This window comes from Uloborus diversus, chromosome 10 (assembly GCF_026930045.1).
Source record: "Uloborus diversus isolate 005 chromosome 10, Udiv.v.3.1, whole genome shotgun sequence".
Classification (NCBI taxonomy): Eukaryota; Metazoa; Arthropoda; class Arachnida; order Araneae; family Uloboridae; genus Uloborus; species Uloborus diversus.
The window spans coordinates 137,719,235-137,863,413 of NC_072740.1; the positions used below are offsets into that span (position 1 = coordinate 137,719,235).

Sequence of the window (144,179 nt, forward strand, 5' to 3'; positions counted from 1 at the left end):
TCAATGATACTGGGAAGACAAATTTTAAAAGATTCGGTGATACAGTTTAACAATCGATAATCAATAACCATCCGAAATTTCAATTTTTCAGGATCATCATTCTTGTTTGTTTTTTTTTTTTTCTAATGAAAGTAGCAGGGAATGCATATGATGATGATGATTCTTGTATAATTTCTGCCTTAAGTAATTTAGCAATTTCTTGTTGTGCGAATTCTTTAGCGATTTTGGGAATAGGGTATGGTTTTGTTTGTAACGGAAAGTTATGAGGGGGGGGAAGTAATTTAATTTCAGGGACAACTTCGTTAGTCGAACCTAAAGTCAAATAAGATTTTGAAAATACTTCAGTATTTCTCATTAACATATCCAAAATGTCCCTTCTTTGTGTATAGTTTAAATGTTCGAGATCGAAATCAGATTCCTTAATTTCCTCTTTCCTTAATTTTCTGACCTCAGATAAAGACAAAGTGTTAATCTGAAATGGTTTGCTATTGCTAGGTAATATGCAATCAGATTGATCAAAATTTTCGACTGAACCAAAAATTGACTTTTTCCTCAAAATGATCCCTACTAGCAAAATTTCTTGCATCAACCTTGACAGATCTTGATATTATACTGACGGCGTCAATATTGACGTGTTTCATACTGCATAAAGCTTGCATAAAGATTAAAAAGCAATATTACAATAACAACACGTATGCAACATTGCATTCAGCTTAAAATATCAATATTGCTATTACCTTACAATAACAACATTGCATACATGTTGACGCTGTCAAGATGATATTAATTTCATGCTGTCGCCGTCAAGGTAATTAGTACACAATAGAACAGGTGGACCTTAGTTGATACTTGCGCATGCGCACAGTTCTTTCTACCCAGCGTCCCTCGCTTTGCTGGCACATCTTTCTCCTTCGACCTCCGATTTAGATTCAGTTGGTTCAGAGGAGCTGCACGTGGCGTTGCATTTCTTTAGGCTTCGTTAAGTTGGTTACTTAGTTATTAGTGTGGAATCGTATTGTTTTAGGAATAACTTATGAATGACTGATAACTGCATTTGTTTATTAATAAAGTACTAAACAAGTCATATCGCAGACGATGTGCGATCAATGTCAAAAATGGCCGAAAATAACTTTTTCCGTCCCTAGACTTTGAAACAGAGGTCATGAAGCCCAGAATTTCGTATTATCACTTCAATCTCATGAGTAAGATTAATTTTATTCAATGGTTATTTATGTTACACAAATAAATAAATAGATAAGGCCTTGTAAACGTACTGATTTCATACTGTCATGTCAATGTATCCAGACATTTTCTTGTCTTATCAATACGTATGCAAGATTACAAAATCAAGATCATCTTGCCTAGACCTTGATTTCATGCTGTCATGACAACATCTTGATATTATCCTGTCATATCAATACGTATGCAATATTACAAAAGCAGCCTACCTTGATATTTTCCTGATATTATGCTGCATACACCTTGTCAGTCAATATTGTGGCAGCCTGCTGACAGCATAAATGGAGTAACATAACAACATTGAGGCAGCATTAATGCAAGATGATGTTTTTTGCATGTCAACCTTTATGCAATACTGAGGCAAGATATTTTGCTTACTGGGATAGGTTAATCAGTTGTTTCCAACAATTGTTTGAATTGTGTTATTAAATGAAACTTGGTGAATAGAATCAGAAGTCAAAATTTTAAATTTTTCTTTCTTTGGGATAAAAAGAACCTGTTCGGAATTAAATAAGTTCTTTGGCAATTTTAAAGAAATAATTTCTGAAGTACCAGGTTGGATAGTGTAGTTTTTGAAAATTCTCACATTGTTTACAGATTCAGAAATTGATTCATTAGTTACCTCAATATTTTCTGAATCATTTACATGATTGGTTAGCTTAAAACTGAAATGAGAATATCCCACAATTAATTGTTTATTAACTGAATCAAGGATAACTCTGTTTCTTTGTAAAAAATCATATCCCAAAATAATCTGATATTCTGAATTCCAAGTATTCTTAGTCACGTAAAATAGATTTTCGAACCATTTTGTCTCAATTTTAAATTTCATCTTAACAGCTGACATATAGGGAATTGATGATTTGTTTAAAGTGACAATTTTAACGCTTCTAGAAACATACTCAACCTTGGTGGATTCCTTGACTTTTGTGACAATCTTAGGCTCAATTAATGATAAAGAAGCTCCGCTGTCAATTAATGCATCAACAATTAATGAACCGAATTTTAATTGAACGATTGGTAAACTGTTTTCTGCGGAAGTGTTGCATGAGAGTACAAATTCCTTGACTTCTTCGGTAGGAGTATTAATTTTCTCAGATGTGGATTTAATTTTTTCATTCTTAGCTTGTTCTCTATAATAGTGGGTACCTGTCTGAGAACAAGAATTTTGTTTTGGTTTGATCCAAGCACCTCCCATTAGTTTAAATTGCTTCGTCTCCCAAAACTTCCTCTGTTGTTTCTATACGGGTGAGTATATCTGCCTCGGAAATTTCTACCTCTGTTGCTATGAGAACCACGACCTCTGTTGAAATTTTGATCTGAACTGGGAAAAAACCAACAATCAGTTGTTAGATGGCTTTTCTGGCATATGTGGCACAAAATTGGTGGATTCGGAAAATTTGAATGACTTTGAAATTGGCGAGAATTTTCCCCCCTTAACTGGAAATCCTCATCAAAGTGTTAATTTGGAAGTCCCAAGAATTATTAGATGTGGCACAAGACACATACTCCTCAAAAGCATTCTCAACATTTATAGCACATTTAAGGGCAGATTTAAAATTTTAGGTCCGGTTTTCTTTACTTCCAACCTAATGTCACTCCTAAAAACTTCTAAAAATTTTGTCAATTTAATGTTTTCCGCTAAATCAATAAGTTCCTGGTTGCTAGAGCTATTGATCCCAAAATAGAGTGATGCCTGTCTTGATATTTCCTCCGCTAATTCTCTAACTGACTGACCTGGTGTGTGTGTAATTTTCGAAAATGTTGACTGAATATCAGAAAAAGATTTAGTTTTCCTGAATTTCGCGATAAGAAGTTCTTGTTATGCCTCAATTTTGTTACATTGGGATGCCGCAGAGTCATTTATAAGGTATTCTAATGCCCTATCTCCTAAATTCAGTTTGAAAATAATTAGTCTCTTTTCCGGGGTCCATTTTTCTAGATTAGCAATGCTGTTAAATTGCTTTATATAGAAATCAATATCTTCTTCATTTTTTCCGTAGAAAATTGGTAATGATGAGGCTAGACTCTGTTCTGTCATTTTTGCACCCTTTGGCATTGCAATTGAATTATCAAAATTAAAATAAATTCCTCGACTTGTTTACATTGAAAAATACTGAAAATGGTCTTACACAATCCTATTCACAGAAAATAAACATAGATAAAAAAATATACTACTCAAACCTTATTGATATAATGCAAAAATGAATTTGAAATACAATACAATCAAAAATTTGAACCATATTAGAATAGATCCCGTTACGAAAAATATCAAATGTAATTCTGACTTTTCCAAAAATTTTTAACATATAACACAATTAAACCATTTGTTATTCAGATAAATAAATGCATATGCAATATAATATTCATCAGAAAAATTTGTATGATTGATTTTATTTCTCCCAGTGATGGTTTAGTTTATATTTTCAAAATAACCCTGTTCTCAACCTTAAAAAATTCTTTTAGCACGGCACCATTTTAATATGTGATGGTGATTATATCGTGCATTAGAAGAAGGCTTATGATAAATAGTTATTTACTGACAATGTTAGAAATGGCCGAAAATAACTTTTTTCGTCCCTAGACTTTGAAACAAAGGACATGAAGCCCAGAATTTCGTATTATCACTTAAATCTCATGAGTAAGATTAATTTTATTCAATGGTTATTTATGTTATTCTTTAAGATAAATTCATGTGTTTTGTCCATGAGATATTTTCAATGCTGACATCCATTTGGAAATGTACTTTATTGTATTTTATTTACTTATTTATTATTTTGCTTTCTTTACTCTTAAATGTGTTATAAAAACTTCCGCAATTATTCCTAACTAGACATTTTATGTCTTTATAATACAATTAGAAGCATGAATTTAAAAAATAAGTCAAGTATTACGCAAAACGAAGAAACTTTCATTTTTTAAATTAATTTGCGAGTACTATTAATTCCTTTATGTGAATTTCCGATCAGATGTCAGCTATAAGAAAATATTCTTAGGCTAGAAATCTATCTTGAAGAATAACAGAAATAATTAAAGAATGAAATTTAATTCTCGAGTTTAAAGTGAAAATAATACAAATAAATGAAAAGACAAAACACCTTGCAAACGTGCTGATTTCATACCGTCAGTCAAAATGTATCATGACATTTTCCTGTCATATCAATACGTATGCAATATTACAAAAGCAAGATCATCTTGCCTAGACCTTGATTTCATGCTGTCATGACAACATCTTGATATTATCCTGTCATATCAATACGTATGCTAGTGGCGCAGCCAGAAAAATTTTCTGGGAGGGGTTTTCAAAATCGAAAATTGTTGCTTTCTTTCCCATTCATTTACAATGCGTAATTATTCGATATCTGAGAATTTCTACAGATTAGTAATTATTCAGTCAAAGTAACTGCTTAAAAACAATTAATAATTCGTACTGATATCGCTATAAAACAAAGAAAGTGGAAAAAAGCACAGAATATTTATTATTAGTTTTACTTTAATCTTATATTGATTTTTTCTGTGTTTTTCGCGAGATCATTTAAAACCTCCTCCTCAAATACATTCATGTCTTTATGAATGTCAAATGTTAGCTAATAACGGTTTCGATCTTTCGATGAGAATTGGTTAAGAGCCTCAGAAAATCCGGTGCGGTAAGCTTCCTCCGCTTAAAAGGATTTGTGCAGTGATGGAAGTGCTGAAGGACCATGATACCCTGTAGAGCTTCATTGACACCATTTTAGCTATCTTTTAAAAGGGGGGAGGGGCGTGGATTGTTCATCATGAAATACAACTTTTATATTTAAGAATTGAAAATAATTTCTGACTGCTTCCCGATCATTAAAAGCAGTAAGATATTTTGTTGAAACCTATTCCGCTTGGAAAAGTTCAAATACTCTGCTTTTTTCCCTTGACTTTAACGGAGGAAACGAATGTGCTTGTGTTCTGAGAGGGGTTTTAACCCCCAAACCCCTTCCGTGGCTGCACCACTGACGTATGCAATATTACAAAAGCAGCCTACCTTGATATTTTCCTGATATTATGCTGCCTACACCTTGTCAGTCAATATTGTGGCAGCCTGCTGACAGCATAAATGGAGTAACATAACAACATTGAGGCAGCATTAATGCAAGATGATTTTTCTTGCATGTCAACCTTTATGCAATACTGAGGCAAGATATTTTGCTTACTGGGAAGTTTCAACGCGTGAATTCCTTTTTTTCACAAAGCCATAAAAAAAGTGGGTGTTGTGGTATCCTCAGTTACCCCAAAAGCAAAAATTACTGATAAGAATTCCAGGAAACAATCCCGACCCTTCAGCTTCACTTTCGGAAAAGTACTCCTCTCTTTGCATCTTCGAATGAAAAACAGCTGTTTCCGTTCCGCAAACTGCTTTTGCCGTCCCGTCCCAAGTAGTGTTCGGTCCCTGTACACAGATAGCCGCGAAATGGTTATCGGCTATCACCAATGAAAGGGCTAATGAGGTGGGGTGCTAATCGATTGCTATCTGGCGCCGAGTGCGTGGTGGCCCGGTCCACGGGCAGGGTCTTTCCACAAGGAAAGAAAAAGGAGGCTTCCGTCATGTAAAAGAGTCGACGAATTTTTAAAAAAGAAGACAAGGGTCTTCCTAAGGTTTTTTACAAAAATTTGAAATCCGTTTACAAAAGAGAATGAACGAATTTTAGATTTTCCAATGTCGCCCAGTGGTTTGATTTCGCATCTTCCAGGCGAGAAATATTTTTCACTAGGCGACATTGGTGTCGCGTAGTCCCTATGTTAAAAAATGCTCTGCTTGTTAGAGATTTTCCAAACTTATGAGAGCTCGAGAGCCGTTGCAAATTTTGCGAGAGGTCGTGTTTCATTTGAATCCCTGTGTAAGTCGCAAATATTTTCGTGACCGAACTCTCAGCGACAGTTAATAACTACAGTGATGTCATGTCAGCAAGTTGCGTAAAGACGTGTGCTTCCTCCATATCCATTTTTTGCTCTTTTAAAAAATGTCTGTTGCTTACCTGCAACCGTCAGCGTTGTTTATTACCAGCGTCAGCGTGCGCTTTTTTCTTTCGTTCTTATTAAATAAATCCGTTTAAATCATCTTTATTTTCCTTCCCGTTTCACTAATTTGCTGTTTTGAGTAAGTTTGATTTATGCTAAATTTCAATTTGTTCTTCATCTTTGTGTCTCATTAGAGGTAAAATCTTTGTGTATGTGCTTTGCGTAAGTTCTTTGTTCAAGTTCTTTGACCTGTTGCAGCTCCCGAAGTTGTAAGTACTAATTGTTTCACAAATATCTCATTATGATTTAGATGTCAAAGGGCTGGAACAAGTCATTATTGATATTTCCTTATAAGGGTGCGTTCATAAATTCGCGCAAAACTCACTGGCTTAACGAACGCATTGTTAACCACGTTCATTTTTTGAACGCTCAGTTAATAATAAAGATGGCGGACGTTTGAACGCTGATAACTGTTTTTGCGGAGGACATGTTTTTTGAAAATATCGATGAATAAAAGTGACTGGAGGATTCTTCTTTTGAATGAAATAAAAAATGATAATTTATCAGCTAGAACCTTTCACTTAATTAAGAAAATTTTTTAGATTTTTTTCAGTTTCTTTGTTCAACAAATAGTGCACATTTTTTACAGCAGTAAAAAAAAATAAAAAATTGTTCAGACATTCTTTTTTCTGCTCCACTGTTTGGAAATACTGTTAATTAAAAAAAATAATGTACGGAAGGCATTTTCTTGTTTGCTCTTAAATTGGTGTTTCCCCCTGGTATATGCAGAAAATAAGTCAGGCCAATGCTTTTGAATAGAAAACGTTTCACTATAAATCTACTAACATTCATAAAATCAGACATGACCTTATTTTGATTTATTTCTAGATCAGTTATATAGTCCAATGCGAAATATGTTTTTAATTTAAAATCTCCGACACAGCGACACATCTTTTTTCCCAGTTCAGACCTTGGAAATAGTAGGCATAGGTGTATATAAACTTTATTGGACAAAAATTAAGTGGGGGAATATGGGGCTAAATAAAATGACTAAGATGACTGAGCGGTACAGATATGATATACCCCCCCCCCCCCATTTGGCGACATCCGATTTTTTGCACAAAATTGAAATATTTTTCTTGCTAATGAGGCAATAATTTTTTAAGCATGGCATCCCTGGCGAAACTAACCTGTGTTTGGCAACCCGAAGGCAATATTAGAGCTGTTCAAATTTGTTTACTGGGGTTCTTTACTTGGCTTCAGGCAGGAGAGATACGTGTTGTTTCGAGCAATATACCTTACAGGAAAGCTTATTTTGTGTTAGTTTAAATTCAGTAGTTGTGTTTTGAAGTAAAAACATTAGAAAATGCCAGTTTCTTCAAACTTGAACGTTAATTAAAAGTTAACTCCAATGTGGTGTGTATCTGAAACGTGCCATTGTCATATGATGTATTGTTTTAGAGTGAGTGTGAGGATTTATACCATAAAAAGTAAGTTCTTTATTTTAGAAAAAAAAACCTCCCACTTTCGAAATTCTTTGTTTGGAACTGATGTCATACACCCCACCCTTGGCGACTTTTTCCTGTTGGCACTAAGAAAGCGTCGCCAAGAAAATGATGTAGGACGACGTATGTCATACATCGTTCTTAGCAATGCTTTTTAGCGGCAACAGGAAAAATTCAGATAAAAAACATTATCAAACACTTTAGAACACAATATATATAAAAACAAAATAAAACCACAGCAAAAAACATATCAAATATTTGCTTCAAAAATACCAGAAACAAGAAAGTTTTTGTACACAAAGAACAATTACTAGTAGGTATTTAAAAGGCTTAAATTAACAAATTACTATCACAGCTCACCAAAGAAATATGTACCAATAGAAATAAAAGCTATTTTCCAACATGCATTTAGTTGAACAAAAACAATTCTCATACTCTACTAAAAAAGAGTAAAGCGATTCAATATATGATGTTTAAAGTAGAAAACACCCCCAAAGTATAACTATTTCAGCCAAAAAAAAAAAAAAGCTTAGATATTCAAATTTTGAATGTATGAAAAGTAAAAATGTCTATACAAAACATCCCAAACATAAAAATTACCATACATTAATTTGCTATTCAAAAATGCTTTCAAAATACCTACTAAAAATATCTACTATAGTTTACATAAAATAACACCTTCATATTTTTATGAAGTCGTAGAGTCAAATTATTTTCAGAAATTCAGTACCTAAAGGACGCACATTTACAGAATATGCTTGAATAGTTCTTGGCATCGATTAGAATTAACTTTTAGAATAAAATAACTGTACTTGTTTGGTAAAATAAATTTACATGCAGTAAATATAAAGATAAAAACTACAAGAAACCCTCAAGATTTTGTAAAAACATAAAGAATTTTGGAAGTGGGAGGCTTTTTTTTTAATTCTAAAATAAAAACTTACGTTTTTGTTGTTTAAATCCTCACACTCAGTCTGAAACACAACATATGATGCAATGCGTCTTATCGAGACACACCCCAAAGTGGATTTTAAAGAAACTGGGATTTTCTAATATTGTTCATCAAAACACAACTGCTGAATCTAAACCAACACAAAATAAGCTTTCCTGTAAGGTGTCTTGCACGAAAAAACAGGAATCTATATAACGTGGACCACTAACAAGTGAACCCAGTAGCAGAAACTTTCTATTCTGTCTGTGACACTATTTTGGGGAGTTGAAAATAATCTGCAGCATTTTTATTAGTTTTATTTTAAGTTTTCATAAAATACACAAGTCCCTTGTAAAGGCTAAGACTCAGAAATATTCCAACTGGCCAGTGGCCACTAGACCCAAAAAACTTAGTGGTCATTACTGTCGCCGAGTTTTAAAGTATAAAAGGGGGAGGGGGGCAATTTTCACTATTTTCATGAAAATAAATTTAGAACTCTACGCACTAAGATAGGTTTTTGAATTTTTTTTTTCAAAAAATGAATAAATAAATTAGTAAATTTACTAATTTATTTATTTATTCATTTTGACTCTTTTATGAGAAGTTGGCAGAAAACTGAATTTTAGATGAGTGTTTTAGTTTATGGCAAAGCTTCCAAAGCAATGATGATCAAATACAATTGTGCAGATAATAATTTACATTTTTCATGAAAATAATTAAAAAAAAAACATGATTTATTGTACATTTTATGTTATCTTTAATAGTTTGTATTGAGGTTCACATCTAATTCTGGTTTTGGAAACTTAGGCAAGTAATAGTCTCGTCTATTTCCATGTTGCAAATGACCAAACATGACGTCTAAGCGAAAAATTCATGATTATAAATAGATTTTTGAAACTCAACAGTTTGTAGCTCAACAGTTGACACTAACAAGACACAAGCTATTATACAGCTTGAGGATTTGGTATTTTCCAGGGAGGAGGTTTTATTTCATTTGAAAAAGATTAAAGCAACTAAAGCTCCGGGACCAGATAATATTTATCCAAAAATTTTAGTTGAATGTGCAGAGGAATTAGTGGATATTATTTTGAATATTTTCAATGCTTCTTATAACTCGGGAACGGTGCCAGAGGACTGGAAGCTGGCTAACATAACGCCACTCTTCAAGAAGGGGTCTAAAGGTATTGCTGGGAATTATAGACCTGTAAGTTTGACTTCGGTGATTTGTAAGATTTTCGAAACTTTGATCAAAATTAAGATCATGATGTTCTTAGAGACTAATAGTCTGTTGACTAGTTTGCAGTATGGTTTCAGGAAAGGCAAATCCTGTACTACTAATTTATTGCATTTCTACGACAAGGTTACCTCAGCTTTAGATAACAAAAAATGTGTGGATGTTGTTTATATTGATTTTCAAAAAGCTTTTGACAAGGTACCGCATGTTGCTCTTCTCAGCAAGTTAGCTGACATTGGAATAGGAGGAAAAACTTTACTTTGGGTTAGAAATTGACTTACTGGTAGGAAGCAAAGAGTAGTTGTGAGAGGAAATCATTCTAATTGGAGTGATGTTTTAAGTGGGGTTCCTCTGGGATCAGTTTTAGGTCCTCTTTTGTTTATTATATTTATGAATGACATCAATGAAAATATTTCTGGAAGCATGAATTGTTTTGCTGACGATGTAAAAGTTATGGGGATTGTCGAAAATGAAGAACAAGTAAAACAGCTGCAAGAGGATTTAGATCATATTACTAAGTGGGCAGATAAATGGGGTATGGCAGTTAATGTAGGGAAATGTCAAGTGCTACACTTAGGTCATGGAAATAAGCGTATGAGATATCGTTTACAGGGTTCAGTCATAAATCAGGCAGAAAATGTTATGGATCTGGGTGTCTTTATAAATCAGGACTTCAAGTTTAGTCAACAGTGCAGTATTGCTAGTAACAAAGCCAACAAAATGCTTGGGTTCATCAATAGATCTATTTCAAACAAATCTAAGAAAGTTCTTCTGCCTTTATATAGGAGTTTAGTAAGACCTCATTTGGAGTATGCTGTTCAGTTTTGATCGCCTTATCTGAAGAAAGATATTTTTGTATTGGAAAGGGTTCAAAGAAGGGTAACTAAATTAGTAAGGGAACTCTCAGATTTAGATTATGATACCAGACTTAATAGGCTTAACATGTATAGCCTGGAGCAAAGGAGAGTCAGAGGGGACATGATTCAGTTATTTAAATTTATCAAAATGAAAGATGTAAATGGATTAAATTTTTGCGGGAAAAGCAGGACAAGGGGTTATTGTTTTAAGCTATTTAAATCTCAGGCTAACTTGGAAATCAGGAAAAACTACTACTTTAGCAGGGTCGTGGGCACTTGGAATAGCTTACCGGAAGAGGCGGTAATGAGCAAGGGAGTGGATAGCTTTAAGAGGGCCATTGATCTTCATTGGGGACTAATTAATTGACTAGGACCAGCCTAGCTGGGCCCAGAGCCTGTTGCTGGTCGTCACATTTGTATTTGTGTATTTGTATTTGAATTTGTTGCATAAAAGTAGAAATAAATTCAAAATCCTTAAAAAACTACAATTAATTATACGAAATAGTCAGTTTTTAGCACATTAGCCTCTAAAGCAATGAAGATAAGATAATATTCTAAAGATAAAATTTTGCATTTCTCAAGACAATAATTAAGAATTATCCGAAAAAAAATGGCACATTTTGCATAATTTTCAAGTTTTCATTGCAATAACATACAATTTTTGTATATGAAAACGTAGGCACTTAAAGAGTCTTGTGTACCAACATCTTGGGAATGACCCAAACATGGCGACAACGCCAAAAATTAAGGTATAAATTTTTGAAATTGTTGCAAAAAAATAATTTTAAAATAAAAAACCTCATGAGAGTACACTTTACTTGAAAAGTTTTTACCGCATTTGCATTCAAAGCAATGGGGATATCGTGAAATTTTAAATAGAAAATTTTTCATTTCTCAAAAAAAAAAAAAAAAAATATTTAAAAAAAAATCAGAAAAAAAAAGATTTGCAGCACATTTGAGTTATTTTCATTAGTTTTCAGTTAAATAAAACATCCAATTCTGATTTGTTTTTGAAAACTTTGGCATTTATAAGCATTTTATCTATACTTCGATTTATGACCAAATATGGCGACTGTGTTTCGAACTGAAATGCTGAAGCATCCATTGCATTTCTGGTCAAAAAACGATCTTTGCCAAAAGTTGTACTTTTTTTTTCTTTCATTTATTTATTATTTTTTCTTTCTTTCCTTTTGTGTTTTGGTAAAATTATCTGCAGGGCGCTGAAAAATCTGCGACGCATGTCTCACGTCTCACAGTTTCTGCTACCAGGCAGGTAAACAAGTTTGAACAGATCTAAGATTGCCTTTGGGTTGCCAAACACAGGTTAGTTTAGTTAGGGATGCCATGCTTAAAAAGTTATCTCCTCGTTGCCAAGAAAAATATTTCAATTTTGTGTAAAAAATCGGATGTCACCCAATGTGGGGGGGGGGATATCACATCAGTACCGATCATAGTATAAGTAGCGACATCGTTTTCCCCTATTGTCTGGTGTCGTTTCCGATTCTTATTGGATGTGACCGATAACACGGGTAATCATTTTATGTCTTGGGGCCTAAATCTGAGTGCCTACCGGTCTTTTAACATTGCGTTCTCGCTATTCAAGTTCATATTTATTTATTTATTTATTTGTTCATTTTAGCATCTACTTATTGTGCCATTAAGTACGTGAATAGGGCAGAATTATATCGTTCACCTAAAGGGAAACGAAATAAAGAAAAACGTAAAATCTGGTTGCTTTGAATCGGCAGGGATGAATTAGGTTTTTTTATCTGTCCCCCGCCCCTGGTGTGCATTCCTGTATAACTCTAATGTTTTTTCTTATGTGTATATATTTTTAATATTTGTTTCAGTATTCTAACGTTTTTTTACCCAATGCATCGTAGCCTAAAATATTGCACATTCCCAGAGTTTCTACTTTTTTACAGTGAGTTCTTGTTCATTTCTTCTTTTAGGATTATTTTAACAAGGTATTTTTTTGCCATTTTTGGTGTTTCAAAAAGCATTTAACTAACGTTTCCGTGTTTATTAAAATGACCCAGTTTTCCTTATTTATTTACTTTTCTTCAACAATATTGATAGATTTGGCCAAAATTTAAAATTCAAATTATTTCTGTGCAGTTAATATAAAAATTTTATAGTTGGTGTTTCTATTTATCTCAGATCTGTAATCTGAATGATTGTTTAGTGAATTCGAGAAAAATACCAGTGAAACGAAATCAACATTTTGAAACAACAGGGGTCTGTCCAGGATTTTTCACGGGTTCGTTTTTTGTGTAAAATCAAATAATTCCACAAAATATAGAAAACAAAATTGTTGTAAGAACGAAATTTCAGAATTTTGAGACAGTGCAAATTGCATCATTGACACTTAAAGTTGAGTGTTTTCCCGCTTTTCTGTTGGGAATATCATTCTTGAGTGTTTTTCGAGTATTCGGGAGGGGGGGGGGAGGCAGCATTGCTCTCTGGGAGATAGGTACCCCTCAAGTATCAATGTTTATTTACCATTCTATATCATGTTAAATTATACTAGAAATGTTTATATATAGTATTTAAAATAATAGTAACAAAGAAATTCAGGCCAAGATGTGTTGAATTGCTCAGAATTTCGTTTAAAACTCATAAACTCCGTGATTTTTACAAAAATAAAATATTTTATTTGTTTACCTCTAAACAATGCGTATTAAACATCGAAAATTTGAAAAATAAGATTCCCATAGTGGATGCAAAGAGATTGCAATCCTCAAGGTGAAGGCATCAAGAGTATAGAAACGGCTTGTAAAATAAATATTTTTGATAAAATGACTATAGAATTGCATTTTAGAGTCCTATGTTAAAATTGTCATTAATATCTGGACACAGTTTGAAGCAAAATAAATAAAATAAAAATAAACCATCGATTCAGCATTTTAATTTGCGACTCATAAAAGAAAATGGAATTCCTCTTTAAAAACTTAATTTAAGGGTTGTTACAAAAATAAAGAAACTTTTCATTTATTTGCATCCTAATAAAGCGAAGTTAGCATGAAAAAAGAATGAAATATGATTCTCATCTCGGATGTAAAAAGATTGTTTCACTTTGCCCCATATTCCCCTACAATGCATTTGTAAATGCTATTAAAATTCAAAATACATTATTATAATTTTTTTTTGTTTTGTTTATTGTCAGTTGTCAAGATCAAATAAATAATTAAATTGTAAAAACATTTATTTTGTGGTTTCTTTTACTGAACGTTTCTTAATCCTATTAACTTGGATGTCTACTGGCTGACAAGATTTCACATGCTCAATAGCATTGGCGGAAATTAACCTTAGTGCAGAAAATTTGTGACTTTTAACACTAAATACTGTGCAAAATTTTGTGACTCTGAGTTTTCTGCTTTGGCAAGAGACTTGAATTTTTGAGATTTTTGGTAAAAGATCAAATAAAGAGAAAATTTGCAAAATATTTTAAATTAAACAAAACTTTACGCTTTACTGCAAGAATTTTGTAACATATTAACACAAGCTGCTGCATAAAATTTCAAGCCTGTGGGTTAAATATTTCTGGTCTGGCAAAAGGCCTAAATTTTCAGAATTTTATAACAAAAATCCTTTAATACAAGGGACACACTACAAAGTAGTACATACATAATGTACTGCAATACTTTTAAATTTTAATCACATCAATGGCATCAGACCATCCCTTGAGACCAGGCCCATCATTACTTACGTTCGACGAGCACGACCAGTAGCGAACGGTTGGTTAACCACGTGGCAGCAATGACGTCAGCGGTTACTAACCAGTTGTTCACAAACCAATACTTTATCAAACGCTTTCGGTTGATCATCGGCTACTTGTGCAGACATGATGCAGACGAATGACACGCAATTGAAAAATACATATAATTGGTCAAAAATGTCACGTGGTTCCATCAACCAATCAACCAGCTAGAGTTGCGGTTGACCGGTAGATCAACCGGTGAGGCTCATAAAATGCCATTGGAAGCAACCAGTTAACCGATAGCTCTCAAGAACGCTGTGGTTGGCAAGCGGTTACTCAGCCGTCAACCGGTGAGGTTTGTAGAACACAAGCATTTAGAGGGTTTTGGGAAGAGGGGGGTCAATGGCCCTCCTTACTTTGAAAAACTAATATTTTTACATATAAGTGGGGGTGATTTTCCGATAAAGTTTTTCATTGAGTTTATGCCCTCCCCGCTCCCTGAAAAAAATGAAAATAACAGACCAGCATCGAACTGAAATAGGCTCTACTTCGTTATTCATACGGGGAAAATAATACGAAAGTCAAGTGATTTAAATATTTGTTTGAAGGTGTCTGTTGTGCCATTTCAAAATATTTTCAATTCACTTGATTAAAAGCTGAAATCATTTGCCAATTAGAGCAAAATCTTTGTAGACTCCTGCAGTGGGCTATTTGCTATTTTGAAGGCATGGAATTCATTGTTTTATGAATTACTTTTGATGTTAAGTAATTAGACATATTTGCTGTGTATGAATAAAATGCATAAGGAAAAATGGTCGATGCATTGGTAATAGTCGAGCTTTAAGATGTTTTCTTAAAGAATTATGTCCAGATGGAACAAGGGTGGATTCAGGGGAGGGTCAAAGGGTCAGTTGACTCCCCTGTGAGAAGAATTTCATTATGATTATTATTAAACTTCAACTCTTTAGGTCCGAAAAAATAGTACATGGAATCAATGTCAACATTTTTTTTTTTGCTCGGTTCTGTAAGGTAGTTCTTTTTAGCGCGTCATAATTCAAAGAATTGACTGGGTTTGTTTATTGAGGTATTAATATTTTGATTTCTTTGTTCATTTTCAAAAAAATTATCTAATGAGCTTAACTTTTTCCCCAGTTCTCCTCCCCCCCCCCTCAAACCACATTTGCATGTCACGTGTGCTTTTTCCTACTATTTATAGATGTAATCTCGTATAATCAAGGCTTATGGTAACATGACCAGCATATCTGCCGAAAGGAATGTGATTTTCGATGAAAATTTGAGGGAATATGATCCTTGGCTCAAGCTGCAGCATTGAAAATTTAGGGGGAGGGGAAGTAGTTTGAATGGGTTTTGACTGGGGGGGGGGGGTACTCCATAGCATATGAGGCGGTACACTCTCATGCATGGAATGATGGACAACCCTGCTTAACTGCTACAGGGGTTGAAGTATTCCTATATTTCCAAAAAAAGCACTAAAATCGTCCTATATTTCCTATATTCCTGTTTTTTTCCCTATACATCTTTTAAAAGGAACTAAATAAACTTTCTGACATCGGATTTTACACTAAAAGTACGTTCCCAAACGAATTTGAAATTAAAAAACTCAACTGCAACAGACATCTTCTCTCATTGGCTGCAGCAATGAGACGTCACTCTATAATGGGTGGAGTTTGGAGAACTAAATTTGAAGTTGGTTTTAGAATTTTGCATTTGGGGGGGGGGGGGGGGCAACAGCCGTTTGTTTTGTTTTCCATCATGGTTTTCGTTGGAATATTTTGTGTTCAGTGCATTTTCTGATCGGGATGTTCTAATATTCTTTTTGCAATCTTTTCTTTTTGTGGAATTTTGGGATCGTGGAATGTTAGTTCATTATGATGTTAAAACATATTTTGTTGTAATAAGTGGCATTATAATGGCAAAATCGCATCACTTAACAAAATTGCATGTGGAGTGGTTGAACCAGGAGGACATTAATTGTACAAATTTTGGTGCATGGTGCACTAAAAGAAAAGATGATTTTACCACTTTTTGCCATTTTTGCAACTGTTCAGTGCCCGTAACAATAGTGGATTTTCGCAATTGAGGCTGCATGCTAAAACATTCTAGCATAAAGAAAACTCTGAAAAACATCAGAAGGATCCTTCTCAAGCTCTGTTTGTTCTTAATACAAATGGTAAAGGGTTCAGTTTAGATGTAAAAGTGGACTTAGTACTTGAGTCATGAGTGGGAAAGAAAAAAATAAAATTATCTTTGTTCAAATTTTGATTAATTTTTTAGTCTATAAAGTACACTGTTTTCTCTAAAAATTTTCTTTCAACTGCAGGAAAGTCATTTCAGATGTAAGTTATAATTTTGTTTGAGTTTTTTTTTTAAACAAAATAATTGTTAAGAATAACTAAATAATATATGAAATGTATTATTTTTTTTTTCATAGCAAAATTATTCATATAATGTGTCATATATTTGTCCTATATTTTTTGTGGAAAATGTCCTATGTGTGATAAGTCGGTCACTTCTACCCCTGTGCTACTTTTTTACGTAGGAATAATAACGATATCCATTGAAACTTGACCCGCTTACAAAAATTTCTGGATCTGCCCCTGAGATGGAGGCCCATCACTTGAAACAAACATTCTTTGGTCTATTGTACCAACAATTAATATCATTGCCGTCTTTTATATAGGGTTGTTTTAAAAAAATTTTGTAGGTATTAGATCCACATGTTTCGCAGATAGCTTCTGAAGTAGGAACAGAAGATGTATGAAATGAGAAAATTTGTTATCTAATTTCAGTTCCAATATTGTTCTTTTTAAAATCACCGTTTCTTGAAAAATATCTCAATTTTCTTTGTACCTGATTAATGGTTTTTAGCATCCAGTCAGCAAAAATTTTGTATTAAGAAAATAAGTTGATTTTTTTTCTCCTTCATCAGAAGGAGAAACACATGGAAAGCATTTTATTGTTTCTACGAAATTAAAAAGATCCATAACTTTATTTTCAACTTTTGAACATTTGAAGATCAAATGTGAAAAGTTGAAAAGGGATTACGCTGCAAAAGTTATATCTATTTGTTCTTTCTTTTTGAAGTACAAACTGTCTGGTCGTGAATCAATGTATTTTATTATTGCTTTGAGATCATGTGGCCAAATTACAAAATAGTAGCACAATCATGACTTGATCGCAACTTTTTTGAGCTCATTGGGAGGTCTGGCATTGGAAAACCCTGAAATGTGCTCCCTTCTGAAAACATTGATGAGGAAAACTTTGTACATTTAAAAAATGCATTAGGTAAGGATTCTATATATTTCTTAAAACTTCCAGACTCTAGACAATCATAAAGGTTTGATAAATGATGTTTAATAATGAGTAAGTATTCTTTTTAAATTATTTATAAAATTTACGTAATCTCAAAGAAGATGGTCACTCTGTTGGAATGCATTTGGAAGTATCTGCCAATGTGGAAATAATATCAGCAATAATTAATCCTCTATTGTTTACTAGGGTGGGGTAAAATAAGCAAAAATTTAGATTTTTTTTTTGGAAACCCATTTTTAGATAACATGCAAGCAAAAGTTGCATAATGAGCTAATTCGTAGTAACAAAAAATTTCTTGGCTATTGAAAAGTATCTAGCCGGCTTCCTTTGACACAGAAACACAAAAAAAAAAAAAAAAAGGAGAGAAAAATCATTTCTTGTAATTTTTTTTTTTTAAATAAATTCCTTTTTTAAAAATAAATACTAAATATTTTACTGGAATAAAATGGAAATGTTACATAATGAGCCAGTAAGTGTCCATAAAATATTTTATTGATTTTGTTTTTGAATATTTAACCACTCCTTTCTGGCATCAAAAACTGCAAAAAAATGAAAAAATTGTAGTCGGACCTCCATATATCGAAGTTGCAAATTGCCGGAAAAAAATTCGATATATAGAAATTTCGATGTATAGAAACAATCTTATTTTATCCTAAAAATCTTCTAAAACATTAAAATTAAAGCTAATTTTCGTGTATGAAACCTAATTTCTAATTTATACGAGCATCGGATTAAATAAAAGTTGATAATTAAAAAAATAACAGAAATTACATTTTTGCGCCTTCATACATCTTCATTCTTTTGGCAATTCAACTTGATCCGCAACCTTAGGAGATTTTCGTTTTAACAATGTAATCGAGAGAAAAGTAAAAAATTAATCTACTTAACTTGAATGATTTTTACTGCAGCTAAAACGACTGGGAACGATAATCAACAGACAAAAGGGATGACTTGAAACTGATTTTACAATGTTACTGGTTACAACTAAGATAGTTGAAATAAACTTGAGGGAATTTAAGAATTCTAGAACGAAACAACGACCTATCTACACACCCGTCCGCCCCAGATTCCTTATGAGTTTCGTAGCAACCTTTAGTGAACATAATTTTCTTCCGTAACCTTTATTTTTCATGAGACAAACAGTCTAAAGAGGGAAAAAAATCTACGAATGTCTCGAAAAAAAATCGATATATAGAGATTTATAGAAACAATTTTTCTATGTATTGAACATAGAAATTTGCTGGGATTTCATTATATAGAAAATTTCGATATGTGGAAGTTCGATATATGGAGGTAGGACTGTATTTTATAAAAATAGCCCAGTGGTTGGAAAGTTGAATACGGAGGTAATTGGTGGTAAGCTGGAAATTGCTTGAAGCTATGCCGCATTGATCTGAAATGACCATACTAAGTTTTCCCCCTTCTACTAAGTGAGCTTTAGCCATTACACCCAAATTAGTGACAAAAAACACCTGTTTTTTCATTAATGTAACAATATCTCAAAAATAACTTTTCCAATGGCTATACATATCAGCAGATTACTTGTAGAGATTAAAATTCTAAACAAAATGAGTATCTACAATATATATCTTTATTAAATTCTAAGTGCACAACTTAATTTCAAAGTTAGGCTCAAATCACTAATCAAGCGTTTCAAGACAGAACATACCTTTCTCAATCCCACCGGCCCTCCCCGAGACCCTGTGAAATAGAGTGGTAACGCTAACGCATGGCAGTGCTTTCCTACCTATGGAAGCAGCTACACAGGTACGTATTCATCAAGTTGACGTACTATATGGGTCATTTTCTCTAAATTGCTAAATTCTTGTCCTTGCTCCAAAAATAACAAACTAACTAGTATAGAAATAAAATTGCCTCTAGAATGCTTTAACAACATGTTTTTATGTTTGTAAAATAAGTTAAAACAAACACTCTATTATTATTATTATACATTTAAATAATTTTTTGATAGGATAAATGTCATTCCCCTGTGTGTCCCTACCTCCACCTTACAGAAATTGTTGTTTAACCTCTTAACAAGTGTTATGCAATGTTGTAAAATAGAAAAATAAAAACCTTTCAAGGTTTGCACTATTTAAAAAAAATAGTAAAAAATGTCCTTTGATTTTTTGTCATTCCCCTGTCTAGGAATGGAATGAATGTTTCTCACACCTGGTAATAGTTGTATTAACTCATAATTTAATCTTTGAATTCTGGTCTCATCATAGAAATAATCTTAATAGTTCTTTTTGAATAAATACACAGTGTCGAGTATATTCGGGTGATCTCAAGTTAAATCTTGATAGGTATTTTTAATGACTGTCATTACCCTGTCTTTGATAATTCATTTAATTTTGTAATAATCGCTCAATGAATGATTGACTTTTGTTTGCATAGAGTTTCCCCCCCTTACTTTAAGTGGCATTGATATTTGTTGTTTGCAGTTATGACAATATATAAGTTGACTTTAATTTTTGTCATTCCCCTGTCGTCCTTCCCCTGTAAAATGTAAGGGAAACAAATAACCACAATAACTACTTTTTGGACACCACGACATTGGATCTTTTTCAATTTCATAAAAGTAGTGTTTCCTTTTCCCACATAAATTATAATATTGTCAGTAAAACACATTATTTCCTCTAAGTGTCATTCCCCTGGCACAGTGAATGCCATTCCTTGCCCTGTCCAAATTGCGCTGTTTAGGGAAAATGACCCATATGTTGCTAAAAGCAATTTATTTAATTTAGGGATGCACCGGATATCCAGTGGCGGATTTACTAGGGGGGCGGTGGGGCGGCTGCCCCCTCAATGACCGTCATTTTCTAAAGCCAATAATATAGAATTGAAGGAATTACTAGCAATTGCTACTAATTTCAATCAAGTACATTTGACAAATTTACTTTGAATTAAGTTTAGACAGTTAGTGTAGTCAAGGAGGCCTTACCCACTTTTTTTTAACCTAAGCTCTGCCCTCTGCCCTTTTTTGAACTTAAATAAGTGTCCTCCAACATTTTTCTTCCATGGACTACACTATAATACTGGTATGATAATACACTGCTATGACTTAGAACAGTGGTTTCCAACCCTGGGGGTGATAGCCCCAAAGGGGAGATGTGACACTACAAGGGGACGATAAGTTCATGAACGGCAATAGGGGGCAATTAGTGTTTAAAAGATGGCAGGATAAAAGGGGGGCAAATGACCCCCTGCCCCCCTACATGACAGGTTGGGTGGGAGGAATCACTTTTAGGGTTTTCAACCGCTACCCCCTTGAATAGACTAAATCCGCCCCTGCGGACATCCGGTATCTGGCCTATCCAGCTGTTTTTTTTTACTATCCAGTCAGTCCTCGAAGGACAGGATATCCAGCAGATTTTTTCAGGATATCTGGCTGGTTATCCGGCACTGTTGGGGTGGTTATCTGGTGTTTACTTACTTAAAGAACACCAGATAACCACCCAAAGTTCTGATGTTCGTTCACTTAAAAAATGAACGACCGTTATTTTGAACTGTGAGCAGTTTGGAACATTGTATTGATGCACTTGTGATAAAATCGCATTTGGTGAATTCCAGCGGTAACGGAAGGTCAGTTTGTACAAAAAAATCGATGCATTTTTGTCTGTAAGCCCATCAAAATACATATTTATTCAAAAACTGAGGCATAGACTTTTATACACATCATGTTAAGTTGCTAAAAAGCCAAAGCCAGGATTTTTTTCTTAGTAACTTTTTTTTTTAAATTCAAATTTAAAAAACGGTAACAGAAGGACATTTTTGGGACATGATATTCAGGCTATCATATCCACCCCAAAAGTTCAGCCAAATTATAAAAGGGAAAATTCTGCAAAAATTAAGGCACTTAAAAGAGTGTTCATTGTTCAATCATTACAATTTCAGCTCTAGTTCAAAAAAAAATAATTATTTTAAACACATAAATTACATATTTGCTAATGGTAACGAAAGGACAAGAAGTCAAAAGCAATTACACTTGGTCAATTTCAACTTACAAACTTTTATTCAGCTAATACAGCAGTCTGAAACAATGATATCGAATGCCTGAGTTATCTGTTACTATTCTGAATTCTTAAAATACTCAATAATTTTAACAAAATCCATAGAACATTTATCTTCTTTCTCAGGGAACACAAAGATCATTCCGACATTATTATATGCATTCTCAAATAAGATATTTCTATGTCTTCATCTTCTATGTGAAATACCTGTCCAACATTGCTCTTTGTTAATTTCTTTCCCTTCTATTCAACTGATAAAACTTGTACAAATTTTAATGAATCCTTTGGTATATTCTCATGATTTGATGTTTTTGATTCAGCTGTATTTTCATTTTCAACCTTATTTATTGACTTTCAAAGTCAGTACGTTGACTTTGAAGTGAAATCTCCTCCAATTTGTCAATGTACTTACTTTATTCAATAACATAACTTGTTACAGGATTCAAATAGCGCATATTTTGTGTGTCAGGATAAGAATGGACATTTTTGGATCCTTTTTTCTCCATCTTTTTGAAAGTTGATCTATAAATTTACTGATCTCTCTGCAGTACAGTTAACAGTTAAATCAATGCTCTCAACAGTCCTTTCCTGTGACTTGTGTGGCAACAAATCGGAAAGCAGTTTCAATATTGTAGGGTCACCCGGGGTAAAATGGGTATAAAAACAGCTTTTTTAATTTCAGTGATCCATAGCAGTTAAATATCATGAGATATAATCGTGTTTTTGTTCAATATTCTATACATTGTATATCTTTGGTCTAATTTAGACATAGTTTGTGTTAACTTTTTGCTTTAAATTTAGTGTAAAAGGGTATACCTATTTTACATATGTATACCCATTCTACCCCATGCTTTGGGGTAAAATGGGTATATGGTGTTTAAAGTTGAACTACAGTGTAACTAATGGAGATAATTTAAAAAAAATGAGTTTCATTGCATTAAGGGTTAAAAACTTTAATTCAAAACAACCACAAAAAATGTTTACTGAACCAAATTTATGAGCAAAAGGTGTATTGGCAAAGACTTGCAGTTTCGTTGAGGTAGTATTTTTACAACTTGTGATGCCTGCACAACATCAATGTCATCTTTCTTGGGGAGCACATAGGATAATTTGTCAGATGATTTTGTAGCAAACTTCTCAGTATATTCACCTTCAGCTGAGATTTCAGTGATTAAACCTATGAATTTGTGAATAGACTTCTTCCACAAATTTAGCAACGGCCCAGTTCCAAATGGCTGGGTTTAACAACTACGAGAACCCCTATTTTCACTTCTACTTTATTAGTTATTTTATCAATTGTTGTTAATGTCCTTTTTACTCGACTGTGCGTGCTCGACGCAAAGGAGGGTAATGTGTTTATCAGTCTATGTATGTATGTCCGTTTCTATGTGGCGTTCTACAGGCTAAACGCCTTGGCCAATTTTGGTAATTCTTACGTCAATCGATTTGTTTTACCCTAGGGAGTGTCACTAAACACATGATGGTTATCAAAAGTACCATTTCAAAAACCGGTTGCCATTTTGTCAGTTGGGGATCGGCGCACGTTGGGTGTTGCACACTGTGCCGCACGCTACCTGCGTGTCACAAATGCATTTATTTCTCGCTGCCTGAATTTTTTTGTTTACTAAGTCTACTAATTGTTTTCTCAATGGCTGAGTGGTCTAAGCGATTGCTTCTCTCACTTGAGGCGGTGGGTCAAAACACCCTCACTCCGGATGTACTTTCCCCTTTTCCTGATGTAAATTCTTTCATGTGTTCTTTATATGTATTCTGTACTGTAATAAAAAATATATCATGCGTAACGAAGGCAACACAGTCAGATTGTAGTCCTCATCAAAATAAACCCGTGCAATAAGCACCAAAAGAAAGAAAGTCTACTAATTTGATTTTCATCTCTAACATGTTGCAATTGTTTTTGCTTTGATTCAAGGGTCTGAGTTTCGCGATGTGTACTTTCTTGAGAGGCTTTTTTAGTTTTGCGAGAAAGATTTGATTGACAGGGGGAGGGGGGGACGTTTCCGATTTTGCGTCATCATGAGTTATACAGGCTGTTTACATAGCTGTGCTGTGGTTGACTTAAGTTCACGCATTTTTGCCGAAGGTCAAGCACATGTAGCTTTAAGCCTAGTTAGGTCCCTAGAGGGACTAATTATCAGTAGCTTAGACCACCGCAAGTTACTTAATAAACCTCACGATACAAACTCTCAATGAAATGACAAGGTTGCGAAATGTATCGTCTTATAATCATAATAACTAATTCAATGAAAGTTAACTAAAAAGTGTAAAATAAAAAATTATTAAATAAAAACAAAAAACCTGACTGCGTAAAAACCAAAAAAACTAAAAAGAAAAATGTATATGCCCATTAGTTTAGAATGTATTAAGTACTACTGAATAACTACTCGTTGAAATAGTTTTATAACCGTACACAGATAAGACAATTCATAAATTCAAAAGCAGAATAGAAGGATCAACAGTCGGGGCCCATTCAAATTTTCGGAGTTCCTTGAATCAGAAAGAAATGGGCTCCGACTGTTGATCCTTCTATTCTGCTTTTGAATTTATGAATTGTCTTATCTGTGTACGGTTATAAAACTATTTCAACAGAGTAGTTATTCAGTAGTACTTAATACATTCTAAACTAATGGGCTTATACATTTTTCTTTTTAGTTTTTTTGGTTTTTACGCAGTCGTGTTTCTCATTTTTATTTCATAATTTTTTTTAAAATTTATTTAATGTTTATTTATTTGTTTATTTTTTCTGCTTTTGTTTGTGTCTCTTGCCTGTTTGTGTACAATCTTGCAGCCACCTGCTCTGTAATTAAAACTTCTCCCACCTTTGTTTGTACTATTTTTTTTTTTCTAATTTTTCACAGCCTTACCAGTGTTAAAAACGGCAGTGAACCAATAGGTACTGCAGGAGAATTTAGTTATTCAGTACAACTTTGCTCTGAGGCATGAGGTTTCTATTGTGATTGTGTGTGAGGTTGTACTTAGATTATGTTCTGGGCATAGAGAGAAAAAGAGTGTTGATTTTAAAAGGAAATTAAAAGACAGCATATTAGCTATCAATACCTACTATGTTTTATAAAGTGTAGCAACGAACCATATACATAATAAACCTACAGTAATCATGAACTATATCAGATAGTAATCAAAAAATATACCTTTAAGTACTAATCAGCATAAGTAATGTAAGCATGTAATTAAAAACATAAAACAAATAAATGCAGAGTACTTATTTATAAAACTTAAAAAGCATATTTTTAGTTTAAAACATGAAAAATATCTAACTGCTGTCTCGCAAAGATTTTTAATCTTCATACATTCAATTTTTTAAACTCGAAAATGTTGGCTATACCCATTTTACCCCATGCAACTAAAAGTACTATAAAAGTTTTGTAAATATTATAATTTACTTATTTTTTGAGTTTTCTGTTAGAAAAATTCTTTTCTTATCAAATCCAAATAAAAAACTTCCGAAACTCTTCCTGTAAATTTTTCTCGAAAGAAGTTTATCACTCACTATAAACGCATTGTTCCGTGTTCTGAAAAATACAACAGTTGCTAAGCCTGGTAAATGAGTAGTTAGATTTTTTTTCCCCAAGGTCAAAATGCTGCCAGATATGTACACATTTTCATCATAATTTTTTATTTTCCAAAAATGTTGTCCAGTAGAATAAAATCAAGAAAAATGCAGCTATACCCATTTTACCCCAGCTACCCATTTTATCCCGGGTCCCCCTATTGTTCCAAAATAAATATCAAGTTTGTAAGCAACTGTTTCTGCTCAAATTGGCTTGTCATATCACAAACATTTCATAGCAAAATGATTTTCACACGCTTAGGAATTTTTCAATGTAGTTTTCATGATTTTCATCACGTACAATAGAAGAAATAAAATCACGAAGCATTTTTTTAAAAAAGTTAATATATATATTTTTTAAATTAAAGCACACATAATTTGTACAAATATTATTTACTTATGTTTTAAATGTGATTACTAACTTTAAACAATAGTTTGTTTTCCACTAGTATTCTAAAATTTTACCCTGTATCAGCTTATAGATGAATATCCTTCTGTTACCATACTTTATTTGTCCTTCCTTATCATTAAAAACCATATAAATAAAATATCTATCAAATCACAAGTATGCCTCAATGACAAGGGACATAATGCTGCTTAGCGTGAAAAAAAAAAAAAGCATTTGCTCTTATACCGAGTAGGTTTTTGGTGAATTAATTGAGATGTAGTATTTAGGTTACAGAAGGATATCCAATTGTCACCTTAGAAATAGGCCTGTTTCATGGTTGAAAAAAGAAAAAAAAAAGAAATTTTAAATTATTTAAGAAAAAGTTTAACTAGACATTCAAGAGACAAAAGTTATTCTAAATATTATATTCTGATAACAAGTTTATTGAAATTACAGCATGTAACAAAAAATAGATTTTTGTTCTGTAAACACACAGAGAAAACTTGATTTTGCCCTTGATTTTCAGAAAGTCATCAAACTATATGGGATACGCTGGTTAAGATTCAAGAAATTCATTTATTTCTGAAGATATATGGCAAGTGGCAGAATATTAATTTTAAAAATTCAAGTGTCATGCCCCCTTTTTACTGGAATTCACCAATTAAAAAAAAAATGCATTCATTTTGAAATTTTCAACAATCAATCAATCTCAAATTCCCTTTTTCTCAGTGCAGTAAACTATATTTATTTGAACCTTTTTACTTTCTGCTTTATTCACCATTTTTCTTTAACCGTTGCAGTTCATTTGCAATTTTCCAATGTATCCATTAGTAATGTTTTGTGTAACTTGTTTGAGCTACACTAACAACATATTCAGTAAATTACCACCCATTAGCCAGGACTAAAGCAGAAATACGTGAAATACACCGCCAACTCAGTCATTTCCAGCCGAGGACTGCAGTTTCGTGCTTATTAGCACTCATCAGCCCGGCATAGGAAAGTGACTGAGCTGGAGATGGAAAACCTCTTAAGGAAGCCAAGAGTGCAAAACAAACTAATAGCTAATATAGAATTAGCAGACCAGACGAGTGACCGAAGCAATGGTTCGGTTCAACTCGAAGATTGAACGCGAGGCAAGGTATATTCAGTAAATTACTGCGCATTAGCAAGGGCTAAAGCAGAAATACGTGAAATACACCGCCAGCTCAGTCACTTCCAGCCGAGGACTGCAGTTTCGTGCTTATTAGCGCTCATCAGCCCGGCATAGGAAAGTGACTGAGCTGGAGATGGAAAACCTCTTAAGGAAGCCAAGAGTGCAAAACAAACTGATAGCTAATATAGAATTAGCAGACCAGACGAGTGACCGAAGCAATGGTTCGGTTCAACTCGAAGATTGAACGCGAGGCATGGTATATTCAGTAAATTACTGCGCATTAGCCAGGGCTAAAGCAGAAATACGTGAAATACACCGCCAGCTCAGTCATTTCCAGCCGAGGACTGCAGTTTCGTGCTTATTAGCGCTCATCAGCCCGGCATAGGAAAGTGACTGAGCTGGAGATGGAAAACCTCTTAAGGAAGCCAAGAGTGCAAAACAAACTGATAGCTAATATAGAATTAGCAGACCAGACGAGTGACCGAAGCAATGGTTCGGTTCAACTCGAAGATTGAACGCGAGGCAAGGTATATTCAGTAAATTACTGCGCATTAGCCAGGGCTAAAGCAGAAATACGTGAAATACACCGCCAGCTCAGTCATTTCCAGCCGAGGACTGCAGTTTCGTGCTTATTAGCGCTCATCAGCCCGGCATAGGAAAGTGACTGAGCTGGAGATGGAAAACCTCTTAAGGAAGCCAAGAGTGCAAAACAAACTGATAGCTAATATAGAATTAGCAGACCAGACGAGTGACCGAAGCAATGGTTCGGTTGACCATTGATTCGGTCACTCGTCTGGTCTGCTAATTCTATATTAGCTACCAGTTTGTTTCACACTCTTGGCTTCCTTAAGAGGTTTTCCATCTCTAGCTCAGTCACTTTCCTATGCCGGGCTGATGAGTGCTAATAAGCACGAAACTGCAGTCCTTCGCTGGAAATGACTGAGCTGGCGGTGTATTTCACGTACACTAACAACATGTTTGGACATTCAACTTCCTGTCCCACACAACTGCTAAAATCCTTCTCACGCTGTCGCCAAAATTCTTTCAAAAACTATCTTTCTTTTTGTCTCTCTTCTAAAACTTCCCTATCTATTACCATCTATATTGATTTGGCTTTTTTTTTTAAACTCGCTTGACAACTTCCAATTCGCTTATTTTACATTCAATATCCAGAAATTTTTAATAAGTATTATTACTCAGTAAATTACCGCCCAATAGCCAGGGCTAAAGCAGAATTGCATGCAATACACCGCCAGCTCAGTCATTTCCAGCCGAGGACTGCAGTTTCGTGCTTATTAGCACTCATCAGCCCGGCATAGGAAAGTGACTGAGCTGGCAGTGTATTTTATGTAAGTATTATTACTGTTTATTTTTTTCCCCCATTAAAAAAGTTTTACTTTTTTTTTTCAATTTTCATCGGTACTTCGGTATATTTTGATGCTTCCTAATATTTTTAGGCAAGCCTTTTTTTAAGTTATCTGGTACTCCGACTGAAGTACCGATATATTAGTTATTACCTTTTCCCGTTATACATGGTCTATAAGTAGTAATATATGTATAGTTCTGTAACCGGAAAAATTGAATAACTCTGAATTTTTTGACACGATAAAATGGAACCTGCGATTTTTTGGAATGGAATCAAGTTTTTTTGATTCATTTTTCAAAGGCATATTTTCTTACTTTAAGATGGATTTAGTTATTGTTCCTTCAAAAAATATTACTGATATTACGAAACATTTCGAATGTACTGTGCAGCAAGGTCACCTGCAACTTTATTTTATTGAATGAATGAATTTGTTCAAATGAACGAGTTAAATGAACGAATCAAAAGAATGAACAAACCTCTAATGAACGGATCATTCAAAAATACGACATTGCCCACCTCTAGTGGCTACGTAGACTGGCTTTTGTCAGCTGCGCGATATGTCACAGGTCACGTGGTTTTGGCGTGAATGGTACATTTTTTCCCGACGAAGGAATCTTGCCCTGAACAATATTTAATTCTCACGCATCAGGGTATTTGATTTTCACGGTTCCCGCCTGTTAATTTTAATTATAGTCTTACAAATGTATTTATTACTCATGTAGCAAATCAATAAATTAAATGTATTTTGCTACGAAAACAGGTGAATTAATTTCATATAAAAAAATTTTTGCTAATAAATAGCTTCATTTAGTCATTAAAGTTTTTTTTTTAAATGTTTCATTTTTGAAATATATTTAGTGTTCAATTCAAGGGGAATTGAAGACAAAAATCCCCCCTTCCGACGATTCAATTTATATTCCTTAATAAATATATCGTAACTGGTGTCCAATTTCTAAAGTTTGACAAGTATTCTATATTTAATGTTTCATGACGCCGTCAGTTTAGTTTACAGTTATGGCAATACTACGTAACAAACATCCTTGGAATTTTTTTATGTACTATGCTCCTCAATTCCTAGAAGACACCTGGACCGATTAGGAAAATTCTTTTTCTGTTTGAAACAGTATACTTCTCCCAGTCGTCTAATAGTCTTCAAGTCCAGGTATGAGGGATGCTGGAGAAATAGAGGGAACTCTTGAAATTTCATACTCGCGCTTTGTTGTTTGTAAATTCATAGCGTCTCACTTAGTGAAACAACTTTTATGGTTTCTTTGTTTAATGGATAGGAGTGATCTACATTAGTTCCCTAACCTTTGCTTCACCATATTTGTTCTTTAGAAAAAAGTAATTGGCAAAAAACGGTAAACTTCATTTAATTTCAATATTAAATGATTAAATAGGAAATCCATTGTTCAAGGAAGTTTCCGTAAAACAAAGGTACTTTTTTAACTCAGTGTTCAAGAAAGTACTGTAAAACAATAATATTAATCAGGGGTTCCCCCTTAAGGGCGGGAGGGGGGGTGTTTTGAGAGGTATTTTCTTTTTTTTAGGGGGGCTCTTGCTCTGGGGGAGAACACCCCCTAAATATTTCCCCTGCATTAATCATTAGTAGTCGTATCACAAATTTTGAATGAAGACTCTTCTGAAGCCAACAGGAAATTTATTTAGTATCATTGCTCTAATAATATTTTGATCTTCATACACTATATGACCAAAAGTATTGGGACCCTTTCAAAAATTCAATTTTAAGGATTTCTCAAGAAATAAAACACCAATTGCTTTGAAACTTTTGTCACATAAAAAGTACCCTCCCGCTGTCATTTTGCAATAAAAATTATATCACCCTTCCGTTTCAAGGGTCAGTAACATATTGAGGAAAGCAACTGTTTTTTGGTCATCATTCATCTTAAATAGCTGAGAGAAAGCTGTAAATTTCAGAAACAAGTTAACTTAATCATTGTTTCTATACTGTTGAGAAGGTATCACTGATATTCATAAAAATATAAGCATTTCTTCCAAAACTACAAATTTTATTTGAAGGTTTTTGACTCATGACATGTAAAGTTTCTCATCAAAGCTTACGATACTTTCAGAAAATTTGACAGCATACCAAAGAAGCATAATACTAAAATTTGAAACAAAAATGTTGAAAATTTTAGAAAATATGGGCATTTAAAGCAATTAATTTTTCACTGCGCATGCGCGAAAGATAGTAATTTGAAACTTTCATAGTCTAAAACCTAACTAATTCCTTCAACTCATAAAAAAATTCCAGTTCAATATCTTAAAAATTCAGAAAGTTATCAGCTATCTAATGAGCCAAATTTCAATAATTCTTGGGCAAGCGAGGTACCATGACGGATCGCTCGCAAATTTGTAGCATTTTCTTGCAATCGTTCTGTGTGATTCATGATAGAAACAGCTTATTTGTGAACGATCCCTTGCGATTCGTTGCCTATGTTGGATGGGAAGGTATGATTGAAACTAACTCTTGCCCAAACAACGTAATATATTTAGCAGAGTGAAATTGGAGTTCGTGAATCAGTATAATTGAAGACGAATAGCTCATTAAACATCAATTAATTTATTAAAAGATAAAAAACAAAGTACATGGCTTTGACAAAAAGTAAATAAGGATAAGTATATCGTTATTGCAAATACCCCGTTGACCTAGACTAATAAGTATTATCAATTGACCCGACTATCGTTCATGAAGAACGAAGTCTTCAATGGACAAACGTCATACTACTTCAATTAAACAAAAAAAAGGCTAACAGCCTAAGCTTGCTGAACAAACAGCAAGTTGGCTTGCCTGACATGAGCCAACGCGTCTAGGCTGTGCAAGAAGTGAGAGAGAGATCAACTGATAACAGCTTTGCTTATATTCAGACTCTCATTAGCATATCTTCACTTCAATGCTACCTGATCGTGATCTTCAGTGGCCAAGCCCGAAGCGTGTGTACGTGACGTCACATGTTCAAGAAGAATCGACGTTAAAGTAGTCACGTCATGGGCAACGCCCACTACACGTGCCGTTCTCTATTCCAAGACTAGTTACGTCACGGATTCTAGCGTTCGTTAGGGAACAATGATATGAAAACTGCAAATATGTAAAATGTTATCTAACATACAAAATGATAATAAACCTTCACTTATGATTGACATACTATGTCTATCAAGGCCTCCCCATTATCATTTTGATAATCTAAAAAAATTTGAAAACTGTATAATTAAACAATCTTTAAAAAATTTAGCCATATCCTTTTACAAAACACAATAACAATGTTAATAGAACAACAATTATTAGAACACTTAATTCAACATTGATAACAAAAAGGAATTCCGGAGATCCGTAACGTCCGAGAAACACAACATCAAAAAAACAGTTCATGTTCGAGGAAAGTTCATCCTGTTAAATCAATTTAAATTTCTTCTCAATTGAAAGTTCCTTGTACACATTTGTCTGAAAAACATGAAAAAAAAAAAAAATACACAAGTAACTGTTCAAATCAGCATACGTAATACATTATAAAAAAAACTCTAGGATTTCTAATATTGATCAATGATATAATTGAATTTTGGAAAAAAAAATTGATATACTATGTTTGAGTTTTATTTTAAACTTCTCATAAGGCATTCTGCATCGCCAAGAGAAACTCAAACAAGTTTTTTTTTTTTTTTTTTTCAATTTATCATAAACTTTTGGTCCTTTAAAAATTTGACCCTTAAAGTTGTGACCATTTAAAATTCCAGTTTTAATATTTTTATACTTGTTAGGTAAAAAATTTTTTTTAAATATTTCAAAAAAGTAATTTTAACAATTTTACAATTTTTCCGTTCAAAAATTAATCAACCCTAATCACTTCATCAATTACCCCACTGGAAAACGATCTAGTGGCTTTTCCTTGACTTTTACCGAAGATAACAATCAATCAAATTGTTCACCTTATAAGAGATTTAACATGAAAAATATCATATGATGTAAGTGCAAATACGAATACTCAAGAGTTACAAAAAACATTTTCAAAATTTGGAAAAAAATTCCTTAAAAACAATGTTATTTTTGTTCACAATAAATATTTTCAATAAATGTTTGCAATTCAAAACGGCTTTGAGATTTCGTGAAAATATCTGCCAAATTTTCTTTACTTCGAATATATTTAATGTCAAAAACATTTTTACAAACTAGATCTCTAATAAAAAATAGTTTCACATCTATGTGTTTGCTTCTATGGTTTTCAATAGGTGAATTTACAAAATCAATTGATGCTTGATTGTCAACAAAAAGAATAGATTTAACTTTAGATCTTTTGATTACTTTATTTTCGATGCATTCATCTAATACCCTATCAAACCACATCAATTCCTTAGCGGATTCTGTCATTGCAACAAATTCAGCCTCCATAGTGGATAAGCTTACACTTTTCTGTTTAAATGTACGCCATTCAATCGGCGATTTGTCTAGAAAAACAATTTGTCCGCCTAAGGATGTGCGATCGTCTCGATTTGACGCGAAGTCAGAATCCGAGAAAGTAATCAATTGAATTTTGCTGCATTGTAACTTTAGTTTTAAATCTCTCGTTTTCCAAACATATCCGAGTAATTTGACAAGGCCATTCCAATGAATTATACCAGGATTTGATTGGAATTGACTAAAAATATTTACTGCATATGCGATGTCTGGACGAGTTCTATTTGCTACAAATGCTAAGCAACCTACTAAATTTCTATACGGATATTTTGTCATTTCTTTTACTTCATCATCAGTTTTAGGACAATCAACATTTGAATAAATGACTCCTTTGCTAATGGGTAAAGATGCTACAGGAATGTTAAAATTTTCGAAACGTTCATAAATTTCCTGAATATATTCCAATTGACTTAAACACAAATCATTTTCTTCGTTTAAGAAATCTACCCCTAGCAATTTGCGTGTTTTTCCTAATACTTTTAGATCGAAGTATTCATTCAACATGTTGATTGCGCTATTTATATAACATTCATTTTTACTAAATAAAACAATGTCGTCTACATAAAGAAGTAAAATTACATATTCATTGAAATAAACACAATTACAACTTGAAAATTTAGAAAAACCAATTTTACACAGAACTTTTTCCATTTCATAATACCATAAACGGCCACTTTGATGTAAGCCGTATATAGCCCTTTTGAGTTTACAGTATAAATGTTCTTTACCTTTAATTTCAAAACCTGGAGGTTGTGTCATAAATATGGTTTCCTCTAAAGGTGCATACAAATACGCGCATTTAATATCACATTGAACATGCATCCATTTTTCACATACTACCAATAGTGCGAAAAAAAATCTAATTATGCCGAATTGGACCACCGGAGAGTAGGTCTCCCAAAAATTTAGGCCCCTGATCTGAGTATGACCTTGAGCACATAATCTACTTTTGAAACGTACTACCTGGCCTTCCTCATTTTTCTTTACCGAATAAACCCATCTCGATCCTATTGGTACCGTATTTTCAGGCAATTCAGACAATTTCCACACCTCGCGATTTAACATCACGTCATATTCTTCTTTCATTGATGCCTTCCATTGATCCCATTCTTTTGATTTTAATGCCTGTTTGTAAGTACTCGGAACTTTAATATCCTCCGCTAGTCATGAAGAATTCAAATCTACCTTTGGTCTATTAGCGGAAATTTCACCTTCAAATAGGTCCTTACCTACGAAACTAAACATATTTGGATCATACGCGATATTATGTTTATTGCAATATTTGTGAACATCATGCATGGATCTTAATCTGGTATTTTTCCCTTTCTCAAAAAAATAAATATCATTCCTAGAACTATCCGTCCTGGGTCTAACTTTTCTAACCCAAGTTACACTTTTTAAAGGTTTACTTTTCCCGTCAACTTCGCTTTCTGATTCTGATTGTAATTCGCTTTGACTAGTTTCCCCCTCCTCACTGAAAACAGATTCTTCTGCCGTCTCGTCAAGGTCAGAACTTTCGACTTGAGTGAGAGGCCAATTTGGGGTGACTTTTTCTTTCTCTTTTACGCTCGCGAATTCATCTTTGTAGAAAGTGTTTTCTTTGAAGGACACGTCTATGGATTCTATAATTTTATTGAGTTCAGGAACAAAAATACGATATCCTTTTCGTTTAAAAGCATAACCGACCAACACTCCTTTTTGAGCTTTTGCATCGAGTTTATTTCTTAAATTCTTTTGTATAGCTACGAATACAACTGTGCCAAATGCTCTTAAATGACGAGCCGAAGGTTTTCTGCCTCCGTACAGTTCAAAAGGTGTCTTTTTCTGGTTTTTGTGGCAGACGCGATTCCACGTATAGACAAAATATAACATGGCTTCAGGCCAGAAATTTTGTGGTAATCCGCTTTCTTGAAGTATTACGCGAGTTGCGTTAGCTACCACCCTGTTAAAGACTTCCGCTACTCCATTTTGCATCGGAGTAAATGGTACAGTTAATTCGTGCTTTATGCCCTTTTCTTTACAAAAATCATCAAACTCATTGTTTACAAACTCAGACCCATTATCTGTTCTTACAAATTTTACATTTTTACCAATAAAATTTTCTGCTCTTAAAATATGGTACTTCAAAATTTCAGGAACTAGGCTTTTATTACAAATTGGATAAAGTGAACATCTCCGAGAAAAATCATCGATTATGGATAAATAATATCTTTCTCCATTCCTTCCCTTGACACTATATGGTCCCCAAACGTCAGCGTGAAGGAGTTCAATCGGTCGTTTCGACCGAATATTATCTATAGACTTAAAACTAACGCGTTTGAACTTTCCGATTTTACAATTGTCACAATTTAGTTTTATACTTTTAAATTTGGGTAAACCATTAACGGATTTTAAATCACCAGTTTGTCTGATAGAATCTACGTTCACATGAGCAAATCGCTTATGCCAAGTTTCCAAATCTACTGAATTATTTTCAGGAATGGGATTCTTATCTACATGATTATTCTCAGAGATTTCATTATCCACAGTTTCAACAATATACATGCCATTTTCAAGTTTTGCTTTAAAAATTGGACCCTTTTGGCTAGATACCTCCACGAAACCTCCTCCCCCTACAAATTTTGCACCTCCCTGGTCAAATCTAGTACCAGATAAAATATTACGACGTAATTGGGGAGAGTACAATACATTTTGTAAAATTACAGTTTTTTCACCAAAATTAACTTTAACATCTCCTTTTCCGACAATTGGAAAGGTTTTCTCCTTTACTGCTACCGCCATACGAACATCCCGAACTTTCTCAAAATTCACGAACCAGTCCTTTCTAAAGGAAAAATGATGAGAGGCGGCTGTATCAAAGGTAAATAGGTTCCTAGATCGCCCTGTGCCTGAATGACTTAAATTAGCTTCAGAGACAAAATATAATTCGTACTCACGTCTGTCGTTGGAAAATGACCGTCTCCGTCCTTTGGAATTCCATCGGCGACCTCGACTTCGGTTTCTACTTCGGTTCCATCGATTGGGTCTGTCACTCCTCTGCTGGGGTGAGACTTCTCGGGGATAACCTCGTTGAGTCGTTTGGTGGTTCCGTGGTGGATGACACTTCTTCCGGTTTGGGCATACACGCTTAATGTGGCCCTGTTCGCCACACGAGTGGCAGATAATCTTTGTCATAAAAGCATATGAATTGGCTTCTTTCTCCATATTAAGGTTCTGGCGACCCTCTTCTACTATCAGATCAATGACAACCTTATCGAATCTAAACTCAGGTGCAGGACGTGTGAGAATGTTCTGGACAATATTGTCATATGATCTAGGTAAATTTTGGAGAAGGTGAAACGTCAGGTAATCCTCGGGAAACTCTGGATAAGCTAATTTTATGTTATCAAAAATTCGTTGAAGGCGAGCGGCGAATAAATTTAATTTTTCGCCCTTTTCAAGATGGCACTGATTTAATTGATTAAAATTTTGCATTTGAACGCATCGATTATTAGGGAAGAAATGATCCCTTAATTTCTTCCATGATTCCGCAGGATCTTCTATATTTTCAATGATTTTCTTTAAACTTTGGTTGATATTTAAAAAAATAATTGACAGCGCGGCTCTTCTTCGTATTTCGTAATCGCGAACATCTCTAGCGGTGATTTCGGCTTCCTTGCTGATAACGGGCACTTTTTCCGATCCATCTACAATGGACCACGCATTCCTGTCCATAAGAAGGAATTTTGCATTTATTGCCCATTCCGTATAATTTTCATTCGTAAGTGGTTCTATGGTAACCCCAGAAGTAGCCATTATAAATCTTGACTTTTAAATTCGCATGCGCGATAAAAAGAGTCTTGGATAAAAAAATCCTACAGTTCCATTAGGTAGAAAAAGAGTTCACTTCCAAAAAATTGCCGCTTCAAATATCCACTAGTGTAGCTTTTCCACAAACATCCGAGATCTCTATGAAATTTCGTAATTTGACTGAAGAACATCGGTAAAGGAAACGACTAACACCATTTTCTTACACATCGCTTGTTACGGCCTCCCCGAATAAAACTTTCTTGCACAGCGGTATTTGCTCGAAAAAAAAATAAAATTTTATTCTCAAAAAAATTTACAACTGATTCACTTTCAAAGAACTCTACAGGGGAAAGGCAATCTGGGCCCATAACCCCTTGTTGGATGGGAAGGTATGATTGAAACTAACTCTTGCCCAAACAACGTAATATATTTAGCAGAGTGAAATTGGAGTTCGTGAATCAGTATAATTGAAGACGAATAGCTCATTAAACATCAATTAATTTATTAAAAGATAAAAAACAAAGTACATGGCTTTGACAAAAAGTAAATAAGGATAAGTATATCGTTATTGCAAATACCCCGTTGACCTAGACTAATAAGTATTATCAATTGACCCGACTATCGTTCATGAAGAACGAAGTCTTCAATGGACAAACGTCATACTACTTCAATTAAACAAAAAAAAGGCTAACAGCCTAAGCTTGCTGAACAAACAGCAAGTTGGCTTGCCTGACATGAGCCAACGCGTCTAGGCTGTGCAAGAAGTGAGAGAGAGATCAACTGATAACAGCTTTGCTTATATTCAGACTCTCATTAGCATATCTTCACTTCAATGCTACCTGATCGTGATCTTCAGTGGCCAAGCCCGAAGCGTGTGTACGTGACGTCACATGTTCAAGAAGAATCGACGTTAAAGTAGTCACGTCATGGGCAACGCCCACTACACGTGCCGTTCTCTATTCCAAGACTAGTTACGTCACGGATTCTAGCGTTCGTTAAGGAACAATGATATGAAAACTGCAAATATGTAAAATGTTATCTAACATACAAAATGATAATAAACCTTCACTTATGATTGACATACTATGTCTATCAGCCTAACCAAGAGTTGTTCAAATTCGGCCCATTAGTTTGCTGATAACTTTCTAAATTTTTGAGATATTGAACTGGAATTTTTTTTATGAGTTAAGGAATTTAGTTGGGTTTTTGATGATGAACGCTATAAATTGATATCTTTCGTGCATGCGCAGTTAATTGCTTTAAATGTCCATATTTAATCAAATGTTCAACATTTTTATTTCAAATTTTAGTATCATGATTCTCTTGTATGCTGTCAACTTTACTGAAAGTTTCGTAAGCTTTGATGAAAAACTTTGCGTGTTTTCAGCCAAAAACCTTCAAATAAAATTTAGTTTTGAAAGAAATGCTTTTATTTTCGCGAAAATCAGTGATACCTTCTCAAAAGTATGAAAAATGATTGTACATAGTAATAGTAAGCTTAACAATTTCTGAAATTTACAGCTTATTCTCAGCTATTTACGATGAATGATGACCAAAAAACATTTTTGTTTTCCTCAATTTGTTACTGATCCCCGAAAAGCAAGGGTGATATAAGATTTACTGCAAAATGACAGCTGGAGCATACTTTTTATGTGACAAAAGTTACAAAACAATTGGTCTTTTATTTCTTGAAAAATCCTTAAAAATGTGAATTTTTGAAAGGGTCCCAATACTTTTGGTCATATAGTGCATATACAACATCACAGTAGATACTATGTCTCTAGTGTTGATCTTTAATGAGGCCAAGTAAAGAGAAATGTGACTTTTTTCACGAGTTACGTGACACGTATTATTGTGAAATATAAAATAGTTAGGAAAGCCATTGATATTTAAATGGTTCTAATTAAATTAGCACACAAATAAATCCTGGAGAGGAACAAAGATCAGTTTTTTGTGCCAATCGAATAAAATGTTATGCCCATTAAGATTTTTTCTTTTTTTTAACTAACCCTCAAAAAAGACGTTCTCAATTTGTCGGAATCTTTTTATGTATGCCCCCCGTAAACTCAAACATATATAGACCAATTCGAAAAATTATTATTTTATTTTGTTTGAAAAGGAAAAAACTTCCCACATAATCCCATGGTAATCAGGTCAGATGGGATCCTTGAAGAATCAAGAGAACTCTTCAAATTCTATGGGCAAAGTTAAATAGATACTGAATGTGAAATACTGAATGTGGTGATTTCTCATTTTAGTTTTCATTAAGTTGATGAAACGAATTTGTTTTTCTCATATGACAAGAAACTTTTCTTGACTAATCAGTACCACGGTTGTCCTATCAAACATTCTCTGGCAATGAGTGTAACTTAGCTCTTTGAAGAGGTTCGTAGCTTTTTGTACCACAACATCTCCTGAGGATGATTTTTTGCGACTGCCAGAGAGGTTGTGAGAATTCTTGCAGCAACAGGAAGGCAGGGATGAAATGCTCATCCGTGTGCATGCACTGCAATGGAGCCTCCTGCAACAATGTACCAGATGTTGAAATATAAACTGATTTTGACTTCTCAGAAGGCGACAATTTTCCAGATTTCTGCATGAAAAATATCTTGTGGTCACAAAACAACAGGGCATAAAACTTTTCAGTGAAAGTCAGTACAAATCAGTAATATTCATCTTGGTCAGTATTTGTCAGTTTTTCAAAATTTAGTCAGTAAAATCAGTATTTTTTTTTTCAAATTTGCCCAAGAATTCATTTTAAGAAAAATATCGGCAGGGATACTTTTCCTGTTTTTCTTATAAACTTTATAAAATGAAAAAAAAGTGAGACATTGCCAATACTGCGACCTAATTTTACCAACCTGGTAAAATTTTCATTATTTTATAAAAAATTTTGCTGTTAGCTTCTTTTTAGTCTACTTTCCATAAATATTTTTATGAAAGAACAAATACTGTTAGCCCCGCTTAATGGCGTAACAGATAAATGAATACCCTGCTTATATGAATAAAACCTTCTGGAACCGAATATTTTCTCATAGATGCAATGTTAAAGATCCCCGCCTTATTGATTAATTTTCCGGGATTATCGAATAATACTGATCATCATTCAAATATTTTTGCTGAAAGTTTTTTAGAATAAATTAAAAAAGAACAATTATTGCAAGAACAACTGACTTTAAAATATAAAGTTATATTTATCACCGACAATTTACGAGCAAAATAAAATTCATACTCCATTAAAACGTTTCCTATATTCTATCAAATTTCCTTTGTCTTCATCATTGCAAAATAAAAAAAAAAAAGTGCAGTCGATAATGAACATGAATAGCTCAAATAAATATAGACATTTTATGCGATGATATATTGATGTAAGATACCGTAAGAAATGTTAAATGTAAGATACCGTAGTTTGGAGGGGAAAATAAAGAGTCAGAAAAGTGTTCCCAAAAGACCTTGAACAAGCAATTTCTTTTTATGAATTTTTCAAAAAATGATGTACTGAAAAAAGGTGCTAAAACAAAGATTTTATAATTCAAGTTGTAAGTTACTCCTTATAAAATTATTAAACTATTTTGTTGTTTATTTAGCTTATTTCAAGAACTTTTTAGCAATAACATCAATTATTTCCTTTATATAACTATTGATTTATTATCTTATTACGTTTTAAGACAATTGTTGTCAATTTAAATGGTAAATAAAATTTCCCCGCTTAATCAAATACCCTGCTTATTCGAATAATATTTCTTGGAACCGACAATAGTCGATTAAGCGAGGCTGACAGTATATGCTTAGTCTGTTGTAAAATTTTTTTTAAAAAGAAATAATTGTCAAATAAATAACTAAGTTAATGAATGAATACTGCAAAATAAAAATTTTGAAAGTAAGGTTGGGATTGGGAAACGTGTGTCTAATGGTCTGTCTGATTGCCCCCCCCCCTCCTCCCCCATTGAAAAAAACCTTTCTTGTTCAAAAAATGTTGGTGAGCGTCCATCGTTCCCTTTTTTCCCCAGTGGTTGAAAAATAAAACATAAGTACCTATGTGCAAAATTGGAAGAAAGACATAAATCTCGGACTAACAGGGAGATTTGTTTTGTACAAACTTATTTAAAGATAGTTTGAGGTATGAAAAATATTTCTCAAATTTGGCTATTTTAAGGGTATTTTTGAGAAATTCAAGATGTCTTAACATTAGTGTAAATGCTGATTTAACTCTTTTACTTAAGAAATTAACCATGCTAAAAGTACTTTTTTGTTGCGAATATTTACAGAGAGTTTGTGTATGTTTTTCTTTCTTTTTGTTTTAACAAATGATGATTGATGTGTACCTTTATTTCCGTAATAAATGTTTAAATTGCTATGAAATTCATTTTTGTTTTGGCAATGACTAAAAAGGATAATCAAGAATTCTGTTGGAAAAAATTTAATAAATTTTGAGGAAAAAGAATTTTATTATGAATTTATATGATTAAAATTGCTTCTAATACCTACAAAATAAAACATAAATGTCATTACAACAGAAAAATTGCTTTATTTTATTTCTTTTTTGTTAATTTTAAGAAACCATTATTTCTCCCACTATACTTTAAAGTTCACAGTAAAGTAAATATGTTACACATGTAGTATTTGCCTGTATTGAAATAATGAATTATAACTGCATAAGATCATAGTGTGTATATTGTATTTTTAAATGTGTACAAAAACCGTTAATTAAGCAGTACATGGTAAATAAGGGGTGATTTCTCAAAAAAATAATTCATCAAATTGGTTTTGTTTCCTATTTTTGTCCCAAATGTAAAAAAGAAAGAAGTGGATGACATCGTTTTTTTGTGTACTATTCTCAAGAAGGGGGAAATATACTTTAATGTCTCTTTTAAATATCTCGTAACTTTCATTGTGTTAACACATTTATCGTAATACAAGGGAATTAAATTTCTACCCAATACTTTTTATTTACAATTAAAAGTCTTCTGTACAAGAGATGTTCTCTGTTTTACTAAAAAGTGGTCAGACTTTCTTTTTAGGCTGTTCAGTCTTGGTTTCGGAATTTTTTAAAAGTACTTTTACCTTGGATTAAAAAAAAAAACTAATGTGATTAATGATTGAAAACTTTTCTCAATAATTTTAGTGAAATTTAGAACATCTGAACGATTTTTTAAATTAATGTATTTTCCTGGTTGCATTTGAAATTCATCATCCTTATGGTCAGGATCTGACAAACTCCCAGGTGCCAGACTCCCCAGACAACTAAACCCTAATAACCAGTTTTTTTTTTTTTTTTTTTTTTTTTCAGAAACCATGTTGCACTTAATGTTTCTTTAAACTGAATAATAATTTGGCATCTAAAAAATATTCCCGACTCCTAACTTTTAAAAGTTTTTGTAGGTCTCTGCTCATTATCATATAAATATTATGTAAACTAAACTACAACTTTTTGTCAAAATTTTATTTTAGGTTTACATTACACATTAGACGTTGCCATACATTACAAGATGTATTATTACAAATAAATTAAGCATTGTTTTACAATGCATAATATTGCTGATTATTATTCTAAAGTTAGTCAGTCAATGTTTAAAAAATATTGCTAGTATTTAATAAGCATTTAATAAATTTTGGTCACTAAAGTCAGTATTTTTGACCTTCTGGACAGTTTTATCCCCTGATGCTTTCTCTTTAATTAAGTACATAAATGCAAGGCTGCAAGAGTAATTTTGGAAATAGTAAAATGAATTGTTTTACACACTGAACAAAAGTTCAGCCCAAGTATCAAGAAAAATTACTGTATTTTTTATACACTACAGTCCCATTGCTCACATCCACAGTATTTTAAAATATATTGTGTTATGATTAATGTGTGTATGATAAATACACACAAGAACACATTATATACTAGCCGCTGTGTATATAAACTAGTTCAATTTATTTGTAGATTTACTAGACTATATGGGTCATTCCATGTCAAATCAACCAAAAAAAAAAATTATTTTCAAATTTACCATCTCAGATTTTCATGAAAATTTCAGGGATTATACTGTTTCACATTCTAAATTCAGATCTACTTTTTAAAAAAAAATCTATCTTTTTTGGTTAATGAGTTATTAATTTTTTAAATGTGTAAAAATTAACATTTTTTTACTCATCTGTTGTGCTTAAAAATGCTACAATTTTAGTTCTATGGGGTCAATACAGTTGGTTAACAGCTCATTTTAAAGAGAATTGCATGAGCTTTAATTTGACGTGCAACTTACATATTTCTCTTACTTTTTAATATTTTTTTTAATTTTAAAATTTAAATTTTTTTAAAGTTAGTGTCCTTTAAAAATTTTGAAAAAAATATATGTTTTTTAATATGTTTTAATAAATACATCCTAAAAATTTCAGAGTGGGGACATGATGGGATACAACCATTAATTTTGCTGTACATTGTTATAATACTCTGCCTTTTATCATCATTGAAAATTTTCCTATTTTATCCGAAGTGTAAGGTGAGAAGAAGGTAATATCAGAGCAATAAGATATACATGACAACTACATTGTGTAAAATTTTGAAATGAGAAAAAAAATTTATGTTTAAATTGCTATCTTTCTTTGGTGCCTTTAATTTTCATCATTAGTTCTTGCAGTATAAGTGAACTTAGTTTCTGTACCTGCAAAAATATTTGCTGATTAGTAGTTAAAACAATCTTCTAAATGTGCTCTGGATTTTACTAAAATATTTTTAAACTAAAAATTAATAGGGTTAAGTGTACAATTTATAGATTTTTTTTCACTTTGTATTTCTTGACATTAGAGGTGCAGATTAGCGGTCGCCACTCGCCAATTGGCGACCAAAGGGGAAAAAAATCCCCCCAAGTTGAAGTTATCGATTGCACTGTGCTTTCGGATCTAGTTTTTCATGCTGTGGTAATCACTAGTGTTCCCGCTAGGCCGTTTTTGAAGGGCGCAGCGCCATGCCCTTCTTTTAGATCGCGAAATGCGCCCTGCCCTTTTCAAAAATAAGAAATTGCACCTTTTGTTTTTAAAAAATGCCTCAACCATCGTTTCGACCTGCCGCGATATCGGGGCAATTTTATTTGTCCAGCGATCGTCTGCAAAAACGCCAATGTCTTATCCTTGTTCCCAGAATTTCACCTTGAAAACGGCCGCATAAACAAAAGGGGAAGCAAATACCTAGGGGAAGAAGGGATGAGATTCTCAGAATTCAAAGAGGCTTATCAGTAGGAAACAAAGGCATGTTCTTCCCTTCTACTGAGGGCTTGTTTTTGTAATGTTGTGGGAAGGAGTGGGGTCTTCTGGGAAGGGAGAGATCTTTGCTTCATTCCTTCCCATCCTTGATCTTCTGAGAATCAACAATGAGAAAGGGAATAGGACAATTTCCTAACATTTCAGCCTTTTGTGTCCGTTTTTCGTTTGCACGTGGAAATTAGGCTTAGCTAATTATAGCGCATTGCTAGTGATTGTAGCAATCTTTTAACATCTGTTTCTGGAAAGTTAACTTTCTGATTGTTTCCCAAGAAGAACATAGTACAAAGCTTACTGGGCTAAAATACAAGGGTATTTTTTTAATATCTCGGATTTTTAACCCCATCCCTCCCCCCAAAACCGTTTGAAATGGAAACATCGCATTGACAGGACGTTCATTCAATTCTTTCCTTTTTGCTAAGTATTTTAATTATCTTTGTATATGATTCATACAACAGATTATTTAAAACACTTATTGGCATAATAAAAAGCATACTTTGGCTTATTTTTGCTTTTTTCTAACTGAAATAATCTTGCACTGTTTCTTTTTCATTCATAAATATTATACAACTGATTTTTAAAAAAATCACAAAATTAAAATGGCAAAATATTAAATTTTCACAAAAATTGTCTGAGATTAAAATCTTAGCTTGGCCTAAGCTGTTTATGCATTGCATTTAGGAGCGCATACATCTGCGAACACATTTGTGTTATGAATTTGAACAACTCCAAGACTAGGAAATAGAACTCAAATAAAATCTTTTTAGTTTTGCAACTTGCTACCACTGCATTTTTGAAGCACTGCACACAGTACTTTAATTATTCTATTTGAAGTGTAATATATTTAAAAAAGAAGAATTTATACTCATCACAATTTTGATGTCTACTAAAATAATTAATGGCACAGTGCACATTACTAGGCAGTTTCTTTGGTAGGAAGGGGGGGATCAGTTATTAAATACTGTTCTTCTTAAATTAAAATTCAAAGGGTTTTGAAATACCTAGAATTTTTTTTAAAACTCTTATAGGTAATTAAAATTATGGCCTGAAAAGTGTTGAAAAACACCCAAAGCCAAGTTTCAGCATTAGCTAAATGTTCCTATGGAGTGTGGAAAATGTGCTTAGCTTAGTTGGCATTTGTGTGTGTGGGGGGGGGGGAGCTAACCCTATTCTGAACACAAGTGCGTTTTCAGGATGAAATCACATTTAATACTAAAGTCAGTGGTGACGGCGATCAAGGTGGGGGGGGGGGAGGTCATGGTGCAGACTAGACTGTTTGAATTTTTGCAAGGTGTTTTAAGTGTTTTGTTATTTCTCCTCTTAATTTTTTTTTTTGGGGGGGGGGAGGGTTGAGGGGCGCTCAGTTCTTTTTGAGTGGTGCATCATTGGTCTTGGATGGAGGGGGGGACACCGCGTTGGAAATAGTGCCCTTTTTTTAAGAAAGTGCCCCTTTCAAAGGCCAGCACCCTGCCATTTTTTTTCTAGAGTGAACATTAGTAATCACTCGTCTAGACGCGACGTCACTTACTGACCTTCAAGAAAAGTTGAAATGTTGCCCCTCTCCTCGCTGATTCGTTGACCACTTCCCGTTTGCTACACCTACACTGCGTTAGGGGCTTAGAGCATTGATCGGGGAGGCCCCCCCCCCCCCCCGCGGTCCAGCAGATATGACCCCCGAACCCAATTAAGGTCAACACCGCAGCATCTGCAGACTTGATTTCAGTTCTTCAAAACGAAGACAACCAGCATCAAGTCAGTTCATTTTTCATTATTATAGAAAAAAAAATTTTTATTTTGGAAAGATTACTGTAACGTGTGTGACAAACTAAACATGGCATCAAATACATTATTTTTCTGCTGTATAATACGCTATCGATTTAAAAATCAATTTTTAGAAGTACCAAATTACTTTAAAGTGGCCGACTTACACCGGTGTCATGAAACTTTTCACGACTTGCTTCGCGAAAATCTGCTTCCCTTGTTCCTTTTACATCTTGCAAATATTTTAATATAATTTTTTTTTTCAATCTGAAAATATTTTGACAGATGCAGCGTTAAATTAGCTTATTTAATGTTTAATTTTCATGACTTTATTTAGGGAGCCATATTAAATTTGAAATCGTACTTCGTGCGAAAAATTGCACTTCGTGATTTAGATTTCAATCCTTTTACACCTTGTAAATATTAAAAATATTTCTTAAAATCGGAAGTTATTTTGCGCAGGCTAAATTTAATTAGCTTATTTCGCGTTTGATTTTAATGAATGGATTTATTTTTGGATCCATGCTTCCTTTGTAATCGTACTTCGCGGGGAACTGCACCTCGTGGTTGAGTTTTCAATAGTTTTGCATCTTGTTCATTTCTTAATATTTTTGACAAATGAAAGTTATTTTGACGTATACTACCTTATATTAGCTTGGTCTATTTTAATAAAAGAATTAATTTTGAAGCCACGCTTCCTTTGTGATCGTACTTTGAGGGGAATTGCACCTCGTGGTTGAGTTTTCAATCCCTTCGGATCTTGTACAGATTTTAATATTTTTGATAATCGGAAGTTATTTTGGCACAGGCTGCCTTAATTTAGCTTATTTTTATGTTTATTTTAAAGATTTGATTTATTTTTGGAATCGTGCTTTCTTTATAATCGTACTTCGCGGATAACTATAACCACGTGGTTGAGTTTTAATTCCTTTTGCATCTTATACATATCTTAATATTTTTGACAGAAGAAAGTTATTTAGACAAATGCAACCTTATAATAGTTGTTTTATGTTCTATTTTTATAAAACAATTTATTTTTGAAGCCATGCTTCCTTTGTAACCGCACTTCGTGGGGAGCTGCACCTCGTGGTTGAATTTTCAATCTTTTTGCATCTTGTACAATTGTCTTCATATTTTTTATAAGCAAAAGTTATTTTGATGTGTGCTACCTTAGATTAGCTTGTTTCATGTTCCATTTTAATAAAAGAATTTATTTTTGGAGCCATGCTAACTTTGGAATCGCACTTTGAGGATAATTGCATCTTGTGCTTTAGATTTCCTTTTGCATCTTGTACCAACATATTTTAATTTTTTTGGCAGTCGGAAGTTGTCAGATTTATTTTAAGTTTTTTTTAAATAAATAATAAATGCAATTATTTTCGGGAAACGTGCCGACATTGCACACCAGTTTTGCTAATTTTTTTGCATTTTTTAAATACTTCAGAAGTTTTGATAATTGAAAGTTATATTTTAATAACTAAAAAGTAATAAATCCTGTTCATATATTTATTTTTACAGGCTTTATTTTAATCAATTTAATTTTATCCTAAAATATTAAATCTAAACATTTTTTTTTCTGTTGAATTTGAAATGTATTATTTCTATAAACGATACTAAATGTCGTATGTTGATAGGCAGATTTCTGGAGTAGTGGATAACTACTTTATTATTAGTTCAATTCTAATTCAGACTTTTAAAATAACCATTTGTTCGCAAACTACAAATATTTTTCTAGTTTGTTTTTATTATGTGGTTTTGAATTTTAAAATTTGGTCCTACAAATTTAAATTTGCAAATATGTTGGCTAGGGGGATTCCATGAAAAGTGAAACCAGTAGGTCAAACAAATATTAGATTTTTAACTTAATGTGTTCCTCCATCCTATTTCAATCCAAATCATTCTCAGATTTCTTCAATGAGAGAAGGAAAATACTTACCAATCTTCACTGGTACTGATTTTTATTGTGCTAAGATTTTTAATACATAGATATATAAAATATATGTACAGTGAAGCAGAGTTTATACGTTTTTGAAGGGACTGTATGAAAAAAGTGTATAAGGGGAAAAACGTACAATGGGTATGCATTAAAATGTATTGGATTCTGCAGGGACCAATTCAAAAAACGTAACAAAGAGAAATGTATAAACGGTGCTTTTCTGTATATATATATATATGTGGGTGTATGTTTGGCTACCAAAAATTTGAAGTGGCTACCAAAGTTTTTGGTGTAGGTAGCCACTGGCTACCAAAGAAAAATACAAGTCTACACCTCTACTTGACATCAGAAATTTTCTTGAAATTTTGTTTTCCTATGAATTTTCAAAGAAAAGAATTGTGAATGAAATAATGCTCTTAATCATTTAATAATATTTCAACCAGTTGCAAGATCTTTTAATTTATTTTCCTGTTTTCAAAAAAGTTTCATTCATTATTCACTAAATATATCTTTTAAATTCACATCTTTCAGTCAAAATTTTTACCAAATAAGCTTTACATTATGTCCCTGCACGTTACAAATAAAGCTAGCATCTATTTCACTGAGTATGATACTCTTTTTTGTTACGCCAAAGTTAGTTAATTTTTTAAATTTTAGTCAGTATTTGGTCAGTATTGGTCAGTATTTTATAAATTTTGGTCGGTAAAGTCAGTATTTTTGACCCTCCAAACAGTTTTACACTGCCTGAAACAATGACGATTGATCACCAACCCTTGTTAAGGATATGCTATTGTGATATGATGAGGCAGATAAGGATGAATCTTAACTGGGGCCATCCTAGAGCAGGGCTGTTCGATTTTAGCCAGGCCAAAAAAGGCCAGCCGGCTTTTCTGGTTTAAGCTGCTTAAAAAAAGCCGACCTGTATCCCTATTGCAATTACTACTATATTAAATCAAATTTCAATGAAACAAGAATAAAAATTTTATAATGTTAAACAACGTCGTTCAGTACAAAAAAAAAAAAAAAAAAACTTGCTAGTTCAATGGATTTTAAATGATTATAAACAAATGTTAATTAAATTCATAAGATCACATGACACTGCTGTCATACCATTTGGTTCAGACTTTAAATAACAATGCACTTACACCTTTTCTTTTAAGGGGGGGAAGGGGGGAGGGTTTTCAGTGGCCGAAAATTCCCTTTTTTTACAAATACTTTTTAGAAAATGGTTTGATTAAATTTATTAAATCCTTTGTGCATTATTATGTATGGCTTTAATAATATTCTATAAATTTTTGATCAAAAAATATCCACAAACAACCCGGTGACAAGAGCTTTTCCCTGAAATCAAATTCTATTTGAGTTTAGTCAAAGTAGTATTAATTAGTCCTCCCCCCTACGTTCTCAGATTTTTTTTTGTTTGACTTTAAAATTTTTGGTGGCCATTGGAAATTAAAAGTTTTTCTTTACTAAACATTTTGCTATTTTGTTAGTAAAAAACTGATTAAAAAAAACTTAATGTAAGGAAAAGTTTTTTTATGTGAAGAATGTATGTACTAAATTTGAAATGAATCCGTCAATTGGTTTTGAAATGGGAACTTCCCACTTTAAAAAAGTGGTTTTGAGAAAAACGCATTCAAAGCTTAAAAAGCTAAAAAGCATCAATTCCAGCTCTAGAACACAGTAATTGTAGCAGCTACAATCTCCTTAGCCTCTTCTTTTTTATAATTTATTTATGATATATATATATATATCTAACCCTAAGCAAGCAGCACCGACATTCTGAGCCTCTGCAGCTGTCAGAACTGCTGCATTCTTCAGCATCTGTCAGAGCTACAGTTTGAAGGAGCGGAGACGGCATACTTGATAACTTTGAATTTTTTTTCCTGGAAACGACTTGAAATTTTAGGAGTATATTTTTGAAATGTTTAACCACAAAATGAAACAAAAAAGAGAAAAAAAATCACTTTTTTGAAACTGCACCCCCCCCCCCCTTCCCCTTAATCACCAAAACTTTCTTGTTTTGTGAAGAAAAGTGAAAAACATTTTTACAACAAATAGTTTCCAAGAAAGAATAAATATAAGAATAAGTAAACCAACAAGACCATATTGGTGAATGAATTTAAATTCTGCTGAAATGATATAGATTTAAAATTTTGTTTATAGGTACATAATAAAAATATTTGCCTCTGTTAAAAACTGAGCCAACTAATCACTGCAAAGAGTCTTTTAAATTTTTTACTTTGGGCAGTATAGTAGCAGGCAGGGGCGGCAAGTAGGGGAGGCGAGAAGGAGCGGTTGCTCCCCCAAATTTTTCGCGAAGAATAATGAAAAATGGGTAAATTCAATTTAGATAACTTAGAAAATCATTTGCCTGCATTTTCAGAACAGAAAAATTTCAGAAAAAAAAAATCCCTGACAGAGAATAATTGTTTGCCGTAACCAAAGAACTCTTCATATGGGCAAAAAAATTTCAAAATATTTTTAAATTGTGTGCTTTATGTTATGATGGTGAATCTTGTATGAGATGCATGTACAGATTGAGACTGCGCAATTTTTACTCGTGAACTCTATATATGTGTCATTTTACATAACTTTTTATGCTCATATTATAACTTAATGTTTATCTGGGAAGTGATCATTGATTCTTTGAACTAGAAACACATTTTAGCAACTCTGTGTATTATATATGTTTTCATAGAAACTTTTTGTAAAGATATGCTATTTTTGAAAAACATGTCACATCAAAAAAAAACTTTCATATCAACAAATATATTTTGAGGCTCTTTACTTGACACTCTCTGAGTAACACAAGATGGTATTCAAGAGTAAAATCTGTAAAAGCCCCCCTATAAGCATTACTGGAATTGACCTTTTCAGTGATAGTAAATCTGATGTCATTTTAATATGTATGACTTTGTTTGAATTTTTGTTTTCTTTATTTATACTGCAAATCGTTTTTGAACGGTGCTACAATCCATCATAAAAATTTCAATCCGCTAATGTTAATTTTTGGGTTGACATTCGAAACTCTTAGTAATTTTTGCTCCCATTCATACTTGAACCATGTGTGGAACTTTGTGACAGAACTTTCCATAACAGTTTTTACAGTTTGCCAATGTAGAAAAGGCAACAAAACTGACATGAGATTGTCGTCAAAATATTAAATCAATGTTTTGAATAAAATGAACAATTCAGTTTTTCTGGAAATTGAGGCAGGGTTTGAAGAGATATATATTATCATTGGTCTTAAGTTCAATAGTATGTAGGTCGGTTATACAAAACGAAAAAGAAAATATTTCACTTAAAAGATATTTATAGCATGAGGGAATAAGAATTGTTTTGTGAATTGCGACTATACTTTTTAATGACGCAAAATAAATGCTAGCCCAATTTAAAAAGGTTTCTTGGTTATTTTAAAGAGAGGAATTAGAAGGAAATCATAACTTTCTTGCTTCCATTATTTTTTGACTGGTTCAATTAGGTCAGTCATTTGAAAGATGCCTTTTTTGAATAAATTGAAAATCCAATGTAATTTAAGCACAAATTAATGCAAAAATACAGCATATAGTATACCTGCCAAGCCTTCGGGATTTCCCGGAAGTTTTACGGATTTTTATGTCTTTTTCCGGTTATGAGCAAAATCTTCCGGATTTTTCACGTTTTGTAGGAAAAAAATTGTATCTCGCCAATTTTGGCGCTAACGATTCTTTTGTGGAACGTTTTAGGCCAAGTAGCCAAGGAAAGGTTGCCGTAGGAGAATGGCACGAGAAGTGAGGTAAGATTATGACGTTACGGAGTGATACAGCGCATGACTTCATCGGGATCCAATCAAAGCAAGCGTCGCGCCTGGCAACTGGGGGCACAATTTCGGCGCCGGTTATCTTCTCGTTCTCTCAGTTCGAGCTGTTTGTGTTTTGATCTGTTTTTAAAATGAGTACCAAATGTTATTTCCAAACTTTTAAAGAGAGCAATAAAAGTAATATTTACTAAACGAAAGTAAGTTCAATTGATATGAAATTCATAACTAATATATTGTTAAATGTAAAGAGGATAGGGGTCCTGTTTGATTTTATTTTGCGTTAAAATCTTGTGGATAAAAATAAAAAAATCTTCCGGATTTTTTTCTCGGAGGTTGGCAGGTATGAATTATAGCTATTTCAATGCTACAATGGAGCCTCTTCATCAGTGCAAAAGACTCAGCACACAAGCAGTGGGACAAGGACGTAGCCAAGGGGTGGTTCCATGTGGTCCGGACCCCCCCCCCCCTTCCCGAAAGACCCCTCTCCTTTTTTCTCAGTTGTTGCATCTCGCATCAACAAAATTTTTCTGAAAGATAATGATTTTATAAAACGCAGCATTCTCTCCCCTTAAATATTCCCAGTAATCGGCAATTTTCTCAGCGCTTGAGTCAATTCAGAACACGAGAACCTCGTGCAACAACTGCAGGTTCCCAATTTTCGTCTGCTTTTTGCTGTGTCACCTACTCCGTCCGAAACGGGGAAATGTCCCTTTCGACTTTCAAACCAGCTGGGTCCTGTGACCTTGAAATTCAGCCCCTCTCCTTGGTCCATCAAATTGCCATTGGCAAAGTAAAAACAAGCATTTATTGCCACTTCCGCCGTATCCCACAGTCTCATTGGCGTGGTTTTCTTTATTTCTTGCTCTTTTCTTTTTGGATTTTCGTAGATTTCGTAGACGCATGTTGTACGAAAGACAGCCAAAGTGAGGTGCGTTCCTGGTGAATCAGTAATTGAATTCCGATTCTTTTCTGTTTTAACACGCAGTTTTTATCTACGTCATACTTATAGGAAACATATCTTGAACAAAAAAATTGTATGCAAAAGAAAATTAAGTTTACCCAAACTAGGTAAGTCGTAGTGCTCCCTTATAAAGTTTTCTTGATAATACGAGCAATTTTACGTGTTAATGTGTTTTTTCCATTCAAAAACTAATTTTAGATTCTAAGCCAGCAGCGAAAAAACAAATTCTACACATTTCGTGTGTTTGAGGATGAGAAAAATAATTATTATTTTTTTTTTTTTTTTCATTTTAACTCTATATTTTTGGCATGGTTCATTTCAGATTCATTTTATATTTTGATAAAAATTTTATTTGAACTTTTAGATTACTTTTAACATCTCTCTCTTTTCTGAGTAACAAATTACGTAGATTTTTTACTGATGTCCCCCCCCCCCCCGCAATATTTAAGCATGATCATGGAACATATTAAATGCCAAAAAAAAATCGTGTTTGAAGGTAAAATAAATAAAATAAATGAATAAATAAAACTTGATGTAACAAACTTTTTACGGTATAAAAATTTTATAGAAAAATTAAATTGAAAATTACTTGAATATTTTACTGTGATCAGTTTATGAAATTACAAGTTCGGCCATATTAACGCATGTAATAAGTAATTTATTAGAAATTATTACTTTTAAATCTTACTGAATAGTGATTCTATGATCCCAAAAGAAAAACAGTTTTTAATTGGCGAAAAAAAAATCTTATTCGATGTTGTTCCATAAAACATATTTGTATTTGCATCATTGGAACACATTTTCTGATTGTTATTCACTGGCTTTGTACTAAGGAGTTATTTAATTAGCATCTATGCATCCATCTTTAGTAAATTGTGAAGGTGGCATTAAACGTAACAAAAAACAGGCATGTGCATTTAACTATAAATTACTAGGTGAAAATTACCGCTATTTACTGCGTTACAAGCAAAGAAACAAAAAAGGTGAATACGAGGTAAATGTTTTTGAGCTTTTCTTTTATATATTGCCTTTTTTTTAAACACTTATTTTCTTCAAGCTAAAGATATTTACTATTTCTTGCAATAGAGTGTTTTGCTAACATCGTATTGAAGAAAAAAAATCATTACCTGCGTCGTAAAATATGATATGTATTGTTGTTAAAATTAACAACATGTTGTTAAAATAAAATTACACAGATGCTTAATTTAATTCATTAGGTATACATTCCATTAATCGTCATGTAAAAGATCCCTTAGGTCGTTTGACTGTGAATACTCTTGACAAAATTAAATTCCTTTTGCAGTTTCGCATCGAAGAGAGCTCAGGTGTCTCCATCTGGTGGAAACTGGGCATCAAATTTTCCTGTGACATTTACATCCGCGCCTTAATGGTGGCATATCGTTGGTTCGCACTTGTTCCGCAAAAGGCTAAAGCCTCTAACACAGCCCCGTTAGAAAGAAAAAAATAATGATAAAATACGCCTTTTCCGATATTTAAAATTTTTTCGAACAGCTTTCACCATTTGAGGAATAGCGACTTCACTTGAGAACACCATTTATTTCTTGCTCCTCTTTTTTTTCACCTAACTGAAATCACTGTGTCAGTTGGCTGAAGAAAGAAAAAAAATATATATATATAAAAAATGGTTGCAACAAAGGAAGCCTCCGTCCCTCAAAGAGTTAATAGTTTGTTCATGCTTTTAATTGATGATTAGGAATGATAATTAGAAAACGGATAAGATTGGAAATATCATTCAACTTCGTGTTATCAAAAGAATATTATAAATGTAAATAAATAAAAACTAATTCAAGCTTTTTAAATGAAACCTTGTTAATATTTTCGTTGAGAGAGTTGTGGGATTTTGCCTGAAATGTTGTTCAAATTGGACAGAGTTACGTTATGTAACATTCGCATAGTTATACATTCGACTCTATAGATATAGATTTATTTATCCTCATATAAATAATGCCGATGATCGAGTAACCCGCTTGTTTCAACAATGAATTCGCACCACGGCATGATATGTAATTCGATAATATGTTTTGGTAATGTTTAACATGCAAGGAAAGGCTTTATTGTGACAAGGCTGAACTCGATCCGGTAACTTGAACAGTTTTACTGGTAAGACTGAGTCATATCAGAGGAATGAAGAAACGAAAACAATGAACGCTATCTACTGGAGTTTAGGGTTAATCCACTGGTGTTAGAGTTAAAATTTCAACTATCAAAATATCACCAAATTGGCAATTGCTTCGTTCAAATGAAGAAGAGTTGATGCAATTTTCACACATCATGCCTTGACGGGTGACTTTCTAGTTTTCAAATAAAATAGCATAAGTACAAATGTACATATTTTGTTGAAATATATTACAAAGCTTTAATATTTTATTAAATTATCGCATGCATTTTCCAAGTAATTTCTAGAACAGTTTTCGCTTTCCGTTTTTCTTTTATTGTGCCCTTTTTATTAATAGAAAATATATCACTTATTTTCAGGAGGATAGAGGTTCACCCATATTTGGTTTCTTTGTATGTGATAACTTTCAGTTTAATGTTAATTTACAAACTGACAATAATTAATTTACCACTTAACATAAACCTTTTGTTAACTAATTTTAACTAATGACTCTATTAATTTGAATTATTTAATTAATTTTAGTTAATTATCATATTTTAATGATCAGTTTTTATTGGATTTATCTTAGTCTTGTGTAATTATCAGCTACTAATTCTGCTGTAGTTTGCCTCCTCTTTTGAAGTTCGTGCAACTTTGGACCCCCCCCCTTAACAAAGTTCTAGCTACGTGCCTGAGTGGGAGAACTGAACGTCAACCACTTTTGACTTTTGTGTTTCGGGAGGCTAGAGAGCAATGAAGCAAGCAAGACCTTCATCATCAGCTGTACTGGCAATAAAGCAAATCACTGGATATACAGGGTGTCTCAAAAGGTCGTTTACAAACTTAACATGCTGGTCTGTCATATCATGATGAACAAGATTTACATAGGAACATGTGTTCGCAAACGCAATGCTGGCGCACTCCATGCACACAAAGTCAGACACTAACGGATGCACAACATGTCACATATCTATTATATTATACAAAGACGGTTTTATACAACATTTTAGTCTTTTAGGAAAGCTTAAAGCAGTTGCTAAAATTTGAGTCCTGCCAGCTCTCATAATCACGTTGCAACGACAACGCAGCGATCAGAGAAATCTTGTCAGAATGGATCGTTATTACGACGGTCGGTATTTCGTTCGTTGCGACGGTGTCTGACAGTTAAAGGCAGCAAATTTCAACAACAGCTATAAGCCTTCCTTGAAAACTAAAATGTTGTGTAAAATCGTCTTTGTGTAATAAATATGCGACATGTTCTGCATCCGTTAGTGCCTGACTTGGTGTGCGTAGTGCGCCAGCATTGGGCTTGCGAACGTATGTTACTATGTAAATCTTGTTCATCATGATATGGCAGACCAGCATGTTAAGTTTGTAAACGACCTTTTGGGACACCCTGTATATTAAATATATAGTTACAAAATTTTCTGTTCTCCTGATTCCAAAAATAGCAGATTAAAACTTTACTAAAAATAAAAGCTAGTACCGAGATATTTTCTGAGATAACTTATTGCAAAATAAATCTAAAGCTTTGGTCATAAAAATTTTAATTGGGGGGGTTCTTAACGAACCTAATTATTTTTGACATTAAACAGTTTTATTATCACTTCTTGCTAACCTATATGTATTTCTACCGTACTGAGGAAATTCATGTTCAAGGAACTCGACCCCCCAAACGAAATGCTGAAATGCCGCCGCTGGTGGCAGGAACTGGTACTTTAATATTTTTTGGGTTGTGCATTAAACAGGTTTTCCTGATTTTGACCTGGAGGGGAAAAAAACTTTTTTTTTTTTTGTTTAAACCACTTATTATGTCATTTGGTTTTTGTTTTCACATATATTAAGGTGCTAATCTATAGCAGCAGAAATCTAAAATATGATGTTTAATGAATGCAGAATTTAGTTCTGTTTTACAAATACACATCAAGATTGATAGAAAAAAAACATTAATAAGGCATGAAAAGTGGCAAATTATTGCACCCAAATGTTTTTTACAAGGAAGCTATTTTCAGTGTTAAAGACATCAGCTTAGGTGAAGGGTCATCCAACAAAAACGTGAGGGTTTTGGTAGAAATGATTTGCAGGTTTTGTGTATATATTAGTGATGTGGCGGATCGTCAAAAAAGTAGATCCGCGGTTACGGATCCCGATCATTAGTGTCAAGATCCGCGGATACGGATCTCAATTATTATTTTTTTTACCCAATTCAACTATTCAAGTGTTTAATTTGTTACGGAAGGTGTTTTTGCTTCTTCAAAAAATGTCATCTGTGGCGAAAATATGATCAAGATTATGATTTATTCTGTAAAGAAATCTTTGTTAAAATTGAGGGGGAGTTGGAAGGAATGGGTCAACGCTGCATTAATGCTTAAATAGAATGTGATAAATTATTTCTAGCTTGCTCAGTTGATGTAGGATACTGGAGCAAGAGCGCAAAGCTGCTACTGGACAGGTTTGAAATATTTTTCGCATTTAATTTCAACATAAATGTAGCGCTGACCCATTCCACCCAACTTACTCCGACCGACAGAATAACAGAGCCGGGAACACCTTTAAAACAGTAAATAGAGAATTTAGTCTCACTTTTTTTGAAGAATGGCGAGAAAAACCAAAATGAGGAATAACAGAAACCCCAAATCAATAACAGAAACTAATATTAAACTAAAAATTAAAAAAAAAAAAAAACATGTCGACCTGATATTGAGATGGATTTTGCGGGTTAGAACACACATTGTTAACAAATATGAACTGACAGCGGATAGAAATTTTAAATCATTGAGCTTTTCTCCTTATCCGACTTTGAAATAGCTACTGATTACGAGTATAAAGGCTTTGGATTGCATTTAAAATTTCCTTAATACGATATAGCTTTTACTGTATATAACTTGGAAGTTCCAAACAAATATCAAACGCAGAAAACTTAGTTCTTTGAATTTGGGGCCAATATTTTTAACATTCAGGTAAGTTTTTATTACCATAATTCTGAAATACGTTAAGTCGGTTTTTATTAATATTTCCGGTAATTCAAGTTCTGCAAAAACGAGACCAAACTAAGAACACTTTCGATCAAGTCACCTTTTGAACGAAAAAAGAACTATCAAAATCGGTTCATCTGTTTAGGAGCTGCGATGCCACAAATAGACACATTGATACACTTTTAAAACTTATTACCCATTTCTTTTTGGAACAGGGGGTACAAATTGGTTTCTGAAATGATACCTAATAATTTAAATAGGGAATAAAACCTAATTTAAACGGGATTTAAGAGTCTTTTATTCAAATATTTAAGAATTTTTCGAATAGAAAAGATCCGTCAAAAAAGTAGCGGATAACGGATACGGATACAGATCTTTATTTTCCCTCGGATATCTACGGATACGGATATCCGGAACATCACTAGTATATATTCCTGATAAAGTGGTTATAAAATGATCATTTTTACTAAATGATAGATTGGATATAAAAGATCATTTTTTGATATTAATGATGAATTAAATATTTTAAAGCGTTTTGTAAAGAAAAATGCAAGAAAACCATATTAACGTATAGTGGAAAATTATCAATCAAATGTGTACTTCAATTAGTTGGAATTCTTATTCCCAATTAAAAATTCAATTATCAATAAATTCATAAAAAAACAATTCAATTCTGTGAAAACTAACCATCTTTTTTTATTTTACTTTGATATCACATTGTTATAAAATACTAAACTAAACCATCAATAACAAAAAAACATAAGAACCAATATTATATATATATATATATATATATATATATATATATATATATGTATGTATATATTCGTAATTGGGTTAATGCATTCAGATTTGATTTTGGATATTTTTATTTATGTATTACTGTATCTGTCGGTTAGCATCGGAATACGACGATTCCTATGCATTCAATTTGGATCAGATATGTGGGAACGGCTATTTTTTTCTATCGACGGAAACGGTTATTGAAACTGCTCACACTATTGAGGCATTGTTAAAGATCACTGGATTGCAGTAAATTCTTTTAGTCCATCGGTGTTCACGACAGGATTAAAAATATACAGTTCACTGGCTATGGAGATTTTTGCGGTCAATAAAATTCTTGGAATGTTGATGAATCTGCAGGTTCCATGGCTTCTGGAGCAACTTCGAACGGGTATTAAAACTTGATGAATTTGCGACGATAAGTAAAAATTCACATCTTGATAAAATGCTCTTGATTAATATAAGTAGTTTTCCATTTAAAAAAGAAATAGTTCATATAATCAGGATGATTAAAGATTTTGAAGAAACTTATGCCGTTTTTTCCCACGAGGCTGGAAAAGCACATAACGCACACGCACCCACATCATGCTTGTTCTATACGAGGAGTGCACTGAACTTTTTCCAGATAAATCACAAAAACGAAAATGGCACACCGACGCTACCATCTCAATATCCAATCACATCGTTGCGTTTCAAAAGTGAGCATATGACTCCAAATTTATTTTTTTCAAATTTAGGTGAGCAATTGTGGCTCGTGTTGGTGCTGCCCTCTGTCTGTACACAACAATAATATTGTAAAATTCCAAAAACAAAAATGTTAAAGTCTGATTTTTTAACAATTCCTTTTATAATTTTACTTTCAGCAAACTTATTGTTTTATTACTTAAATTGACATTTGTTAGCTTGTTAAAATGTATAGAGATCATTATTATGAAGAATATAGCACATGATTTATAAAAGCGAAAAAAGATCGGCTTTTTTTTTTCAAAAAAGACTAAAAAAGACCGGCTTTAAAAAAAAAAAAAAAAGCCGGCTGGCCTGGCCTTTAAAAAAAAAAAAAAAAAAAAGCCGTTTTTTTGCAGCCCTGTCCAAGAAGGATAGATTAACTTAATGATTACATTGAATAACTCAACTAATTTACTGAATAGCTGTTTAAAAAATTAACTTAATGGATGCATCTATTAGATTTTGTTGTGCATTTTATTTGACTATTCATATTAGAGCTTAACATTAATCTCATTTCGAACCTTTTCGTTTCTTATTTTAACATTACATAATAAAGCATAAAAGGCTTCCAATATAGCATATAAGCCTTTAGTTTTCATTAAGTTGATGAAACAAATTTGTTTTTCATATTTGACAAGAACTTCTCTTAACTAATCAGTACCATATAAGGCTTAGAATACAGCAGATGTAGAAATGAATGTATGAAAGATGAGAGGAGGAGAGAACCTGCTTAGGGGCCCTCAAATCTCTTCAGAATTCGCTAGAACGTGATGAGGGGTCAAAAATGGGAGAGGTTCTAAAGAAAGAGGGTTGAAATTGATTTAGAAACACAAAATATTGTAAAAAATTGTGATTAAAAAAAATCATAAAATTTTTAGAGACTAGGGTCTGGTGGGGGAAAGTGGTCAATGGGGTAAAGTGGTCATAATTCAAATAAATGGCTATAGCTTGGAAATTAATGTTCGAATAAATGTGAAAATTTTATTTTAGAGTAGTGCATTTATAAACTATATTTTGAATACAAAATTTTACAACTAGCAAAATTTAATTTGGTAAAAAAAAATATTTTGTGTAAATATGAAAATTCTTAAAATCTAAACACCTTTTTTAACTTCCTTGGGAAATTTTGTTTGTTAGAATTATGAACAGCTTGACTGCACAGGAAGCTTCCTACATGTCTCAAGAACTCTTACTCATTAGCAGTTAGCTGAATCTATTTTGAATAATTTGTTAGAGCAATTTAAGCAAGATGGGGTAAAGTGGTCATAATATTAGGCTTAACGAATATTGTTCTTCTAAAGTCACTAAATCTTTAAGTATAAGGCAGATATAAATTAAATATTAATTTCCCTTAATATGTATTGTTTTTATAATAAACAGGGTTAAATATACGAGTATATGCGTATGTATATGCATATACACGTGCAGGCACGTATATATACGTATTCACATAAATACACCAATAAACACGTATTTGGGTACCTGCAAGTATTTGTTATCTATACAGATATACATTCGACTATACACGTATATTCCCGTTTATATACTCGTATATATACGAACAATTATATACTCAGGGAGACATGTATATACGCGTACGTACTCGAGTAGACACTTGCATACAAGCATATGATATACATGTATACAGGGTGAGTCTAAACTCTTGGTCAAATTATTAAAAGGTGTTAGACGGGAGGATAAGAAGCAAGAATCGTAAGAAACATCCAGAATCAAACTCAAGGCTGACGCGCTACATGCACGCAAAGCGAGAAACTGATGGATGCAAAACATGTCACAAATTTATTACACAAAGACAATTTTACACAACATTTTAGATTTCAAGAAAACTTTAAAGTTATTGATGAAACTTGCGGCCGGCAGCTGTAATATATGCATTGCAATCACTCTGTTGCAATTACGAGACTTTTGAAAAACTTTCATCAGTCGCTGCACCTGCATTACGATGCGTGTATTAGAACTACTACAGGCCGTAACTTTTAACAACTACTCTAAATATGTCTTAAAAACTAAAATGTTGAGTAAAATCATCTTTGTGTAACAAATTTGTGACCTGTTTTGCTAACGTCAGTTTCTGACCTTTTGTGCATGTAGCGCGTCAGCGACCATAAGTTCCTTATGCTTCTTTGCTTCTTATCCTCCCCTTTCACACCACTTAGATTTTGCAAAAAATCTTGGATTCATTCTGTAAGCATACATGTATATTAGCGGATATACTCGTGGATATACGTTGATACATGTACTGGTGCACGTAAATGCACATATATACGTCTAACAGGTATATAATCGTGTTTCCACGTAAACATACGAATATACTCGTGCTTTCATATATATTTACATGAGTAGACACGTACAAACACGCACTGGATATATCCACGAATTAACTCTTGTATACTCGTATAAGTATGTATGTACACTTATTATATGCGTATATACGTCGACTGTACACGTATATACTTAGGTATGCAAGCATATACTCGAGATACAAGCGCAAAACACACATATGATGTTCTTTTCTATGCTTTACTCGCATATACACGTGATACGTATATACTCGTGTAGACACGTATACACTCCTATAGGTAATCACGTATACATGCGTGAGTATATACGTGTACACGTATATACTTGAGTAGGCATGTGCATGCATCTGATGTATACATGTATCTATTCATATATGAACATGTTTACTCATGTCTACACGACACGTATAGTAGACTAGTGTATACCCGTATATATTCGTACATATACTTGTAACTATAAAAATAATCGAAATATACAAAAATTATGGTTATTTGTAACGGTTTTGCAGTTTTTTTAAACTATGACCACTTTACCCCATGCTATGACCACTTTCCCCCATCCCATGGGGTAAAGTGGTCATAAATACAAAGGGAAATGAAAGTGTTATAAAACTACTTAAATTTAATACTTTTTTCCTGAAATGCAATGTACCATGTTCTTTAATAATGCAATGTAAAATAACAACAAAAAAAGTTGAAGTGTTTAAAGACTTTATTGTTTTTATTATCCACCTAAGTTGAAAACCTACGATTTTATGACCACTTTACCCCACCAGACCCTATATTTCGAAAACTATTGGGTCTAAGGAAATGGCTCTGGATTCATATTGTAGCAAATTTAGTCTACTTTAAAAATATTAATTGAAGGTATTATTGAAAAACTAGTCGTTAAAATCGCCAAAAACTACAGAAAAGGACGAAGTGTCACAGTTTTTTTTGGTTTTTAACTAGGTTGCGTTCGGCGCTCAAGGTCACAAACTTGGATTATTTAATAGACCAATATCATAAACAACCCAGCAAAAATTCGGTGAGGTTCCAACTGGCCCAAACTGTCAAACACATCAAGATAAGCTTGTCACGTGGCGAACTCCTCCCTCCTAATAAAGAGATCTGAAAGTCTGAGCCACTCCATCGCCATCTTTGCCCACTGTCTAAAATAAACTGTTTTGGCGATCCCTAAATATCGATAAATGCCAATACATGGTGGAAGGATTGCTTGCCGTGGAGGTAGGAATACAAGAGGGAACACCCTGTGTTATCTACTCCTACTGTCGAGGGGTGGTGAGAAAAGGGGGAAAAGACTCGTATTACTATGGCGAAAATTTCCCGTGTTTTACTTTTCTCGCTCAAATTGATAATGAAAGTATTTATTGCCTACATAGGAAACAAAAAAAAAAATAATGCACAACACAATTATATTTTAAGCTTAAAATTTCCAAACTATAAACTAATTACATAATTAATATCTTAAGTGAATTAAAATTATTTTAGTGACAAATAAATGATCAACTGATTATAAATGCTATTTTTTTTTTTTTTTTCAATATAACACAATGATTTTCCCATAGAGAAGTTTACAAAATTATCGAAATTACCAAAACTTTGCAGTCTATGTCCAGATTATAAAATTAGATTACAGCACAATGAAAAAAAGCAGCTAGAAATCAAAAAGGATAAATAAAGGAAAAACATAAATGAAAAACTTATTTTGATGAAGTACCCGAATGAGGATAAAAATAAAATAAAACTAACAAACTTTAGATTAGTCTTTAAAAAAGCAATCCCGTGTAAATAAATGTTAAATAGCATAAAATTCTAAACAACTTATGAAAACCTATCCACCCAGTTTCTTTGAATTTTGATGATTCATTCTTTCTTTCTTTATTATTATTATTATTTTAGAGATACACGGAATACTTGGTATTCGGTATACTGTATATCGGCGGACAAACCGATTATTTGTTTGGCAGAGTAGGGGAATGTGGGGCAAAGTGAAATGGTTAAGCTGACTGAGCTTTTCAAAATGAACAAATTGGAAATTTGTTTTGAAAATTACAGTACATGAAAGAACATTGTATTTTATAATAAAATGTGCATTGAAATAGTATTTTTCATTTTCGGCGGTGAATTTTCGCTTTCAAAAAAAAAAAAAAAAGTGGAAAAATTTCGCTTTATTTCTTCATGGGGCAAAGTGAAAAATGAAATAAGTTTGAAATAAAATATTTTCTATTTAATTATAAAAAACTATTTTTGATCAAAGGAATCAGTAAATAAAAGGTTGAATGAATAAATGAAAAGATGCTGAAAGAAATAAACGAATAATTAATTAAATTAATTAATTAATGTATGGGGACCAGTGGCGTAGCTACAGTGTTTGCCGCCCGGGGCGGTTCCTCAAATTGCCGCCCTTTCGTTGTGAAATAGCTAATACACAAAACTGTCAAACGTGTTTAAATTAAAACTAGAAATTTAACTGAAGAAAAAATAAGACCTTCGTTATTCTCTAAATACTTTCAAAAGAAAAAAGAGGGGGGGAGGAGGATTAGGGCCCACACTTGGAGAAAATTGCTAGATTTAAGTCAAAAACCGAAATTTTAGTAAAGTTATTAGAAAGAGCGCGTTTGGTTTACTCCCGATTTTTTTCAAAATTAGTCTCTTTTAGTGTTTCTTTGTTGACGCTAGGGGATCGGTGGGCAACGAAAGGAAATTTTACGACAGTTTAAAATGCAGCTTAGGCTACGTAGAAGAAGTCAAGGAAATCGGGAATGGTCGGATTCTCAATGCGAAAATTTTAAGCTCTGAAATATGCAATTTTTAGGTTATCTTCGGCAACGCAATTGCATGTGTACTCTTATTACGCAGTTGTAGGTGTTAGGGGAGAGATAAGCGCTGAGGTTTCTTACTGAAATGTTTTTTAAATTGAAATCAATTTTAAGGGTATCTTGGTGGTTTGGTTGAAAGGGGAAGGTTCAGGTTCTTTCTTTGGAAATTTTTCGGCACCGAAGTCTCAAAAACAATTCTAAGCTGTCTTTGGTGACGTTGAGAAGTTCCCTAATGGCTTAAAAAGTGCTGCGAAGCCAAGCAGTTCTCTCCTGAGAAATGTCCGTAATTAACGTCCGACTTTCGGCTTTGTTTTATTATGTTAGGAGGAAGGAGGGGACAGAGAGAGGTTTCCCTCTAAAAATCATTCTTAAAGCTGAATATTATTTTAGACTATCTGTCAGAAAGAAGGGTTAGCAAGCTCTCCTACTCACACAAATTTCTAAGAAAAAAATTTTGGGGCTGTCTTTGGGACGTAAGGAAAAGGGGTAAAGTGTTCTTCCCTCGGAAATTTTTCAAAATTGAAGTTTTAAAAACGCAGTTTTAATCTTTGGAGACGTTAAGTGAGAGGGGGAGCGCGACTAAGATATGTGTTGGGAAAATTTCAAAATTGAAGTCCTAAAAACGTATAGGCTATATTTGATCGCTTTAGGAGATCAATAACAGTCAAGGTTCAAATGCTGTTTTCACAAATTGATATTGAAGTATCGAAGCTTTAAGCTAGATGTTGAGACTTTAGAAGAGAGGGTAAGAGTTTTCTCGTGGAAAGTTTTCAGAATTAAATGCCTAAATATATCCTTTTTGGCTGTGTTTGCTACGTTAGAGGAAACGGTAGGGATAGGCGCTCTGTCAAAAAAATTTTCACTATTGAGGTTTAAAAACGTATTTCTAAACTAACCTTTGGTGACATCAAGAAAAGGGATAAGATATTAAAGCGCTCCTCTGCCTAAAAACATTTTCACACTGCTCGACTACAGATTGGGGGTTGGAGATGTTTACAAACGGAATTATTTGAAACTGAATACTTTAAAACGCGCATTTTAGACTATGTTTGGATAAGTTGAGGGTCCAACTCAAATGTTGAAAAATGAAATTCGCTGACCTTCCATAAGGAACAGATTAACATGTGATCTAAAATTGTCGGATAGATTATCTACTCTCAAAAGCAAGGAAACGGAAATCCCCCTCATTTGAAGAAGAGAACTCTTGTAAAGAGTGGGAAATCAAAGCAAAATCTGAAACATATAAAGTGTGATGAGCAATAAATTGTTTCGTGTAACATTTTACACCTCCCCCTCTTTTTCTTACTCTTGTCACTATTTTCCTAAAGTAATAAAAAGGAAATTTTTGTTTCACGAGTAGGCTTTCAAGAAACTCTAACCTTCAAATCCTGTATTAGCTTTTTCTTAACACAAAAAATGGAAAAGTTCATTGTTTTCGTCTTCCGGAAGTTAACCTCTACAGTCTAAATAACAGATTTTGAAAAAAATACTATGCACTTTTCATAATGCACTGAAAAAGAGAAAATAACTTTTCTGGGTCAGAATGGAATATTTAAGTACTACTTTAGTTTTCAATTATTCCTATAAAATGACACCACAAACGAAGAAAAAAACGGCTCAAGTTAGGTATAGAATTTTTTATTATTATCGAGATTTCAATTAAAAATTTGAGTGTTGAAACACGCATAATTTTCTGGGAAAGTTTGGTTTGAAATGACTTGAGCCGCTCTTTTCTTCGTTTGTGGTGTCACTTTCTTGGAATAATTGAAAACTACAGGAATACTTAAACTGTCCATTATGCGCCAGAAAAGTTATTTTGCCGTTTTGAGTGCTTTAAGAAGATATTTTCTTGTCTGCAGTAATAGATTAAAACCATAATTCCCTTATTTGGAAAATACATTTAATTTTTCCACATCAAAAGGGCCAATTTGCCGCCCCTAGAAAAGTGCCGCCCGGGGCGGACCGCCCCCTCCGCCCCCCCCCCCTTAGCTACGCCACTGATGGGGACAAATAAACGAGTGAGTGAAACAGTGAATGAATAAGAAAATAAATGTATGAATGAATAAATAATTGAATTAATAAATTAAAGTATGCTAATAAAGTAATTAATAAAATGCGTAAAAGATTTAATAAATGATTGAATAATTAAACAAAATTAATTTTTCACTTTTCCCGCATGTACTCGTCTGACTGTGCAAAATAATTAAAATATTAATAGGCCTCATATTAACTAAATAAATGTTGCATCGAATATTAGGTTCAATTAATATTTCAAATGTTAATTACAAGAAATTTCATTTAATAATACCTAGAATAATTTTCGACTTTCAATAAAATATTACAATATGAGAATCATTTTTCGAAAATTGCTTGTGTTATCACATTCTATGATTGTCGGAGTTATTTTTTTCTTAGCTAGAATAGGCTACATTTTTTACTACATAGTTAAAATATTACTAGATAGGTAGCGCTAACAGCAGAGTAAATATTTCACCATTTCACTTTGGCCCGCTTATTCACTTTGTCACTTATTCCCCTACTTCAACATTCGACAACCAAATAGTGAACAAATTTAAAACTTCGAAAACTCCCAAAGAAACATTTTTTATGCAATGAATGAATGAAAGTATCAGTATAATACCATGTCACAATATTAATTAAAATTCTTACTTATTATTTTTTTCTCATTTAAATTATTAAATGTTTAAAAAAATACTTAGACCTTAAATTTAAATCTTGTTGCTTTTCAATGTTTATTAAATCTTCTGACACATTACATTAGTTTTACTATTCTAAACAAATATGACACTGTAAATAGAAAAAAAAATCCATAATGTTAATTAGTAATAAATGTAAAAAAATATTAATTTATTGCTAGTTTACATTAACTGCTACTTTTTTTACTTAAAATCTTGGAAAATGTCCGGTAAATGTCCGGCTATTTTTTTTTAAGCATTTGCATTTTAAATTTTGTAGCATTTTAATTTCTAATTTTTGCACCTTATGAAATATTAAATATTGATTAAAAACACAACCTATTAAGAATTAGTCTTTGTAATCAAAGTTTAATTTGAACTTAATAACAAAAATGTGACAATGTTTCAAACTTCATTTCGCAATTTTATCAATGGAATTGTTTATAAGTTATCGATGAGTAGCAGCAAATCACCTCAATAAATTCTAATTTGTAATGATATTTTCAGCAACTGGGGTTTGTATTTGTGAGTAAGATACATGCAGAATTATTTATGACACAATATGTTTCCTTCACATTTTGTGTACGGCTTTCTCCAGACGTACATGTACCCTGCCTCTCCCCACAATATAGTGCTCTATTTTCGTTAAAATTTTATAGATGAAGTATAATTTAAGATTTATGGGGGAAATTTTCCAGGAAAAAAGTATTTATTGTTTTTATAAACTCTGAAATTAACTTAGGGAGTCACCCACCAGATGGATGTCACCCGGGGCTGACCGCCCCTTCTCAAGAAAGGTTTTTTGACTTAAAAAAAAGTTTTTTTTTTCTCTCAAGTACAGTTTTAAAAATTGAAAGCAAACGATTTGATCAACATCTATATGTTATACATTAAAGGAGAGCAAATTAATTCTTTTCAATTATTTTAAAGCATGGGATTTTAAAGTATTCTTACTTATAAAATCCAAACTATTGGAAAACTTGATATTCAAGTTTAGTTTCTAACGTTGTATGCATCTTAGGTTAGCAATGAAATACAACGCTAAATTTTCATAAAAAGGAATTAGTATTTCAATCTATGTTTTGAGGTTTTCAACCTTTCCATTAGTTGGAGTGGATTGAAAAAAAAAAATAAATAAATAGATTTAAAAAAAATCTAGGAGTCAGAGTCGGCCATTTTCCCTCCGACTCCGCAGCCCTGGTTCAAACGAACCTTTTGAAAGCGATTTGTCAAAAATCGCTTTTGAAAAATGCGATTAATAACAGATTTTTTTAAAAATACTAAGCACTTTTCATAATGCACTCAAAAGGACAAAATAACTTTTCCGGGTCAGAAAAGACAATTTAAGTATCCGTGTAGTTTTCAATTATTCCAAGAAAAAGGCTTCACAAATGAAGAAAAGTACGGCTCAAGTCATGTAGGGAATGTTTTATCATTTTCTAGCTTTCAATCATAAATTTGAGGGTTGAAACATGCATATTTTTCTTAATGGGAATGTTTGATTTGAAATGACTTGAGCGCACTTTTCTTCGTTAGTGAAGTCTTTTTCTTGAAATAATTGAAAACTGCAGGAATACTTTGTCCTTTATTATGTAATTGTTTTTCTGAACCAAAAGAGTTTTTTTTGTCCTTTTGAGTGCATCATGTGAAGTGCTTAGTATTTTTTTAAAAAAAATCCCTTATTTTGAAGATTTCCGTTTTTAAACAAAATTTGTATTTAGCGTTAAGTTGTACCTTAAGATTAAACAAATCATTTAGTAAAATTCCGAAGCCTCGAAGTTAGCTGAGATATAAGCAAAAGAATGGTTCACAACATACGTTTTGTGATAAAGAATCTAATACGTCACTTTACTTAGCCCTGTTATCGATTATTGGCATGGATGAGGATAAAAACCCTAAAAAAGCAACGACAGTGAATAAATTTCATTCTTGCTCCGTTGAAGCCTTGATTCAAAATGGTCATTATGATTGTGATTAACAATACTGTTGCAAGGCAGCAAAATTTGTAAGAATGGGTTTTATATTCAAACATTTAATGGGGAAATTGCATGAAGTTTGCTGTTTTCCATCCTAACCGAAAAAATTATTTTATTTTAGAATTTTAATTTTTTCAGCGTTTAGCTGTACCATTAAATTAAGCAAATCATTTAAAGAAATCCCGAAATCCGTAAGTGGTTTAAATGCTGAGATATAAGCGAAAGCAGGCCTCAGAATTTTCCGTGACAACCAGGCCAAGTAATAAAAGTACTTAATAAAAATGGGGGTTATTTATCCAATCTTCAATTTAAATACGCTGGAATTGGTTACTTGAAATTTAATGATGTTGCTAAAAAAATAAGTTTTAACATTTTTTTTTGTGTATTTCATGAAAATAATTGAACTCAGCAAGCATGACCAGTTTTAGTTTTTAGTATGGCCCTGGCCCATAACTCAGGGCGTGATTTTTAAACTCGAGATTTTTAAAAGGGGGGGGGGGTTGAAATATATTTAGCACCGTAGGAGTTAACAATATGGAAGGGCGACCGTAAAAGTCATGTGCGACGGACCCAAAAATTTCTGTGTATGCCTCAACCATTACTAAGCTAGAGTGACCATAACTGGTCAAACCAGTGCATTTCAGTTTATGTCAGAAAAATGTATGAATCGTTGTTGAAAAATTAAAGAAAATTTCACAGCTATAAGAGTGCAAAGTTCTAACACCATGAGAATTAGTTTTTACCAAGAAACAGAATTGTAACATCACAGTTCAAAAACAATCTAAGTTAAAAAAAAAAAAACCCTAAACCATGCCCATAGTTAGGCATTTAATGTAACGCAATTCTCCTGATATTTTCCTTTTTATTTTGTCTATTATATGCTAGTAATGACCTCTCCGAAAGTGGAAGCTGAAGCTGCTTTGATGTGTGGGAGAGAAAGAGAGTGTTTTGTTTGAAAAAAGTTAGTATATGTTTGAAAAAAAAATGGCATTTGAACCCATGCACTCCACCAATTTTTTTTCTTGTGCTAAAATATAAATATAATAAATAAATCATACAATGTAAGTGCGGCTTACTAAACGCTTGTGTTTATAAATTAATGCGAGTTGTAAACTTCTGTCTGCCCATTCTACAAAAAGTACAATACAACTTTTTTTAAGATCATTTTTTTCTTTTTACTGAATTTTAAAAAAATGTCAAGCGCAAATGAGAGACTTTTGCAGTAGTGTCCATCTCTAAACGCACAAGTATTCTCTACTACATTCAGAAGTGAATATTTTGATCCGATCGGCTAATAATACTGAATTTTATTTGGAACTTTGAAGCATATGAGATGAGAAACGCGGTTTCCGAGATGAAAATATATTTTAAAGTTAGTTGGCAAAGTCGACAAATACGACTCCCCCCCCTCCTCTCATCTGAATTTTGCTTAAACGCACAACTGATTATGTGCAAAATGCTAATTATCAATTATTACACTAATTATCAATTATTACAACTGTTATTCAGAAACATTTAGAGAAAATAGCTTCCAAGTTCCTGATCATTCATTCAATGAACGCTAAAATTAGCTATTTTAAAAAAGTGATTATTTGCTCTTTTTTAATAAAATATTATTAATCGGTTTTAATAAAGTAGATTACTATTTAAATTAGCATTTGATTTTTTAGTTTGAACAAATAATTGATAGTCATTATACTTAATTTTTCAGTTGAAAATAAACTATAAATGTTTATTATTTTCCTTAGAATTAATTAATATTTTACTACTTGGGTTGTTTTTTAAATTAATTGGACTCGCCGGTTTTCCCTGGAAGTGGATGCCTGAGCCGAATGTTATTTCCTGTCTGCTACTCTGACGATTGTTCTCAATGAACTTTCCCATTTTGCATAGGCACGTGCAACCAGTTTCACCACGTGGAACTTTTCAAAAGGACCCCCCCCCCCCCCCCCCCGAATCCCGAATGGTGCTAGCCCAGTTGCTCTCTTATCTACCACTTTGAACTTTTCAATGGCAACCCACGCTCTGAACCCCGAATGGTGCTAAAAATTGCGCCAAGCTAAGGCGCCAGATTTTTAATCTTAGAAATTTACTCTTGAAAACAGCTTTGAATGTCCGAGCACCTAAGCCCCCTCCCTTCAAACCCTACGTAGAGTTGGAAGACACCCGATTGGTCAATCGTGTTTCCGATCAGTTGAGCGGAGCCCCCCGTGGAGAAATTTTTGAACCAAATGGGAAAACACCAAAAATTTAGAGCTACTAGTTTCACGCAAGGTACCCTCCCCCCCCCCCTTTTAGGCGACAAGATTACTGGACTAATAGCATCAATTCAGTTTTAAAAGGAATTTATAATCATGGTTTATAAATTTATCATCATTCATGAAAAAAAAATGCAAATCTAGTCTTGTTATTTTTAAATTCTAGTCATTTTATATTTAACTTTCTAATATGTTCAAAAATTTATCACCCCCTCCCCCCTCTCCCAATGCATTTATTTAGGGAAATAAATTAAACGAAAAAAAGTCTGTAGGGTTTTTCGAAGGGCAAAATTTCTTCTCATGAAGTACTTAAGTAAATGAACAGTTCATGATTTAAAAAAGAAAATTCATTTCAATCTTGGGTGTATCAAGATAAAAGTATCTTTTTTTGAATAAATTAATGATATAGATTTTAACTGAAATCCAACATAAAGTCGTCACAGAGCAACAGTAGGATATCTTAGTGTTATTCCTGGAATTATAAGTCTTAGTGCTGTTTTGAAGCGACGATATGATGTGTAACTTTCTAGTGACAATAAACATCTTCTTCCTTCGCAAAAATTACATTACTTGTTCAGAAAGCTTTAAAATTCATGCCCAAGAGAGAAATTATCATGCTATTGAATAAGCTGTTGCCCGTTGAAAGGGGGCCAGCTTTCATTACAGCTTCTACCACATGGAAAATACACATTTGTTTAGAGTCTCTGACGTACCTTTCCTTCTATATATCTTGGGAGCAACCCTAACCTGAAAGCTCTGTGAATGCTACACAGGTTCTAATTGCAGCATTTAGACGCTACTAGGTTAGGTTTGCTCCTACTAAGTTTGATTAATTTTTTGACAATAGGGTCAGTATATAATATTAGTGTGTTGAAATTATATTGTTTAACTAAAGAACAATGTATGTGCTTTGTTCCAGTTACGTCAACAAGCTGTCACAAATAATGGCAAGCCCAAGGAAGAGACAGCGTGTGAATCCTGCAGAAGAATCCCTAAGACGGTAAGATTTCTCTTGATGACTCATTCTATTACATGATAATTTGTAATTGATATAGGGAAAGCAATGTCTTAAGCTTCATCCCCAGTGTGTGTGCTCACTTCCTTCTCTTCTTTCAGCTATATCATATCTCAAAACCAAATCGAACAGTTCGTTTTCAATTTTAATGTGTTTTCAATACAACAATAAACAAAAATGTAACAATAAACAAAAGAAGACACATCACACATACAAATTTCAATAAATACTAACCTTTTTGATGAATCTTTTAGATAATTGCCGTAGGATAATTGGATAACTTAAAGAGCAAGTACAAGAGTGAAACGAAAACTCCCAGAATTCACTGCAATGTAACGAAATTAGGACGAAATAGTTTCGTCAAAAATTTGAGATTTCTGGTTTCGTCAAATATCACGTGATTTGGTGACGAAAGGATCGTCAAAAATGACGAAATAGTGCTCGAGAATTGCAGAATCGTCAGAAATTGAAAGTTTCATTTTTGACAGTGAGCTCTCAGTTATAAAACAAAAAGTTTTTTTTTTTCTAATTAATCTTACCTTTATGTCAAGCAGATGCGTGGATAGCATATATTTCTTAATGCTTCACCCTTTATATGTTCCAAGAAACACCGAGCTATTAAGAAACCCTAATTTTATTCATAAAAAAGTAAAATTTTCCATTATTTCCCGAAAAAAACCGGAAGAAGCCTTTATACTGTTTGCAGGATGAGTTTAGAAAAATTTAAACCCATGAAAAAATGCAAAATAAAGGTTTTTTTTTCAAACATTCATAAAAAATACAAAAATCGCTTCATCTGCAATTTTTTTTTCATCATAATGAAAAATAAATTTCCTACACTTTAGTGCAAAAAATATTTTTTTGTCGCTATTGGTTCGGGGTCTGTGGGGTATAAAGTTCTGAAAACTGCTAAAAATCACATTAAACATTGAATTACTTTTTTTGTCCAATTAGAATACCAATGTAAATTGTAGCCTACAGCCTTTCTCAATAAAGGGACTATTCAACACAATAAAAACTTTTCAATTCGAACCAGTAGTTAATCAGATTAGCGCGTTCAAACAAACAAACAAACTCTTCAGCTTTATATTATTAGTATAGATTTTAGAATCAGTTCATATTGCGTAGATTAAGAGATTTGCCTATTGCATCTAGTTGAAATATTTTCCAAGTGTAGTTTTCTTTCATTTCAACCTATTTATCAATTATAACTCATAAATACTTTGCCAAAGTTATTATAATATACTGAAAGAAAAAATTTGGAACATTTGCTCATATCCTACCCCAACAAGGGAGGTTAACTCAATTTTTTGATAAAGCATACTAACTATTGATTTAAAATCTAAATGTAATGTTTTTTTTTTTTTTTGTAAAACTTGCACAAATTTAGCTAATATACCTGGTGCATAATGGCATGAAACCGATATAATCCGTAGTGATGCATCATACGTTCCTAGTTCTCCAAGAAGCTATGCTGTTGCTGCCTTTCACATCGCGACCACGCGCGATTGCTTATATGCCCATCTAAGCAAACTTCGGATTGTGAATAGCCCTGCCTGTCCTCTCCACCGCAGTGGTGCACCCACGGAGTAGGAAGAAGGAGAGAAATGTCCTACGGGTTTGCTAGTGTAAAAGTGGCAACGATTGTTCACTTTTTCCAGAGCGCGCTGTCGGCGAGCCGCTCCCGACAATCGCAGCAGATCAATGTAAATGATGCTAAGTTTCTCATTTTTTTAGAGGCAGCTATTAAAGCAAAAAAAAAAAACAAACTACTGGAAATTGGTTGTAATAAGGGGACAATATAGTGGACGATGTACGGCTTTCGTACACAGGAAGTTAGCGCAGTATTTTGATGGAAAAATTTATTTTATTTTTCATCAGCAACTTTGTCGAATTCGTCTGCTATTAATATTGCGCTGTGCGATGTTTTATTTATTACGAGTTGGAATTTTTCTATTCCTGTAAATAATTGACAAAATGAGAATGTAGTACAATTATTTACGTAAATACATTTTTTTAATTAGTTGTAAATTTCGTAACATATGTTTCGAGAACTAATTAAAGCGAAATAATTTTTTGCTTTCACGACCTTTAACAGATAAAAATAAATGTTAATGTTCTATTTACTTAATTTCAAGCTGATATTGATTATAAAAATTTTATTCATGTATTTACTCTCTGCTTAGACATAATTATTACCATTGCTTTTTATTTTTAATTAAATTTTTTCCTACAACCAAATCGAAAAAAAATCGGAAAACCTTTTTCATTTAAAAAATACATGTACAATAAGTGTAAATTTTAATTTTTGAAAACTTGATTAATTTCAACAGAAAATCCCACAAATATCTCAAAAAAGCGTTCCAATGTATAATTTTTTTAATGAATATGGTTTCTCGATTTTTTTTCCCATTTGGTTGTCGAAATAAACGCAATAATAAAAAAAAATAATGATAACAATTCTGTTTAAGCAGTGAGTAAATACATGAATAAAATTATCATAATCAATATCAGCTTGAAGTTCTGTTAAAGGTCGTGAAAGTAAAAGTTATTTCGCTTTAATTAGTTCTCGAAACATGTCACGAAATTTACAACTAATTTGAAAAAAGTATTCAAGTAATTAATTCTACTATATTCTCATTTCGTCAATTATTTACAGGAATAGAGACATTCCAACTCGTAAAAAAAAAGAACATCGCACAGCTCAATATTAATAGCAGACGAATTCGGCAAGTTGGTGATGAAAAATAAAATTAATTTTTCCATCAAAATACTCTGCAAACTTCATGTGGACGAAAGCCGTACATCTTCCACTATATTAGCCCCTTATTACAACCAATTTCCAGTAGTATTTTTATTTTTTTGCTTTAATAGCTGCCTCTAAAAAAATGAAAAACTTAGCAGCATCATTTGCATTGATCTGCTGCGATTGACGGAAGCGGTTCGCCGATAGCGCCCTCTAAAAAAGTGAATAATCGTTGCCACTTCTAAATAGGGACCTCCCTGGGTGCACCAATGGATGTCCGTCTGTTCCGCCCTATCACAGACCTGTATTTTCTCCTGTTACTGGGAGGCCAGGGACTTGCTGAATGATTTGAACACTTGATTTTTATTTTGTTCTTATATTTGCCTGTTTTTTTTTTTTTTTTTTACTGTTCATTGTTTTTTTTTTCTTGCATTGTTTGCATAAATTTTCCCCCTTGGTTTTGTCTCTGTATGGCGTAAGGATAATATTTGTTCCGCCTGCTGCATTGGAAATAAAATAGTGAAACATCATTGAAGTTTAATAATTTAGAAGAAAAATTTTCAAACTCTTAAGCATATATTATTAATTCAGACAGTAAAAACTAACCATTAAATACCACATCATTAACTTTTTATGCATACTGTAATATCTAAGCCTAATTCACTTGAAACTACTATTGCGTAAAACCTTGATTTTTTTTCTTTTGGTGATTTTTTTTAACTTGTGTCACTTTCCTTGCTAAAGGTGCAATGTGGTTGCATTCATCTGTCAGCAGCATGAATGCATTCATCTGTCAGCACAATTTCTAAAAACATTTTACTGTCGAATTTTCCTGCTGCTAAATTATTTTTCACGGAGACTGCGCTGAGCATGTGTGTTTGTCTTTTGTTTTTTCAGAGTAGTCAAAACTACATTTTAAAATGTCGTGCAACACCAAGACGGAGTGGTCAGAAAGTGATGAAATTTGGAAGAAAAAAAAAGACAGATATAGCAAGGAATAAGAAATGATCTTAATTTCAAAATTATAGGCAGAATACAGAGCGAGGACGGCGTCGGCTCAGTAGGATATAGGATAACAGCGATACACGAAGAAACACGTCTAGGCATAGAGTTAATAAGGGTGCGGATAGTGTCCAGAGGGTTGAAAGGGAGCTCTCCATTCCCTTTCAAATATTTGTCACAGTTCGTCTTCTGCACAAGGCATGGACAGAGTCTGCAAACGGCGTCCAATCACATCCTACACATGTTCGATTGGTGACAGGTCAGGAAAGTATGGTGGCCAGGGAAGCATCTGTGTGCCTTGGAGAGCATGTTAGCAGTGCGAAAACTGTGTGGTCGGGTGTTATCCTGCTAAAAAATTGCTTTAGGTAGCCCTTGAAGGTAAGGGATTGCCACCGGCCGCAGCACATTATCCAATTATCGTTGGGCCGTCATAGTGCCCTGAATACGAACTAGAGGTGATATGATATTATACACAATTGCGCCCCAAACCATTATGCCACGTTGTCGTGCAGTGGGACGTTCCACAGTTAATGCCGGATTACATCTGTCTCCACGTCGACGCCACTTACGTATGTGGCGACTATCACTGGATAAACTGAAGCGGGATTCATCTGACAACACGACATTTCCCCATTCTGTCATCCACGTCTCTCTAGTCTGGCACTATGCTAAACGTTGCTGTCTATGTTGTGGGGTCAGGGGCAGTCTTCTTAGCGGACGCCGCGATTGCAGACCACGTGCGACCAAACGACAGGAAATGGTTCTGGTTGACGCGGGAACATTCAGGGTATCTTGCACCTGCTGCGGAATCGAGGAACAAGTGACTTGTGGGTCTGCTACAGCTTATCGGTGGATGCGTAGATTCCCCGCGTTCTGACGTCACTCTGACTGCCCCTGCACCTCTCATACTTGCCACATTTTGTTGTTCCAACCATCTTCGGCACAGCCGATGCACTGTGCTCGTATCCATGTGGTATCAGCTACGATTTGACGTACGGTCCAACTTCTCAGTCCGATCACCATACCTCTCGTAAAATCGTCTATCTGCTGAAAGTGCCTTCGTTGACGTCGCCCTAGCATTCTCTCGTGTTACACGTATCCTCCAAGACAAAAAAAAAATGTTTTCGATAATTCTCCAGTCAGAAATAATGACACAAATATTGCCCATTCTGCAAGTTCCTTCCCTTACATCTTACTTCACGTGCGTCGGAGAGCTGCGTATTTCACATAATTTACATAACTCAGTAATGTACGTCTACTCTAAAATTTGCGTAAATTTCTGAACACTCCTTGGTGTTGCATTTTCAATGTCGGGCAGTGTAAATATTAGTATATTGTTTCAGATAATCGTCCTCCCTTAAAAAGAAAACTTTTAACACTTCGGATGACTTTTTGCCCTGTACAAACTGAAAATTCATTCGTCCCTTCCCCCTACCACTTACAAAGTTTTATTTTAAAATTTTCAGGATTTTTTTTTTTTTTCAATTCACTCAGCTCTGTATGACAATTTACTTAGTATCAATTGAATATGTAATAACCTAGAAATCCTCTCTTCCCCAGAGTGTCAAGAGGTGTGGCAGAAGTTGATTCCGAAGGGAGGACCCAGTTGCACCTTGCAGCAGAAAGAGGAGACTCAAAGAGGATCAGGGAGCTGCTAGAATTGGGATATAATCCCCACGTCATTGATAATTTTTTATGGAGGCCGATTGTCTCGGCCCTTATTCACAAAAAAGAAGCAGCTGCTGAGATCCTGACCGAATTCGATGCTAAACTCTGCTTGCAAACTCTGTATATAGCTGCTTGTCGCGGTTTTTGGACTGCTGCTAGACTCCTGCTTCTGAGAGGCCTGCATCCACAAGAGAAGACAAAGTTAGTACTTCCTTGAAGTGTCCGTAAAAAGACCCTTAAATTCGTTCATCAAAATTTATCCCCGTTTTTTTCCCAGTTTTTATCCCTGACATCCTAATCCCAAATTCCACAGGATCCCGTCTGATATTTAGTGGGATTGAGAGCAAAATCCCACAAGATTTTCAATCCCACAAAGATTTTCCATGCAAACGTTTTTCCAACTTTTTTGCTCATAAAATGATGTTTTCATAAGCATCATCTGAAGCTTGAATCCCCGTCGTTGTACATCTATCTGCAAGAACAAGAAATGTGTCTCATAAGAGGAATGGTGGTTTTACCTTTTGAGAACACAATATAAATGGAGTATATTTTTTCTGAGAAGAAATCGGTATTCTCGTTCACTGTTTCAGTTTTCATATCTTTAGCAATTCAGAAAATGGTAAAAATTATAAACGCTTTCGAAAAACATCACTAAAATTTGAAACTCAGAAAATTGGGCTTTAGAATGCGCCCTCATAAGAAAGAAAATATATTTTAGAAGGTGATGAAAAACGATAGTTCCCTATTGTAATGTGACTTTGCAATGCTATAGAATAGGTGTACGAAATTGCGAGATAAACTATTAATTCGAGTAACTAAAGCAGTCAGTCCTTCCTTAAAAAAAAAGCATAACATTTTCTATCTGACATGAAATTTTACCGTTTTGAAGAATAAAGTCAATCCTGTGAGATCCTGCAGGATTGACTCCTTAGTGGTATTCCAGGAAAAAGGAGACTTGGCACTTGAATTTTAAAAGCTGGTATTTGGTCACTTGCCGTATATCATTTTCTTCAAAAGTATATGAACTCCTTAAATCCTAACACATTTTTCCCAAATAACTCAATGATTTTGAGAAAAGCATGGGCAAAACCAATTTTTCTCTTTGTGTTTTTACAGGGCAGGAAATCTGTTTTTTTTTTTTTTTTTTTGTTTTTTTGTTTTTTTTGTTACATGCAATGAGCTTATTTATCGAAATATAATAAGTAGGTTAACTTTTATCCTTTAAATGTCTAATTAAACTTTTTGTTAAGTAATTTTAAAGAAAATATTTTTTAACCATTAAATCAGCCTATTTTTCAGGTGATGCTCTGAATGTCCCTCTGTTAACAAAATACTACATCTCAATTACCTCACCAAGAACTTATTGCGTTTAGAAGCTTGTTTTTTTATGCAAAGCAGAATTATGTCCCTTGTTAATGAGAAACAGTTATAATTTAAATAGGTATATAATTTATATGAATTTAATGTTAACGTAAGGAGAGAAACTTTGGTAACAGAAAGACATAATTCTATGTCTATAATATAATTCTACATCTATAAGCTGATATTGGTTGAAAGTTTGGAATCCTGTCGAAGATAATATACTAATGTAATCACATTGTGTGCATGCTCATCATGTAAAACTGCCTAGATAACCTGGTATTTCACTAACGCACGTTAGTTCTACACATAGGTAAGTCTAAGGCAGCGCAATCGCAAAACAAATCCATCATGTGAGGGACTAATAAAAATATTGTCTGCAATATTTATTGTTTAATGATTGATTTAAAAGCTGTTGTTAATACCGCTTGGACTACAGGGGAAGTTTACAAAATATTGCAATTGTCTTCATTCATGAAACAGTAAAGACACCGAAAACCAACTACAAAATTAATCATTGGACAAAAAAAAAAGATAACTGGTTAGTTTGAGGTAAATTAAATGTCAAATATAAACCTCTTATACCACATGAAAATGTGAATCTTCCACTTCTATGCATAAAACTTGCTTTTGTTAAAAATTTATTCATGGAATAGGATAAAAATTTTAAATGAATTTTTAATTTGAAAAGTATTATTCCAAATTAAGTGATGCTAAATTAAAATAAGGCATTTTTCTTTTATTTGTGTCCACAAATAAAAACTTACGAAAAACAATAAATCCAATAAAAAGTACACACAAAACAACTAGCAGCTTGGTTGTCTCAACTCTAGGATTTTGAGGCATTCAAAAAGTTTAGAAATCTGAAATAGGTTCATTTCAAAACCAGAGATTTGTTTCAAAAACAGAGAACGATGGGATGCAGCATACCTTTATATACATACCTTGCATTCTAAATCCTCTCCCTCCCTCCCCTCAACTTGCAATTGTGAGTGAAGAATAAGGTGAACGTTTTTACCAGGTTATTAAACTCGTAGAATACCGATAGAAAGCCAAAATGATAGCTGATTATTATTGGTATGTAATTCAGGAGAATTTTTTAAACTTCAAAGAAAGAATTCACTATTTTCTTTCATCAAATGCTGCTTATTTTTCCACTTAATATTTACGCTTGCACTATTTTTGTTCACAATATATAATACATTTTAAATTATAGTACAGCGTAACCTCGATCGAATGTTAAGAGACTGGAAAAATATATCTTTAAATCAAGGGTATCGTTAATTCGAGGAGCATAACAGACAATTGATACATTCAAACCCGGACCAGTGAAATGTATCAATAAATTGAGGAAATTGTTAAATTAGGGTATTGTTACAGCAAAGCTAGACTGTATTCCTGTATTTATTAAAATTTAAAATACAGATATGTATGGCAAGCAAACATATCAAGATTTGTCTTGATATTTTCTGACCATAATTTTAATGGAACATGTTACAAGAATTTAGTTTATATATTTGTGTTTAGCTGGCCAAATTTGATATGCATTGGCTATTTAGCTCAATATTATGGAACAAAAGTTAAATATTGTCACACAGGGCAATAATAGAAAAAAATTTTGTTTTCTGCCAGATATAAGAAAATATTTCATTTTTCGTCACTGAGCATCAGAAAAGAGTCTAGTTCCAGAGTCCAAACCCCACCCGTGAAGCTTAAAGTTAAGCTCCAGTAAAGAACACAAAAGTTATTTTAACTTTCCTATTCTTTACTGGACTTAAAACCTTCTGTTTAAGATACTATCTCCTATTAAAAACAGGGGAAGGGAGGGGGAGACCAAGCAGATTTAAAACTGAAATCTTTTGTTGTTCTCTTTGCACTCTTCTGAATTATTCGAATTTTCTGTTACTATTATGTTTCAAATGTTCAAATTGAACAAGTTCTGCTCTTTTCTCTTTTTTTTAAAGATAGAAATGAAAAGAACATGAAATATTTTGTTTATGTGTAACTTTTACCTACAGATAATTTATTTATTTTTTTTTTCTAACGAGGGCAGGTGAGACGAAAATCCAAATGTGTGTAAGGCTGAAACACAGTATTTTCAAATTCAGATTTCATGCATATCTGGAAAACCCAGTTTTTCAATTGCAATATTGTTGCTTGTTTTAGTTTTTAGTGTATACCATGTGTGTTTTCATGTAAAGTATGCACATGATTGCCATTTTGTTTTCTCTGGGATTTACTCCATCACTGAAAGTTATCATTCACTAAAGAAATGCTTTAAGTATCTTGAGTTTTTGCTTACTGATTTCTTATTTCACTAAAATAATGTAAGACAGTTTAAAATTTATATCTGTTATTAGCTGAAACTATTTGGCGTTGTATCAAACAACAGTGCGTAGAATTTTCTAATTGCATTCTCAAATTATTTTTGCCGGTTCCTTGAACTTTTTTTCAGAGTCCTTAAAAAGTCTCATTTTGATTTTCAGAGATCAGCCTGAAGCCAATGGAAAGGATACTCTGGACCAAGTCTTCGCGAATTTTGACTATGAACCAGATGAATCCGAACCTGATGATGAAGTTTACGAAAAACTTCTAGAAATTGTTATTGCGTCATACATCTGGAAAAACATGAAAATAGACTTTTCAAGATTGCAGGACAGACCGAAAAGAAAACAAAGATGCATGCGAATTGTCTCACAATGTGAGACTGAAATGCGAAGGATGAGAGACACCCGGGTAGTAGAGGGATCGCAGGTGTTCTTCTTTGACATCGCTGCACGACCCACCCGCAGGGTGTCCATCTATCTGGACAACCCAAGAATTCGCGAGGTGCTCCACTCAGATCGCATCACTGCTGACTTCCCCTATTACGGCCCTTTTATCGCCTTAAAAATCTGGAAGGCTGAGGAGAGGAAGGCTTTACGAGATAAATTTCTTTACTGCTTCACCCGAAAGTTACATATTCTGCCGGACACCTTTGCAGATATGCTTCTTCGGGTTCTCCGTGACAATGAATTGGAAAGTTTCATCCAGGCCTTCCGAAGTGAGCAGCAGTGAACCTAAAAAATAACTATCGGGGAGTAGGCAAGCTTGCCGACAGGGGCATAGAATTTTTTTTTTTAAATTTATAAGTTTCCCTTTCTCCAATTTTCAGTTTTTATTGAACATTAAAGTAATCATTCTCTGAATAACTTGTAATTTTGCTTATGTTTTTTAATGTTTGTATATGTAAAGTTTTGTAAATAAAAGTTTTTAAAAGGTTTTGTAGTATGGTAAGAAATTCATTATAAACTTATAGTATGTATCTTAAATGATTTGTTTGAAAGCAAACGTTTCAGTATACCAATAATTATGATTTTATCTTGCTATTACTGTTTTGTTGGATATTTTTGTAGTCAACTAGTTTCAAATGCACTCAAAGGAAATGATCCTTAGAAAATTAAATCTGTGTTAATGATTTACTATGATTTATAAGCACAAGTTTCTGAATAATTTTGTAAGAAAACTGCATGTAAACTTTGCTTCTTAATGTTTGTAAATTGAAGTTTTTAAAAGGTGTAGTATGGTAAAATTTATTAGCAGACTTATAGTATGCACTGCTCAAAACAATTAAAAGATAATGAGGTTTTGGGTTGATCTTGCTTTAGGTGAACGTTTTGGATGATTGATGCATTATCGACAGACAGAGTAAACTATGAAAGACACGGATTTGTTTGGCAGAAAAAAAAATTATTTTACTTAATTTTCGAGTACAAAAGAAAAATAACGCACTTTGTGCGTATGAGAATAACAAATAAAAAAAGGGGTTTCCTTAAAAAACCATCGTTTGCATTAGGGGTATTGTAATCTCGGACGGTCAGCATTGTAGTACACCTCTGAAGTATGGAATCAATGAGGCTATTAATGAGGTGCTGGGGTATTCTGCCCCACTTTTCCTGAAGAGTTTGGGGATGTGGTTGGCAGTGCCGTCCCAAGGGGGGGAGGGGAAATTGCCCCGGACGGAAAGAAAGGAGGGGGAGACCCTCGTTTCGACGGAACACGACAACATTCACAGAGAACGACATTTTCCTCATTTCGTGTATAATAGATTCACGGTCATAGATACGCACAGTAGAGAATCATTGCAATGATTCTCTTATTTTTTCCTAGGGATAAATATTCCTCTCTCTGAGTCGCCGAAACATTCGTTTCCTTTGTATCATTGAAGCAGATACAATTTCTGAGAATTTAACTTTAGAATCAAACAAATGTCACTTCTCCTTTGTCTAGTTCTCATCAAATTTGCTTGAATTCTGTCCCTGCATGCAGTGACATAACCATAAAATAGTTTTAAGAGAGTACATTCAAAAAAGAAAAAAAATCATTTTGATTGGATAGGAAAAAGGTCAAAATTTTGAAACTTTTGGTTTTAAAAACACACCTTTAGCCTTAAAAACGCGATTATAGGCCATGTTTATTGACGTTACGGTAAGGAAGGTAGCTCAAAGACTTTCCGCGCCAGCGATTTTTTTTTAAATAGATTGAAATCAATTCCTTCTCCCCTTGCAACTTTTCAACATTGAAGTTTCAAAAATGCAACTTTCGACAAACTTTGAAGATTTTATAGATAGGTGGATCTGGAGCATTTCCCAAGAAAATTGTTCAAAGTTAAGGTTCAAAAAATTCAAGAAATGTTTTTAGGGGTCTATCAACTTACATTTTTGTAAGTGTTGTTTTAAAAACCAATTGTTTGTGATATTAAAGAAAGGTGGCATGAGGATCCTTCGAAAAATTTCTTAAACTACACTGTTAAAAAAATTTCAGAAAATTTACGGTAATTGTTACTGGCATTCATGTTGCTAGTAACGATTACCGTAAAAATCAAATGTTACTGTAAAATTTTACGGTACAAAAACAAAAAATGATACTGTAAATTTTACGGTACTTTTTACCGTAAAAATCAAATGTTTCTAAAATTTTAAGATACAAAATCAAAAAATTTTATACTGTAAATGTTACGGTGCTTTTTACCATAAAGCCTATTTTACTGTAATATTTTACGGTACATAAACAAAAAATGATACTTTAAATGTTATGGTACTTTTTACCTTAAAAGCGTATTCTACTAAATTGTTTTTTAAAATATACCGTAAATTTTACAGTAACATTAATGATTTTCAGCATTTTATACTGTAAAATATACAATATTTGTTGCGGTGACACCTCTCCACATATATGGGTTTCTCCTGTAAAATATATGTTATTTATTACATAAGATTTTATAGTAACATTCACTGAACTACAGTAGATTTTACTGCAAATTCTACATTAAATTGTTCAGGAATTTTACAGTAACTTCTCTAATTTGTAGGTTCCTACTACAAAATTTGTTGTACTTATTAAAGATTTTACGGTAATATTGACTAAATTAGTCCATTTTCGCAAATTCAATGGTAAAAAGTAACTTTTACAGTATTTTCACTTTTATTTATAGACATCAACTATAAAATATATGATTCTTATTACTGAAGATTTTATAGTAACATTTATTGAAGTATAGTACATTTTATCACAGTTGCACTTTAAATATTTTCAACAGTAATTTCTATATAGCGTCTTCTACTCTAAAATATACCGATAATTGTAAGGTGAATGCACCGCAATCTCTAGAACTCTATAGACCTTAGCACTAAAAACTTAAGCCATTTTTTCAATCAGCAAAATATTTACAACAATTACTCAATAAAATGCAGTATATACATTTATACTATTTTATATCAATTTAAATAAAGGCATGTAACAACCATGGCCATTGTACTTTATTCATGCAAACCTGGTGCATAACATAAAATTTTACGATATCATTTGTCAGAAAATATTATCTGGCTGCATATACATCCGTTCTGCGCAACACAAATTGACACACTGCTCAACATTGAAAATGCAACACCAAGAAGAAGTGGTCAGAAAGTGATGAAATTTGGAAAAAAGTCAGACAGCAAGGAATAATAAATGATCTTAATTTCAAAATGATAGGCTGAATACAGAGCGAGAACGGCGTCCGCTCAGTAGGATGTAGGACCACCGAAGACAGCAATACACGAAGAACACGTCAAGGCAATAAGGGTGCGGATGGTGTCCAGAGGGATGGCTCTCCATTCCCTTTCAACTATTTGCCACAGTTTGTCTTCTGAAAGAGGCAGGGGCAGAGTCTGCAAACGGCGTCCAATCACATCCCACACATGTTCGATTGGTGACAGGTCAGGAGAGTATGGTGGCCACGGAAGCATCTGTGCTTGGAGAGCATGTTGGCAGTACGAGCACTGTGTGGTCGGGCGTTTTCCTGCTAAAAAAAATGCATTAGGTAGCCCTTGAAGGTAAGGGATTGCCTTCAAAGTTGGAAAATAGTTTATTGATTGTTGAATAAATTTTCATGTAAAGGTTTCAAAAAATTACACATTTGACTTAAATTTAAAAAAAAGTTCCGCTAAGATGTATGCGGAAGCAAAAGTCTAGGACATTAGTTAAATATCCCAAACCTTCAACATGAAGTTTTCCACAAACTTTATTTTTAACAGCCCTACTTCTGACCATATTTTGATAAGCAAGGTATTCCTCTAGTAATCATAATTTTGCATAAAAGTTGACTTTTAATTTAGAAAATAGATGGGGGTAGCAATCTTGTAGTCAGATTTTACACTGTAACATGATAAATGCAGCAGTTGGGGGGGGGGGGGGGAATTACCCTTTCAATCAAGAGAAAACCTATACTTGTGTACCTCTCCTAAACATCAACAAATGACAGGGATCAAAGCGAACATTTCACAAAATATTGGACAATATTAGAACAAATATACGATGAGAAAAAAATGCAACGATGTAAGCAGCAGCATCAAATTTGCAGACACAATGTACCTCTACTAAACAAAAACAACAAATGACAGGGATCAAAGCGAACACATCGCAAAATATAGGACAACATTGGAAAAAATATAGGGTGAGAAAAAATGCATCGATGTAAACAGCAGCATCAAACTTGCAGACGCAATGTAACAGAATCACCTTTTTGTGTTAATCATGAATACAGAATTATATGCATTTTGGATTTTTTTACCACCACTACAGATTAAGTTTACGTGTCACAAAAGAAAAAAAAAAATCCTTGATTTCCATTTAAAATTGAAAATGGCGTAGAGACAAAATACAAAAAAAATTTGTTGTTTTCTGAACAGATTTTCTAGAGGTCCATCAGTGCTTTAACCTTCCTATATTTAAGTTCTTACTTCAATCTGCTGTTCCTCTCTTTTTTCATGAACAGAGTAGAAAAAATGCTTTCCTCAAAAATCTTTTCAGTTCATCCCGAGATGATTCTTTAAAAAAAAAATGGGATTACACATTTTTAAGGAAAGTATTTTGTTCTTTTTTTTTACTTTGAAATTTCTCTTAGATTTTGTTAACTTTTCTGCTATTGGAGTATACTACTTTGTAATAAAAAAGAACTTTTCTATTTACATCAATTTTTTTCTACACTGCTCGACATTGAAAATGCAACACCAAGAAGGAGTGGTCAGAAAGTGATAAAATTTGGAAAAAAAAAAACAGAGGCATCAAAGAATAATAAATGATCTTAATTTCAAAATGATCGGCAGAATACAGAGCGAGAACGTCGTTGGGCTCAGTAAGATGTAGGACCCACCGAAGACAGCAATACACGAAGAACACGTCTAGGCAATAAGGGTGCGGATGGTGTCCAGAGGGATGGCTCTCCATTTCCTTTCAACCATTTGCTACAGTTCGTCTTCTGAACGAGGCAGGGACAGAGTCCACAAACGGCGTCCAATCACATCCCACACATGTTCGATTGGTGACAGGTCAGGAGAGTATTGTGGCCAAGGAAGTATCTGTGTGCTTGGAGAGTATGTTGGCAGATGCGAGCACTGTGTGGTCGGGCGTTGTCCTGCTGAAAAATTGCATTAGGTAGCCCTTGAAAGTAAGGGATTGCTACCGGCCACAGCACATTATCCAAGTATCGTTGGGCCGTCATAGTGCCCTGAATACGAACTAGAGGTGATATGGTCTTGTACGCGATTTCGCCCCAAACCATTATGCCACGTTGTCGTGCGGTGGGACGTTCCACAGTTACTGCCGAATTAGATCTGTCTCCACGTCGACACACACGTATGCGGCGACTATCACTGGATAAACAGAAGCGGGACTCATCTGAGAACACGACATTTCGCCATTCTGTCATCCACATCGCTCTAGTCCGGCACCATACTAAACGGTGCTGTCTATGTTGTGGGGTCAATGGCAGTCTTAGGCGGGACGCCCGTGATTGCAGACCACGCGACCAAACGACAGGAAATGGTTCTGGTTGACGCGGGGAGCATTCAGGGTATCTTGCACCTGCTGCGGAATCGAGGAACAAGTGACTTGTGGGTCTGCTACAGCTTGTCTGTGGATGCTTCGATCCACGCTTTCGGACGTCACTCCTGGCTGCCCCCTGCACCCCTCAATCTTACCACATTTCGTTATTCCAACCATCTTCGGCACATCCGATGCACCGTGCTCACATCCATGTGGATATCAGCTGCAATTTGACGTACGGGACCAACCTTCCCTTAGGTTCGATCACCATACCCCTCGAAAAATCGTCTATCTGCTAGAAGTGCCTTCGTTGACGTCGGCCTGGCATTGTCTCGTGTTACACGTTTTCTCCAAGACAAAAACAAAATTTCTTCGATAATTCTCCTGTCAGAAATAATGACATGAATATTGCCCATCCTGCAAGTTCCTTCCTTTATATTCTTACTTCACGTGCGTCGGAGAGCTGCGCGTTTCACACCATTTACATAACTCGGTGATGTACGTCTACTCTAAAATTTGCATAAATTTTGGAAAACTCTTTCTTGGTGTTGCATTTTCAATGTCGAGCAGTGTATATATATATATATATATATATATATATATATATATATATATGTATATATATATATATATATATATATATATATTATATATATATATATATAATACAGCATTTTTGCGACTGTTTTTAACACACAGACCAGGAAAAACCTTGAAAACCGGTGAGGTTTATCTTCTACCTTGTGTAAAAAAAGGAGAAAAAATTGACGCGCGGATCATTAAAAACTTGTGAAACATTTTAAAGACTGGAGCAGTTCTTTTCTTCTTTTCGACATATACAAAAAAAAAAAAAAAAAACTTAAGAAAGAGTGGTCACAAAAAATATTTTAATGCAAAAATGAATATTATACATATGTAATTAGAGAAAAACAAATGAACGTAGAACAAAAATTAGTCCTATAATTTCTCACCCCCCCCCCCCTCCCTTTTACAGGATGCTCATTATTTGGCAGTTTTTCTTTCTCAAATGGGTAAGCAAAAATCTCTGAGAACCAGTCAATTATTTTGTGGACCGGTGCTGGTCCTCTGCGCTAGCTGTTGAGAATCTTTGATAATAATGCACTCAAAGATTCTCCAGGAGAGAAATGACACATGCAGGTAAAATATGACAATTGTTCAAATATTTGTACTCACTCGACCTTGCAGTCTACCTCAAAAATAAAAGTTATGTCAAGTGACGTGTGTTCAACAATCAGGCCTAAACTAAAGAAAAAGAATGTAAAATCTCCCCGACAGATCGCGTAAAAACAACAAAAAGGAAATTTTTTAATTGCCTCGATTATGGGAACCCCCCCCCCCCCCCCAAAAAAAAAAAAAACAATAATTTTATCTTAACACAGTCGAGAAAAAAATGGCATCCGAGAAAAGATGGCTTTTCATCCAGAAGCTCACATTTCTTTGCATTGAAAAAGGTGTTCCTTGTAACACCGAAACACGTGTCTGCAATATCTTGCAATATTTGTGCTTTCTGACGCTGGATTACTGATTTTTTGAATTTTCAACACAAAGGTATTTATTCGTTAAACCAAATAGTATTCAGTTCGACCGAATACTTCAATATTCTGCAACCAAATATTAAACAGATTTAAATGTTTGATAGTTGGTAAACAAACGTTTTCTTTTATGCATTTGAATGAAAGTCACAATACAGTACTACAGTACAAAATTAATTCAAATTGTTTTTTGTTAATGTTATCGCATTCAGAGTGATTTTAAAGTAAGAGTAGTAAAGTTTGAATTTTAACCGAATATTCAGTATTCTTTATTCGACAAAATATGATATTCGATGCATCTCTACTTATAAACTTTCCTCCTGGTGATTTTATGGCTTCGATGTTTTTGAATTCTGAAGGAAATGAAGCTACTTCAGGGGAATTTTTTGTGGGTTTTTGTGTAAAACTGAAATTGGGTAATAATTTCGGGTAGAGCCATTGGATGCCATTTTCGGGTCCTAAAAATTAAAATTAGAACTGTTCGGTACTTTTTTAGCTTTCGAAAGCCACCCTACGTTACTTTTTTCTATTATATTTTGGAATGGAAGATAAACAGTTAAGTATCTCTAATTAAAAACCACAACAGTTTGTAATTAAGACGTTGTCAGAATTCTCAGCTCCAGTGCTTGATTCGTAAAGGAAAAAAAAAGAAACACAAAGAACAGCACAATTACTATTGCATCCATATCAGATTAAAAAAAACTCTCCTTTAAATAAACTCTGAAGTAGAGCTTGCAGAAGTAGGATACAAAAAACATTTATCTCATGTACATGTTCCTACATCAATGGATAGCATAAATGACTCTACACTGCCCAGATCTATTCTTGTAACAAGATATCATAAGAGATGAGTAAAAATATAGAATTAGAGATGCACAAAAAACTGAATATTCCAGGGGAGTTTGGCATCCCTGGAACATTGGGTTAAAATATCAACCAAATATTTGGTAGATTGAGTTAATAAAATTTGCTTTTGTAAAATGCTGTGTGAATATTCACGTCACAATTTGTTCCAACCGGAATTTTTGAAAATATAACACTTGAATAGAAATAGGTCAGGGTAAAAACCTCCTTGAGTTAATATCCACTAGGGAAAAATGGAAAATTTTAATATTTTTGGTGCAAAATAGTTTATTCAGGAATTTGCAATATTTATATTCCAATTCCTTTTTGTTTTCTCATTAGCTTTTTATGTGCAGTATACCACACAAAAACACTAAATTTGATAACACAAAGTAAGATACTTTTACGATAATTTCCCTTTTATGCACCAAAGTGTTTTTTAATGCTTTTTCTCAATAGATCTGTTATGTTTATTCAAGATAGAAATCAATACCATTAGAGAGTAGGAAATGTTTGTTAAAATTTTAAAATGTTTTTATTTAATGGGTATGCGTATGCAGTCAACTCTCGATAAGGGACCGGCTAAAATGTTCGAGTTGTTGATACAATGATTGCCTTATGGGTAGTTTCCAAAACAGTCTCAAGAGTTACGGAGCCGATGAAAGCTTCGAGATAAAGAAACATTCGAGATTCGACTGTATATGTGCACAGTAGATAAATGAGTGCAACTCTAAAATGAAATCTTTCAATTTAAATTCTCGCAATTTACAAATTTAAGAATAAGTTTATTTCTATGAAAAAAAAAAAAAAAAACCATTGAAATAATTTCAAAAAGTACACTGGTGTGCAAAAATTAAACACGAGACGGTTTTTTCAATATAACTTTGTACAAAAGCTTTCCAAATCAACACATTTAATACCGTAAGATCCCCAATACGTAAGGACATGTGTAATGTAAGCAACACTAAAAGAAATCAGAGGGATAAAAAGAAGCTTTATTGAAAAAGTACCATGGAGCGCAATGCGATTGAAGGCCGAAACATCCCTGTGATGGGTGTTCAGCAAGAAACATCCGGTCTTTAGTAGGGGATTTGATCTCCTCCGACTGCTAGGCAGGTTTCACAGCGTCTGCCCATGCTGAGAATGAGGGTGTCAGTGAGTTGTTGAGGCATTGCTGCCCATTCGTCAGCAGCGCCAATCGAAGCTCCCGAATCGTTACTGGTGGTAAGGTACGAGCTGCCAAGCGACTGCCTAGAAAATCCCATACGTGCTCGATGGGATTGAGATCCGGAGATCGTGCCGGCCAATCCATACGTTCAATATCCTCACTCTCTAAGAGCTGTTCGGCAGCTACTGTGCGATAACATGGTGAATTGTCGTCCATGAAAAGGAACTGCGGACCCATAGCGCCTCTAAAAAGACGCACATATGGAAGAAGAAGCTCGTTACAATAGCGGGTCCCGTTGACTGAACCTGCGTCGAAGATGTGAAGGTCTGTACGACTACCAAGCATAATGCCTCCCCAAACGAGAACACCGCGACCTCCATACCTGTCCCCCTGACCCTTTCAATGATATTCGAGAGATGATTGCGGCTTCCCCGCTCTCTCCAGATGAGTATGCGATGAGAATCGCTACTCAGACTGAATCTGTTTTCATCTGTAAAGAGTACTCGTCCCCATTCATAGTCTCTACAATTCCGGTGTTCCCGGCACCACAGAGAACGCCTTATCCGATGGGCAGGCGTTAGAGGTACACACCGTATAGGGCGTCGTGCAAACAGACCACCACCGTGCAGTCTTCTGGCCACGATAAAACGCGATATCGGTCGTTCAGTCGCCTGTGTCGTGTGTCTAGCGATTTCTCCCGCTGTCTGCCGCCTGTTTCTTCTGGCCTGTAAGACAATATACGGTCATCTGCTGGTTTGGTTCCTCGTGGACGACCTCTACTGAACCCCCGGATAGCTGTTCCTGCAGTTTGAAATTGTCTCCAAAGTCGTGAAACGATGCTGTGAGCAATTCCGAACTCTGCAGCCACACCTGTCACCCTGCGGCCTTCCTCCAACTTCCCAATAATTCGACCTCGGGTAAAAGCATCCAGATGTCGTCTAACAGATTGATTATTCGCCATTTCTCGCTGAGGCAGCAACTCGGTGTGATTTTAACTGCTATACGGCGTACAATCTCTTTGCCAGAAATACTGATCTTACACGAAAACATGCTTTATACTACTCAGACACTCCCCCATTACGCCTACCTGCATATCTTGCGCATGTGCTACCGTACATCACCTTACTTAATCTCCTGATTGGTCTTTCTGCCCGCTCTGCCTCTTCGTTCAGCTGATATGCTAATCTTTCGACTTCGTCCTTAATTTTTGCACACCAGTGTATACTTTATTCAAACATAAAACATAAATGTATGAAGAACAATGAAGTGCTGAATGTTGGTGTGAAAGGCAGGACCAGAGGTCAAATTAATCTGAAAATCAGGTAGAATTGAATGACTCGGGGCAGAAATGTGACACGCCACAAGGAGCGACTTTTCGATCAAAACTTTTGTTTCTCAAACCTAAAATGGAAGTAAACATGACAATGGATTATGTCATTTGGAGAAAAACATATCGGGTTTTAGTATTGCACAACATTGAAAGCAAAATACCTTTTTAACCCATAGAGTGGAACGCCCCTCTCCCACTAAACTAGTCAAAAATGTCTGGCCCACTGTAAAGAATTTGCTCTATTTGGACACATCGCATCCACACGCACGTACTCCGAAAATGCCAGCTACCCTGTTGTCAACCCCCCCCCCCCTTTTTTCTCATCAAGGTGGAACCCAAATTGACAGCTCACTGCACTGGTCTCGGCCCTGTTCCTTGGAGATTTGAATCCTTTTAGCTCTTCAAATACACGTTATCTGGATTTTTCCGTTTTGTTGTGGTTTGCTGAACAAGGAATGTTCTCAATTTCGAGCTGCCTGCAGCATATTTTGTAGCAGTAGGAACTAAATTTTTCTTCGCACTTCAGGAATATTATTTCGCAATAAGGCCTTCAACTTTTGCTTCAGAAATTACATATTAAAATTCCTTTTCAAAAAGTCATAGTTTATGTTTGGGCGCAAGCAAAATTTAATTTTGTTCAGTACTACAGTACAAATGTTTATTCCTATTCAATTGTTTGCTTAGCAATTGTTTAGTTCAGTCTTACTGGAAATCAATATCATACGAGTATAGGTAAAAGAAGGACCTATGGGGAATTTTTTCCTCGCTTCTTTTTTTTTTTTTCTTTTCAAAGAACGTTATGAATTTCTCAGGGCAAAAGTGTTCTAATGATAGAAGAATTTTCTTTGAGTCATGATCTTTATGAGATTTTGAAAGAAAATCTATTCACTTTATGGTGTTTGAAAAAAAAAAAAAAAAAGAAGAAAAGGCTTCAATTGTTCAAATAATGTGCTCCGATTGTGGCCGAATATCGTCAAGCCTGGGGCACATACGAACAAGATTTAAAAAAAGAGAGAGAGGACAATCATCATATTTCAAGGAATTACATTGAAGAGTTTGTGACCTATACGAGGGCTGTGGAGTCGGAGTCGGGCTTATTTTGGGGTAAAGGATTCGGAGTCGGAGTCATTCGAAACAAACCTACTCCGACTCCGGGCTTCTGTTTTTCAATAATATTTACAGACTTTCCTTGCATTTTTTAAATAACTTACCACCAATTAGTTCGATTACAAGTATAAAGACCTACTAATAACAAAATAACTGTCTTTGGCAACCAGCAGACTTGATTGTTTATCAAACTTTCTGTAATAGCTATTTACGCCGTCCCCTAGTTTGCTTGTTTTTGTACTCTCTTTAACTAATAGCAACTGTCATCAAACGGATTTGTTGCCTAAAGTAATCCCTTTCAAATAAAAATAATAACTAGTAAAAGGAATCTATTCCTTGAGCAAGCCGGCGCCCGTAGCTTGAGAGGAAACTTCTGAGGGTGTTCGGTAAATTCAAATAAGTCTTGGCGTGGCGAATCCAAAAGATCAGATAAAATATATAACCCCTTCCCATGAGGGGAGGGAGGGAATCGAAAATAAATAAATAAAAAAAAAGCCGGAGTCGAAGTTGGACGCTTCAAAATCCAGGAGTCGGAGTCGAACATTTTCCTTCCGACTCCACATCTCTGACCTGTACTTTGTCAGTTTAAATTGTACTGTAATGTGTCAAATACAAAATATTTTTTTTTATGAATTACATAACAATGCTCACTGTCAAATTTGAAAGTTTCGTAGTTTGTTCCAATCGCTGGATACCATGGGCGGATTTATGGGGGGTCAGAGGGGGGCAATGCCCCTCCCAGTTTTGGAAGGACTTTATGTAGTAACAACACATTTTCCAAAAATTTGAAAAAAAAAAAATCATTATTTTTTTGTTTTTGAATAGTTCAGAAGAGCATGGGTGGATTTATAGGGGGGGGGGCAAAGGGGGCAATGCCCTCCAGTTTTGGTAGGAGTTTATATAGTAACAACTTATCTTCCAAAATATTATAACAAAACAAATCATGTTTTTTTCTTTTTTGAATAGTTCAATTAAAATGAAGAGAATAGCGAATGTCCTTTTCTGAAGGGAGAAAAGAAAAAGAAAAAAAAACCGAACGTTAAATACAAGTAATACAGCTGTCACTGGGGTACTGAAAATTGGTCTAAATTCACTATTTCGGACTGAAAACCATTTGGGCAAGTATGAATGAAAATATAGGCTAAACGAGCTATGCATTCAGCTGCTGGGACCCTCCCTTCCCCCTCCCCAATTTGCGCTAACAGAACAATCTACTCGTTACGATTTGTTTTCTCTCTTTTCAGAATGTTTATTTTCAATTTGCGTGATTTCAAAAACTAGATGTTTTGAGTTGTTACAGACGAAAGATTTTGAAGAACCTTCTGGATTCACACGTTCAAATGAAATTGGCTGATTTGAAATGTATGCTATTGCAAAAGAAGTACATAGCTAAAAGGTTTTTGTACAGCAAAATACTATCAAAGGTAACAATTAACACCGTAGCACAACTCTTGTAAGATCGCATTATTACCTGATGAAATGTTTTTATAAATGTGTTTTCTTTATCTTTTTAAAGAAAAAAATTTGTATATATGAAACTAAGTTAGAACTGTACTTCATGCGCTTGGAAAATTTTCGGCTTGTCTTTTTTTTTTTTTTTTTTGAGAAAGAAAAATAAGTACTATCGCAAACTGAATAAACTTCAGTTATCTGAACGTTCTGATTAATTGAATCTTTTTACTTAGAGGGAAAGTACCATTTTCCTTACTTTCTAAACATTGTTTAAAAATTAAGGTAAGTCATAATCATTTAAGTCTAAATTAGACAGTTAATGTCATTATTGAAAGCTGAGTAATTCAGTCATCAAAAGTTTTGGAAAAATTTGCTGAAATTTGATAAAAACCGATAAAAACCTTACACAAATTGGTAACATCGTAAAAATCCTTTAACTGTAAAAACTGACGAATTTTCGTTACAATTACAAAAAATCAAACAAAAATCTGCAGGTAAGAGTGAATTACATGCAGGGCTGGATTTGCCTATAAGATAAACAAGCTATAACTTAGGGCCCCTGCTTTGGAGTGGGCCCCTAACTCCCAAAAAATTGTGATTCGTTCCTTAAAAAAATGGAAAGTGCTTGAAAAACTAATTTCATTTTCAAGTACTTGAAAACCTTGAATATTTGGAAACGTGTGGCTACAAACCTTAAATTTTAAAATTTGTAACAAATTGTAGGGGGAGGAATGCCATAATGTGTCAAATTCAGCTCCTTGCTACATCCTGCATCAAAAATGTAAAAAGCATGGTTCTCGCGTTTGTAACATATTACTTGAAATAAATTTTTGTGACTCACATGCTTCATATCTTGCTGTTTACTTAATCCTGAATGCAGAATTTTGGAAATCCTTTTGTATTGATTGCTTTTATCCTACTTTTACTGCACATTGTTAATCTGTTTACCCCGGGAAAAAATGATACATTACCCCTCTTCCTTTTCGTTTTCTGTACTACTTATAATTAAAAAAAAGTTGTGATGAGAAATTAAAAAAAATTAATTTTTTTCTTTTAAATTTAAAATAGCCTTATACAAAGAACATTACTGTACAACTGTATAATCTACTACTCAATTTCAGAGACTGGAAAGTGCAAATTATTGATAGGTTCTAAAATCCCTGAAAAGATTTGGCACAGTATAGCCTACCAGGGCCCTTGAGATAGAAACCCAATCTAACCAACCAAACCTTGAAAATAATTAGGCAAGTCTTTGAAACTCCTAAGCAAAGTGTGCTTCAATTTTATTTCTTATCAAGTGTATATATTAAGAATTGTTCAAATGGGTAGTATGTTACTCTCTTGATACCTATTCTCTAAATCTCATTTCTTTTAAAGTATTAACTTGCATCACAAAGCACTTTTAAAGCATGAAACTTAAAAAAAAAAAATATTTGCCTATTATTTCCAATTAACCCTTATAAGACATCAAAATGCAGAATTTTATATCCATTTTATATAATTTCCTCCGGGGGAGTAACCCACGGGCCCCCAAAAATTGGAGATATTCTATATCCCACTTAAAAGGGAGCCCTGCCTCACTCTCTTAATACCAGCTCTTTTGAGGTCAATTCAAAAAGGACAGCATGATTACACACAGTAATGAAAATGACGCATAAAAAAGTAAAGAATGGCCTTATGCATCACAGAAAACAGACAGAAACGTGGGAGGGGGGGGGCAATTAAAAATGTTGCTCCAAAAAAAGTCCTGCCCCCCCCCCAGGAACTCAGTCCTAAATCCGCCTATGCTGGATACAAAAGAAGAAGAACCTATAAGACTGCACAGCCCAAGAAATATTTTATAGTGTTAAGATTTTTTTAATTATACATTGCTATTAGGTTTCACACAGGTTATTAATGTTTTTAAATGATTTTAAACTGGATTTTTTAGTTAATATTTCGCGCCTTTTTATTTCCTGTAGTCAGGACTAGATTAGCCTTTAAAATTGGAGAAAACTCGGTCTCATTTCAAGGCCCTCACTTTTAATTTGGGGACATTTTTCGAAAATTCTATGCACATTGATGCAAAACTTATTTATGCTTCTAGTAATATTTACAAAAGTGATCCAGTAGAATTCAATAAAGTTTATTCCACCTTCCCAACGAATTGAAATTTCGTACATTACATTTGTTGTACTGTAATGCTCGACAAATAACGTAGTAAAACGTTTAAACCAAATTTAACACTTCACAAAAAAAAATTAAGTGACATAAATGTGCATCATAATAGAGTTGAACCAAATCCCATGCCAGAAAACATAACTTGTGACCACATTTTATTAAATGTATCCTCACCTTTTATTATTATTCATTTCTTCCAAAGATTTTTATTTAGCATGCGGCAACGTTAGCAATCTCTTTAAAAATGTTTTTAAAAGCAGAAACTGTAATTGTTAATCACAGTTTTTTAGTCATTTTTTGGCTCCCTAAAAATTCTGAGGAGAAGCTCTAGTTTTCTGAATTTTATGGGGTAATCAGGCCTCCCTGTAGGTGTTCTAAGGCACAAAATTCTTGACTAATTATGTAGTAACAAAAAATAAAGAAATACTTAACTATACTTTCTGAATCGACAGTACAAAAAGTAATAATAAATTATTATATTTTTTTTCTCAAAAATTAATAATAACCTAACATTCATGTTTTAAAAAAGATACCGGAACAGCTCGCATGAGCGGCGGTTGTTATGTGTTTACAAGTTCTCCATCTTCTACTTTAGAACTAACTTGCAATAGTAAAGAATTTTTAATTTAATAAAAAAGAAATTAAACATATAGTCACACATCTACGTAAATGTTCATCAGTGGCAGTATCGTGGCGAACGCAATGGGGGTGTTCATGGGGTCCGCCTCCCCCCATTTTTAGACCATCTTAATGATCTAAGTCCCTATCCCCTCGATTCGTTTTTCCTGTCTGTAAACCTATTTATAGCAGTCATCTCACTGCGTGCACTGTTAAAACCACGTAACAACGAAGTTAATTGACCCTCAAAACTAAAAAATTCACCATCGCCGAATTTTAAAACACCGTGGTTGATTTTTAATGAATTTTTAAAACTGCACGCGCAAAAGTGCGCTCTTCTGAAACGTCACGAGCCGACGTAACAGGGCGCGAATGGGCAGCCATCCGCCGAAGATCCCTTGTTTTCGCTAGGGACATTTTAAGCGCGCTGATATTTTTATTTTTTAGAAATTCAATAATCCTTTTGAATACACTATGGAGACCGGATTCGTTAATCTCAATCTAAATAATCTTCCTCATGTAACATCAATGATGGTATTCGAATATTTCCGAGAGGATGAGAAGTTTAATGTTCCAGAAACGCGAGGAGTTAAATGCGAGGAGATAAGCCTTTTATGTTTCGTCTTCGAAGTCGAATGCGTGACCTTCCGCTTCTCCCCTATCGGAAGAGCGCATGACGTCACTTCCTATGCCATTTGACGTCACAAGCGCTTGAACTTTAAAAATTAATTTACAAAAAAACTACTTATCGTATCGCAAAAATTTTTTCACCTATGATGTTCATACATGTTACTCTATCATATATGAACATCTATCATACTCATCTTCCCTATTAGCGTTAAAGAGCAATTTTAGTTCTCTTGCAATATTTAAGTCTCCCACATGGTACTCAAAATATAGATCTTTTCAATTTTAAGTTAAATTTTTCATTTTAAATACATTATTTTTTTATTATTCATTTGCAAATGTTGATTTGAAAATGTGTTCGCTAATAATTTTTGAACTTCATATTTTATTTAAATGTATTTCTAATTTTTTAAAAGGTAAGTCGAAAAAAATCAATTTTTTTGAAGACAATTAAAAATTCTACGCCTCCTGCTGGACACCTAAATACTTTTTAATTTGGATAAATATTTTTTGTGGTAAAGTGGGGCTATAAGGGCAACGTTATATCAGCATAAAATTTTAAACTTCCACAGAAATCTTTTTTTTTTTTTTTATTCAGCTTAATACACAGGGCTGGTTTACACTTTCAGTCGCAAGTACCGCACGGGTTGCCGTTGTTTAAATTATATGAAACTTTTTTTACAATTGTTTTGACCTAAAAGGAAAAATATAAGTAGGTGTGAGACTGATAAACCAACTGTCGTTTTTTTTGGGGGGGGTGGGGGGGACACCCCAATATACTATATATACTCACACCTCTAACGGTTCCCTAACTGATATTATTGAGAACATTTTGTGAAAAAAATTTCATTTTTTGTGCAAAAAGTATTATATGTTTTTTGATCTATATGCAAATTATATTATCATACAACAATATGCATTACCAAAGATAGACCGTATTTTAACATACAAAGAGTGGGTGGGGGGAGAAGGAAATTAGAATTCAAGTTTGAGAAATTTCTAATTTTATCACTTTTTGCTGAAAGTTTCAATTAAAACTACCTGAAAAGTTGAAGAAATTCAATTTTGGAAATAAACGCCTTCGAAAAAGAAAACGAATTTTTTTTTCGAAATTTTCCGGGTTTTTTTCGGACTGTTTTCATCTCTAGGCATGTCAGAACCGCTGATATTCGTTTAAACGGGACTCACTGTATTTAAAAAATGTTTATTAAGCAATTTCAATGAAGATCATATTTCTTCTGTGAGTGCTCACGTATTCCCCTCAAATATACATTTTAAAAAGGTCTTTTTAGGGAATGAAATACTATACAAATCAATTATTTGTTTCAAGTCCCCAATAAAATTCACTTTACGACACATTGACCCATCTAAATTGCACCTACCTCTCACATTCATGATCATTTTCCTGCAAAAACGAATTACAGTCGGACCTTCATATATCGAAGTAGCAAATTGCCGGAAAAAAATTCGATATATAGAAATTTCGATATATAGAAACGATCCTATTTTATCATAAAAATCTCCTAAAACATTAAAATTAAAGCTAATTTTCGTGCATGAAACCCAATTTCTAACGTATACGAGCATTGGATTAAACGAAAGTGAATAACTGAAAAATTAACAGAAATTACATTTTTGTGCCTTCATACATCTTCATTCTTCGGCAGTTCAACTTGATTCGCAACATAAGGGGATTTTCGTTTTGACAATGTAATCGAGAGAAAAATAAAAAATCAATCTTCTTCACTTGAATGATTTTTACTGAAGCTAAAAAGACTAGGAATGAAAATCAACAGACAAAAAGGATAACTTGAAACTGATTTTACAGTGTTACTGGTTACAACTAAGATTTTAAATAAACTTGAGGGAATTTAAGAACTCCAGAACGGAACAACGACCTATCTACACACCCTTCAAACCCAGATTTCTTATGAGTTTCTTAGCAATCTTTAGTAAACATAATTTTCCCCACTAACCTTCATTTTTCATGAGACAAACAGCCTAAAGTAAAAAAAAAAAAAAAAGATCTACGAATGTCTCGATTAAAAATTCGATATATAGAGATTTTTTCGATACATAGAAACAATTTTTCTATGTAATAAACATTGAAATTTGCTGGGATTTCGATATATAGAAAATTTCGATATGTGGAAGTTCGATATATGGAGGCTCGACTGTATTTTAAAAACAAAAAATAGCATTTTTTATATTTATTTAGCAAAGATGTCTCTGAAAGGAGAACCAACTTCACTTTTTATGAATGTTTTCTTAATTCCTACGTCTAGGACTATTAAATTTCGTTAAAATTTCCCGAGAAAAAACTTTTTGTTTATCGGTGTAACTTTTCTACGACAAAAATTAAGACATTTAAGTATGAGAATTGCACCTTTGAACCTGTATGACTTTGATATATATATATATATATATATTATATATATATATATAATATATATATATATATAAAATATATATATATATATATATATATATATATATAATATATATATATATATAATATATATATATATATATATATATATATATAAAATATATATATATATATATATATATATATATATATATATATATACTGCTCGACATTGAAAATGCAACACCAAGAAGGAGTAGTCAGAAAGTGATGAAATTTGGAAAAAAGACAGAGACAGCAAGGAATAATAAATGATCTTAATTTCAAAATGATAGGCAGAATACAGAGCGAGAACGGCGTCGACTTAGTAGGATGTAGGACAACCGCGTACAGCGATACACGAAGAAACACGTCGAGGCAGAGTCAATAAGGGTGCGTATGGTGTCCAGAGGGATGGCTCTCCATTCCCTTTCAACCATTTGCCACAGTTCGTCTTCTGAACAAGGCAGGGACAGTCTGCAAACGGCGTCCAATCACATCCCACACATGTTCGATTGGTGACAAGTCAGGAGAGTATGGTGGCCAGGGAAGCATCTGCGTGTCTTGGAGAGCATGTTGGCAAATGCGAGACCGTGTGGTCGGGCGTTATCCTGCTGAAAAATTGCATTAGGTAGCCCTTGAAGGTAAGGGATTGCCACCGGCCGCAGCACATTATCCAAGTATTATTGGGCCGTCATAGTGCCCTGAATACGAACTAGAGGTCATATGGAATTGTACGCAATTGCGCCCCAAACCATTATGCCACGTTGTCGTGCGGTGGAATGTTCCACAGTTACTGCCGTATTAGATCTGTCTCCACGTCGACGCTACACACGTATGCGGCGACTATCACTGGATAAACAGAAGCGGGATTCATCTGAGAATACGACATTTTGCCATTCTGTCATGCACGTCGCTCTAGCCCGGCACCATACCAAACGTTGCTGTCTATGTTGTGGGGTCAATGGCAGTCTTCTTAGCGGACGCCGTGATTGCAGACCACGTGCGACAAAACGACGGGAAATGGTTCTGGTTGACACGGGAACATTCAGAGTATCTTGCACCTGCTGCAGAATCGAGGAACAAGTGACTTGTAGGTCTGCTACATCTTGTCGGTTTATGCGTCGATCCACACGTTCTGACGTCACTCTGGCTGCCCCTGCATCTCTCAATCTTGACCACATTTCGATGTTCCAACCATCTTCGGCACAGTCGATGCACTGTACTCGCAGCCATGTGGGTATCAGCTGCGATTTGACGTACGGAACAACCTCCCCTTCTCAGTCCGATCACCATACCCCTCGTAAAATCGTTTATCTGCTGAAAGTGCCTTCGTTGACGGTGGCCTGGCATTCTCTCGTGTTACACGTATCCTCCAACACGAAAACGAAATTTCTTCGATAATTCTCCAGTCAGAAATAACGACACGAATATTGCCCATTCTACAAGTTCCTTCCCTTATATCTTACTTCACGTGCGTCGGAGAGCTGCGCATTTCACATCATTTACATAACTCAGTGATGTACGTCTACTCTAAAATTTGCATAAATTTCTGAACACTCCTTCTTTGGTGTTGCATTTTCAATGTCGAGCAGTGTATATATATTTCGCCTCCGCACCTGTACACCTTCGGAGTTTTATGCACCCGTGAACCTGTGCAGTTCTCTTTTTTTTGCGCCCTCTGGGGGACTCAGTTTGCCCTTGTGCATACGTATGTGATCCTTTTGCAATGGTTAGTCAATCTTTTTTAGCTTTCACATGCATTGGTTTTAGTTTCAATGTATATGTGCAGACCACAAAGTTGTTTTTTGGGGATAAAAGTAGGAAATAAGGAATCAAAAATTAAAAAAGTTGGAAAAGTAGGAAAAAATCACTTAAAAAAGTAGGGGAAAATAGGAAGAGATAGGACTATATATACACATACGTCAAGAGGAAACAAATTTAGCATTAAATTTTATTTCTAGTGTAAAATAAACAAATAGTATTTTTTATTTAAAACTGTCCCAAAAATAAGCTAACAGCACTTTTGAAGTGTTAAAAGGATTTAATAAAAGACTGAGTCGCAAAAACAAAACAGAAAAAACAAGCTGACAATCATCAGTACGAAAAATAAACTGGTGGAAACAAAGATATTAATTACAAAAATATGAAGATAAAACCCAAACAAAGAAACACCTTTCAACAATACAGTAATAAATTTAAGAGTGAAAGAATAAAATACAATATAGCCATCACAAAAAGAAAAAAAACAATAATAATAATAATTATAATAATAAACTCATATTTTGTTGAAAAAAACTATTTTTGTTAAAGATTTGTTTTTTCAAAAACGAAAACATTCTTTCGAGAGCATCCATTTATCATTTGAAAATACTAACACTTTCAGTTCCTATTGTCATAAACTACGATAAAAAAAGCATAGCAAATATTCAATTAGTTTTAGTTAAAAATAATCAGCAGCTGACATGCATTCTTGCATAAACAGGGGCAGATGTTTAAATTCGAAAAAAAAAAAAAAAGGAAAAAGTTGGAAAAATAGGAATTCTTTGGGATCCGTATGTGAATCATATTGGTATTTTAAGCTATGGGATACTTCCCGCCGAGAACACTATTTTCCATTTGACATGTGACTTCGAGCATGGCCTCACTAGATGGCGCTGACGCTTTCGGGCCTTGACAGTTTATCATTTTTCTGTGTTAAACCGATGCAACTATAACCTCTTCTGTGCATCCACCAATCAATGACATTCGACAAATAATTTGCAAAGTAGGTTTATTTTTTATTAGACGTAGCCCCATTTTGACCGCAAGAGGCGCTGAACGGAACCCCGTGCAGCACCAATCATGGCAACGTAATGAAAAACAGGGTTTCCTTTTTGTTGCCATGAGTTTCAGCGATTGTTACGGCCTATAAGCGTAAGCGAAATTTAGTAGGGCCATGCTCGAAGTCACGTGTTAAAAGGAAAACATCGTTTCTGACGTCACCTGAAAGTATCCCATTGTATATACTAGTGTCTTTTTTACTTATTTCGGATTACCTACAAATTCGCTTATCCGCTGCTAGCATGCTGCCCTATTCTACGAATGATCGGCAGTTTGCTGTACTTTCACAATTTGGATTAAAAAAAAGGTAAATAAAAGAATATACTTTTCTTAAAGAATGTAAAATCAACGTAATTATTAACATAATTTTAGAAAAATGAATTTAATAAAAGCTGTAATACGTAGAGCTTGAAGCATAAATATTGATTTCCTTTGAAATAAGCAGAAACAAACTACAATGAAATCCCGTTGCAACGAAATATCCGTTACAACGAACAAAGCATTCGTTCCCGTTTAAAACCCTAAGGTAATGTATAAAAATTTTAATCTTAACGAAACGGATTTTTTCAAAAATGCGTTTAATCGAAATGTTTTTCTCAACGTCGGTTTGAATATTTTTTACTTATAGCTGTTTTCGGAAATTAAAAAACGACTTTCACAAGTCATAAGTGAAGAACGCAAAAAAAAAAAGAAAGAAAACGAAGGTGCACAGAGTACACGCAGGAAGGCTCATTGGCCGAGCCGACAGGGCACCAACCTTGACTCCCAAAGAGCGCAAAAATAAACGGAAGCGCACACGTTTGACAACGAAACTAAAGTAAAATAAAATAGAAAAAAAAAAAAAAAATAGCGCACACGCTAGAGGGAGCAAAAGAACCGCAGGAGCTCAGGTTTAAAGCACAAAGAAGGGGGGGGGGGGGACGAAGTCTCACGGGGGTTTGAGAGAGCAAAAAAAAAAAAAAGAAGGCACACAGGTTTGAGGGCGCAAAAAGAAACAAAGACGCACAGATTTCAAGGCGCTAAAAGAAACACAGGCGAGCTGGTTTGAGGGCACAAAGCAAAAAATAGAAAATTCAAAAAAAAAAAAAAAACGAAGGTGCACATGTTCGAGGGGACAAATAAAATAAAATGAAAAGAAAAAAAAATGTTCGAGGGTGCAAAAAAAAAAAAAAAAAAAAAAAAAAAAAAAAAACCGATGGCATACAAATAAAATAAAATGAAAAGAAAAAAAAATGTTCGAGGGTGCAAAAAAAAAAAAAAAAAAACGATGGCATACACGTTTGAAGGCAAATAAATCAAAATGGAAAAAAAAAACAGACGGCCCACAGGTTCGAAGATCCAAAAAAAAAAAAAAAAAAACCGCTTAGGATTAAAAACGAAAGGAAAAAAAAAACGAAGGTGCACAGAGGGCGCACATGCAGGAGGGCCAGTCTGCCCCAGATATTAGAGTTGCGGATTTTACACTTGAAAGATACTAGTTGGTGCCTTTTTTTTTTGCTTACTTGGCGAAACATTTTAAATTGCTAAAAAAACCACTTCACTCGCTAAAGTTTTTAAAAGCAACTGTAAATATAATTTAATGTTTTGGCGAATGGTTTTAAATTCCAAAAAAAACTTTAATAGGTTTTTTTGAAAAGGTGTGTACGTATTTTAGTTCCAGAAAAATGATCATTTCACATCGGGAGGAGAGGGGGGGGGGGGTGGGATTTAACGGACTTCCTTTAAATTCTTAGCACAGACATCGCCGTGCGGGTACTGCTAGTAATAAATGAAATAAATATAAATGAACAAAATCTTCTGCACAGCTCTTTCTCTGCTATATCTTATTGTCTCTTTGTTGTATCTACCTCATCTTATGACGCACTCTAAATTTCCTTTTATGTCCCGTCAAAATTTAACTAATTGTTCCAATCGAAAAAATAAATATGGGAATGATGTGTCTGTGTCGAGATTTTTCAAGCAATAAAAAGTTTTTTTTCGAATTGGACAATTCACTCAAAAGTTAAGAAAGGGGGCGAGGGGACAGACACTCCTATTTTCTAAATCTCAAAACCCGACTTTAAAATTTTTATTTTTTAAATCTTTTTTTTTTACTTTGCAATATTTTTACGATGCGTTAGGCCACCTTTCATATCTTGACTTTTTTTTTTTTTTTAACTTTCACAGGAAAGTAGGCATAAAATGGACTCATGAGACATTTCTAAGCTCATATTTTATTTAAAAATCATATTCATGTGTATAAAGGAGTAACTGTTTCTGAAACAGCGAAAAAAAAGTACAATGTTACGATAAATTACTCAATCCAAGTAAAATGGGTTTCTGTTTCACCTTCATACAGAATGTGCATGTGTGACCACAAATGGCTGAATAAGAAGGTGGATATGGATTTAGGCGTATGTGTGAAACTGGACCACAAATGGAGGAGTTTGACTTTTCGACCTTAGTGCATTAGCGCATTTCACGTATGAGTAGTTCAGGCTGATGATAAGACTTTAGGGTGAAAACGGGAGGCATTGAGCAGAATTCAGGGGAAAATGCTTCCCTCTCTTACACCTGTCTTCAACAGTGAAAGATGCTTGCACACAATAGCCGCAGGGATACGGTGTCTTCTCTGTATGGATGCTATCTCTTTGTATGAAGCAATCGATAATTTATACAGGGGCAAAATTTATAGGAAATGCATTTGAACAAAATTTGCATTAGTACGGTCTATATCCAGTATGAATCATCAATGAACCTATAACTCTGGAGTCCAACGAAATGCTTTTCAACAAAATTCGCAGAAGTATAGATTTTCTCTAGTACGATGAAACCTGTGTAAGTTGACCACTTGCGGTGCACTACTTTAGTGATCAACTTAAACAGGTGGTCAACTTATAGAGATTGAATTGCATGATACAGATCTAATTCTGTGCCTGAAATTAGCGGTCAACTTAGATAGGTGGTTAACTTACAAGGGTGGTGAACTTTACAGGTTTTACTGTATGAACAGTCTTGTGATCCTCTAACTCAGTAGTCCTATACAATTCACAGGAGTATGGTTTATCTAAAGTATGAACCTTTAACTTTGTAATCGTATGAAATGCTTTATTCACAACAATATGGTTATTCACCAGTATGGATTCTCAGATGATACTTGAGTTTTGTAGCTTCAGAAAATGCCTTTGAACAAAATTGACACGAATAGGGATTTTCACCAGTATGCGTCATCATGTGTCTGTCCAATTTCCAAGCTGTCTGAAATGCTTTTGAACAGTATTTGCACGAATGTGGTGGTGTTTCGCCTGTATGGCTTCTCATATGCAGTTTTAAGGTTTGAGCATAAGGATATGCCTTTGAACAATATTGACAAGAAAATGGCTTTTCACCCGAATGGACTCTCAAATGATCCTTCAGGTGTGGGGCTTGAGAAAAAGCCTTAGGACAATATTTACACAAATAGGGTCTTTCGCCAGTATGAACTCGCATATGTTTTTTGAGGTCTGAAGCATCCAAAAATGCCTTTGAACAATGTTCACAAGAGAAGAGTTTTTCGCCAGTATGAATTCTTTCATGTCGCTTCAATCTCGTGGCATTAGAAAATGTCTTTGAGCAAAATTCACATGAATAGGGTTTTTCACCAGTGTGGATCCTCAAATGTAATTTTAAACTAGAAGAGGTGGAAAATGCCTTTGAGCAAATGGCACATGGGTACAGTTTTTCGCCTGTATGGGTTCTGATATGGGCTCTTAAGGCAGTAGATGTAGAAAATTCTTTTGAACATTGTTGACACGAATATGGTTTTTCGCCTGTATGAGCTCTGGAATGCACTTTTAACTCGTAAGATTTAGAGAATGTTTTTGAACAACACTCACAAGAAAATAGTTTCTGACCAGTATGAAGCCTCATGTGTTTCATTAAACTTGAAGCGTAAGGAAATACTATCAAACAATATTCACACAAATATGGTTTTGTACTGACGTGGATCTTCAAATGTTTCTTCAAGCAGTAAGCTTGGGAAAATGCCTTTGAACAATATTCACACGAAAAAGGCTTTTCACTACTGTGCACACTCTTGTGCCTCGTCAAGCTTGCAGATTGAGTAAATGTCTTTGAGCAAATGTCACAGGAAAATGCTCTTTCTCCAGTGTGGGCATTTTGATGTTTCTTTAAGGATTGAACTTGAGAAAATGCCTTTGAACAATATTTACATGAATACGGCTTTTCGCCGGTATGGACTCTCTTGTGTGTTTTTAAGCTATAAGATCGAGCAAAGGTCTTTGGGCAAATGTCACATGAAAATGCCTTTTCACCAGTGTGGATAACGGTATGCTTCTTTAAGGCTGTAGTGCTAGAAAATGCTTTTAAACAATATTCACACAAATAAGGTTTTTCGCCAGTGTGGACTTTTTTATGCGAGTGTAGGCCTGCCGCTACAGAAAATGTCTTTGAACAACTGTCACATGAAAACGGTTTTTCACCAGTGTGCACTCTTTTATGTGATTTTAGGGTTGAAGCCAGAGCAAACGTCTTAGAACAACTGTCACATGAAAATGGCTTTTCGCCAGTATGGGTACGTGTATGATTCTTTAAGGCTGCTTTGTCAGAAATTTTTTTCGGGCAACATTCACACAAATAGGGTTTTTCACCAGTATGCACTCTCATATGTGCCCTTAAGTTTGCAGATAGAGCAAATGTCTTTGAACAACTGTCACATGAAAATGGCTTTTCGCCGGTATGGGTACACATATGTCTCTTTAAGTCTGAAGATTGAGAAAATGCTTTCGAACAATGATCACATGGATAAGATTTTCTGCTAGCATCAGCACTCATGTTTGTTTGATTGGGAGGCTGTAGAAGATGCTTCCACAAATATTTACTTGAACATGGATTTTCGCAAAATTTTCTTCATAGTCAGGTTCAGTCCAGTTGCAAAACTTCGGAAAATGCCTTTGAAGAGTATTCACCAAAAATGGCTGTCCTGTAATGTATAGTCACGATGATAAAATAATAAAACCATTGTTTTTCTGATGAAAAAAGAGGTTTCTTACCACATAGCAACTTTCTTTGCTAAGCAGGTCTTCCTTTGTTTAGCAGGACTATGTCATGAGAGGAATCTAGATTCCTTTGCTTGCAACTTCTGTTCAGATAATCTTTATTTTCTGGGCACAAATTCAAAATTTAGGACCAAAAGACAACTTCTGAAATTGTTAGATTCTTCCATCTAATACTACTTTGCTTATTAATAAAACAATTACAAAAGTCCAAAAAAAAAAAAAAACGTAAAAATGATTGCCAAAAATGTACTTGCTAATAATGGCAGTTTCACTTTACCTCATTTTGCATTTTCACCTGACCAACGCTTATCTCACAAAGAAGCACAATGAACAAGTATGTTTCAATAACATTAAAATCAAATATTTTGTTCAATCAAACTCCTTGGCTGAATTCATATGACAGACTTTTAGCACAAAATTATACATCTGGAAATTGAAGGTCATGTAGCCCAGAATATGCTGTAAAAATAAATAAGAGTACATTAAGAAATATCCTAAAATATGAGGTACATTACATAGTAGTAGTTTTCCACTCAAAAGGTGTTTGAAAGAGACGAGATGACAATTTTTGAAATAATATTTCAAACGTTAAAGGCGCGGATTTTTAGTGAATTTTGTAGTTATTCTGATGGGAAATTTCACAGATTTTTTTTTCTTACTTTCCTTTAGACCTGAATGTTTAACATGTAACACTTTTCATAATTTTTTTTAACGAGGTAGCTTTTACAACGTCGGGCTAGAATTTAGTAAAAAGTGATGCAGTATCATTACAATGCTTTCTGTTTGCAAATTTTAGGCAGTCGTTCTATTTCAACTACATTGGTAAGGTTCAAGTAACAGTGTTTATTGATGGAGTTTAATAATTTGGCTACAGTTGAAAAAAATGCCTAGAGTCTCAGCTATCAAAATAGTCTGAAAATCTTTTTGGGAAAGAATTCTAGGCATTTTTTCTAAAACCTTCCAGCAAAAGTTTCATAAAAATATTTTAAAAAGCCGCTAAATAAAGTAGGCAATCAAAAACTATCAAAAGTTTAGGGTGATTACCAACACCGGAACATTGGAGTTTATTCAAAACTTTTTACTAAGTTCGATACGAAGCTGTAAGACAATTTTTTTTTCCGCACTAAGCCTAACTTAATGAAAAATATCGGCAGTTAATTTATCACCAATCTGCCAATGATAAGATTTTTTTTTTCAAAGCTTAAGTAAAAAGAAAAGGTTGAAAGCTTTGTTTATTATTGCCAATCTCACCAAGAGACCAACCCATCTGCTGTAATTATATTTGTCTATGATATGTTTCTATCTCATTCTTCATTGTGAAATATGTGATTTGAATTCATCTGAAACAAATTTCAGCTAATTAGCATTTTAAAAAAGTTTCTTATTTCTTTTTCTTCCCTCAATTCCAATTTGTAGTCGTTCGGCAAGATTTTACACTTCGTCCCAATTAAACAGGGTTCATATAAAAACAGGTTTTTTTTTTTTGAAAAATAAGATCAAATAAACCTTTTTTTTTTTGTTTAAACCAGGTTTTTTTTTTGTTTAAACCGGATTTATTTAGTTTATACTACTATTTGGGGAAAAATAATTTTATTTTCGAAAAATCATGAAAATTTTATGAGTTAATTGTTAAGGAATGTTTAATATTTATATTTGTACTTAATTTCTTTGTAATTAATTAAATAATTAAGAGTAAAATCTTGTAATTTCATTTCCTCATACTGCGAGAATTCTATAGGAGAATATTGTTTGAAAATCTTAAATTTTTATAAAAAATACAATACGTAAATTGGTTTTGGTATAAATAATCAGAGAAATAATTTCCTGTGATAGTTCAGATATTATTAATTACAAAAACAAAGAAAAAATTCTTGTGAATTAATTTCTTCATAATCATAGCTATCTACTATAAATATATAAAAAAGTAAAATTAAAATCATGCATTCTTAAACATGAAAAGTATTTTGCAGTATCTACAAATGAATCATAAGTCTGATGTACATTATACAACTTTAAAAATCAAAAGATCACCGCATATTTTGTTTAAAGAATTTTAAAAAGTTACAAATCATGTAATTTATTTACCTAATGTATCAGTGACAACAATTATCGAAATATTTCAAGTAGGTTTTAAGAAAAGCATCATGTTTTCCATTGTAGACATTATTTCTCCTTGTTTAATGCATTTAGGAATACAACTTTTTTTTATCAAAAAGTCAAAAGTTAAAAAAAAAATCACTTTAATTAAAGGCCTCAGTATAAACGTAAATGAATATACTCTTAATAAATTTTAATAATGAAGACTGTCATAAAAATTAATGTTTATTGATTCTTCCATCATTCACACACAATATTTCTTTTATTATAATGGGACAAAAAAACGTTCTCTGAAAGATGAAAATTTGACATTGAATTTCTTTTATAAGAGCACAGAGTTACATGAATATTTTCTGTTTTCATAATTTTATACATTTTCTTTTTTTGCTCAGAGTGCATCGTCTATCGCAGATGCAAAAAGTGTGAAAGTATACTCACAATTTTATGCCTAAGTGTTTGTGGACTTCAGTTATTTTTTTTTTCTCTTGTCATTTAAATATCTTAGTGTTAAGATATTTTTACACTATGCATCCCTTCAATAGTACATAATATCTCAAGAAATCTTAAGTAATCAAGCACATTAGGTAGTAAATGAAGTTTTGTTTGAAATATGCTTTTTGGACTATTTTGAAATGCAAAAGATTGAAAAATAATGATAATTATAAAAGAGCTACTTGGATTTTTTTCCATGTCTTTTTTAGAAAAACTTAAATGGTCTGCCTTGTATATTGTATATTTATGTATTTAATAGGAAAGCTGCATAGATTAAAAAAAAACAACATGGTTTAAACCAAACAACCCTGTTACTACATGGCACATACTACCATATTCCTTCAATGGTCTAAAGTTGCAACACTGGTCTGAAGTTGTATGTTTTACGGTATCATGTCAAAGTAGAGAACTGTTATGATTGTCAAAAATCAAGCTTAAAAAGGGCTTGATAAAATTACTTGCCAATTTAAACACAAATGATTTTTTCCTTTTTAAATTGTACATGAACAAAAAATATGTTTAGGGAATGTGGGAAAAATGTGCTGTTTTAGCGCTACCAATCTGGTAAGAATGTTGTAAGAAATGTAGAATATTGAAAAAGTTCTCTGAAGAGCAAAGTATTAAAAGTATAAGATATTACAAGAAATTTGCGGAAATTATTATTATTCATATTTCAATATTTTGCTGCAAGTCAAAAATGATTTCTATTGTTTTAAAATTATTAAAATACTGTTATTAAAATTTTAAGTGTTAATTAAGACCCACTATTATTCAGTGCCGTGTTTCTTGTTTTGATAATAAGCTAATTTTTATTTTTATTATTTTGTACAATTAGTCCAATGCATGTGAGGCAAATTGCATGGGGCAAAGGGAAATAGTTCTTTTCATTCAGTTAATCAATCAGTTGTTAATGCACTAACATTCAATTATAAATTAATTCATTTACATTCCTTTATTTAATAATTTCTTATATTAATTTATGTATTTACTCGTTTATTATTTCATTATCTACTCACTCACTCTGTTCGATCAAAAATATTTCTTATAAGCAAATAGAAAATAATTCATTATAAAAGTATTTCATTTTTCACTTTGCTCCATAAAAGAAAAAAACTAAAAAGTTTCACTTTTTTTTTAAAACAAATTTGCTGCCAATTTTTTTTTTTTTTTTTTTTTTTTAATGTTTCAATGCAAGTTTTATTAAAAACATTGTTCTTTTGTTATGTACTGAAACTTCCATTACCAATTTTCATTTTTTTTTCTTTTCATACAGGTAAGTTATCTTGATTATTTAACTTCGCCCCACATTCCCCTAGTAAATCGTCACTGTTTGAGGTACTCATTTCTTATTGAAAAATCAGAAACTGTTTTGAACAGCATTTTTAAATTACGCTCACTGAAAAAAAACTCAATACATATTGGACAATATATAATTAAATGTTACGATTCATTCCAAATTATCTATGTTTGTACGTTGAATTAAATACTATGTACATGCACACAGCAGGATTCGGAAATCTATGATGACCCGTGGTGAGCCACCCATTACACAACTTCAAGTAACTTACCCATTAGGGTTAAGAAAATGAAGTATTATGCAAAACAATAATAAATTGCAAGAGATGAATATGAAATAAAACAATTGAAGCACAGTTTTGGCTACACTTAAACATAGTAGAACAGTACAACAAACAGTAGTTTTTAAAATTGAAGACGAACCGTGGTGAAACACCCATTACACAACGTCAAGTGACTTATCCACTTCGGTTAAGAAAATGAAACATTACGAAAAACAATAATAAATGGTAAGAGATGAATATAAAATAAAACAATTTAAGCACAGTTTTAGCTACTCTTCAACATAGTAAAACAGTACAACAAAAAGTAGGTTTAGAATTTATGGCGCAATGATCTGTGGCGCGACATCCATCGCACAATTTTAAGTGACTTGTCCACTTGGTTAAGAAAATGAAATATTATGCAAAACAATAAAAAATTGTAAGAGATGAATATGAAACAATCATTTGAAGTATCATTTTGGCTACACTTAAACATAGAAAAACAGTACAATAAACAAGAGTTTTAAAAATTTAGGATGAACCGTGGCAAGACACCCATTGCACAATTTCAAGTGACTTGTCCACTTGAGTTAAGAAATTGAAGTATAATGCAAAACAGTAGTAACACTTCAACATAGTAAAACAGTACAACAAACACTAGTTTTAGACTTTATGATAACCTGTGGCCAGACATCATTACACAATTTCCAGTTACTCACCTGCTTGAAGTACAAAACTAAAGTATTTTTCAAATGCTGTATATAGTATAAAGTATTATGCTTATGCTTCTTCACCGACGAAACAGATGAAGAATTGGACTTTTCAAAAATCAACATTAACCCTAAAATATGATACGAACAAGCTTATAATTACTAATGGTGTAAATGTCTTCATATTTTAAAGAAACACCATTTACAAGTATTCTCATAATGAAATGTGATAAAAAAAAGGGAGAAAGAAATTAAACTTGTCTGAATCATAATTTTTTTTCCTTCATTTACAAACATTTATCCGTGATTATTATTACTGTATTTGGAAGGAAATAATACTTCTTGACACTCGGAACTGTTTTCACTTTCTTTTCACACTTTGTTCACTTGAAAATTTAATTTTCTAGTAATCAAAATTTTAAGTTATCTGTCATATTTTCAAGAGCTGACATCTTATTGATGTCGTCGTTTTTTGTTTCATGGTATGTGGTTCTGTTGGATGTATTGTCACTTAAGCTCAACATTTCCCTAGTAAACAAGGTTACGCTATTGTATGAAACTGGTTCAGCTGGAGGCGTCTCATAAGAGAAACAAGAGTCATTGGGCTCATTCGTCCATTCAGAAAGAACAAATGGACTACCACTATGCCTGCTAGAAGAACAGCTATCATGTGTATCTTCTTCGATAACATAGGGCGGTTTTTTGTTCAAATTTTTCACTCATTCTCATAGGTGGTGTTATAATAATATCATTAGTTTTAGCATTTGCTGGGAGATTTCTTTAGAAAATATGCCTTTCTGGTGAATAAATTTGGACATAAAAACTGACTGATTGTTTTGAAAATTATCAGGAAGATTTGTTTGGTGAAACTCAGGTTGATTCACTGTTCTTAGTGTTCATTGACACTTGCAGTTGGATGCAATGGTGATTTTGTAGTTGGCGCTGTTAATATCTCGTTTGAAACTATATTTCCAGTTCTATTTGCAGGCTAATAGGCATCGTTTTGAAAATTTTCCCTCCTGGTTCCCATAGCTGGTGTTATAATAATGTCATTAGCTACAGAATTTGCTAAGAGATAGTCCAGTCAATGGACATCCAGTCATTGTAGCGTGCATGGAATATGCAATAATTTTTGATTTCAGAAAATTGTTAGGGGTAATTAGTAAGTTAACATACTAAAAGTCCCCGCCCCTAGGGGTTGAGCTAAAGGTGAGAGGGAGGGGGGAAGAAAAATTTTGGGTTTTTTGACAAAATACATTCAAAATAAAAATTCAAGCTAAATAAACTTTCTACGAAACTGTTTCTACACATATCTGTCAAATTTCCAAAAATTTTTCGGGTATATTTATGAAAAATCAATGATTTTCGGAAAAATTTTCTATTTCTGTCTAACATTTGCTCCTAGTGCCTCCCAGGATCAGTATTCATGAAAATTGTCAATTACAAAGTTCTACAGCTTTAAATTTCCTTCAATTCGATATGCTATTTTGTTTTATTTTATTCAACCAGTCAAAAGTTAATAATTTCAAACAAGTACTTTCATGGCAAAAAATGGAACACTTGCCATTCACAAATTACAAACTGATTCTAAACAACCGTGCACTTCCGCTTTCCTCAATGAATTCGACAATTCTGATGGACAAAAAGAAGTATTTTTTGGATTACTACAACACAAATGATGTTTGGAGGGGACGTCCTGAAATTCTGACTTTGTGACAAGGGGGAAGGAAGGAGTAAGAAGTGCGACATCAAGCATTTTTTAATACGAATATGTTTATGAAAAATAGCTTGCAAAATGGACTTTTGTGACAAATGGGAAGGGGGAGGAGGGTTAAAATGTTGAAAAAATGTGCGACATTATTTATGGACACAGCCCTTTACCAAGGAATCGGACAAAGATTTGCAAACTTACTTATGTGCAGTATGAATTGGTGGACTGAGGATGTGCAGAAAGTCAGCACTATACATACTGTTTAAGGAAATTGATAACGGTATAAACCATATAGACATCAATGTCAGTTAGAAAATTGAAACGATGGTTAAACAAGAAGGTTTCTGTCCGATTTTCATAATAAGTCAGCTGACAAATCTGCTAATGATGAAGCTGTTGAAAAACGAGACAAATACACTCCAATCTTTAAGTGATGTTGACGTTGGTATTGGGAAGATGGCAATCATCAGATGGCAAAATTCTTCGGTAGCTATCATTTGGGAGGAAGTCTTCCTGGTTGTTCTCTTGATAGCCAAATCCCCAACTGATCACCACATTCTGCTGTCAAAATGTACCAGAAATCTAAAATCATACAACATGTATCTAAGGTAAATGTCAACAGTTCTTCTTCCCCTGAATCCATCGAGGCTGCTGGGGTCATATGTACCTCTCATAGTATGGTGCTCCAGCAACAGAAAAGTCCCGCAACAAGTTCCGTTACAGATCATTTATCAAAGTAGCTGCAAACATCAAGACTGATCTCGAACTCTGCCGCACCACCAGGTACACCTGTAGCTAGGAACTTAATGGTGAAGTACCGGATAGGGGGTTTGGGAAAGGAGGAATGACCAACTCGTGCCGAAACTCACAGAATCGGATGTTTTTCCTGACGGAATCTCGAAGATGATTTCGACCAATTGCTTCTCTACAAGTGGCCGGAAGGTCACTTGTAGAAAATCATCATTAAACTACTCTATCGCAAGATTGCACTGCAAGGACGGTTGCAACAACAGAATCAATGTATTTACTCAGGATGAAGGGGACGAATATGACATCAAAAAATTTACCAATTTCTTAGAACAACTTTTCCACTGCTGGTGACATGACCCTTCCGCCTCAGAATAAAACCAAGATGTCACCTTTAAAATGATATTTTCACTTTCTAATTACTGCCAGTTCATATTCCATATAAACACTTTCAAAATATGATTAGAAATAATAAAATAAAAAACTAAAATTACGAAAAAGGGGCTGCAGATCAGCTACATTTAGCTTATTTCTATTATTAAAATTTTCATTATCATGCTATAGCGTCACATACTCTTTTCAATAAGAATAACGAAATTAAGTACATGCTAGAACTTCAGTTTTTGATTGCGTGTCAGCAGGGGGTTGCGGCGATTGGGCATAGGCTTCGCATTTCTTTGGTATCAGGTTTGAATATGGAGTTCAAGTGTTCAGCCGGTGGATTTTCAAGACACCGTCAGGGTCCTTGTCACACGATTGCTGCACAAGATCCTTTGAGCACAGGGGCTTGGCACAGACACTCTGAGACAGAAAAAATGAGATAATTCTTTTTTTTTTTCGAAAAATATTGGTTTTTCAAGAACGCATACCTAAAAAACCACTGGAAATGTGACATATGTGTAAAAACAATTTCACAATAAATTTTGTTAATTTTCACTTTTATTCAGAAACACATTTTTCCTGCCGTTTCCGAGATACACTGCTCCACATTGAAAATGCAACACGAAGAAGGAGTGGTCAGAAAGTGACAAAATTTGGAAAAAAGACAGAGACAGCAATTTGTCTTAAATATTTTAACTCGGAAAATGATTTAAATATTTTTTAAAACAAACAAAATTTTTGTTGTTCTTCATTAAATTATAATTAAAGTAGTCTTGCAATACTTTAGAGCCCCCATTTAGAGATAAAAAACATGCTGCAATTAAATAATTCAATGATTTAGTGCTCCCTTTCAAAATGAGTTAACTGGAAAAAAAAAAACACAATTTCGAACAGCTGTATCTGTTTTACAAACCAAATACACAAAACAATATATATAACGGACATAGTACTAGAATAAAATATTCAATTGGCTGAAAAAATTTATTTTTAATTCTATCTCTGTTTGGTTTACAGGGGTCTAAAAATGTCATTTTTCTAAATTTTCTGATCTTTGAGGGGCTGTATTTTATAAAGGGTAAACAAACACACAGTTACAGCTATATTTTCTCATTAGTGTCACTCCAGTGATTAGTTTTTACCATATTTCACTTTGTGTTTTTATCCCCTAAGCGAGCTATGACCCTTTGAAATGAGTAAAACTTTTGCATTTGACCTTGAACTTTGGCCTGCTGCCATTATTTTAATTATTAAGTTACAGCTACATAACTCAGTGTGTGAGACTACTATCTTATGTTCTTTAACATCAAAATGTAAAATGTTCTGCCATGATTGTTATTCAATTAGATTTGGGCCAAAATGCAAAGGTCTAAAAGTCCCATTTTTGACTATGAAAATGACTTTTGATGACCTCTAAAAAAATCAAGGGCTAAGGTTAGAGAAAAAATAAAAGTGGTTTTAAACATCATTCATATGCATCTCTTTGGGATATGAGTTTCAAAAAAATTAAAGATGGTCGAGCGCACTCATCCGTTGAATCTGTATGGAATGACCCTTAAGCTATTTAAAGCTCAGGCTAAAACGGATATTAGTAAAAATAATTATTTTAGTAGGGTACAAGAACCTTGGAACAGCTTACCGGAACAGATGGTAATGAGCAAGGGAGTAGATAGTTTTAAGAGGGCCATTGATCTTCACTAGCGATTGTAAATTGACTAGGACCAGCCTAGCTGGGTGCAGAGCCTGTTGCTGGTCGTCACTTTTGTATTTGTATTCAAAAATGCTTGATGTCACACTTCTTACTCTTTCGTTCCCCCTTGTCACAAAGTCACAATTTCACGAACCCCCCCCCCCAAAAAAAAACATAATTTGTGTTGTAGTAATCCATAAATACTTCTTTATTGTCCATCAGGATTGTCGAATTAATTGAGGAAAGAGGAAGTATGCGATCCTTTCAAGTCATTTTGAAATTTGTGAATGGCAAGTGTTCCATTTTTGCCATGAAAGTGTGTATTTGAAATTCTGTAACTTTTGATTGGTTGAACAAAATTTACCAGAATAGCATATCAAACTGAAGGAAATTTAAAGCTCTACAACTATTTGACAATTTTCATGAATACTGATCCTGGGAGGCACTGGGAGCAAATGTTCGACAAATGGAGAGAATTTTTCCAAAAATCATCGGTTTTTCATAACATGTACCGGAAAAATTATTGGAAATTTGATAAATATGTGTAGAAAGTTTTGTTGGAAGTTTATTTACCTTGAATTTTTATTTTAAATGCATTTTTTCCACCGTTTCCGACATTTTCTCGAAAAACCCAAAATTTTCTTGCCCCCTCCTTACCGCCTTTATTTCACCCCCTAGGGTCAGGGACTTTTAGTATGTTTGCTTTCTAACTACCTCTAACAATATTCCGAAGCCAAAAATTATCGCATATTCCATGCACGCTACACCCCTGTTTTGAGCACTCACTGACTGGACTAAGAGTTCTTTTGAAAATATGCTTTTCTGGTGAATAAATTTGGCCATAAGAAATCGATCGATTGTTTTGAAAATTATCAGGAGGATTTATTTGGTTAACCTCAGGTTGATTAACTGTTCTTAGAAAATGTTCACTGACACTTGCAGTTGGCTGCAATGGCGATTTCGTAGTTGGTGCTGTTAGAGTCTCGTTTGAAACTATATTTGCAGTTCTTGGAGTGAAAATTCCATCGTAATGATAAAAATCTCTACCTTCTAAAACGTTGTAAGAATTTAGACCTGATTCTTTTCCTATTTCCTTGCTTACCAATTCTCGATCAGTGGCTCGAGTACCATGACTGTAAACGTTCGCTAGGTGATGAGGGTCTCTATGTATTAAAGATTTGATGGTATTGGTGGATTTTGGCCGTTCACTGCCAAGAAAATAACTTGATTTATCCGGCTTTGACTCCACTGTGAATAGCTCGTTTGAAACTGTATTTGAAGTTCTTGGAGCGAAAATTCCATCGCAACAGTAAATGTTTCTACCTTCGAAAACGTTGTAAGAGTTTAGACCTGATTCCTTTCCCATATCCTTGCTTACCAATTCTTGATCAGAGACTTGAGTAATTTGACTGTAAAAGTAAGCTAGGTGATGAGAGTCTCTATATTTTAAAGATTTGATGCTATTGAGAAATCTTGGGCGTTCACTGCCAAGAATATAACTTGATTTTTTTGGTTTTGAAGAAGAAGTTTCCAAAGAATCCATAAGATTCAAATTGTTCTTGAAAAACAACCATGCAACTGGAGTAGCTTGTGGAGTGGAAACACCTTCAAATAACTTTTAAAGTACAGCCCTGTAAAAGAGAAAAAATAGTAAATTTTTTACAAGGAGCAATTTTCAATGTTAAACGTACAAGAAAACTTATATTGTTTTTAGCCTACTTTCTAGTATAAGTAAAACAAAAAGAAGAAGAAAGCATGAAAGAAGGCTTAATGCATCTTAAAAATATCGCTAAAAATAGTCAACTATTTCAAGGGTTCCAAAATTTTTATCATTGATGCTTACAGAAAAAGGTACCAAAATATTGAAAAGATAGTGCAGATCGTGAATATGGTCTTGGTTCTTAGTTTCAAGAAATAGGAAAAACGTTAAAAATCAAAATACCATCTCTCATGCTGACAAACCACAGATGGTATGGAATTGGCAAAACGTTCAGTTAAGACGATTCAATCTGAATGAGGGTGGGGGTGGGGTAGAAATTTGATGCACGTGTTCTGCTCATTTGAATGAGGATCTGCTTAATTTTTGGGTTAACATTCATTTGCAAAAGTGGACAGCCCTAAAAACTAATAGATGCGTCCATTTCTGCATGTAAAAAAGATGTTTGCCTTTCCATACAATATGTGGTCAGACAGCAGACTTAACCTTCATATAAATCAGGCATAACTGAGTGAATGAAAATGAAATGAATTCATTGCGTAAATATTTTTACCAGAGCTGCAAAGTCGAACTCCGACACCTGTATCCAAAATCAGTAACCGATGACTTGTCTTGGCCTCAGTCTTGGCAAAAATAGCCGAGGAAGGAAAACTCCAACTCTTTGGCAGATTACTTAAAATTTTAACAAATTATAAAGCTTTCGACTCCCAACTCCGACTTCGCAATCCTGATGTTTACTGAGAAATAATGATTGTTCAGATGATTTGCATTTATTTTCATTCTAAAGTTTATTTTCATTTATTTTATTTTTGGCTATGGTATCTATACATATAATAAAATAAGATGCCTGTGTGTGTGTGTGTGGCGAGCTTCCCGGGAAAACGGTAACGCCTAGAAAGATGAAATTTGGTATATAGTAGGGGGGCATACTACATTCCGTGGGAAATTTCGTGAGGAAATTGTGAGACCAACTTTAATATATTCCTTATGGTCTGTGTAACTACGCCTCACCGGGTGTTTTGCTTGAATTTGTGTCAGACGGCCTGTATGACGTCATCAATCCAAGATGGCGGCTTTAATGAGTTTTTGCAATTATGAGCTAATTTTTGGGTATTTTGTGATAATTTTCTGGTGAATTTACTTGATTAATATTCTATTCATCTTCTTATTATAAATTAAAAACAAAATATTTATTTTTTTGTTTATTAACTCATTTAAAAAGATTAATTTCTGATAAATCTTCTTTTTTCACTGTGACTCTCAGAATTAGCTGTTTTAAAAGTATCTCGGGTGAACTTTTGCAGTTGAAAATACTTTTAATTTTCAGGCTAAGATCACTAAACATTAGTACAGTTGAGCCTCGTTAATTCGAACACGATCATAACGAATTACTGCTAAAGCGAACTGCATTTGCAATCCCCGTCCTTCTGTTGAAAATTACTTAACACACCTAAGACTATTGTTTTTCAGATAAAACGAGCTACTGTTGAGACAAATTCACTTTGAAGGTCCCTTTGAGTTCGTTTTACCGAGGTTTGACTGTATAATCGTTTGACAGAATTCTAATAACCTGTATACCACCTGACCCCCTAAACTCTTTGACCAGATATGAATATCGTACATTGGGGATGCTCTTAAGGAATTTGTAGGGAGAGTAGAAGAGAAAGCTTCTGCGTAGAGAAAGTATTGTTTCTCGGTTCGTTGATGAATAATCTGAAAATCTTCAAGTACGGTTATTTTTTCCTTAACCTATTTCTGCTGTTTTATTCACGATGTCTTCTATCCCAGAAACTCATTCACAAGTTTCTTTGCCTCCATCTTCAAAAATAGCAAGGCTACAAATTAATTACAAACTGTGTACTTTATGTCAGATTAATAATAAGTGCCCATTAGTTAAACCCATTGGTTAATGTTTCAATAAGAGAGTAGAATGGAATGACAAAGAGTATATACATTACTTACTGAACGATTAACGAATGTGACCATAGAAGAATTGAAAAATGAAAACCGCATCATGGCATGCAGGATGCTAAGAGAAGTGCACTCATAAAGCAAACATGGGCAGAAGTAAGGGATTTCACGAAATGAATAAGAATAAACTATATTGTTCTACATCCATTCATGAAGACAATGTTGTAGGCTACACACAACGAGATCCAAAATTGTCGTTGGGAACAAAAATAAGTGGTTTTTCTGCCTCGGAAAAGGCGGTGTAAGAAAACCATTGGTGGCGATGAAAACAGATTCTGCAGGTCAGCAATTAAAAAAAGCCATTGAAATTTCCAAAAATGAAACTTTCAAAATTAAACTCAGTGACTGTGCAGATCCTGGAGACCCTCATGCAAAGAACATTTTACACCATAAATATTGCTGGACAAAACATGTATTTAATGTTTTCCGAGAAAATTGCGATCCTGATGTAGTAACAAAGTCACAAGATATTATTTCTAATAAAGCAACAGACGTAGAATTCCTGTGTGCATTAAATGATTTTCTTGTTCAGAGAAATTACTACAATAGCAGACCTTGAAATGAATTATCAGTCTATTGCAAATAAAAATTTAGGAAAAAATAAAACGCGAAAATAAATTAAAAATCTCATTCAAGAAGAAATTGATGACGCTATATTTAGTAATCCAAAAAGTGTAAATGAGTCGCAACACGTATCTTTAAAGGAAACTGCAGATATTACCCTATCTAAAGCAGAAGATTATTTTATAGACATTGGAAAAAACATGAGAACTATCTTTGAAGCTTCAAACATTTTACCCAAAGCAGTTTTATCTGATCAGAAATGGACATTAGAATCAGATAGTTGATGCCGTTCCAATCGAAGTTGATCAGTTTTTTAAATGGTGCTGCAACGGGAAATTCAAAATTAATTCTATTTCTAAGGTACAGGACAATATCATACTGAATAAAGCTAAAAGACTATCTCACATATTCATGTATAAAATACTGTCTCCATACCAAGCATCGAAAGAAACTGTTTATGCCTTTGCAAATTGGTGTTGGCCTTACTATGTACTCTGTTACCCGAAGCAAATTTATAGTTGATGTTTTACATAAACTAGGTGTTTCGATTGATTATGCTAAAATTCTACGTTTAGAAACATAGATAGCAAATGGGTTAATAAGGCGCATGTATGATAGTGACGAGATGTATATTCCTCCTGATTTGAAAAAGGCAAGATTTTTATTTTGTGCTGCAGATAACATTGATTTCCTTGAAGACACATCTTATGGGAAGGGTACTTTGCATGGCATTGTAATGGTACTTTATCAACAGAAAAAAGACTCGGATAGACAAACTGCATGCAAAGACTAGTAAGCCCAAATGTTCAGCATATGGGGAAGCATTAAAAGATAAGAAAACACAAAGAGAGATACTAAGGACATTATGACAGCATTAGGACCAGAAAAAACTCAAGGAATATTAGCACTCCATGCTCTATCAGGATGTGGTACAACAGGTTTACTTTCTAAGAAGTGAAACCATCTTTTTGAAAAATTTATAAGCTGGCAGACAAAAATACTCTTGATGCTCTGAGTCATCTGGGGTCAACCGAAGAATTTAATGCAAATAATAAAGTTGCTATTGAAGAATTTATTTGCTCTTTGAACTATATGCCGCTGACCAAGATTTCAGGTATTGGAGAACTTCGTTGGTTCATGTTTTCCAAGCAGTAGGCTCAAAATAAAATTTTGCCTCCTACAAGAGCATCTTTGTCCTCATATATTTTAAGAGCGCATTATCAGATATTAGAGTGGCATCTTGCTGACCAGCAGCACCCGAATTCACCATCACCGTTAGACTTCGGATGGGAAAAGAAAGACAACTTCTCTGCTTCAGTTATGTGTACTTTATTGTGCATCTGAATCCATCTTGAAATTAGTTCGATGAAGCTGCGTAAAGGGCAAATGCATTGTTTCATGCAAATGCAAATCTTAAAACATTGCATGCACTGAACTTTGTATGTGTGACAGTGATGAGGACTTATGTGAAAAGCAGTCAATAAAGCGATATTGATGACAAAGTAATAAGTAGTCTTTAAAAGTAAGACCTGTTTGTATACTTTTAAATCTATATTTTTGAATCAAAATCAGAGTTTAAATAATTTATTCATTACTTAAAGCACAAAAAATGTAAATAATAATATTGTCATTGCTTCTGACATTAAGTAACGGAAGTTTGAAATTTTTTCTACATAAAAAAAAAAAAAAAAGCTTCTTATAACCCAAAAACACGTGTATGCAAATAATTTTACAGGTTTTTTGGAATAATAAATTTGATTTTTATCGTACAAGCTTTCCAAAATATTTTTAACTGCTATTGTTTACTAAAAAAGTTCATAAAATCTATATCGAAAGTCAAAAATAACAAAATAAATAATTTATTTTATACAGATAATTTGCTTTTAAATTTGAAATATAATAGTATTAAAATATTAAATATATAATAAAAGTTGAAAACATTTCAAATTTTGCCTTAAAAATGAGTCAAAACCGAAAATTTTCATCAATATCTAGTGCAGCCGCCATCTTGGATTAATGACGTCACACAGACCGTCTGACACAAATTCAAGCAAAACACCCGGTGAGGCATAGTTATATAGGCCATAAGGAATGCATTAGAATAGGTCTCACAATTTCCTCACGAAATTTCCCACGGAGGGTCGTTTACCCGAAGTATGCAACTGGACTAATATACCTACAGTTTTTGCCAAAAGATGTGCACCTCGGGCTTCGATTTTTGATATTGTAATTAGAAGAAAAGTTATTTAATGTGTTTTTTTGCACTTTTTAGTACTTTTTACCTCACAGACCTCAAACCAATTACACCACACAAATATTTTTTGTACTAGTGTAGAAAATTTAATTTTAAATATGATGAATGAACAAATTTTGAAAGTAGAGCAATTTTTGTATTTTTTATGAATTTTTGAAAAAAACCTTCAATTTGCATTTTTTTATAGGTTTTATTTTTTTTTTCTAATATAATGCTGCGAGAAGTACCAAAGCCTCATTTCTAAAATTTAAATTGGTAATAATAAAAAACATTTCACCCTCTTCAGAAGAAAAAGTTCTTAAAAATACGCAAGTTTTTTTTTTTTTACAAATTTTTTAATGCTGAACACATTACGTCTTTAATCGCAAGCAATGTTAATCTTTTTTTTTAAAAACTATATAGCTTACTTCTACATTTTATGATGTGATGACCACGTGTTTTTGCGGCAGCGCTTGCTTTTTTTTCTTTCCTTTTTTTGTTTTATTTAGGGATTGCATTTATTTCTTTTTCCATTCCCCTCCTCCCCAAGCTGGACGTTTTGCTGTATCTATATTACGTTACATTTCATAGTTATGCACATTTAATTCCATAAAAACAGCGAGATTTTGTTATCTTTGTCAAACGCTACTTTTTGCACATTACAGGGAATTTTGGAGATAACTTTTTTTTGCTCTACTTAAATTAAAAAAAAAGCGGCTTTTTGAGCGATCTTTGTTTTTATTAGGAAATGGGAGGGGATGTTAAAATAAATAGAGATGGATAAGAAAATTTAGAGATAAATCATAAAGGTAGATAGATGCCGAAAACGGCAATCTTGATGTAAAAATGTGAATGGCACAAAAAAAAGAAAAGAGAGAGAGATGGATTGATTAATACTGCTGCCAAATGTATTTAAACAGCCGCCAAAGGGGGCAAACTTGAAGTAAAAAGGTAAATGACAAGTTAGCCAAACAGCCGCTGTAGGTGGCTGCTTGCACAGAAAAGGCTGCTGCACAGAATAGCTTAAGAAGGAGAACCAGCTGGTCGCCACAGGTGGCTAGTATTATATAAAATAAAATTCGGAGTGCTTTATTTATTTTTTTTAAAGAAAGAGCTGTGCAGACGATTTAATTTTTTGTGAAGACTATTTATTTGTGAGGACATTTTATTATTTATTTTCAAAAGTGAACTCTTTATTTATTTTGTGGTTTCAGGGGACAAATAGAATCAGAGACAGGGTTGGTATAGTTTTTACCACCTGTGGTATTTACCGGGTTTTATCGCCCTCAGAAAAACCTGTTTTCCCCATGGTTTTTACCATCTTGGAGAGAAAAAAAATATTCATGGTATGTTTTATTGTTTCTGTCATTTCTGTGCACATGTCTTTGTTTTTAAACGTAAATTATGGTTAAAACTGATCATGTTTAAGGTTGTAAACATGGACAGTTCCTACTTTTAATGAAATTAAAATCAATTTCCTGCGACAGTGATCATTCATTGCAAGTTATTATTCAATTTATAACAGCACTTACTTTGCCCCCTCCCCCTTTAAAATGAGTTTTGGACTCGGGGTGGGAGGAGCGGGTTATAAATAAGAAAGGCAGCAGCTTTTTACATGGTGATGATGAAATGTAAATTTTAAACTGTTTCAGCGGGTTTTTGGATACAAACGATTTGATAATTTTAAGAAAAAATAAACTGGTTCTAAAACAACTTGTTTTGAAATTTTTCAAAATAATGTAGAGTGAAGAATAAATGAAAATGTTTGCAAACTTTTGAAAAAAAAAAAAAATTTTTTTTTCTTATATATATATATATATATATATATATATATATATATATATATATATATATATATATATATATGTGGTGCCGACTCTGGTACACCCTGGTACGCTTGCATAGCCCTTCATACATTTTAGCTTTCTTGTATGTAAAACTCGCCAAGAGATGACGACGTAGAGTCCGGCGACAAAACGAACAGCGCCAAGGGCGGTAAAACTTTTTGATTAGTGAATAACTTTGAGGAGACGAAAGACGTAAGACGTGAAATAAAGACGAGCAGCAAGACAGCTGCACTTCTGCATTGTAATCATTTTTGTAAATATTAGTTATGTGTAGTTTAGTTATCATTAAATGTTTAGTAGCTAAAATTATGTCATCAATGAGTGCTTTTATAAGTGAATACCAGCATTTTCATAGTTATTACCAGTAGCTCGGCGTCCCACAAAAAATTCAGAAGTGGGATTAAGGATCGATATGAGGAACGCCTACACCAAAATTCTTTTGGAGCATAATGTTTGCAAGTGTGATTAACCGGAAAACTAATTGATACTGTTTCCGAAAAAAAAAAGAGAGAAAGAACTGAGTCAAATGTGACTGTGCCTTGTGAACTATCTTAAATTCTCTGTTGGATTATCTGATTTCAAGCATCCGGAAAAGGGGTGAGTGAATTTATTTTCTTCAAATATGCAGTTGAAAGAGATTAAAAACATTGACTTTGCGCTCAGAAACTTTAAGCGAGAAAAAATAGTGCTTCTCCACCGTTTTATATTTTCTAATAACGGGGATAGTTCCAATAGAAAGCGCTTAAGAAATTTTACGGGATTTGAATACAACCCAGAATCAGATGAATTCAAAAATAAATTAAAAGACATTGAGAAAAATTTTTCTCTTAACGAAATAATAACTATTGCAAATTTTTTGAACATTCCCTTGGAAGGAAATAAATCTGAGTTGGCAAAAAACATTCTCTCCTTTCTGACAGATATTACTGAGCTGTCAAAGCTTGACGAACAACATTCGCAGTCAGAAGATGACTCATTCTCGGATCATCAGCAGTCCGGTCAGAACGAGGAAGTTATTAGTAACGATTTATCTGCTGGAATTGAAAACAAAGTAGCACCGCCGCCTGTAATTAATTATTCTGATTCAGGCAATGTTTTGGCTACGAGCTATCTTTTACATTATTCTGATATTGAACACTCCCTGCCGAAATTTAATGCAGAACCGCATGAGAACATTTCTTCTTGGGTAGAAACTTTTGAAAGTGTTTCTAAGTTATTTAACCTTACTGAAGTTCAAAAATTTATTTTTGCTAAACGCTGTTTTGGAGGAAATGCCGCATTATTTATCAACACCGAACAAAATATTAATTCTTATGAAAAATTAAAGAAAGCGCTAATCAGCGAATATTCCACACAAGTTAATTCGGCTTCGCTTCATAGTTTAATGAGCGAGCGTAAAATGCGACATTCTGAGACTACGCAAGAATATTTTTTAAAGATGAAACAATTGGCTCTTTCTGGACGTATTGATGACATATCTCTTATCAGTTATGTAATAAAGGGAATTCAAGATAAACCGGAAAATAAAACAATTCTTTATGGAGCGCGCGATATAAATGATTTTAAAGAAAAACTCAAAGTATACGAAGTAATGAAAAATGATTTGGCTAGAAATGAGAAACCTTTCGACAGAACCAAGCAAAAAATGTCAAATGATGATCGCTTGAAAAAGAGTGGGTATACTTCCAATTTCAAAAGAGATTTAAACAATAAAAATAAGATACACTATGAACAAAATAATGAGAAGACGCGATATAACACCAACAACGAAAACTACGTGGAAAAAATTTGTTACAATTGCGGTTTGAAAAACCACATTTCAAAAAATTGTGTACACAAGGATAAGGGACTTAAATGTTTTCACTGCGAAAATTTTGGACACAAAGCTTCTAATTGCCCTAATAAGAAACCAGACGTTGCTCATTTAAATGTTCCAAAGAAGAGAAATTTAAATAAAGAAGTAAAAATTGGTAACTCAGTGGTAAAAAATGCTATTGTCGATTCAGGGTCACAAGCCACATTAATCCGGGAATCGATTTTCAAAAAATTGAATTCTCTTGGTGAGCGATTTCAATTACTTCCTTTAAATACTGTTTTGTCAGGATTCGGTAAATGTCAAGTAAAACCAGTTGGAGTTTTTGAGAGTGATATTCAAATTGACAATTTTAAATGTAAAGCAGATGTAGTTGTGGTGAATAACGAAATAATGGCTTGCGATGTAATTATTGGACTAAATATTTTGATGCAAGGAATAACAATAATTGATGATAATGGTGTTACGATTCAAGCTAAATCCAAAGATGCAGAACATTATGATGTTTTATCTGTCTTGCCAATTAATGTATGTGTTGAAGAAGTTGAAATGAATATTTCCCCTGATATTCCTCTTGATTTAAGATCTAAAGTAAAGACATTGATTTCCAACTATGTGCCTCAAAAAATTAAAACCACTAATGTTGAGTTAAAAATTTTGGTAAAAAATGACGTACCTATATCTCATCATCCCCGTAGGTTGGCATTCTCAGAAAAAATGATCGTCGAAGCTCAGGTTGCCGAATGGTTAAAAGAAGGTGTAGTGGAACCCAGTTCCTCTGAGTATTGCAGTCCAGTGGTTATTGTAAAAAAGAAAGATGGGACACCGCGCGTATGCATTGATTATAGAAAACTAAATAAGGTTATAGTAAAAGATAGATTTCCTCTTCCACTAATTGAAGATATTTTGGATAGACTGCAGGGCTCCAATATTTTTAGTACTATTGACCTCAAAAACGCTTTTTTTCATGTAAATGTAAGTGAAGAGAGCAGAAGATATACGTCATTTGTAACGCATGAAGGACAATACCAATTTTGCCAAGTCCCTTTCGGATTATGTAACTCTCCGGCGGTCTTTACAAGATATATCAACACTATTTTTCGAGAATTAATTAATAAGGGTATTGTTTTGCCTTATATGGATGATATAATCATTTTGTCTTCCTCTCCCGAAGAAGGTATTGAACGCCTTGACCTGGTCTTAAAAACTGCAAGCGAATACGGACTTGAAGTAAATTTTAAGAAGTCCCATTTCTTGAAAAAACGTATTGATTTTTTAGGACATGTAATCGAGGGTGGAAATATTTTCCCATCTACTTTAAAAACTAAAGCAGTTCTTAATTTTCCAGAGCCGACTAATTTGAAAAAGGTTCAAAGCTTTTTAGGTTTAACAGGATATTTTAGGAAGTTTATCCCGAAATATTCCATAATAGCTAGGCCGTTAAGTGATCTCTTGAAAAGGGATCGAAAATTTCATTTTGGAGTCGAAGAAAAACATGCGTTCAACCAATTAAAAATGTTGTTAGCTGACACACCTGTTTTGGGAATCTACAACCCTAAATTTGAGACTGAACTTCATACGGACGCTAGCCTAGAAGGGTATTCTGCAATTTTGATGCAAAAACCCCCAAATGAAAAGACTTTTCATCCAACCTATTTTATGAGTAGAAAAACGACTGATGCCGAAAAGAAATATTCTAGTTATGAACTTGAGGCCCTAGCCGTCATCGAAGGGATAAAGAAGTTCCGTGTTTACCTTTTGGGTATTCATTTCAAAATTGTAACCGATTGCGCCGCGTTTGAGAAAACGTTGTCAAAACGAGACTTATGTACCCGTGTAGCTCGTTGGGCTTTGTTACTACAGGAATTTAATTATGACATTGAACATCGTCCTGGAAGCAAGATGCCACATGTTGACGCTCTCAGCCGCTCCCCTATCGACGTGTTTTGCATTTCAGTCGATAATTTGTTGCCACAGCTGAAATCAGCTCAAGATAAAGATACTGAAATTAAAACTATTAAAGAATTACTTAAAATTTCAGATTATGAAGATTATTGTGATAGAAATGGAATATTATATAAATTTGTTGAAGGTAAAGAATTAGTGGTTGTGCCAGAGAATATGCAAACAGAGATAATAAGAAATGCGCACGAGAAAAGTCACTCAGGTATCAAGTATACTGAAAAGGAAATAGAAGAATATTATTTTATCCCAAAACTAAGACAGAAAATAGAAAAAATAATAGGAAATTGTGTCCATTGTATACTTCTGAACCATAAAAAGGGAAAAAAAGAAGGTCTTTTGCATCCGTTGCATAAAGAAGACGTCCCACTGAAAACGTATCATGTTGACCACATTGGACCCTTAGAGAGTACTAACAAAAATTACAAACACATTTTTGTTGTAGTTGACGCCTTTACTAAGTTTGTATGGATCTACCCAACAAAAACAACAACGTCTGTTGAAACCATAGCCAAATTAGAGCTTCAAAAGACTGTATTTGGTAACCCTTTACAAATAATCTCGGATAAAGGACCAGCATTTACTTCTAGTGAATTTGCTGATTACTGCGCAAAAGAAGGCATTAATCACCATTTTATAACGACGGGATTACCAAGAGCAAATGGCCAAGTCGAACGAATTAATCAAACAATTATTGCAATTCTTTCTAAATTGTCCTTGGAAAACCCTACTCAGTGGTACAAGCACACGAATAAACTGCAACAAGCCATTAACTCAACATATCAAAGAAGCATTGATAAAACTCCATTTGAATTACTTTTTGGAACGAAGATGAAGGTTGCAGGACTTGAAAAGCTGAAAGAAATGATTGAAGTTGAATTTCAAGCCAGTTTTGAAGCCCAAAGAGAAGATATGAGAAAACATGCGAAGGAACAAATTTTTAAAATTCAGGAAGAAAACAAGAAGACATACAATTTACGAAGGAAAAAACCGAAGCCTTACGAAGTTAACGATTTGGTCGCCATCAAAAGAACGCAATTTGGACCTCACCTAAAACTTAAACCGAAGTACCTAGGCCCGTACAGAATAACGAAGGTGAAAGGAGGAAATACGTTTGATGTCATCAAAGAAGGAACTCACGAAGGACCAAACTGCACATCAACATGCGCAGAATTCCTTAAACCATGGAACAACATTTCGGAATGTTAATTAAAAAAAAAAAAAAAAAAGAAGCAAAGAAGTGTAAAAAATAGAAGAAAAGAACACAGACTTTTTGTAACCAACTGTCCATACTTTCAATTTAAAGACGAAAAACGAATACCAAAAGAAGACGAAAAAGATGAGAGAAAACACAAATGACGAAATAAAGATGAAGCAAACGATAAAAGACGAAACGCACGTCGACGAAGATTTTTTTTTTTTTTTAAAGACGAAGGTGAAATTTTTTAAAGACGAAGACGACATTTTTTAAAGACGAAGACGATATTTTTTAAAGACGAAGACGATATTTTTTTAAGACGAAGACGATATTTTTTTAAAGACGAAGACGAATTTTTTTAAAGACGAGGACGAAGAAAAATTTTAAAGACGAAATATTTTTAAAGACGAACAATTTTTAAAGACGGACAGTTTTCATTTGCAGACGAACATTTTTGTGAAGACGAAAAATTTTGGGACGAGCAAAATCAAAGACTGAACTTTTGAAGACGAAAAACTTTTGCAACCAATTTAATTTTAGTTTAATTGTTGTTTTGTTTTTGTTTTTTTTTTGCTTACTATATTTTCAGGTTCGCCTGGAGGTCCAGTCGAGTGCAGGACGGCCGAACTTGTGGTGCCGACTCTGGTACACCCTGGTACGCTTGCATAGCCCTTCATACATTTTAGCTTTCTTGTATGTAAAACTCGCCAAGAGATGACGACGTAGAGTCCGGCGACAAAACGAACAGCGCCAAGGGCGGTAAAACTTTTTGATTAGTGAATAACTTTGAGGAGACGAAAGACGTAAGACGTGAAATAAAGACGAGCAGCAAGACAGCTGCACTTCTGCATTGTAATCATTTTTGTAAATATTAGTTATGTGTAGTTTAGTTATCATTAAATGTTTAGTAGCTAAAATTATGTCATCAATGAGTGCTTTTATAAGTGAATACCAGCATTTTCATAGTTATTACCAGTAGCTCGGCGTCCCACATATATATATATATATATTGTAACGGATTCGGTGCGACTTCCACTTTCTTGTAATGAAAACACAGTTCTTGATAAAAACACAGGAAATTTATTTACACTATGTACAGGAAAGATCGTCAACAACTGCTAAATTATTCATCAGCAATTAAGCAATTATCACACAACACCGTAAACTCAACGTTTACACACGTATTTACTTCCAAATACGAAAACAACACAGCGAAATGCCTCGCAATAAAACAGAGCAAATACGCTCTCAGTTTGAAATCTCAATCGAAACTCCCCTCTTTATCCAGCGTAACGGTTTATATACACACCGAAAAGAAATCTCTCAAATATTCCACACACTTCTGGAAAACAGTAGACCGTTATCAAATTTTATCAATAAACAAAAAGGAAATAGGGGGGTCGTATACTTTAGCCATATGAAAAGGGGTTGTATATTCATTACGGGAAACTATTTACAGGTTACGTTACTACAATAATTACTATTTACAGGATTTGTAACATTGCCCCCTTCCTAATAGACCAAGAGCTGACCCCCCAAAACACGATTTATCTCTTTTATGGCTTGTGGCCGGTTAAAATAATAAAAAAATGCAATTTAAAACTTTGGCTCGAATCCCCCCCACTAATTTTGGGTCACACGGCTGCGTGGGTGGATGAAAGGTCAAAAAAATGAAAAATATCAAAGTGATGAGTTAAATGGCTAAAAACTATATAATAGCATTAAATTAATAAGAAAAAACCCGTAGCTAATTTCCCCCCCAGCTATGTTGGGGCGAACGTGGTGCCCCCCAGGGGTAAAGTATCGATTATTAAACTTAAAAAAAAAAAGATCACTTTCGTGGGGGGGAATTTTACAGGGTATTAGTTTCATTATTTTGATTGCCAAAAAAAATTCCCCCCCAGTAACTATGGGTCAATTTGTCAAAAAAAATTTTTTTTGTTCCTCTTTATTTGGTTCAAGTCGAGTATTATTCGAACTTACGCATGACTGTTTAAGTTGCAAAAAAAAACCCCAAAGTTTGAACGTTTTTTCATTAAAAAAAACTCGTAGCAATCCCCCCCCACACCTATGGAGGGGGTTGCTACGCGGTGCGCAGTTTTACAACGTGGTGCCCCCCCCCCAGGGGTGAATTGTCGATTGATTATATTAAAAATAAATGATCACTTTCGTGGAGGAAATTTTACAGAGTATACATTTAATTGCAAAACAAAATATCTCCTCCCCAGCAATTATAAGTCTACTAGCTGCATTGTCAGGCGTTGCACGGTCTACCTCAAAAATGTACGTGTTTTCGGCGTTCCAAGCATTTTATACAATTATATAAATTTTCTCGCTTTCATTACATTTCTTATTGCTGCTCCACTCTTATTAGTCAAAGCGCAATGTTATATAGCCTATAGCCTTCTCAATAAATGGACTATTCAACACAAAATGAATTTTTCAGTTCAAACCCGTCGTCCCTGTAGACCAAGAGCTGAGCCCCCAAAACACGGTTTATCTGTTTTATGGCGGGTGGCCGGTTAAAATAATAAAAAAATTTGATTAAAAATTTTGGCTCTAATCCCCCCCCCTCCGCCCACTATTTTCGGGTCACACGCTGCATGGGTGGATGAAAGGTCAAAATAAAAGAAAAATATTAACATAAGTACTAGGCTGGCTACACTTAAAATTACCCTTTAAAACACTCATAATATAAAAACATCAAAATATATTTTTGAAAAAAGGATTTTTTTTACGTTTTCAGTTTAAGGATGCGGTACAGCGTGCTCCGAAAAGAAAAACCAACAGCTATAACGACTTCACTGTGTTGGCTACAGTTGATCACTGACGAAACTGCCCTCGAAACAGCAAGAAGAAATCATCACAGGCGTATACTTTCCCCTTCATTCTTTTCATGCTGAGCACACAGTGGTAGAAGCAGATGTACGGACGCTGAATTGCTTCCTTTCATTTTGAAAAATATTTCAAAATTTCTAATTTAAATTAAAAACATTTTTTTTGGGGGGGGGGGGATATTTTTTCCTGCTACAATCAAATGTAAACTCTGAGAAAATCCCTCCTCTCTACGAAAGTAATCTTTTTTTTTTATTTAATCAATCGATAATTCACTCCTGGGGGGCAACAAGTTCGCCCTAACATAGCTGGGGGGGGGGGATTTTCTACGTGTTTTTTTTTACCGAATAAATAATTGAAATTGTTTTTTACAATTTAAGAGGTCATGGGAAAGTTCAAATAGTACTGGACTCGGACCAAATAAAGAGAAACAAAAAAACTTTTTTTTTTTTGACAAATTTACCCATACTTACTGGGGGGGGGAGATTTTTTGGAAATCAAAATAATGAAACAAATACCCTGTAAAGTTCCCCATCCCCAACCCCACGAAAGTGATTTTTTTTTTTTTTAAATTTTAACAATCGATATTCACTTCTGGGGGGGGGGGGGGCTCCCACATTCGCCCCAACATAGCTGGAGGGGAGATTTGCTACGTGTTTTTTTTTAATTAATTTAATGTTATTATATAATTTTTAGCCATTTCACTTATGTTAATATTTTTCTTTTATTTTGACCTTTCATCCACCCATGCAGCGTGTGACCCGAAAATAGTGGGCGGAGGGGGGGGGGGGGGATTAGAGCCAAAATTTTTAATCACATTTTTTTAATATTTTAACCGGCCACCCGCCATAAAACAGATAAACTGTGTTTTGGGGGCTCAGCTCTTGGTCTACAGGGACGACGGGTTCGAACTGAAAAATTCATTTTATGTTGAATAGTCCATTTATTGAGAAGGCTATAGGCTATATAACATTGCGCTTTGACTAATAAGAGTGGAGCAGCAATAAGAAATGTAATGAAAGCGAGAAAATTTATATAATTGTATAAAATGCTTGGAACGCCGAATATACGTACATTTTTGAGGTAGACCGTGCAACGCCTGGCAATGCAGCTAGTAGACTTATAATTGCTGGGGAGGAGATATTTTGTTTTGCAATTAAATGTATACTCTGTAAAATTCCCTCCACGAAAGTGATCATTTATTTTTAATTTAATCAATCGACAATTCACCCCTGGGGGGGGGGGGCACCACGTTGTAAAACTGCGCACCGCGTAGCAACCCCCTCCATAGGTGTGGGGGGGGGGATTGCTACGAGTTTTTTTTAATGAAAAAACGTTCAAACTTTGGGGGTTTTTTTTGCAACTTAAACAGTCATGCGTAAGTTCGAATAATACTCGACTTGAACCAAATAAAGAGGAACAAAAAAAATTTTTTTTGACAAATTGACCCATAGTTACTGGGGGGGAATTTTTTTTGGCAATCAAAATAATGAAACTAATACCCTGTAAAATTCCCCCCCACGAAAGTGATCATTTTTTTTTAAGTTTAATAATCGATACTTTACCCCTGGGGGGCACCACGTTCGCCCCAACATAGCTGGGGGGGAAATTAGCTTCGGGTTTTTTCTTATTAATTTAATGCTATTATATAGTTTTTAGCCATTTAACTCATCACTTTGATATTTTTCATTTTTTTGACCTTTCATCCACCCACGCAGCCGTGTGACCCAAAATTAGTGGGGGGGATTCGAGCCAATGTTTTAAATTGCATTTTTTATTATTTTAACCGGCCACAAGCCATAAAAGAGATAAATCGTGTTTTGGGGGGTCAGCTCTTGGTCTATAAGGACTGCACGTCCCGGGCAGTACAATCCCCAGAAAGGGTGCCAAACTTCTATCACAAGTTCACAATTACACACATTAAATAATAACCAATAGTGCAAAGGAAACACAATAATAACAAGAAAAATTACTAAACATTAAAAGCAAAAATTATCTACAACTTTTATGGTATCAACCATTGTTGTTTACGTAATACTCATGAACTATGGCCATAGTATGGGGCTAACCGATCATAATATATTGTGTGACGAGGGAATTCCTTATCCTACTGAAACAAACTAAAATACAATTAAAAAAAATTAAATATACTTAAATAATTAGTATTTGGGACACTTATGAAAGAAATAATAAATAAATATATACTTTTAACTAAACAAGTTATTTAGCAACATAAACAGACACATCAGGTGTGTGACATGCCACAAGGAGAGAATTCACATGATGTGTTTCAAAAATATATTAAAAAAAATATATGTTGTTGGCAGGTTTAAATAGAAATATTTTTGATAAAATTTAAAAAACATTATTAAATTAATTGCTCTTAAAAGGTTTTACTGTAAAAAGCCTGTGACAGAAAAGTTCTTTTTGAAAGAATGACCCATATATATTTTTAAAGATTTGACATTTTTTAGGTTTTCTAAGAAAACATTAATAAATTACATCTTGTAAAAAATCAACTTTTCCATATTTTACAAAAAAGAATAGGGAAAAAATTTTTCCTACCGCTTAAAAATTTCAAGAAATCTTGCATCTCTATTACTTACAAACTGACTAACTTTAATTCTTTTTTTCAACGAAAATGAACATATGCGAAAGAAACAGGTATAAGTAGAAAAGAGCTTTTTAAAACGCTTTGGAACCGATGATGTGAATTGACAAAAGCTTTAGAAATCTGTATTATTTGAAAAAAGTCCTAACTTACAAAACTGCACTAGTTTGAGTTCTTTCTTGAAATTAAAATGTTAACTTTATTAACAAAATTGACATTATAATTACTATTTTGGCAATGATTAATAAGCTGGTCCCATCCAATAATGACAAAGTAATTTAAAAGCCAATGAGAAAATTTTTTTAAAGCACACATAAAACAAGATCCATAGATGCAATACAATTGAAAACCTGATACTCATATTGTCTTGAAAAAAATGTTCTTCTTGAAAAGAAAACTAGTAAAGAGAAAGCAATATCCTGTTTGTGCTTTATGCACTGTATTTAAATGCTATGCACATATATATCTGCAGATATCTTCAGATAAAAAGTAAGAAAAATAAGACATTGGTTATTTTTGTAAGTACAGTCGACTCCAGGTACAAAGCGAAATTATGCGAAATGGCTATAACACGAGTTTTTCACGAGCAACGAATTTTAGAGCTAAAGTGAATTTCTCGCTCACAGCACGAAAATATTTGGAGATGAATCGTGGTGTGAAGTGTCTGCTTTGTTATTGACTGCTGAATATTGACTTTGTGAAAGAACTTTCATCCTTTTCCCATCACTAGCTACACAAGACTCTGTACACTGCACTAGTCAAATCATCACTTTTTTAGTGTGTATAAATCGTCGACACCATGCTAAACTAACATATGTGAAAATTGGCACTTTTCAGGAGAGCCAAAACTCTGAAAATAATTTTTTCCACCTTATGCATTTAGTTATTTTTAATGTTTAAACTTTTATCCATAACTTTAAGAGTAAACTTTATGAGTAAAAATTGTTTGAAGTAGTTATAACCAGTAACACTTTTTGAGTACTACAGCCAACATTGAAATTGAAAAACCATGATTTTTCATTCTTTAGTTCATCATGGCGCCAACAAAATAACCCCATTCCACACACATTATCATTTATTTTAAATATGAAATGTGATGAAATATTGTGGTACCCAGGCACGCTGTTTCATCTAAAGTTTGTGAAGATGGAAACAAAAAGTCTTTAAAAGAAGAGACCATTTTGGAGCTTGTCTTTTCAGAAATGTTACGTTCAAATCAAATAAGAGCAGCATTCTCTTCTGAAGAGTCGATGTCAAGTAAGATTACTTGAAGCAATAGCTGAAATTTTTGCATTTACCTTCTTGTAAGTGAAAATGCTTTTCCACAACATAAGACCAAATCTAGATACAAATTTTAGTGTATCTAGATTTCTTCTTTAGGATAAGCCGAAGTACTTTTTATTACAACAGAGGCTAAAACAACTACTTTCACAAAAGTTGCTTCAGATCCTTCATGATTTTCCTTCATTCAAAATTTCTTCTTTTCGTTAAAATTATGTTTCTTTTTCAAATAGAGATTTATTAGTCACTGATTTTGCCTTGTAATCCAGGTTTTCATTTAGCCGGAAATAATTTATCGTCGGGAATTAAAATCTTGTTTAAAGAATCACCAGCAAGAGTTATGTGTCAAGCAAATAATTAATGACAGTTTACATTAATTTTCTTTTGATTACTGAAATAGAATGCCTTCACTATTCTTTATTTCTGAGCTGTTAACTAACAACCTGTGTTTCTTTGAGTTGTTAACAATTAAGAGGTTGAGAGTTGAGTGTAATTACAGTTAACTAACTTGACTTAATAAAATACAAAATAAATACAAAGCCAATAACAATTTAAATTATACCTAATTAAAGTTAATGACAAATATAATGAGAACATTAACAACAACATAAATATTATAGCAATCAATGCGGAGAAAAAGAAAAAAAAAAGCAAGATTTTACAAGTTTTTCAGCAATGGTAGCAATCTCTAAATATAAGTAAAAAATTTTTTTCTATCCAAAGGAACAAAATTAGAGGGTGCCTCACAAAAAAATTACACCTTTAAAAACAAGACACACCCTAGAGTGGGTACTAATATGCTACTTTAAAAATGCTCTCACACAGTATTATTCACATAAACAGGCCTTTCCACTAGCATGGATCCTTTTATGCGTTTTTAAATTTGAGGATTGAGAAAATGTTTTTGAACATGTATTATGTGAAAATAGTTTTTCCCCAAAATGAACTTTCTGATGTGAGAAAATGTCTTTGAGCAATACTCACAGGAATAAAATTCTTCTCCAGTCTGGACACTCACGCTTCTTTAATAGTAAAGTTGTGGAAGATGGTATTGAACAATACTGCCTGAATTCTACCGGTATGATTTTTGTCTTGCAATCAGGTTTGAAACTTCAGATTTGAGATCATGCAGTCCAACTTACTGTTGCTGAAAAAAAAGGATTAGGCTACATTAAAAAATCATTTTTAAACACATGAGGTGGATACATTGTATTAGAGTAATGTTACCAATTAAAAGAATTTCATAAAAGAAGGAAAGCCAGTTTTGAAAAAACATGAAAAACCTGAGTAAAAACATGTAGACAAAATTTTGTAATTTCAAGGAACCCCTTTTTCAGTGCAAAATAAATGAATTGAATGCTTTGAATGTAAAGACATTCAATAAAAGATGAATTTTTACTGGATGTTTTTACATTCAAAAGCTCATAATTATTCAATGAAAAAGGGGGTTCCTTGAAGTCTCAAAACTTGTGTTGGCAGTAATCTGTAAATTTGTACACAAAAATAGCGAGAAAAATTGTCTATTTTGTTCCCTTTTTTTTTCATGCATTGAAATTTCTAAATTGAAAATGCTACGTTGAATCTTTTCATTTAAGGAATATTTTTAAACTTCAATAGCAAACACACATCAGTGTATACCATTCAAGGTCTATCAATTGTATGAGATATGAAAATGGGAAAAACGATTAGAACCTTTAACAGGACGATGTTTATGAAAAGAATGAATAAATGATATTACGTTAAAATGCATCAAATAACAATTAATAAAACATGTGGATTTGCTGTAAATATAAACATCTTTATTTGTCTCTCACACAATACTTTCAATAATTAATAATAATTAATCTATACTAATATTATAAAGAGAGAGGGTGGGTTTTTGTATGTTTATATATGTTCGAGGTAATCTCCGGTAGCATTGCAACTATTTGAAAAATTCTTTTACTATATGAAAGGTGCTCTCTTACTGAGTGACATAGGCTATAAATTATGCATATATGTACTTATACTAATTTTTTAAACCAATAGTTTTTCTTCGTCACCAGTTCATGTTTTGTACTGTTTAATTGTCATAAATGTAAAAACTAACATCAATTGTCCCACACCTGCAGTGATAAAAATGTCAAAGGTTCTCTCTGAATTGAATGCTGAGGGATGGAAAAACGTAAAAGGAAATAAAATTACAATGTCGGCATAAGAACCGCCAAAAACTTCACATATATTTAAGGCTGCAGAGGATAAGGTATATAGTTTTCTATTAGTTTTGAAAATTGCAAACCATTGAGAGTTGCAAAATGCTTATGCATTAAAATTTATTTAAACGAATTATAACTGAGATTCGCTTCAAGCAAATTAGTATTTGAATTTAAGTAGTGCAGATAGACGATATTAATCTGTTTTTAAAAGTTGTAATTTTGCATGCATTTGAGGCTATCCTTTGATGTTTTATCATCTATACTAATATTATAAAGAGAGAGAGAGCACGTTTTGTATGTTTATATGTTACAGGTTATCTCCGAAAGTACTGGACCTATTTGAAAAATTCTTTCACTGCATGAAAGGTGCATTTTCATAGGCGGATTTACGGGGGTGCCGGGGGGTGCACCGCACCCCCAAAATTTTTGGTTGGGTTTTGAAAAAAATAGTTTAGTCTTTCACTCAGAAACGCAGGGGGGGGGGGGGATTCATGTCTGCTATACTAGTAAATTTACTTGAATCCAGTGTATCACCACACGTCGCTAGTGCAAGGAAAACATAACTGTGCTCATATTAAGAATTAAAGTAATTTTATCCATTTGAAAAAAAAAAAAAAAAAAAACCTAATAAATAATTTCATGCAAACAAGGAAACTTCTCAAACAATTTATTGTTCAGTGCTGTGTTATTGTATAGAATAATTGCATGTTCTGTAATTGGGTATTTATTCGTATATCAATACCAATTCTTCTATTTTGAAACAACAATGGCTAATAAAGTCCAAAAAAAAAAAAAAAACATGGCTATTGGAAGAAACTTTATCAATAAAATCTACACCGAAAAACCAACATTTTTAAGGTAAATTTTCAAAAATTTTTGAAGGAGGACTCCCGGACATTTTGCTGCAGTGATGTATCCAGGGGGGAAGATGCACAAGACTGGTGACCCTCCCCACAAAATGCTGAGTAGATGTTTTTAAAAAAATATTCTTTATTATTGAATAAAAGAAAAGATCTCATTTTGGGAAAGCGCAGTTATTTTACGAAAAAAAAATGTTGGGAGAAAATCTTAATTTCTCTTTCAAAAAGAAATATTGACATTTAAATTTTTCAACAGCTTCAGATTATTGGCGGCGAATTGTGTGCCTCATCCCCCCTCCTCGCACAATCCTCTTTCTTTCATATCTTCCCCTCCCTTTTTTTATTTTTTCTATTTCGTTTTCATTTTTTCTCTTAGTCCTCAAAATTTTTCTTTTCCAAAGCCCTTTTTCCAGCCAAAGTTACTACAGAGTACCTCAAATTTCGTTTCTTGGACTTCACTTTCACAAAATTTCCAAGATCGTCTAATCACCTAAATACATCGAAAATCGTTTAAAACTGCGTTTTTTTTAGCTTCAGTTTTGAAAAAATGCACAGTCCCCTAACGTTACCAAATACGGTCTTACACTCATGTGTTTAAGACTTTAATTTTGGAAAATATTCGAACAACGGCCTCCGACCCCCTTTCTCTAATATCATCAAACAGTGTTAATATTTTGGTTTTGAAAACTACTATTTCGAAATATTTAAGTGGGAGAATCCTTTTTTTAATACTACGGAGTATTTCAGAAGAACTTAATTTTTAGGAATTAACTTCAATTTCGAAAATTTCCCAGGGGTGAACTCCAGAACACCCCGTCCGGTAACATCATCAAAAATTGTCCTCCGTAGTATTTTTGGAACTTCAATTATGAAAAGTTAAAGAAGTAGCGTGGGGGGAGGGGAGGGGGGTACGTATTTCTATCTGATTTTCAAAAAATCAATTGGAGACAATCTATGAGTCTCATCATTAACCCAAATTATAAATATGGACTCTAATCACATTTATAAGACTAAAATTTCTAAAAAATAGCCTTGGAGCCACACGTACCTTTCTTGCCCCTAAAATATCAACAAGAACTGTAAAACTGCGTTTTCAAAACTATTATTTCAATTTTTTTGGGGGGGGGGGGGGGAGGGGGCGTGATTCCCATTCCAAACCAGTAACTGGATTCACCCATTGCTTCTAATATCGAATTTCGTTTAAGACTTTTTCTGCAGTTTGAAATGTTAAGAATTGCCCATCCCCTAATCTTACAAAATGTTGTTTACGTCGCTTTTTTTTAGACTTAAAAATGTGTCCCGCCCTATAATTATTTTCTGATTTCGCCACTGCCTTGTTATTCCTGGAATACCGCCCCCCCCCCAGATCCCTGTTCTTGTTGCACCCCCCAAATATTTCCGCCCTAAATCCGCCTATGTGCATTTTTAGAGTGACACAGGCTATAAATTATGCACACATGTCTTTTTACAAATTTTTAAAACTAATAAGTTATCTTTGCTACCAGTACGCTCCTACTGTTTTGTTTTTATATACATGAAAACAAAAACTGATTGAATATTTATATCTGGTAAAAAGTCCTCTTTGAGTGATATGCTGAGGAAGAGAAAAGAAATAACCTTGTCAGCTTTAAAACCATCAAAAGCTTTATCTGAACGTGAGGCCGTGCTTGAACAAGTTGCAAATTTTAATTACTTTTTAGGTATTATATGTATACGAAAATCAAAATCAAAAATATCTGCAAATGAATTTACTTAAGTTGTATTTAGTGTAGATAGTTCTTCAGTCAAGGAGTAATTGCACATAGTTTCCGTTCATTTACAGGTAAGAGTTAAAACATTAACGAATGAGGAACATTCAATACGAGAGACATTACCAAAGAGGAAAAAAAGAATTATTCTTCATGATGATTCTATCTAGGTGTATAAAATGAAATAATAGGTTACAAATATCCTATCTGAAAGAAATTGCAAAAACAAAAAAGTGAAAAAAAAACAAATTTTTTATGATGAAAACGAGTACAAGAGGTTGAACGGCATCCCAAAAATGAGAAAAACTCACCTCTAAATAGAATATCTCATATTCATCCTACTTGCTTATCAGATTTTTTTCATTAAAGAATTCTTTTTTTTAATTTTTGTGGTTCCTCTGACTTTTAGAGGAATATACACTTCGAAGCTAACCTTACTTGATGCATACATATTTCAAACTCTGATCTTAAACTCAGAGAATTTTTACTACAAAATCAACTATTTGATCTTTTTGCTTTATGGCAAACAGTTAAAAAATATCTCCGTGACGACACATTGCAAGGACAGTGTAAAACAGACAGGGGGGGGGGGGGGGAACAGAAAAGACCATGATTGTATGAAGCAAAGAGTCAACTGGAGTTTTGCTTGCCCGTGCCGCAGAGAGGCAACAAAAACGATTCTACAGCAAGATCGATACATGATTGCAACTTACTGAATAAGTATGTTTCTAATCATGCAACCACATAGGTACTTGATCAGCAACTTGCCTATGATACAGAACGCAAAGTAATGTTTATCAGCATACCCGGTGGAACTGAAAAAAGTTTAATAAATTTACACTGGCCAAGATCAACAAGCACACTAAGGATTTGTTTGCAAGGTTTTTTTTAAACTAATGCGCAACTATTTTACTTACTTACTGACCACTCTAGATTTAATGTCTCCCTTCAGAAAGAATCAGTACGTTTCATAAGAAAAAAAGGTCTATTTGCAAAGCGTCTTCAAGAGATCAGCCCCATAATGCAGGACGAATGTTCGAAGAGCCACTGTTTGAATATAGTGAATATAGAAGCCGGGGATAGAAGTCTGAAAGTAGTAAAAGGTTAAGACAACATTATGAGAGGTGTCATAGTTGCATTTGCCAGTGACTTTAATCAAACTATTCCAGCAGTTCCCTAGATGAATGCTTGCAGATATACTTCATAAGTATCTTGGATACACATTAGATCAAGAGATTACAAGTAATAAACATATTGAAGGCCAAGCAATTAAGGCAAGGAAGAGGCTCAATATTCTCAAATTTATTTCTGGACGAAACTGGGGTGCGGAGGCCAGTACACTCCGTACTACCTATATTTCTATCATTAGACCAGTACTGGAGTTCGGCTTCCCAGTTTACTCCTGTGCTTCAGAGACCAATCTCAATAAACTTGAAAGAGTACAGCTTAGCGCAGCTAGAATTATTGCCGGACTTAGACATAGTTGTCGAAATGATATAGTGCTCTTTGAGAGCAACTTGCCTGCCCTTGCAAAAAGAAGACAGTGTGGCCTTACAAGGTATTTTAGCAAATTATATAGTTATAGAGAACAACACCGGACTTCAGCCTACCTTCTTGCATGGAATGATAATACTCGTTTGAAGAAACATAGCCCCTTCTCCTATGCAAGGTCATTGAACTTACCTCCCTCCGATGTGGAAACACATTTCCTGGGTTACGCAGGAGCTGGTTTGGAGCTTGAGGGAATTTATTTCCATGACGAGCTCTTGAC

The 144,179-nt window shown here is 33.7% G+C and overlaps 1 protein-coding gene across 1 annotated transcript; it reads left to right on the forward strand.

Moving 5' to 3' along the window:
- The first annotated feature begins 6,261 nt into the window (after positions 1-6,261).
- LOC129231516 (uncharacterized) lies at positions 6,262-81,980 on the forward strand. Its single transcript, XM_054865853.1, has 4 exons — positions 6,262-6,367; positions 71,849-71,929; positions 77,253-77,561; positions 81,206-81,980. The coding sequence occupies exons 2-4, from the start codon at positions 71,874-71,876 to the stop codon at positions 81,774-81,776; spliced, it is 936 nt and encodes a 311-aa protein (XP_054721828.1). The 5' UTR covers positions 6,262-6,367; positions 71,849-71,873; the 3' UTR covers positions 81,777-81,980.
- Positions 81,981-144,179: the final 62,199 nt, after the last annotated feature.

Excerpts from the sequence above, each read along its gene's own strand:
- LOC129231516 (XM_054865853.1), top strand. The coding sequence starts at position 71,874 with ATGGCAAGCCCAAGGAAGAGACAGCGTGTGAATCCTGCAGAAGAATCC. Across the intron at positions 71,930-77,252 it reads GCAGAAGAATCCCTAAGACG|AGTGTCAAGAGGTGTGGCAG; the intron begins GTAAGATTTCTC and ends TCTCTTCCCCAG. Across the intron at positions 77,562-81,205 it reads CATCCACAAGAGAAGACAAA|AGATCAGCCTGAAGCCAATG; the intron begins GTTAGTACTTCC and ends TTTGATTTTCAG.